The 118608-nt window shown below is 37.7% G+C and overlaps 4 protein-coding genes across 5 annotated transcripts; 2 read left to right on the top strand and 2 right to left on the bottom strand.

Moving 5' to 3' along the window:
- Positions 1-34596: 34596 nt before the first annotated feature.
- CLTB (clathrin light chain B) lies at positions 34597-70067 on the top strand. Of its 2 annotated transcripts, XM_051978987.1 has the most exons (6): positions 34597-34923; positions 48277-48323; positions 59906-60023; positions 60267-60378; positions 61329-61382; positions 66004-70067. In XM_051978987.1, exons 1-6 carry the CDS (start codon positions 34746-34748, stop codon positions 66173-66175), a joined length of 681 nt encoding a protein of 226 aa, XP_051834947.1. In that variant the 5' UTR covers positions 34597-34745; the 3' UTR covers positions 66176-70067. The 2 variants fall into 2 exon arrangements, with proteins under 2 accessions (XP_051834947.1, XP_051834949.1); XM_051978989.1 differs by lacking the exon at positions 61329-61382 and having other exon boundaries at positions 34601-34923.
- Positions 70068-72150: 2083 nt separating this feature from the next.
- On the bottom strand, positions 72151-73584 carry HIGD2A (HIG1 hypoxia inducible domain family member 2A). Its single transcript, XM_051978991.1, has 2 exons — positions 73330-73584; positions 72151-72644 (listed from the first exon to the last, which is right to left on the bottom strand). The coding sequence occupies exons 1-2, from the start codon at positions 73484-73486 to the stop codon at positions 72472-72474; spliced, it is 330 nt and encodes a 109-aa protein (XP_051834951.1). The 5' UTR covers positions 73487-73584; the 3' UTR covers positions 72151-72471.
- Positions 73585-73729: 145 nt separating this feature from the next.
- NOP16 (NOP16 nucleolar protein) lies at positions 73730-84163 on the top strand. Its single transcript, XM_051978990.1, has 5 exons — positions 73730-73945; positions 74042-74147; positions 78699-78771; positions 80020-80126; positions 81752-84163. Exons 1-5 carry the CDS (start codon positions 73839-73841, stop codon positions 81893-81895), a joined length of 537 nt encoding a protein of 178 aa, XP_051834950.1. The 5' UTR covers positions 73730-73838; the 3' UTR covers positions 81896-84163.
- Positions 82524-95496, bottom strand: ARL10 (ADP ribosylation factor like GTPase 10). Its single transcript, XM_051978986.1, has 4 exons — positions 94898-95496; positions 93751-93919; positions 91042-91217; positions 82524-88822 (listed from the first exon to the last, which is right to left on the bottom strand). The coding sequence occupies exons 1-4, from the start codon at positions 95057-95059 to the stop codon at positions 88646-88648; spliced, it is 684 nt and encodes a 227-aa protein (XP_051834946.1). The 5' UTR covers positions 95060-95496; the 3' UTR covers positions 82524-88645.
- Between the last annotated feature and the right edge of the window lie 23112 nt (positions 95497-118608).

Genomic DNA, 118608 nt, shown 5'->3' with positions numbered 1-118608 from the left:
TTCTCTTCTGACATTAGCCTTTAGCCACCTTCTATGTCCTCATTCCTCCCAATCTATCAAGTTCTTCAGGAGCACAGCCTCAGAATTGAAAAAGATTTAATAAGTCATTTAATCCAACCTACACTTTGAATAAATATATAAATAAATATAAAACAAAATTTGCCCAATATTTATTAAGGTTGTGCTGTCTACAAGGCACCATATCAGGTATTGGAGATGCTAGGACAAGAATAACTGTCCCTTCCCTCAAAGATCTTATTTTCTACCAGCATTGGGGGAAGAGGGAAATGCAAATAGTTTGTACAAAAATCAATACATAATGATTTTTTAAAAGAGAAGGATAAAACATTCATGAATAGAAGGATCAGGAAAGGATCTGAGGTGAGCCTTGAAATGAAGCATTTTGAAAGGAAGAAATTAGCAAGAATGGCATTCTTGTCAATCCAATTTGAGATGTTTAAGGATAGAGATAAGGAAAAAAAAAAAGCTGGCAAGGTTAAGCTGGAGTCAGATTAAGAAGAGCCTTAGCCTGAACATTTTATAATAAGGAACCAGTAAACATTTTCAAGCAAGACACTAAAATAATAAGGTCTATGTCTTAAGAAAATTATTTTGGCAGCCCCATGGAAGATGAATTGGAGAGGGAAGAGTTAAATAAAAGCAGGCTGGTAAGTAGACAGAATTAATTAAGCACTTACTATCTGCAAAGCCCTCTGTTAGATCAAGAGTCAGAAATCCAGAAGAATTCTGATACTGCAAATCTAGGTGACTAGGAGAACAGTAATGCTCTTAATAGAAATAGAGACGTTTCAGAAGAAGGCTTCTGGGAGAATATAATTAGGTTTTGAACATGTTGAATTTGAGGTATTCCAAAGATGATAATACGGGACCACAGTTCAGGAGAGATATTAGAGCTGAATATATTGATTTAGTTTAGATTAGATGATATTTGAATTCATTTGGACTAGAGTCAGACATGATTGAAAAATGACTGAACAAAAATGTACAAAGGAAGAGAACTTGAGAAAGAAAATCAAAATGGTTCCAGGACAGAACTTTAGGAGCAACATATGTTTAGAGTGAGGAGGTAGATCCAGCAAAGGAGATTCATGTTCAATGCTTAAAGTGTAGGAGGACAGTAAACCAGAAGATGCCGTCATACAGGAGGAAGAATTTGGAGAAAATAAAGTCACAGAAATTAAAGGAAAAAAGATGTTCTCTGAGGTCCTTTCTAGTTCTAAAGCTATGACTTGTGATTTTATGCATATTTAAAAGTCTCTTGGTCACAGGTTCAGGGTCAAAAAGAGTGCTTGTGGTCACTCATAGATCAGATTGTTTCACGTTTTCAGGGAAGGTTTCAGTGATCAAAATGTATATTCCATTGGGGAGAGTACTTAGCAGGTAGGGATATAATACCATTGTGTACAGAGAAAAGGGAAGGAAAAGGGAGAAAGGAAGGAAAAAAAAGAAAGAAGGTGGTTGCTTAATGTTTGCTCTTCATTGCCTATAAGAATTTGACAATGAAAGATAGGCAGGCTATAACTTGAAGAGCTGTCAGGGTTAAATGAGGATTTTGTATGGATTGGGAGAGATGGAGAGAGAGAGTTGTGTCTATTCGTAGGCTTTAGGGAAGGAGTCACTGAAAAAGAAAAATTTGAAGAAGAGAAGAAGTGGATTAAAAGGAGAAAGATACTAAAAGATACAAAACACAGAATAAAGGGCACAAGTAAAGGAGTTAATCTTGATGGGAAAAGGCTACCTCTTCCAGAGAGACTAAAGCAACAGAAGAGAAAGTAGATAAAAATGGAAAAGGGTTTTGAGGTATACAATAGGGGAGATGAGAAGAGTGCTCACAACTACTAGCATCATTTTTCTCAGTAAAGAAAGAGGCAAAGACATCTGTCAAAAGGAGTGGAAGGTAGAAATGATATTGGGATTTGAAGAGAATGCAAGAGCTGAGAGGGTTTGTAAACAATAGTTTCTGGAAGCATGAAGGCCTAGTTAAGGTTCAGGAGTCATTTTTCAGTTGTAGCCAACTCTTCATGACTCCATTTGAGGTTTTTTTGACAGATACTGGAGTGGTTTTATTGTTCTCTTCTCCAACTCATTTTACAATTGAGGAACTGAGGCATACAAGATTGAATGACTTTCCCAGGATCCCACAGTTAATCAGTCTCTGACATCAGATTGGAATTCAGGAAGATATCTTCTTGGATCCAGGCCCAGCATCCTATTCACTGTACCTCCTAGATGTCCTTAGTTTGAGATTAGATAACATAAACTTGTAGTGGACCCGGTTGGCATGATAGTGTGACTTCTTCAATCTGCACAGGAATAGGAACAAAAAATGGGTGAAGATGGGAATAATTTGAAGACTTGCATGATGAGAATGATACAAGAGTAAGGGAATAAGGTATTTAAAAGTTGAGAACAAAGTTTATGTCAGCTGGCTAACAATGAGGTCAAGATGTGCAAGGAGGAAAATGGGGTCAGCACATGGACTGGAAAGACAGAAAAAGATGGAGAGACTAGAGGTTGCAGTTAGAATGAAGGTTTAGGACTAATGAGAAGGGGAGAGGGCAGAAGGGCAGAAGAAATGAACAGCAAATTTAAAAACTGTGGAGTTAGTAATGTATAGTGATGGTAAGAACTAAGGCATGACCATTCCTGTGGATGACTGAGGTGGAGTGAAGGTATGTGTCATGGAAGTTTAATAGATTAACCAAGAGGCTAAGATAATCAAAGGTCCAGCCTCTCAAACTGTGGTTTGCAACCCTATATAGAGTCTCGTCACTGAATGTAGGTGTTGCAGGCCCATTATTCTGGGGGGTTTTATCGGTAAATGTTTGATTTTATATACTTATATGCCTGGAGTCATGTAAGAATTTCTCGGGCAAAAAGGGGTCACAGGTGAGAAAAGTTTAAGAAGCCTTGTTCTAGGGGATATCAGTTTACACACTGAAGTCCTCAAATATGAGGGCAGGAATTAAAGAGGAAAACTGTGAGTCATAATTAATTTGAGAAAGAGGGATGTAAACTACAAATTAGTAAATTAAAAGAGTAATATCTAGAGAGGGTGATACAGAAACAGCAAAGAAGTTACTAAAGGACAGGTAGATAAAGGGTCTAAAAGTGGTTAGGACATAAAGAATATGATAACTCCTGTTTCACCATATAAAGGATTATGAGAGATAGAGCAGCTAGCACTGGAAAGGGTAGCCAGGGATAAGTGTCTCCTAGAGAAAGCCAGATTTCTGTGAATGAAAAATTTAATTGGGGGAGGAGGGGGAATCCACAATAGCAATAAAATAGGGATGGGGGGCAGGCAGTAAAACCATAGAGCTTGGAAGGAATCAGGCTGATTTGGATGGATAGGAGAGCATGGGAAAGGATTTTTTCTTTAATAGGCAATGACTACAGAGCCCCACTTTCAGTAACTACTTAAGAAATACTTATTGATTAAAGTAAAATGGACTTGAAATGTTAAATTTGCAAGGAAGCTGAGAGAGCATTTAGTTCAACCTCTTTGCTTTTTTACTGGACAGGGAGATTCTATAGATTCCTTTTCCCTCAACAAAATCCATGCCAGAGGCTCATTCAAGTTTTTAAAGGCCTCCAGTAAGAGGAGTGTGCTATTTATTAAAGAAGCCTGTTCTACTTTGAGATGGCTCTAATTGTTAGGAATATTTTCTACAAACTAAGCTGAAATTTAACTCTCTAAAATTATCATCCATTGCTTCCATTCCTTTCCTCTATATATAAAAAGAATAAATCTAGTCTATTCCACATGAGAATCTTTCAGATACTTGAAATCACATGCTGTGTCTTTTGTTCTCTAGAGCAGATGTATCAAACTCAAATAGAAATGATTACTAATCCCAACATAAGAATCCTTATTTTTAAACGTAATGTCATAATTATTTTATTGCATTTTATTTAGTTAAGTATTTTTCCAATTAAATTTTAATTTGGTTCAGCTTATACTCAGGAGTATTATCCATGCATATGTTTTGAAAATGAAAAGCTTTAATAAAAAAAAAAGAAAGAAAAGAATTTGGAGAGCATGAGAAAAGTTATATGAATTGATGCAGAATGATGTAAACAAAGCCAGAAAAAAAGCTACGTAGTGACTACAATGACATTAAATGGAAAGTACAATAATAAAAAAGGGATCTACATAATTATAGTGAACATACTTCCAAGAAAGTAAATGCACTTCCCTCAATTTATTGCAGAAGTAAAGAGGTACAATATTTCATTTGCTGTCAAATATAGTTTTTTTTTTAAAAAACCTTTTAAAAATGTTATTACAAGGAATGACTCACTGAGTAACAAAAGGGGAGGCATATATTCAGAAAAAATGTGATATAAAAACCAAAGGTATCAGTCAAGATAAGAAAAAAATTATAATTAATAAAATGAGGCATCCAGATTTGAAAGCAGGACCTATAAAGTTGGATGTGTATTATTGAGACAATATTAATGAGACATTATGAATGAGACAAACTAAAAGATATTGAGTAGATTATGGATCAATCCATCAGCAAACATTTTATTATGTAGACAAATATAAAATTATCTTTGCCCTCAAGAAGGTTACATTCTATGGGTTTACACTGTATCTGTTCTGGAGTTGGGGATGGTGGTAAGAACACTATGCATATGTGTGTATGTGTATATGTGTGTTGTTGTTCTTTGTTCAAATGACCAAAATGAAATCATAACACTGGAGTCTGGCTGATCAGACTAATATGAGCTTGAAGGCTCTACCACATATTGTGCAGAAATAGTCCATACGAACATTTGGAATGGAGACAGCTCTTTTTTTCTACCTCCATGTGAACACTTGCCTTATGTGAGTTTTCTGTAAAATAGTCTTTTAGGCACACATACTTTTGGTATTTGAATAACATAGCCAGCCCATTGAAGTTGCACTCTCTGCAGCAGAGTTTGAATGCTTGTTAGTTCAGCTTGAGAAAGGATCTCATTGTCCAGCATTTTATCTTTCCAGGTGATCTTTAGAACCTTCCTAAGACAATTCACATGGAAGCAATTTAGTCTCCTAGCATAGCCCTGCTATATTGTCCAAATTTCATACAAATACAATAATGAGGTCAGTACAATGACTCTATAAACTTTTTGTTTGGTAACCGGGGAGTTTAATACCATTCCACTCCCACACTTTCCTTCAAAGCCTCCTAAACACTCACTCTGGCAATGCATTTGTCAACCTCATCATCTGTGTCTATATTCCTGGAAAATATACTGCTAAAGTAAATGAACTCATCAACAGCATTCAAAATTTCTCCATTTGCTGTAACCAAAGGTTCTATGTATAGATGGTGTGGGACTGACTGGTAAAGAACCTCTGTTTTCTTGGTGTTAAGTTTTGGACCAAAATTAGTACAAGCAACAGATAATTGATCCATACTTTGTTGAATTTTAGCTTCAGAAGCTGTATTAAGTCTACAACCATCTGCAAACAAAAAGTCAAACACCAATTCTCCCTCCACCTTAGTCTTGGCTTTTAGCCTTTTCAAATTGAATAATTTACTATCAGGGCAATAGCTGACTTTAATGCCATTTTCATCCCCACTGAAGGCATTGAGCAACAGCACTGAAAAAATCATGCTAAAAAGCATGGGAGCAAGCACACAGTCCTGTTTCACTTCATTAATGTCTGAGAAGGCTAGAGAGCATTATCCATCATCTAAAACCCAAGCAAGCATGCTGTCATGAAATTGACATACACTGATGAACTTCAGGCAACCCAAATTTGCATGATTTTCCACAAAACCCTTTTGACTGGCCCCCAAAGACTCAGTCAGATCAGCAAACATTGCATATATTTGTTCTGCTACTGGCACTTCTAGAGTTGTCAGGCAGAACACAATATATTAATTGTTCCTCATCCCTTTTTGAAACCACACCAGCTTTCTTACAAATGACCATCTGCAGGTGAAAGATAAGCTTATTAATGAGCCTCTAGATAGAATTTTACCAGCAGAGACTGAAAGAAGATACCTTTGTAATTGTCACAGGACAAACTTTATAGATAGACAATGGAGGTATCCTTGAACTCTGGGGGGATAACCTCCTTTTGCCATATAATCTGGGAAATTTTGGGCAGCTTTTTATTTTATGTTTATTGATGAGACAATTGGGGTTAAATGACTTGCCTAGGGTCACACAGCTAGGATGTGAGGGCAGATTTGAACTCAGGTCCTCCTGACTTCAGAGCTGATGCTCTATCCACTGCGTCACCTAGCTGTCAGGCAAGGTACCCCCTGCCTTATAAATCTCAGCTGCAATTGAATCAGCACCAGATAATCAGCCCAAGACAAGCCTAATGAAATTCAAAAGTTCTTCTTTATTTGGAATTTTGGCTAGAAAGAAGTTGACATCAACTTGAAATATATGTTGAATGGCTTAAGCATTAATCGATGGTGGTCTGTTGAAAACATTATGGAAATATTCAACCGATCTCTCCAGGATCATGTCCTTATCTCTAATCAATGTGGTTCCATCAGCACTGAATAGTTAAGATGCAGCACAGGTCTGTGGCCCATAAATAGTCTTTGAGGTATCATAAAAATGCTTTGGATTGTTTCATCTGTCCTCTCACTGAACCAAAATTCTTGTATCTCTCTAAGCTTTGCTTGAACTTTACTTCTTTTTTTATATATACCTTTTTATTTACAAGCTATATGCATGGGTAATTTTTTAGCACTGACTCTTGCAAAACCTTTTGTTCCAATTTTTCCCCTCCTTTCCCCCATCCTCCTCCCCCAGATGGCAAGTAGACTAATACATGTTAAATACATTAAAGTATATGTTAAATACAATATATGTATATATGTCCAAACAGTTATTCTTGCACTTTACTTCTGATGGAGTTAATTGCTGCCTTCTGAGAGACAGATGAATCTTAGATAAATTTGGTGGAGTTGGCATTTCTTCATTTAGTAGCTTCTAAATTTCCCCATCATTTTTATAAAACTTATCTTGATGTTTGCAAGTATTTTGACCCAAAAGAGTAAATGCAATACTATACACAAATCACTGAAAACTGCCCAATCCTTTTCTGCTTTGCTGTTCCAACTTTCTATTGTTTTAGCTTTCCCTCCAAGTGCTAGAAGAAGCATTCTGGTTCATTGATATTAATTTTTCTGGTAGTCAGCTTGCCTTGTGGCCATTGCTTTTTCTGAATGTGAATATTTTAGTTGGAGAGGATAAGTCTATGATCAGTCCAGCATTCTGCCTGTGAAGTCCAGGTTAGCACCCTGGATGCTTTAGAATCAGCCGCAGTCAGGATAAGCAAAAGTCCTTGGTTTTTATTCTTGGGTGGGGAGTGGGAAGTGAGGGGAATGGACACAAGCTCTCCGCTACCTCCCTTCTCCTTGTCCACCATCAAAGTGACTCTGGCTTGTCTTACTCCACCCCCTAATCCCTCCTATAATTATCTGTATACACCAAAAGATCTAGCCAGCACAGAATAGTAGGAAGGGCCATTTTCCAAGCATATGCTAATAGAGTATTGTCCAATAAGTAATTAGCCTTAAGTGCTCGGTTGTCTGATTCCAGTACACCTACTCAGAGTTGCAACCCTTTACACTGCCCCACACATCACCTTAATCACTCACACATTCTGTCTGCCTTTTCTCCTAATAATGACATGGTCTATTAAATGCCAATGTTGCCTGCTAGGCTGCATTCTTTGCATATATGCATATGCAAAATAAAAAGTAGCTTTGTGAGAATGGGTATTAATAGTTGGAGAGATGAAGAAAAAAGTCATGTAGAAGGTGTTAGGTGAGTGGAGACCTCAAGAAAATATGAGATTTGAGACAGAGATGCATTCCAGCTTCAGGTAGAAAAGGTAGTAGCCAGAATAAAGGCAAAGATATGATAGCTGTATCATCATATGTGAAAAGCAGCAAGAAGGGCAGTTTGGCTAAACTTTAGCATGCAAGAAGGGGAAGAGAAGGAATAAGAATTTATATAATGCTTACTATGTGTCACACATTATAGTAAGCATTTTTCAAATATCTCATTTGAGAACCTCATGACAACCCTACAAAGTAAATGTTATTCTTAATTCTATTTTCACTTGAAGAAACTAAAACAAAGAGAAGCTAAATGACATAGCCAGGTTACACAGTTTAATTTAAACTCAGGTCTTCCTGACTTTAGGCCAAGGGTTCCATCCACATTGTCACCTAACTGCCTCTATAAGAAGGGAAGTAATATATAATAAGCATTAGGGAGTTTGGAGTCAGGTACAAAAGGTTTTAAGTGTCAAGCAGAAGAATTTATATCTTATGTTATAAGATAAGTAATAAGAAACTCCTAGAATTTATTGAGCAAGAGAATCGTGTGATCAAACTTGTACTTAAGGAAAATCACTAACAGTTTGTGAAGTAAGGAAACATTTGAAGCAGGAAAACCAATTAGGAGTATTACAGTTATCTAAGTAAAAGGTGATAAGGGCCTAAATTCAAATAGTAAACTAGCTATGTAAATAGTGAGAAGGGAATAGAAAAGAAATATCTACTATGGAGGTAGAAACAAGATTTGCATATTGATTGGATATATGGGATAAGACAAAGTGAGGAGCAGAGGAAAAATACTAAGGCTATAAACCTGGGAGACTAGAAGGATAGTGGTACCTTCAATAGAAAGATGGAAGTTTGAAAGTGGGTTCAACCTAGGGAAAAAGAAAATGAGTTCTATTTTATTTATTTATTTATTTTTATTGAAATTTTTTATTTACAAAGTATAATCATGGGAAATTTTTCCAATATTGACCCTTGCAAAACCTCTTGTTCCAATTTTTTCCCCTCCTCCCCACCCCTTCCCCTAGCCGGCAGGTAATAGAGTACATGTTAAATACGTTGAAATACATGTTAAATCCAATATATGTACACATATTTATACAGTTGTCGTGCTGCACAAGAAAAATCAGATTAAGAAGAAAAAAAAAGAAAAACTGAGAAAGAAAACAAAATGCAAGCAAACAACAACAACAGAAAGAGTGAAAATGCTATGTTGTGCTCCACACTCAGTTCCATAGTCCTCCCTCTGGGTGTAGATGGCTCTCTTCCTCACTGAACAAGTGGAACTGGTTTGAATCATCTCATTGCTGAAGAGAGCCACGTCCATCAGAATTGATTGTCATGTAGTCTTCTTGTTGCCATGTATAATGATTTCCTGGTTCTGCTCATTTCACTTAGCATGAGTTCAAGTAGGTCTCTCCAGGCCTTTCTGAAATTATCCTGCTGGTCGTTTCTTACAGAACAATCGTATTCCATAGTATTCATATACCATAATTTATTCAGCCATTCTCCAACTGATGGGCATCCATTCAGATTCCAATTTCTTGCCACTACAAAGAGGGCTGCCACATTTTGCAATGTGAGTCCCTTTCTCTCCTTTAAGATCTTTTTAGGATATAATTCCAGTAGAAACATTGCTGGAACAAGAAAACTGTTCGGTTCTGCACACGTATATTGTATCCAGGATATACTGTAACCTATTCAACATGTAAAGGACTGCTTGCCATCTGGGGGTGAAGGTAGAGGGAGGGAGGGGAAAAATCGGAACAGAAGTGAATGCAAGGGAAAATGTTGTAAAAAATTACCCTGGCATGAGTTCTATCAATAAAAAGTTATTAAAAAAAAAAAAAAACATTGCTGGGTCAAAGGGTATACACAGTTTGATAACTTTCTGAGCATATCCAAATGACAAATGAGTTCTATTTTAGACAGGCTGATTATGGAAATATCTTCGGGACATTCAGTATGAAATGTCTAATAGGTAGTTGGTTTTGTGGAACTAGGATTCAGGAGAAACCAACTGGACATTTAATCTGGATATCATCTATAAAGATAAAATAAATGAGTGGAGACTGATGAGATCACAAGATGAAAGAATGTAGAGGAAGAAAAGAATAGAACCCAGGACAGAGTCTTGGGGGGCAGGATGGTGGGGAGATGAAAATGAATGATGGATCAGCAAAAGCAAATGAGCAGTGATCAGACTAGTAGGAGGAAAATCAGGAGAGAGAAATGTCTTGAAAGCTCAGAGAAAATAAAAGTTCCAGATGAAATGGGTAGTTAACAGGATCAAATACCTAAGAGAGTACCAAATGGATTGAGAAAAGTGTGAGGACTGAAAGATATCATCCAGACACACATCCAAAGGACTTATGTTGTCCAGCCTTCTTATTTTACAGATGAAGTAGCTGAGAAACAGCAAAACAGGACCATGGATAAATGCAAAGTGCTATATTTAATTATTTTTTTTTAAATCAGCTGTACTAGTACAGGATGAAGGAAGCTTTCTTTAAACTAGATAATGGTGGATGAAATAAAACTGGAAGTTTCTTGGACTACAAGTTCAGTGTGACTCAGTACTGCTACATGACAGTTAAATTGTCTAACATCTTGGGACCCATTAAAAGAAACATAGTGTCCAGAAGAAGAGTACTTATATCTCGTTGTAGTCAAACTTGTTAAGAACAGATCTGGAATATAATGTTCAGTTTTGTTCCATATTTTGGGAAGGGCAAGATATAGGCTATGATGAAAGGCAACTATGATATGTAGGAGACTAGGAGATATGCCATGGAAATTGTTGAAGAAAATGATTGAAATTAATGGGGATATTTAACCTGAAGAATAGATGACTTTATGGGGACATAATAGCTGTCTTTAAATAATAAAAGAAGAATCAGACTTGTTCTCTTTGTCTTAGGAGGGTAGAGCTAGGAAAAGTTGGGGAAAAAATGGCTACCAGCTGAAACATTGACAGAGGAGGGCAGCTAGGATGGTGAGAAGCTTTAAGACCATGTCACAGGAAAACTTAGGATAGCCTAGGAATAAGATTAAAGGACATTGCATAGTAATAGAACTAGAACTGAAATCTAGGTCCTCTGATTCTAAATCCATTACCTACTTCAATACCTTGGCAAGTCACTTAACCCCAAATGTCGCAGCAAACAAACAACTTTCTTCTTCTACCTAAATTAATTTATTTATTCAGAATCATGTAAATCAAACAACCAACAAATATTTTATAAAGCTGGAAAAATAACAATATACATCTGGATGAACAAAAAGTCAAAAATATCAAGGGCATGAATAAAAAAAATGCAAAGAAGGTGACCTACCCATACCAAATCTAAAATTATAAAGTGGCAATCATCAAAATTATTTTGTACTTGTTGTTGTCATATATAATGATCTCCTGGTTCTGCTCATTTCACTTAGCATTAGTTCATGTGAGTCTCTCCAGACCTCTTTGAAATCATCCTGTTGGGAGAACTGTTCGGTTCTGCAAATATGTATTATATCTAGGATATACTGCAACATACTTAACATATATAGGACTGCTTGCCATCTTGGGGGGGGGGGGTGGAGGGAGGGAGGGGAAAAAACGAAACATAAGCGAGTGCAAGGGATAATGTTGTAAAAAATTACCCTGGCATGGATTCTGTCAATACAAAATTATTATTAAATAAAATAAAATTTAAATTAAAAAAAAAAGACAAAAAAAAAAAAAAAAGAAATCATCCTGTTGGTTGTTTCTTACAGAACAATAATATTCCATAACATTCATATACCATAATTTATTCAGCCATTCTCCAATTGGTGGGCATCCACTCAGTTTCCAGTTTCTTGCCACTACAAAAAAGGCTGCCACAAACATTTTTGCACATGTGGGTCCCTTTCCCTCCTTTAAGATTTCTTTGGGATATAAGCCCAATAGAACTACTGCTGGTTCAAAGGGTATTTACAGTCTGATAACTATGCTCAAAAAGTTATCAAATTGATGCTGTGAAATGAGCAGAATCAGGAGATCATTATACATGGCAATAATAAGACTATACGATTATCAATTTTGATGGATGTGGCTCTCTGCAACAATGAGATGATTCAAACCAGTTCCAATTGTTCAGTAATAAAGAAAGCTATATACACCCAAAGAGAGACCTGGGGGAACTGAGTGTGGACCATAACATAGCATTTTCACACTTTCTATTGATATTTACTTGCATTTTGTTTTTCTTCTCAAGTTTTTTTCTTTCTAGATCTAATTTTTCTTATGCAGCAAGATTTATGTACACATATATTAGATTTAACATATATTTGAACATATTTAACATGTATTGGACTACCTGCCATTTAGGGGAGGAAGTGGGGGGAAGGAGGGAAAAATTTGGAACAGAAAGTTTTGGAAAGGTCAATGTTGAAAAATTACCCATGCATAGGTTTTGTAAATAAAAAGCTTTAATTTAAAAAAGAGAGAGAGAGAGAGAGAGAGAGAGAAAGATTAAAAATAAAAACAACCTATTTGGTACTGACTAAGAAATAGAAAGGTGGAGCAGTGGAATAGATTAAGTACACACAGTAGTAAAAGACTACAATAATTTGTTTGATAAACCCAAAGATTCCAGTTTCTGGGATAATAACTCACTATTTGACAAAAACTGCTAGGAAAACTGAAAATCAGTATGATAGAAACTAGGGATAGACTAATATCTCATGCTGTATACCAAGATAAGGTCAAAATGGGTACATGATTTAGATTAAAAGTAGATTAAGAGAGCAAGGAATAGTTTTATATTTTGTCAGATTTATAGAAGGGAAGAGTTTATCACCAAACAAGAGTTCGAGAACATTATGAAATGCAAAATAAATAATTTCATTTCCATGAAATTGAAAACTTTTTGCACAAAGAAATCCAATACAATCAAGATAGAAGGAAAGCAGAAAGCCAGTGTTACTGATAAAGGCCTCATTTCTGAAATATATAGAAAACTGAGTCAAATTTATAAGAATACAAGTCATTTTCTAATTGATAAATGGTCAAAGGATATGAAATTACTGTTTTCAGATGAAAAAATTGAAGCTATTTATAGTCTTATAAAAATATCTAAATCACTATTAATTAGAGAAAGGCAAGTTAAAACAACTCTAAGGTACCATCTCACACGTCTCTGATTGGTTAATATGAAAGAAAAAGAAAATGTTAAGTGTTGGAAAGAATGTGGGAAAAATAGAACACTAATGTTTGTTGGCAGGGTTGTGACTTGATCTAATCATTCTGGAGAACAATTTGAACCTATGGCATAGAGCTATAAAACTATACATGTCTTTTGATTCAAGAATACCACTATTTGATCTGTATCTGAAAGAGATCATTAAAAGGGGGAGGAGGGGAAGACCCACATATATAAAGATATTTATAGTAGCACTTTCTGTGGTGACAAATAATTGGAAATTGAGAGGATACTCATTCACTAGAGAATGTATGAACAACTTGTGTTATATGATTGTGATGGAATTTATTTATACTATAAAAAATGATAATAGGCAGGATGCTTTCAGAAAAACCTAGAAAGATTTACAGGAACTGATGCTGAGTGAAGTGAGTATTACTAGTATATAGTAATAGCCTCATTGTGCAATGATCAACTATGACAGGCTTGATTTTTTTTTAACAATACAAAGATCCAAGAGAATTTCAAAAGATTCATGATAGAAAATGCTATCTACTTCCAGAGAAAGAACTGTGAAGTCTGAATGCAGATCAAAGCATACTATTTTCATTTTTTTGTTTTTTCTTTCTCATGGTTTTCCCCTTTTGTTCTGATTCTCCTTTTGTAATATGATTAACATAGAAATGTATATGTACATGTATAGCCTATATCAGATTTTTTGCTGTCTTGGGAAGGGGGAAGGGAAGGAGGAAGGAAGAAAAATTTTGAACTCAAAATCTTATAAAAAAGAATGATGAAAAATATCTTTACACACAATTTACACACAACTTTACACACTATTGAATGGAAAAAAAAATTTTTCCAGCAGCATATTTCTCATGAATATGTCAAATGTACTTGCTTTTAAAGATATAACAGTGCTAACTTTGTTCAACTGAGTATTAATACCATGTGAAAGCATAAAATAGAGAGATATATTCTCATCAAAAGCATTTACCACCATTATGGAAGATATGTAATGTGGAGTCTTAAATGGCATAGACATTCCTAGCTAGCACATCCTTCATGTGCTCTTATCTTTGTATTGCCTTTTGCCTGATGCATTAATCCCTAGAACATTATTAAGTCTCTTAAATAAGAACCATAATGACTCAAAAGAGTATGAACTAACCATACAAAAAACCAACCAACCAAACAAACAAAAACCAAGTGGATGAAGATATTGTTTGCAATTATATGAATAACCATGGTACTAGTGATGAACTTGATTTCAATTCCCAGATAAAGTCACAAACTTTTTTTAAGAGGATAATTTGTAAACACTTAGGAAACCAGTGATATCAAAAAGCCAATATGACTTTGTTAAGAATAGATCATGGAAGAATATGCTTTTCCTTTTTTTTTTTTGCCTAGAAGACTGATTTTACATACATACATATATATACGTGTGTGTTTGTGTATGTGTATATGTGTATAGTCAGTGAACAAAAAGTAGGAAAGTGAGCTGCCTAACATCTGGGAAATTTTGCAGTGCTTTCAATGACCCTAAACATTTAGCTGAAACAAAAGTACATATTTTTAACAGCAATATTTTTTTTCCAGTGGTGCTATATGTTTGTAAGATCTGGAATACCATGGTCTCTGAAGAATTAAAATGACCTAAAAAAAAAAAGCAACAGAAAGGTATATGGTGAATATAAATGAACTGCAATCAACTGACTAATGAAGAATTATGCAAGAGAGACTATCTAAAAGATATTAAAAAGTTGTAGGCCCTCATTTTTTGCAAACAATATGATGGTAAACTTAGAGAATCAACTAAAAACTACTTGAAATAATGAATAGTTTTAGCAAAGTTGCAGGATATAAAATAAACCCACATAAATCATCACAATTTCTATATATTCTATATATTACCAACAAAGTCCAGCAGCAAGGAATAGAGAAATTTCTTTTAAAATAACAATAGACAATATAAAATATTGACCTGCCAAGATAAACCCAAGAACTATGGGAACACAATTACAAAACGCTTTTCACATAAAGTCAGATCTGAATAATTGGAAATTAATTAATTGTTCATGGGTAGGCCATAAATATAATAAAAATGACAATTCTATCTAAATCAATTTACTTATTTGATGCCATACTAATCAAACTACCAAAAATTATTGTGTAGAGCTAGAAAAAAATAATAACAAAATTCATCTGGGAGAACAAAAAGTTGAAAATGTCAATGGAATCAATGAAAAAAAAATGAAGATAACCTAGCTATACCAGCCTTCAAATTATATTACTAAATGATAATCATCAAAACTATCTAGATCAGTGGAATAGATAGGTATATGATACACAGTAGTAAATAACCATAGTAATATTGTGTTTGACAAATCTAAAGACCCAAATTTTTGAAACAAGAATTCATTATTTTTAATAGTATTTTATTTTTCCAATTACATATAAAGTTAACTTTTCAACATTAATTCTTAAGATTTTAAATTTCACATTTTCTTTTCTCTTTCCTTCCCTTATGTTTCCTGCCTTCTCAAGACAGCAAGCAATCTGATATAGGTTATACATGTACAGTCATTTAAAGCATATTTTCATACTTGTCATATTGTAAAAGAAAAATCAAAACAAAAGGGAAAAACCCTAAGAAATAAAAAAGCAAATATATATATTTTTAAAGGTGAAAATAGTATGTTCTAATCCATATTCAGTCTCCAAGATTTTCTCTCTGGATGCAGACTTTAATCAGTCCATTATCAAATCTTTAATCCACACTTCCTGTTTATTCCACAGCATTTCAACATCAATATGAAAAAATGTTCTAAATCACTATTGATTAGAATTAAAACAATTCTGAAGTACCACCTCACACCTATCTGATTGGTTAATATAACAGAAAAGGAAAATAATAAATTCTTGAGGGGATATAGAAAAATTGGGACACTAATGCACTGTTGTTGGAATTGTAAATGATTTAACCATTCTGGAGAACAATTTGAAATCATGACCAAAAGGCTATAAAATGTGCATACCCTTTGACCCAGAAATACCACTACCATGTCTATATAGCAAAGATATCAGTGAAAAAGAACATATTTGTACAAAAACACTTATACTATTTATAGCAGCTCTTTTTGTGATGGTAAAGAACTGGAGGGGCAGCCAGGTGGCTCAGTGGATAGAACACCAGCCCTGCAGTCAGGAAAACCTGGGTTCAAATTTTACCTCAGACACTTAACACTTCCTAACTGTGTGACCCTGGACAAGTCACTTAACCTCAAATGCCTAAGCAAAAAAAAAAAAGAAGAAGAACAGGAAATAAAGGGGATAGAAATCAACTGGGGAATGGATAAACAAATTGTTATATGATTCTAATGGAATACTATTGTACTGTAAGAAATGACAAGCAGTCAACAAGATGGGATCTCTGAATCAGTGGTGGTACCTGTGACTTCTGGATCTCTCAGCCCGGGGATATCAGGGAGGACTTGAAAAGTCAGTGGAAAAAAAAAAAAAAAAAGAAAAGAAAAGTCAGGGGAGAAGATCTATGGCAATGAGATGAAAGTCCATCCCTGGCCCTGGCCCCAGAAAAAAAGGACTTGCTTGCTTTAACATAGTAGATTTTACAGCTGCTGTGGAATGGATACTTCTAACAGCTCCAGGAAAGAAAAGAGTGCTTGTAGTCAGATCCATTAGAAAGATCTCTGCCAAACAGCTGCACAAAACCCCTGAAACTTGGGACAGTGCTCCCTCTACCTTGGAAACATGGCTCCTTCTTTAACAAAGAGTTAAAACCCAAGTAATAAGCTAGGAAAATTAGCAGACAAAAAAAAAGTTTCTGACCATAGAAAGTTATTATGGTAACAAGGAAGATCAAAACATACATTCAGAAGATAATAACAAAGTCAAAGTTCCTACATCTAAAACCTCCAAGAAAAATAAGAATTGGACTTAGGAAGAGTTCAAAAGAAATTTTGAAAATCAAGTAGGAGAGACAGAAGAAAAATTAGGAAAGGAATTGAAAGTGGTACGAAAGGAAATATAAAAAACTAATGAGAAGAATGCCTTAAAAAGAAAACTTGGCCAAATGGAAAAGGAAGTATAAAAAAGCTCACTGAGGAAAATAACTTCATAAAAATTAGAATTGAGCAATGGAAGCTAATGACTTTATGATACATCAAGATATATAAAAGAAACTCCCTCCCTCCCCCCCCAAAAAAAAAGAAAAGAAAAATAGGAAAAAAGATGTGAAATATCTCAATGTAAAAACAACTGACCCAAAAAATAGAGAATTTAAAAGTTGTTGTTCTACCTGAAAATCAAAAAAAAGAGCCTGGATATAATTTATCAAGCAATTATCAAGGACAACTATCCTGATATTCTAGAACCAGAGGTTAAAATAAAAATTGAAAGAAATGACAAAGGAGAGTACTTTCAGAAAATCTGGAAAGACTTAGGTCATCAGGCTCTAATTTATCAGACAATCAACAAACATTTATTAAGTGCCTACTCTGTTCCATGCACTATGCTAAATTCTAGGGAGGCAAAAAGAGGCAAAGGACAAAATGTTCTCTCACTGAGTTCACAATGTGATGGAGGAGACAAGTAAATAAATTATTTACATGATAAATAGGAAATAAGAGAGGGAAGGCACTAGAATTAAGAGGAATTGGGAAAGGCTTCCTGTAGAAGGTAGAATTTTAGATGGGCTTCAAAGAAGTCAGGGAAATGAGGGGGAGATAGGGAAGAGGAAGGGGAAGAGGAGGAGGGAGAATATTCCAGAGTAGGACAGAGAGAAAAAATACCTGGAGCCAGAGAAATGGAGTGTCCAAGGAGCAGCAAGGAGGTCACTGAATTAAAAGGAACAAATAAGATATAATATAAAATATAAGAAGACTTAAAGTGGCTGGGGGAGGAGAGATGGTGGAGTGTGAAAATAAGTATAAAAAGCTTTGGACACCACAGGATTTTGTAGTTGATGCTAAAGATTGAATTTTTTTCTTTGTGGCACCCAGAACATATGCGTGTATGTGTGTGTGTATACACACACACACACACACACACACACACACACACACACACACTATGATATAGTTTGATGTGGGGAAAATGTAGTAAAGAAATTATTGCCTTTGGTCTGGGAACTAAACCTCTTTCTCTCTCTCTCTCTCTCTCTCTCTCTCTCTTTCTCTCTCTCTCTCTCTCTCTCTCTCTCTTTTGCTAAGTCATTTGGGGTTAAGTGACTTGCCCAAGGTCACACAGCTAGGACATGTTAAGTGTCTAAGACCAGATTTGAACTCTGGTCCTCCTGACTTCAGGGCTGGTATTCTGTCCACTGCACCACCTAGCTGCCCCTTAGACCTTTCTTTTAAAGAACAAAGAATAGCATTAGCTTTTCGTGTAGTCATGGAACACTGTTGAAATATTGAGTTTGAAGTCTAATAAAAATCCCAAGATCTTTTTCCTATGAATCGCTATCTATTCATGACCCTTCCCCTCCTTGAATCCTAAGCTTTTGAATTTGTTTTTTGAATTCAGATTTATGATTTTACATTTATAAGTATTTCATTTTATTAAATGTAGCCCAATATTTTAACCTGTAAAGCTTTTTTTTGGATTGTCATTTTGTCACTCAAAATATAGTTACTCTTTGCAGTTCCATGTCATCTACAAATTTGATAATAATGCTTTCCATAACTTATCCATCTCACGTTTATCCATAAAAAGTTGAATAGATTTAAGGATGAGGATGTATTTCCGAGACACTTCACTGGAGACCTTCTTCCAAGGTGACAATGATTAATTAATGACCAGTCTTTTGGTCCAATTACTCAACCAATTCTGAGTATCACAAAATCATTTTTTCATCTTTATTCATATCTTTCCATCTTATCTACAAGTATATTTCCACAGACTTGGTCAATTATTTTGTTCAAATTTTACCATACACTAACTATAGAATTCTCTTAAGTCATTTTATGACGAAGGAAAAAAATTAATCTGCTATGATCTATTTTTGATGAGGGGATACTTCCTTTTCACTTTTTAATGGTCATATACCATCTCTTTAATAATATATCCTTTAAACTTCTTAGAAATTAAATTAAAATTCAATGGCTTTTGAATTGAATTGAAATAGTTTGCAAACTACTCTCTTTTTTCTTTTCTCAAAATAAGAATAGTATTGGTCTTTCTTAATTTATGTGGCATCTCTCCCAATCCTGAAGATCTTTCAAAGATCACTAATAGCAGCTCAGCTGTCATATCATCTAATTTTTTCAGGACCTTAGGATATAGTTCATCCAGGCCTAGTGACTTAAACTCATTAAGGCCAGCTAGACACTTTCTTAACTTTCTCCTCACTTATCCTGAGTTTCAATTTTACATTTTTCTCCAGAGATCATACTACTTAGAAGAGAAAATAGAAACAAAGGAAGAGTTTAATATTTGAGGTTTCTTCTTCTTTGTTCTTCTTATCACCAATGTAAATTATTTTTGAATAGTTCCAGCATTTGTTGTTTTTTTTCCCCAAATAACAAGCATCTTTTTTTCTAATCAAAAGAGATAAGGAAGGGCACTATATCTTGCTAAAGGGTAGAATGAATAATGAAGAAGTATCTATATTAAATATATATGCACCAAGTAGTGTAGCATCTAAATTCTTAAAAGAGAAATTAAGAGAGCTGCAAGAAGAAATAGACAGTAAAACTATAATAGTGGGAGATCTCAACCTTGCACTCTCAGAATTAGATAAATCAAACCACAAAATAAATAAGAAAGAAGTCAAAGAGATAAATAGAATACTAGAAAAATTAGATATGATAGGTCTCTGGAGAAAATGTAATGGGGACAGAAAGGAGTACACCTTCTTTTCAGCAGTTCATGGAACTTATACAAAAATTGATCATATATTAGGACATAAAAACCTCAAACTCAAATGCAGTAAGGCAGAAATAGTGAATGCATCCTTTTCAGACCATGATGCATTGAAAATTACATTCAATAAAAAGCCACAGGAAAGTAGACCAAAAAATAATTGGAAACTAAATAATCTCATACTAAAGAATGATTGGGTGAAACAGCAAATTATAGACATAATTAATAACTTCATCCAAGAAAATGATAATAATGAGACATCATACCAAAATGTATGGGATGCAGCCAAAGCGGTAATAAGGGGAAATCTCATATCTCTAGAGGCCTATTTGTATAAAATAGAGAAAGAGAAGGTCAATGAATTGGGCTTGCAACTAAAAATGCTAGAAAAGGAACAAATTAAAAACCCCCAATCAAACACTAAACTTGAAATTCAAAAAATAAAAGGAGAGATCAATAAAATTGAAAGTAAAAAAACTATTGAATTGATTAATAAAACTAAGAGTTGGTTCTATGAAAAAACCAACAAAATAGACAAACCCTTAGTAAATCTGATTTAAAAAAGGAAAGAGGAAAATCAAATTGTTAGTCTTAAAAATGAAAAGGGAGAACTCACCACTAACGAAGAGGAAATTAGAGCAATAATTAGGAGTTACTTTGCCCAACTTTACGCCAATAAATTCGACAACTTAAATGAAATAGAAGAATACCTCCAAAAATATAGCTTGCCTAAACTAACAGAGGAAGAAGTAAATATCCTAAACACTCCTATCTCAGAAAAAGAAATAGAACAAACTATCAATCAACTCCCTAAGAAAAAAACCCCAGGACCAGATGGATTTACATCTGAATTCTATCAAACATTTAAAGATCAATTAACTCCAATGCTAAATAAACTATTTGAAGAAGTAGGGATTGAAGGAGTCCTACCAAACTCCTTTTATGACACAGATATGGTACTGATACCTAAACCAGGTAGGCTGAAAACAGAGAAAGAAAATTATAGACCAATCTCCCTAATGAATATTGATGCTAAAATCTTAAATAAAATATTAGCAAAAAGATTACAGAAAATCATCCCCAGGATAATACACTATGACCAAGTAGGATTTATACCAGGAATGCAGGGCTGGTTCAATATTAGGAAAACTATTAACATAATTGACTATATCAACAACCAACCAAACAAAAACCATATGATCATCTCAATAGATGCAGAAAAAGCATTTGATAAAATCCAACAGCCATTCCTAAAAAAAACACTTGAGAGCATAGGAATAAAAGGACTTTTCCTTAAAATAGTTAGGAGCATATATTTTAAACCTTCAGTAAGCATCATATGCAATGGGGAAAAACTGGAACCTTTCCGGTAAGATCTGGAGTGAAGCAAGGTTGCCCACTATCACCATTATTATTCAATATTGTATTAGAAACACTGGCCTCTGCAATAAGAGTCGAGAAAGAGATTAAAGGAATTAGAGTAGGCAATGAGGAAACCAAACTATCACTCTTTGCAGATGATATGATGGTATACCTAGAAAACCCCAGAGATTCTACTAAAAAGCTATTAGAAATAATTCATAATTTTAGCAAAGTAGCAGGATACAAAATAAATCCCCATAAATCCTCAGCATTCTTATACACCACCAACAAAATCCAAGAGCAAGAGATACAAAGAGAAATTCCATTCAAAATAACTGTTGATAGCATAAAATATTTGGGAATCTACCTACCAAAGGAAAGTCAGGAATTATATGAGCAAAATTACAAAAAAGTTTTCACACAAATAAAGTCAGACTTAAATAATTGGAAAAATATTAAGTGCTCTTGGATAGGCCGAGCAAATATAATAAAGATGACAATACTCCCTAAACTAATCTATTTATTTAGTGCTATACCAATCAGACTTCCAAGAAAATATTTTAATGATTTAGAAAAAATAACAACAAAATTCATATGGAACAATAAAAAGTCGAGAATCTCAAGGGAATTAATGAAAAAAAAATCAAATGAAGGTGGTCTAGCTGTACCTGATCTAAAATTATATTATAAAGCAGCAGTCACCAAAACCATCTGGTATTGGCTTAGAAATAGATTAGTTGATCAGTGGAAAAGGTTAGGTTCACAAGACAGAATAGTCAACTATAGCAATCTAGTGTTTGACAAACCCAAAGATTCTAAATTTTGGGATAAGATTTCATTATTTGATAAAAACTGCTGGGATAACTGGAAATTAGTATGGCAGAAATTAGGCAAGGACCCACACTTAACACCACATACCAAGATAAGATCAAAATGGGTCCATGACCTAGGCATAAAGAACGAGATTATAAATAAATTAGAGGAACATAGGATAGTTTATCTCTCAGACTTGTGGAGGAGAAAGAAATTTGTGACCAAAGATGAACTAGAGACCATTACCGATCACAAAATAGAAAATTTTGATTATATCAAATTAAAAAGCCTTTGTACAAACAGAACGAATGCAAACAAGATTAGTAGGGAAGTAACAAACTGGGAAACATCTTTACAATTAAAGGTTCTGATAAAGGCCTCATTTCCAAAATATATAGAGAACTGACTCAAATTTATAAAAAATCAAGCCATTCTCCAATTGATAAATGGTCAAAGGATATGAACAGACAATTTTCAGATGAAGAAATTGAAACTATTACCACTCACATGAAAGAGTGTTCCAAATCACTATTGATCAGAGAAATGCAAATTAAGACAACTCTGAGATATCACTACACACCTGTCAGATTGGCTAAGATGACAGGAAAAAATAATGATGAATGTTGGAGGGGATGCGGGAAAACGGGGACACTGATGCATTGTTGGTGGAGTTGTGAACGAATCCAGCCATTCTGGAGAGCGATCTGGAATTATGCCCAAAAAGTTATCAAACTGTGCATACCCTTTGATCCAGCAGTGTTTCTATTGGGCTTATACCCCAAAGAGATACTAAAAAAGGGAAGGGGACCTGTATGTGCCAAAATGTTTGTAGCAGCCCTGTTTGTAGTGGCTAGAAACTGGAAAATGAATGGATGCCCATCAATTGGAGAATGGCTGGGTAAATTGTGGTATATGAATGTTATGGAATATTATTGCTCTGTAAGGAATGACCAGCAGGATGAATACAGAGAGGCTTGGAGAGACCTACATGGACTGATGCTAAGTGAGATGAGCAGAACCAGGAGATCATTATACACTTCGACAACGATACTGTATGAGGATGTATTTCCGAGACACTTCACTGGAGACCTTCTTCCAAGGTGACAATGATTAATTAATGACCAGTCTTTTGGTCCAATTACTCAACCAATTCTGAGTATCACAAAATCATTTTTTCATCTTTATTCATATCTTTCCATCTTATCTACAAGTATATTTCCACAGACTTGGTCAATTATTTTGTTCAAATTTTACCATACACTAACTATAGAATTCTCTTAAGTCATTTTATGACGAAGGAAAAAAATTAATCTGCTATGATCTATTTTTGATGAGGGGATACTTCCTTTTCACTTTTTTAATGGTCATATACCATCTCTTTAATAATATATCCTTTAAACTTCTTAGAAATTAAATTAAAATTCAATGGCTTTTGAACTGAATTGAAATAGTTTGCAAACTACTCTCTTTTTTCTTTTCTCAAAATAAGAATAGTATTGGTCTTTCTTAATTTATGTGGCATCTCTCCCAATCCTGAAGATCTTTCAAAGATCACTAATAGCAGCTCAGCTGTCATATCATCTAATTTTTTCAGGACCTTAGGATATAGTTCATCCAGGCCTAGTGACTTAAACTCATTAAGGCCAGCTAGACACTTTCTTAACTTTCTCCTCACTTATCCTGAGTTTCAATTTTACATTTTTCTCCAGAGATCATACTACTTAGAAGAGAAAATAGAAACAAAGGAAGAGTTTAATATTTGAGGTTTCTTCTTCTTTGTTCTTCTTATCACCAATGTAAATTATTTTTGAATAGTTCCAGCATTTGTTGTTTTTTTTTCTCAAATAACAAGCATCTTTTTTTTTTTATTGCTCTGTCTCCTTCAACTCTTCCTCCAAATTGAGCAATTACAAAACAACTACCACCACTACCATTCTCACTGTCTATCTGAGGCAACTAAGTGACTTAGAAGAGAATCAGGAAGATTATTTTTCCTTAGTTCAAATCTCTCCTCAGTCACTACTAGCTGTGTGACCCCAGGCAAGTCAGTTAACCCTGTCTGACTCAGTTTCCCCATCTGTAATATGAGCTGGAGAAGGAAATGGCAATCCCCTACAGTATCTTTGTGAAGAAAACCCCAAATGGTGTCACAGAGTCAGACAGGACTGCACAACAGGAAAAGGAGCTCAACAAATGCTAATTTTACATTTATAAAGGCAACTATTTGGGCAGCTGGGTGTCATGGTCAATAGAGCTCTGAGCCTGGAGTCAGGAAAATATGAGTTCAAATCTGACCTCAGACACTTATTAACTGTGTGACCTTGATTAAGTCACTTAATCCTATTTGCCTCAGTTTCTTTATAAACTAAGCTGGAGAAAGAAAAAAGACAAACTACTCCAGTTTCTTTCCCAATAAAATCTCCCCAAAACTCACAAAGACTTGGATAAGAATGAAAACAATTAAGCACAAAGCACTACCTGTTAGCATAGTCTGGTAAAATAAATCTCCACATTAACCATGTCCAAAAAAATGCCTTTTTCTGCATCTTAAATTTGTTGTCTCTGAAGAAGTGAATGGTGTGTTTAATCTTCATTCATATGGATTTATGGCTTGTCATTTTGCTGACCAAAGTGCCAAAGTCTTCCAAAGTTATTTTCCTTCAGAAATGTTATTATATTCACTGTACTGTTCATATTTACTTTGCCTGCATCATTTCACAAATGTATTTTTTTGTGATTTCATATGGTACATTCCATTGCATTCATATACCACATTCAAAAAATATTTCTTTATCCATTCTCCAGAAGGACATCTTTTTAGATACCATGAAAATAGTAATTAAAACTATTTTTGTCTATATAGATCCTTTTCCTATTCCTTTAATTTCTTTGGGAGTTAAAGACCTTGTAGTTGTCTGTTATCTCTGGAACACTGGCTGTCTTTCAAAAAAGTCTGGTCTGTTATCTATGTAATACTAAGTAGCCATGCAGGTGGATACCACCAATGACAAGATAAAAGAAGGGGTTCTTGCTAGTCTTATATTCCAAATTTCCAACCAATTATATTATTCCTCACATCTATGATACTTTTGACTTTGTAACTAAATGTATTATTTTCCACATCTATAATGCTTTTAGTTTTTGGATGCTCCTCCTTTTGCTTATAAAAATAATGTCAGCCTGTATTCAGGGTCATTATTAACTTCTAGGTTTATTAACAAATTGAATGAACTCACAACTTTGTTAACTCAGTTTACCTTAATTTTAATCATGACACTAAACTTAATATAGGGCCTACAGCATAATAAATGCTTATTGTTTGATTTATTTTTGTTGTTTTCCCTTTAAAAATGAGTTCATAGTTTTATTTATTGACTTCATGTTGTGTATTTTTGTGGTAAATTTTATTAATTTCTTAATTGATTTTCAGAATTTCTATATTGGATTTTAATTAGAGTTTAAGATTTGTTGGTTTTTCAATTTAGTTTCGTGCTCAATTAATTGACTTGCTCATTTTCTCTTTTGCAGATGAAAGTGTTTAAAGAGAAAAATTTCCCCTACAAACTTCTTTTTCTAATTCCATAAATTATATGTTATGTCAATGTTGTCATTTTCTTTGATTAAATTGTCTATTTTTCTATAATTTGTTTTTTGGTCCATCAATTCCTTATAATTAAGTTTTAATCTTTTATTCAATATGCATTGTTGAAAATAATTTTTATAGCCTTATAGTTAATAAAGGATATATTTGAGATTTCATTTCCACATTTGTTTGAAATATTTTAATGCCCTTACACATAGTCCCTTATTTCAAAGATAATGAAATTTTTAAAAAATTATTTTATTAGTTTTATTAAACATTTCTCAATTACATATAAAAATTTTAACAATCTTTTTTTTTTATTTTGAGTTTCAAATTCTCTTCCTCTCTTCTATCCCTTTCCTCAGTTTGAGAAGGCAACAATTGATATGTGAAGTGATGCAAAATATATTTTTGTATTAGCCGTGTTGCAAAAGAAAACAAAAATAAAGTTTTTTTTTATTATAGCTTTTTATATTAAAAATATGCATGGATAATTTTTCTTTTTTTGCATATGTTTTTTTTATTTTTATTTTTATTTAATAATTACTTTATATTGACACTCGTTTCTGTTCCGATTTTTTTTTCCCTCTCTCCCTCCCTCCATCCCCTCCCCTAGATGGCAAGCAGTCCTTTATATGTTGGATATGTTGCAGTATAATGGATAATTTTTCAACATTGATGCTTGTAAAAACTTGTGTTTCAACTTTTTCCCTCTTTCCCTCTCCCCTCTTCTAGACGGCAGGTAGTTCCACACATGTTAAATATGTTAAATTATATGTTAAATACAATATATGTACACATATTTATGCAGTTATCTTGTTGCATAAGAAAAATCAGATTTAGAAAGAAAGTAAAAATAACCTGAGAAGAAAAAACAAAAATGCAAGCAAACAATAACAGAAAGAGTAGAAATGTTATGCTATGGTCCACACTCATTTCCCAGTGTTCTTTCTCTGAGTATAGCTAGCTCTGTTCATTACAGATCACTTGGAACTGATTTGCATCCTCTCATTGTTGAAGAGAACAAAGTCCATCAGAACTGATCATCATGTAATATTGTTGTTGAAGTGTATAATGATCTCCTGGCTCTGCTCATTTCACTCAGCATTAGTTCATGTAAGTCTCTCCAAGCCTCTCTGTATTCATCCTGCTGGTTATTTCTTATAGAACAATACTATTCCATAACATTCATATACCACAATTTATTCAGCCATTTTTCAACTGATGGGCACCCATTCCATTTCCAGTTTCTAGCTACTACAAAAAGGGTTGCCACAAACATTTTTACACATACAGGTCCCTTTCCCTTCTTCAATATCTCTTTGGGATATAAGCCCAGTAGTAACACTGCTGGATCAAAGGGAATGCACAGTTTGATAACTTTTTGGATATAGTTCCAATTGCTCTCCAGAATGTTGAATCCATTCACAACTCCACCAACAATGCATCAGTGTCCCAGTTTTCCCACATCTCCTCCAACATTCATCAAAAATAAAGTTTTAAAAAAGTATTCTTCTATTTGCACTCACCATTCATCATTTTTCTCTCTGGAGATGGACAGCACTTTTCATCATGGAATTTTTGGAACTATACTGGATCATTATCTTGATCAGCATAATTTATCTTTTGAAGTTTATAATCATTACAATATTGCTGTTATTATGTACAACATTCTCCTGATTCTGTTCATATCACTTTACATGAGTTCATAAAAGCCTTCCCCAGATTTTTATGAAACCATCCTGCTCATCATTTCTGAAAGCACAATAGTAATTCAATCATAATCACAATCATAAAACGTACAGCCATTTTCTAACTCATACATTTGCCCTTGATTTCCAACTTTTTACCACCAAAAAAATGTGCCACTATAAATATTTTTGTGCTAATAGGCCCCTTCTCCTTTTCTTTGATCTTTTTGGGATACAGACTTAGTAGAGGTATTTTGGGTGTTTTGACTATTACTAAGAGATGCATAGTTTTATTTTTTTATTTTATTTTTTAATTTTTATTTTTTTTTAACTTTTTATTGATAGAACCCATGCCAGGGTAATTTTTTACTGCATTATCCCTTGCATTCACTTCTGTTCCGATTTTTCCCCTCCCTCCCTCCATTCCCTCTCCCAGATGGCAAGCAGTCCTTTACATGTTGAATAGGTTACAGTATATCCTAGATACAATATATATGTGCAGAACCGAACAGTTTTCTTGTTGCACAGGGAGAATTGAATTCAGAAAGTATAAATAACCCGGGAAGAAAAACAAAAATGCAAGCAGTTTATATTCATTTCCCAGTGTTCTTTCTTTGGGTGTAGCTGCTTCTGTCCATCTTTGATCAATTAAAGCTCTCTTTATCGAAGAGATCCACTTCCATCAGAATACATCCTCAAACAGTATCGTTATTGAGGTATATAATGATCTCCTGGTTCTGCTCGTTTCACTCAGCATCAGTTCATGTAAGTCTCACCAGTCCTCTCTGTATTCATCCTGCTGGTCATTTCTTACAGAACAATAATATTCCATAACATTCATATACCACAATTTACTCAACCATTCTCCAATTGATGGGCATCCTTTCATTTTCCAGCTTCTAGCCACCACAAACAGGGCTGCCACAAACATTTTGGCACATACAGGTGCCTTTCCTTTCTTTAGTATCTCTTTGGGGCATAAGCCCAGTAGAAACACTGCTGGATCAAAGGGTATGCACAGTTTGATAACTTTTTGAGCATAGTTCCAAATTGCTCTCCAGAATGGCTGGATGTGTTCACAATTCCACCAACAATGTATAAGTGTCCCTGTTTTCCCACATCCCCTCCAACATTCCACATTATCTTTCCCTGTCATTCTAGCCAATCTGACAGGTGTGTAGTGGTATCTCAGAGTTGTCTTAATTTGCATTTCTCTGATTAATAATGATTTGGAACATATTTTCATATGTCTATAAATAGTTTCAATTTCTTTGTCTGAGAATTGTCTGTTCATATTCTTTGACCATTTATTAATTGGAGAATGGTTTGATTTCTTATAGATTAGAGTCAATTCTCTATATATTTTGGAAATGAGGACAGGCACAAAAAATTACCATAGAAAATAACTACTTAAAAATTAGAAATGGTCAAGTGGAAGCTACTGACTCTTGGAAACTCAGGAAACACTAAGGCTGTCTAAGTCAAAAGACTGAAGAAAAAAATAGAAGAAAATGTGAAATATCTCATAGGAAAAAGAACTGACATAGAAAATAGATTGAAAAGAGAAAATTTGAGAATTACTTGACTACTTGAAACCAATGAACAAAAAAGTTTAGACATCATATTTCTTTTTTATTATTATTATTAATAGCTTTTTATTTAAAAGTTATATGCATAAGTAATTGTCCAGCATTGACAATTGCCAAATCCTTTGTTCCAACTTTTCCTCTTCTTCCCCCATCCCTTCCCCTAGATGGCAGGATGATCAATACATGTTAAATATGTTAAAGTATAAATTAAATACAAAATAAGTATACATTAGACATCATATTTCAAGGAAACATAAAGGAATATCATAGCAAAAATTCAGAGTGCTCAAATCAAGGCAAATATTGCAATCAGCTAGAAAGAAATAGCTCAAGTACCATAGACCTATAGCCAAGATCACACAATAATGTTTTTTAGAGTTTAAATAATTGTTCAATGAATATTTAACAAGTGCCAGGCATTTTGCTAAGTCAAAGTAAAAGTGATGAAAAAAATTGAGTATGTATTGGGCTATTAAAATCCTCATACACAAATGGAGAAAAAGCAGAAATGTTAAATGCACTTTTTTCTGAACATAATGCAATAAAAATTATATTCAACAAAGGACCTTTGAAGCAGATTAAAAATTAATTGGAAACTGGGGGCAGCTAGGTAGCAGGCAGCTAGGTAGCACAGTGGATGGAGCACCAGCCCTAAAGCCAGGAGGACTTCAGTTCAAATCTGATGTCAGATACTTAATACTTCCTGGCTATGTGACCCTGGGCAAGTCAATTAAACCCAATTGCCTCAGCAAAATTAATTGTTAACTAATCTAATCCTAATAAATGAATGGGTCAAAGAACACATCATAGAAACAATAATATCATTCAACATAATGACAACAATGAAACAACATAACCAAAATTTGTAAGATGTACAAATACTGTAAGGATTTACAGGAAAATTTATATCTCTAAATGTCATCAATAAAAGAGAAAAGAGCAGATCAATGAATTGGTCATTGAACTAAAAAAAAAAAAAAACTCTAGAAAAACAACAAATTAAAAACCTTCTGTTAAATACCAAATAGCAATCCTGAATGTCAAAGGGAAAATTAAAAGCAGATACTGGCTCAATGAAGAAAGCAATAAAATAGATAAATCATTGGCTAATTTTGTTTTTTTTAAAAAGAAAGATAAAATAGAATACTTAAATAACCCTATTTTAGAAAAAGAAATTGGATATGGCATAAATTATTTCCTTAAGTAAAAATCTCTGAGGCAGGGAGCAGCTAAGTGATGTAATAGATAAGAGTACTGGCCCTGAAATCAGGAGGACCTGAGTTTAAATCTGGCCTCAGACACTTAACACTTCCTAGCTGTGTGACTCTGAGCAAATCACTTAATCCCAATTGCCTCAGCAAAAAAAAAAAAAAAGAAAAGAAAAGAAAAGAAAAGAAAAAAAGAAAAAATCCCCAGGACCAGCCAGAAGGATTTACAAATAAATTCTACCAAACACTTAAAGGACATTTATAATACTATGTAAAATGCTTTTGAAAAAATTGGTAGATTTTTACCTACCAAATTCCTTTTATGACACAAATATAGTTTTGATACCTAAACCAGGGAGAGCAAAGAAAAACCAGAAAAAGAAAACTTTTTTTTTCTAATGGTGGAAAAAATTTAAATAAAATACTAGCAAGATTACAACAAAGTATCATCAATATCTCACACTATGACTAAGCTGTATTTATACTAATATTGTAGGGTTGGATCAATATCAGAAAAACTACAAATCTAACTGACCACATCAATACAAAAAACAAAAATCTGATTATTTTAATAATTCAATTTCAACAAAAGAAGCTTCTGACAATTACAACACCTATTTTTATTAAAAACACTAGAAAGATTAGGAATATATGGAATTTTTCTTAAAATCATAAGTAGTATATTTCTAACATCAAGAACAAGCATTATCTATAATGGGGATTGTAGTGTTCTCTGATTCAGTTTCTGAGGGGGGGGTCTCTGGAAGTAGCTTTTGTTTTAGTCAGAGTAATCACCACAAGAACAGCCAGGTGTTAAAGTCCAGATCCTTTATTGTCTCTTTCTAAGTCTTGTCTCCTTTCCTGGGGCCCAGTTAGCTTTCTTAAAGGCCTTCTGGAGTCTTGGTTTCAGTGGAGAAACTAAGGAGGACAGGCCTGCCACCACAGTGCTGATTAAGATGGAAATGAATTTCTCTCTCCTTCCTTCTGAGAGCTTCAGCTCCTGCCTACAATTCTCCTCTTCTCTGCCTCTGAATTAAACCTAGCTGATTCTCCTAGCTTATATGCTCTACGCTGAGAATAAACCAATCATTATATCACTAGAAAACCATTATTTGTTGTAAGATTAAATCAAACATACTGAACTTAGAGAACTATTATTAAGCATCATGCTAAACTAGATAACCATTGTCTCATCAATTCCACTAGTACCTTGTAAGAAGTTCAGAATTCTGGCCCATTTGGGGATAAACAAGAAACCTTTCAATAATAACAGGGTAAAAGGAAAGACGTCTGTTATCATTATTAGTATTTAATAATGTACTAGAAATATTAGCTAAAGCAATAAGATGAGAAAAAGAAATTGAAAAAATAATCCAAGGCTATGACAAAATAAAACTATTATATTTTGCAGATGATATGTTGGAATTCTTATTGAACCTTAAAGAGTTAATTTAAAATTTAAAAACTAATGTCAAAACAATTAATAACTTTAGAAAAACTTCATGTTATAAAATAAATCCACATAAATCATCAGTATTTCTATATATTACTCAGAGAAGTCAGAAGAGATAGAAAGAGAAATTTCATTTAAAATACTGGGGAGTCTACCTGCCAAGATATACAGGAATTTTATTAAACAATTAAAAAACATTCTTCCCACAAATAAAGACAGATCTAAATAACTGAAGACACATTGAATATTCATGGGAAGGCTAAACCAACCTAATAAAAATTATGTTATTACTTAAATTAGTTTAATTCTTCAATGCCATTTCAAACTAACAAAGAGTTACTTTATAGAGTTGGAAAAATAATAACAAAATTAATCTGGGAAGAACAAAAAGTCAAGAATATCAAGGAAATAAATTTTTTAAAAAAATATTTTGTAAAGAAAGGAAGCCTAAAAGTACCAGAAGTTGAACTATATCAAAAAGTTGTAAATCATCAAAATAATTCGGTACTAAGCAAAACAGAGTGGATTAATAGAACAGACTGGGTACATAACACACAGAAGGAAATGAGCATAGTCATCTAGTATTTGATAAACTCAAAGCATTTCAACTATTTGGGCAGGAACTCATTGTTTGAGAGAAACTGTTGAGAAACCTGGATAGTGGTCTGGCAGAAACTGGACATAGATCAACATCTCACACTGTATAATAAACTAAATTCAAAATGGGTATATCATTTAAATATTTTAAAATGATAGCAAAAGAAAATTAGAGGAAAATGAAAGAAATTACCTGTCAGATTTATGGACAAAGGATTCATGAATAAACAAGAAATAGAGACGTTCAGAGGAGGTAAGATGGATAATTTTGAGTACATAAAAATTAAAAAGTTTTTACACAAACAAAACCAATGCAGATAAAATTAGAAGAAAAGCAGGAAAGTGGATAAATTTGATAGCAAGCTTCTCTAAGGTCTCATTTCTCAAATATATAGGAAAATTAAATAAATTTATAAAAATGAGTCATTCCCCAGTTGATAAATGGTCAAGGGATATAAACAAAAGAATAAATCAAAACCATCAATAGTAATATAAGAAAACATCCCTAAATCACAGAGAAAAGCAAATTAAAACACTTCTGAGATATTACCTCACACCTATCAGGCTAACGACAGAAAAAGAAAGGACAAATACTGGAGTAGATGTGGGAAAATAAGCACGCTAATCTATTTATGGTGGACTAGTCCAATAATTCTGAAGAGCAGTTTGGAACTATGCTCCCAAAGCTATAAATCTTTATCTTTGCAATACCACTAGGAGATCTATACTTAATAAGATCAAAGAAAAGGGGGACCCATTATGTACATATACAAAACTATTAAAGCAGCTCTTTTATATTTATAGCAAAGAAATGGGAACTGAGGTGATGCCCTTTGATTGGGGAGTGGCTGTACAAGTTATGAAATACTATTATGCTATAAGAAATGAAGAGAATAATTTCAGAGAAACCTTTTAAGATTTATATGAATTGCTGCAAAGTGACCAAAATTAGAATTTATGCAGAAAAAGCAATATTGTAAACATAATTGTTAAAGACTTAATAAATCTGATCAATGCAATGATATACCACAATGCCAAAAGACTCATGATGAAAAATGCTATCCACCTCCAGAGAATTGATGGAACTGATGGATTCAGAGTCTTCTCTCTCTCTCCTACTCCTTTCTCTGACACCCTCCCCTCTCTTTTTCTCTCTCACTTTTTCTTTTTCTCTTGTTTCTCCTTTTTTTTAAGAACATGGCTAATGTAGAAATGAGTTTTTCATAACTTCGTTTGTATAATGGATATTATATTTCTTCACAATGCAATGGGAGGGGGTGGAAGGAGGGAAAAAAATTGAAACTAAAAAAAATTGAATATATATATGTATATATGTATATATATACATATATATATATTTAAAAGAATCTCCCTCCCCCTTAGTAAAAGTGAGAATATACAGATACAGATAGAGTGCTAGAGCTAGAGTCAGGAAGATCTGATTTCAAATTCATCCTTCAGTCACTTTATCTTTTATCTCAGTTTCTTCAACTGTAAAATAAGTATAAAAGCACCTATCTCCCGGTATTTTGTGAGGATCAAAGGAAATAAATGTAAAGGATTTAGCATAATACCTGGCACACAGTAGGTGTTATACAAATTCTGATTATTATTTATTACCTCCAGAGGCAGTCTATTCCAGTCTATTCCAAGATTAGGCATTTCTACCTCACCCCACCTCCATTCTTCCAAGTTCTGATCTCAAGGTCCAAGCAAATTAAATCTTATTTTTCTTTTCTGAGGCATTTGGGATTAAGTGACTTGCCCAGGGTCACACAGCCAGGAAGTGTTAAGTGTCTGAGATCAGATTTGAACTCAGGTCCTCCTGACTTCAGGGCTGGTGCTCTATCCACTGCGCCACCTAGCTGCCCCCGTTTATTCTTTTTTAAAGAAAATACTTTGTAACGTCGAAGCTTCGTCAACTCTCCCCACTTTCTATCTGAGGAAACTAAGGCTTTGGCATGTGAGATGACTTGTCCAAGGACATACCGCTTGGAAATGACCGAGCGCAAAATCAAGGCGAGTTCTCCGCGGCTCTCAGACCACCGCTCTTTCCGCTATCTCATACTATGGGCCAGACCTGTCCTCGTTCCTCGGATAGTACAGCTCAGAGCCCAGCGGGACTGCTGCCTCCCATTTTCAGGACCACGCCGTCCCTTTCCTAATCTACTCCCGGCTTGTCGGCGCATCTGTCTTGAGCCAGTTTCCAGCTCCTGAGGTCTTCTGCATTTTTGCGGTGGATTTTTTGACCCTCCTCTCTCTGAGACCCTCCCACCCTCGCTAGTCCGCCAGTGACTATTGACATCACCACATTCCCTGCTTTCGGACAGGCTCCTCCCCGCGGCGCTTCCTTTAGCCGCAGTGACAGCTGAGCCCCGATAGGAAGCGATCTCTTGGCGGTGCTGGGCCCAGCTCCGGCCTTCTGCCCCCCCAGGCCGGCTCCGCTCCGCTGGCAGTGTCGGGTTACTGCTGTGTCCTGCGCGCCAGGGGCTGGGCAGAGGAGTAGGCGCTCGGGCTGGGCACACATTCGGCGAGGCAGTGGATCCGCGCTCCGGGAAACTATGGCTGATGACTTCGGCTTATTCTCCTCGGGCAGTGGGGCCCCGGGGCCAGCGGAGGAGGACCCCGCAGCTGCTTTCCTGGCCCAGCAGGAGAGTGAGATCGCAGGCATTGAAAACGATGAGGAGGGTTTTGGAGGCGCTGAGGGAGCCCTGCAGCAGCCGGCAGCTGAAAATGGAAGTAAGTAGTCCGGTGACTGAGGAGCTGTGGGCAAGAGCCAGCGGGGATGTCTAGTCTGAAGCGGGCTCAGACGTGGGGGCGGGGAGGGGGGCCCGGACAGTGGGTGAGCCTGAAACTCTGCTGGACACCTGAGACCCCGCCAAGGCCCAGGCTGTAATTCCAGAGGCCAGGATCTCTGCCAAACGGCAGGCCAGTCTGGTGAGGAGTCTAGAAGCCCAGCAGTGGCTAGGTGAAGGGCTGAAGGTGTAGGTGGCAGCCAGCCATCTGCAGTTCCCAGACCAGGGAACTTGAAGGCACCACTCGGAGAGGGAATGGTCTGATCCTGCCAACTAAAGGATTCCAGAGGAAGGGCCATAACCATTGCGGGCCACTCCGTATAGAGAAGAAGCCAAGGTCCATTCTGTCTTCCTCCCACTCCAGATGGGTCTGAACAGGGCAATAAATAAATTGAGCTTCGGAGCTTGTGTGCCAGAGGAGATATTCACAATCCGCCCCAGTTGCAGTGCTCTCAGAAAGTGTGTTGGGTGGGGCACGGGAGTAGGGGCAGATCACCTGTTTCTAACTTGCTACGTGATTTTGGGCAATTCACTTCGCCTCAGCGGGCTTCTGTCTCATCTGTAAATGAAGATAGTCCCTGAGGTCCTTTTCCACTCTAGACTTTCTGTGTTTTTATGATCAGATCAAAACAAGCATTTACGGAGTAGTGGAAGATAATAATTAACATTTATATAGGTCTTTAAATTTTACTAAGCACTTTCCTCATGATACCCCTAAAAGGCAGAGCCAGGATTATTAACCCAGTTTTACAGATAAAGAAACTGAGACTCAAACAGAGCCACTCCCCAGTTAACATCAGAATTAGCTTTTGAGTCCAATTCTCGCCTCCAAATTTGAGTGTTCTTTCCATTATTTATTAGTAATCCTGTATTCAAACATTACATAGGAGATACAAAGTAGCATTAGATAGGTTATCTTGCCTACTATAAGCTTACAGTATCCCACTGGTTATCTAAGAATAATATTAGGAATCTTTGGTAGACTGGGAGGGAGGGAGGGGAGAAGGAAGACTAAGGGGTCCAAGGACTACTTACACCTTTACTAGATTGCTAGGACCTTTCACAACTTGTTCCTAGGACAAATGAAGTTAGGGGATAGAAAGCATAGTAGAGTGTGGGGCAATTCTACTTATCCCACAGAGAGCCCTGGTCTTTGTTCCCATGGAGATAAGCAGGAAGTGAACTCTGAGAGTTGTCCTAGCTAAGGGAACTTGGAGATGATGGGCAAGGGCAATTGTACCCTTTACTTGGATTGTAAGGCAGAATAGCAATAGTTTTTACCAATTCCTGCCTGCCTCCCCCACTCCTACACCAACCTCATTTTAGCATTTAGCATCCCAGTCTCCTTGTGCTAGTTATAGGTCTGATACCTCCCCTCTTTGGGCCTAACAAAATTGAAATATATGGTCTCTAAGGTTCTTTCCTGTTCTAAAATTGAGTATGTTGTTTCAAAGTATTTTCATTTCCAGCATTGTGTGTTCTAAGTTCCTTTCTAGTTCTGACATTCTGTGTTCCTGTGAAGCAAGTAGCAAAGGTAGTAGTCTTCCTTTTACAGGAAGAACTGAGGCTCAGAGAATAAAATATCTTGTTCATAGTCATTCAGCCAATCAGTTTTAACACCCTACTCTCTTTACTCCCTGTTGTATACTCAGAGGCCCAGAGGAGGAAAGTAAACTGCCTAAGGAGACAAATGGCTAGTTTGGGATTTAAATTTTCAAATTCCAAATCCAAATTTAAATTCCAAATTTTAAAATAAGGGTTTAAATTCCAAACTCAGAGGTATTCCCCACTATACTACAACTGCCTCTCAACAAACTCCCTTCCAGCTTTGACCTTGCAGATTCTGATGTCCCTTTCAGCTCTCACATTCTGTATTCTGAGATCACTTTCAGCTCTGGCAATCTGTGACTTGAAAGTCTCCATAGTTTGAATATTTATAAAACAATGAGGTCTCTGCTTTTATTTTTGGAAAAGTGTGCTTATGATGCTTAATCAAAACCAGACACTCCCTTATGGGTATTATGTCTCAAGTGATGCTTGCTTTTTTTTTTTTTTTTATTCTGATAGGGTTTTGTGATGGCAACATGGTTTGACAAGGTTTCTCATCCCAAATGGTCTGAGGGGTGCAGAAGTTAAAAATTAAGTGCTCTAGGCCATCTCCACACAACTGGTCACCACTATCAGGGGAGCTTTTCAGTTTAACAAACATTTGTAAACTCCTGTGGTCACAGCTAAGTGCTGAGCATAAAAAGATATCTGTCTTCTTATACATAAATAGATATAATAAAAGTATTTGTTCTTAGTGCATTTACAATCTAATGAGGGGAGGATGAGTACATGGACAACCATGAAACAAGAGAGAATAAAATAGGCATGAGAGGCCTAGGAAAAGTACTAGGAGAATTTTGAGGAAGGAGAGATCACTTGCTGTTAAGGAGGTAGGAAGGGCTTCTTGAAGGAGGTAGCCTTCATCTTGAAGGAAGAGAGGGACTTCTTTCATCAGAGATAAGAGGTAAAAAGGTAAGTTCATTCCACTGAAGAGTTTGAAAACATAAGAAATACATGAGAGTGAACTGGAGTTAATAATAACTCACAGGCTCTGACTCTTAAACAAAAGCAGAGGAAGAAGCTTTGGTCCCACCCTTTCTATTCTTCAGGCCCCTTTTTTCCTGCTCTTACTCATGTCTGTTCCTTTTTACAGTTTCTCTGGGTTGGAAGGAGCATTGCTAAAGAGAATTCAGTTCTCAGGGAAGAGTCGGTAAATGTAGGAGAAACCGGGTGCTATGAGTGTCCCATAAATTAGACCGAAATCAATTATTTAGTTGGTACATTCCCTCCCTGATAGGGCTTCACATTTTAACACAGTCCAAAAGGTGGTAAAGCTGGCAAAAAGGGAGCAGAATATGTTCCAAGGAGGACAATCAGAATGATAGTGGGATTTGCAATGATACCACATAGGAATCAGCTGGAGGAACCAGAGACGTTTAACCTAGAGAAGACCCATGATCTCTGTCTTCAAGTATTTGAAGGGCAGTCTTGTTGAGCAGGAACTGGTCTTGTCCTACTTGGCCCCAGAGGGCAGGATAAGGAAAGTGAAGTATCAGTGAGGCAGATTTTGAAGATAAAGAAAAACCTGAGAGCTGTCTCGGTGTGGAATAGTCTGCCTTGGGACATAGTGAATTCCCCATCAGTGAAGATCTATAAGCAGTGGAAGGATGACCATTTGTCAAAGATGTTTGAGAGGGATTCTTTTGTTAGCATTATATACCTTCTGCAGTTCTTTCCTACTTTCATATTCTTTGATTTCAAGATGAATACAAATAAGGAGATCAGATACCAAGCTGTCAGAAAAGTCCAGGCATGAAGAGGAGTTTGGATTTGAGAGTTTTTCTTCTTACTTTTGAGATTCTGTAGTTCTGAGAATCTTTGCTCTCTTTCTTTCCAAGAGCTAAAGGAAGAAGGGAGGAGTGAAAGCCTTCCAAATTTTCTCTCCTCCCTCTTTCTCTCCCCTTCCTTTAGCTGGTTCTGCTGTTTTAAATGGGGCAAGAGAATGGCAGTGGAAAGAGAAGTGTTGCAGGAGGGGCAGCACTGTCAGATCAGCCCAACTGAGAAGTCAGCAGGCTGGGTGTGGGAAGGAGGGTGTGGATCAAGTATAAATTACTGTGGGCCAATTATCTAGGTGGGGCTGAAGATGCTGGATTGAGAAGGGGTGGGGGAGGAGCTGGGAAGAGAAGATGTAGATTCTGTAGGAAAACTGAAAGTTAAACAGAATTTGAAAGTCATTGGAGGTCGAGGACTGGGTAGAGATTGGGCCTGGACCTCCCTTTGCCTCTCTTTGTCCAGATAACCTTCCTTTTACTATATAGATCATAATCCTTTCTCTCTGAAATGGACCTTTCTTAGTTTGAGGAGCCTCTAGGTGTCTGAATGGTCAGTGGTATCGAATGTTAGAGCTGGGATGGGCTCCAAAATTTGGGATTAGCATGTAAATACAGGGTTTGAGAGGCAGCTCTGATACATGGAAAAATCACTGAACTTGAAGTTAAGAATTTATTTTCTGTAAACTTTTACTAGTAACCTCCTGACTCCAACTTGAACTAGTTCTGGGTTCTCAACAACTAGGTTCCTCCCCTCTGACCCTCTGCTTCAGTAATCCATGATTTAATGGATGTGTGTTATTCCCTGCATTGCCAACATTTACAAATGCCCTTTTCCTCCCCCCACCCCTTAAAATTTAGGAGATAGTATTTGATTGTTGCAGTGACTAAAAAAATTCCTTACTCTTTGGACAACTTTGACAATGAACCATCTTGACTCCAAAGTGACATCTTTCTAACTTTGTAAGATCTGCTAGAACTTGGGTTCAAATCCTTTGAGAACCAAGGATCACCTACATATTATAAGGAAGCACCAGAAGAGGACTTAAAATGTAAAATGGAAATGATATTATTTGTACTAATCACTCTTCTAGAGACTTCACTCCCAGGTATTTTCAGTAACAGGAACTAAAAGAAGATAAGAAGTTAACACAATTCAGACAAACAATATTATCCTAAATCATATCACTCAATCAGTCAACATGCAATTATTAAGCATCTGCTATAAGCTGACTTTGCTAGGGATGCAAAGTGAAAAATGAAGCATTTCTTCCTTCAATTAATAACATATATGTTATATATTTATATATAAGAAGTTAACAAAAGCATAAGTATAACATATGAATATATTTACAGATGTATTAGCTAGGAACTTACATATTATATATAGTGTGTATATATTTATGTATATCTGCATGATATATTTATGCTTTTGTTGTCTTCCTATACAAACATATATTGTATGTGTATATGTGTGTGTGTGTGTGTGCATGGGTGTTTATGTATGTATATTTTTTGTTTACTTTCTACACAAATCATTTCCTGATTCCCTGAACTACTTATGCTCTTCCTTAAAAACCAAAACCAAGAGATTTAGACTTAAGAAACCTGTTTTAAGAACCTAGTTCTAATTCATACTAGCAGTGTGATTACACACCCTCTCTGAATATTCCACTCCCTCATCTGTCAAATGAGGGTAAGGCTTCTTTTATTCTTTGCCTCCCACAGTCATTGTGAAAAAAGGTTCTTTGCCAATCTTGAAGTGCCACAAAAAATGTAAACTCATATTTTCTCTGTGTCATAAGCCCAAGAAATTAGAGCCCTGGACCCTCCTATTCTTAACTATTGTGTTTGGAAAGGTGGGGCTAAGGGGTATCTGGTTTGATCCTTAGCCTAAAAAACACCAAATTGATGTTATGTTTTAGAATTTAAGCTAGTAGTTGGTAAGCCCCTCACTGGTATTTTATTTCCCATCTTCTAATTTTATATCAGCTTTGGGTCGGGGCTCCACTGGCTAACCTTGACTCAAGTAGAGTCTAGATTCCTAGCCTTGGTAACTTATTTGATGAGTCAATTTGTGACTTGGTAACTTATTTGATGAGTCAGTTTATTGGCAGGACAGTAACAACCCCAAGATAATGTGCTTTCCCATGGACTAGATAGATAATTTCTTAAGTGCAGGGATCACTCACAGATAGCTAAGTGGCAAAAATGGATAGAGGGCTGAGTCTGGAGTCAGGAAAACCCAAGTTCAAATTCTGCCTCAGACACTCACTAACTGTGTGACCCTGGGCAAATCAATTTACCCAGTTTGTTTCAGTTTCCTCATCTGTAAAATGAGCTGGAGAAGGAAATAGCAAACTACTTTAGTATCTTTGCCAAGAATTGAGGTCACAAAGAGTGTGACAGGACTGAACAACTACAAGAAAATCTCTAAAGCCTCTTCTAGCTCTCAATTTTAAGATTTGAACTAAAGGCAAATGTCTCTGAGTAGTAATAGGAATCTTCCCAGCCTTGAAATCTAGTCGTGTACAATCCCTTTCCACTCCTTGGCTGATTGGAGTGGGCTGATGGGAGTTTGGAGACCAAATCCTGACTCTAACAGTAGCTGCATGATTATATGTGAGTTTCTTTCCCTTTTTGAGTCATAGTTTTCTCTTCTGTAAGACAAGGATAATGATGTTGACACTATCTACCTCCCAGAGTTAATTAAGGGTACTGGTGGGCATCACATCTACACTATGTAGTAGCTTTCTGCAAGAGCCTGAGTGGGACTCTGTGTGCTGTGCACTATCAACAGCAGATTTCTTGCCATCACACCATCATTCCCTGGAAGGCATACAATACTACAAACATTTGCTAAATTAAAAAAAATTAAAACTACACAGACTAAATGGCCACCAAAGCTCTTTAATTCTAGAGTTTTAGAATTCTGTTAGTTGGTCTCTGACAAAGGGAAGGAATTGTAATGAGCATTGACTAGTAGAAATAGACATTAATTCATCAATCATTGCTTTTGGGGCCTAATCATTCGACTACTTCATAATCTCCTTATTTGTATTTTCATTCTTTAACTATTCATATTGTATGCAAGGATAACTTGAGAAATTTTATCAAATGCCTTACTGAAATCGAGATCCTCTATGTATTTGGACTTGTCCCCAACAGTGCAGTCACTTTTGTCAAACTATAATGTTTTAGACACAGTAGTCATTTTGGAATTTATTAAACCTGTGGCCTTATTGATGTGCAGTGATGCAGGTGGCCACCCATCCCTGCTCTCACTCTATGTGATTTTTGTCCAAAGTAGAATTTTTGAAAGCCCTTAAGAGGACATTCAAGACAACTTTATACTCAGAAAATTTTAGCCCCTTTTATAGCAGCCCTGACAGATAGTCATTTAGTTGCTTTTTGAACATTCAAGTGATAAGGGGATCACTCTCTCATGAGAAAGCTAATTTCATGTTGGAACAGTTCTGATTATTAAGAAGTTATTCCTTATATTAAACTAAACTCTTCCCTTCAACTTCCACAAAGCATTCCTAGTTTTGCCATCTGTAGGCACAAAGAAGTCTCTTCTCTCTGCCATGTATTAGCTAATATTAAATAGTATTTTAATATTTTTTATGGAGTAGATATTTTAATATTTTCAAAGCTTTTTTTGCATTATTTTATGGCTCATGTGAGATTCAAATACTGGAAGGTAGAAGCTGTTATTATCATCGCTATGTTACAGATGAAGAAACTGGGGCAAGCAGTATTTAAATGACTTACTTAGTGTTATGCAGCTAGAAAATGTCTAAGGCAGGATTCAAACTCAGATCTCTCTGACTCCAGGGATGGCACATTTTTCACTTTCACTGTCAGCCAGCCACCACTACATGACAGCACTTCGAATATTTGAAGACAGGAACCATGAATACTTCCAGGCCCGGTCTTCTCATTTCTAGGCTAGATATCTCCAGTTTCTTCAATTGATCTTGGATTGATTGGACAAGGACATGTACCCTCCATGATCATATTGATCTATTCATTAATCACTGGTTTTCAGATGAAGCCATTCAGCTCATTCTAAATTCACCTTTATATGCACATTTCTCTACCTAATCCACAAAGAGATCTAAAGAGATTTCATCAAATGCCTTAGTTTGGTCTCCAGACCTTTGACTCATCTTGATCACCTACCTCTGGACACATTCCAGCTTGTTATTGTCCTTTTTAAAATAGGACACCCAGAACTGAACACAGCCCTCCAGCAATAGCAGGCATCTGATCACTTTCCTTGTTCTAGATGCCATGCTTCTATTTATGCAACCTAAGATCCATCTCAGATTTCCTAGTTGCTGTGTCACACTGTTGACTCATTCTGAACCTGCAGTCTACTAAAATCCCTAGATACCTTTTACATGAACTGTGGTCTCACTATGCCTCTGCCAAATTAATGTAGATGATTTTTAAAATCTTAGTATATGATTTTTTTATTGATACATTTTGTTTTTAGGTTACATTCATTTCTCACGTGACCATTTCCTTGTAACAAAGATTTTTTTAAAAAGAGAAAAGGGGAAAAAAACATTTAGCAAAGCCTTTTAGTATACAATTATTTTACATGTACTTTCTTTTCACTAACATCCAGCTCTGATGTCTCATTATAGTGGGTGACTGGCATCTTGCAGGTTATACAGATGGAACGCACAAGCTCTGACAAGTCCTAACACAGTGGAAAGGTTTTGTATAAGAAATGGCAAAGAAGCAGCTAGATGGTACAGCACTCCAGTCAGGAAAACCTGAATTCAAATTTGGCCTCAGACACTAAGTACATACTAGCTGTGTGATCCTGGGCAAGTCACTTAACCCCAATTGTCTTGAAGAAAGAAAGAAAGGAAGGAAGAAAGATAGAAAGAAAGAGGGAGGGAGGGAAGAAGGAAAAAGAAAGGAAGGAAAAAGAGGAAGGAAGAAAGAGGGGAGGAAGAAAGAAAGGAAAGAAGAAAGAGGGGAAAAAGAAAGGAAGGAAGGAAGGAAGAGGAGGAAGAAAGGAAGGAAGAAAGAGGGGAGGAAGGAAGAAGAGAGGGAGAAAAGATGGAAGGAAGGAAAGAAATAGCAAAACTGGAGTTTTAAGCATCAGCCTCACCAAGTTCAGAAAAGCATATCTCTGAATTGATTGTAATGATGATTTAAAAAAAAACAAAGCCATTATAACAACTATCAAAGATGAGGTATCAAATCATAGAGAAATTTCAATCTGTACTAGTGAAAAATATCAACACGAATGGATTCATCGATCTTAGAACTCACATGTAAGATTTTATATTCATAGCTATTAATTTTTATCTTATGAGACTCATGACCTTAGATTGTCAAGAAGTTTTTATGTCTGTTATCCAAATTGTTAGCTCTCTCTCCCAACTTTATGTATTCCCCAAATTGGATAAGCATGCAACTTAGGTTTTTATCCAAGTCATTGATAGAAATATTTATCATGTCCTTCTGCAGTAACAACTCAACCATCACTTTTGGGTTCTAGTCATTTAACTAGTTCAGAATCTATAACTTTATCATCTTGTCTACAAAGATGATTTGAGAAATTTTGTCAAATGCCTTGCTAAAATCAAGTTACTTTGTGTATTTGTTCTTGTTCCCACCAAACTGTACAGTAACTCTTGTCAAACTATAATGCTTTAGACACAGTAGCCCTTTGAACATTTATAAACCTGTGATTTTCCTTATTGATGTGCATGGTACAGATGGCCATCCATCAGTGCTTTCACTCTATGTGATTCTTGTCCATAATCTCTCCTAAATCCCTCATAAATGATCCGCTCAAATATTGAAGAATGTTCTCTAAGCCTTTTCTGGGGATGGGGGAGGAGCAAAGTGCTTTATGAACATTACCTCATTTGATCTTCATCACATTTCTAAAGTCTGTACTCTTCTAGGTCTTTTAACATTTTATGGGCACCAATGTAGTATTTGAAATAATCATTATCTTCTGCTAAGTGACCATTCCTTGATCATGCAGTTCCTAAAAAATACCTTTTTATGCCATTTATTATGTATGAATTTTAAAAAGAAAATGAATCTGTCATGACTTGTTCTTACTGAACCCATGTTGATTCCTAGGGATTTCTCCTCTCATTATAAGTCCTTGCAAATCCTTACTTGATAATTTGTTTCATGGTTTTACTTAGGATCAATATCAAATTCATCAATCTTTAGTTTCTAGACTGTAACTCCTCTTTCTCTCCCCTACCAGCTTTTGAAAATAAGGTCCTCTTCCATTTTCTATGATTCTTAAGCAATAGCTCATTCTCTGCAATTCCTTAGCAATTGCCAACAGCAATTCTGTCTTCACATATGCATGTTCTTTCAGCACCCTAGGATGTCTGGGCTTGCTAATGTGAACTCATTTAGAATATATTGGTATTCTTTTTCTCACCCAACTTGAATTTTAATTCCCTCTGGTTCTGAATATCAGCTCCACCTCTCTGAGATATATATGTATTTAAATCTGCTTCACTGAAAGTTACATGTCTGACTATTCCCAGTCTTCTTACCATTCATAATAATCAAAAGCCCATGTGCAGAAATTCTAAATGAGAACATATATGCAAATGTGTGGATATGGATATATACATATAAGGATGGAGTAACTGAAAGGTTATTCATCTGATCACATGGCATAATCTATACAATATGCATTTTCATCCACTTTGTTTTTTCAATATATGTGGTATCCCTAGAAGACAAGATTGCTAAATAAGAAAGAGCTCCTAAGAGAGTCCTGAGGAGAAAATCACATTTTCTGTCAAAGAAAATGATTATTAAATTGGAAAATGGTCACAGATTTGTTATACCTTAGAAAACATTCAGGTAAAATAATAAACTTCCAGGGATTCCATCTGAATGCCTTTGTACCTCTCAGCAGGGAGTCAGTGACCAGCTCTTGTGGCTTTTCCTCCCAGAACTGACTGCAGGTTTACTTCCATTTATGAAGCAGGAAGTACTGACATTCTTCTTCAGAAAACTCTGTACAAACTCTGTACATGTAGTTGCATCTCTCTGATAGTTTAGAATTTCTTGAACATTTTCAGATTGCATATGAACACACATGCATACATGCATATATATACATATATGTATATAAAGTGACTGAACAAAAAAACAAATATGCATATATCTATATATCTTTACTATGTGTATATATATATATATTATATCCAGATATGCTCATCATTTTCAGTTGTGTCCAACTTTTTGTGACTCCATTTGGAATTTTTCTGGCAAAGATATAGGAATAGTTTGCTGTTTCTTTCTCCAGCTCATTTTACAGGTAGAGAAACTGAGGCAAATATGGTTAAGTGACTTGCCCAGGGTCACACAGGTAGTCAGTGTCTGATGTCTTGAATTCAGGAAAATGAGTCTTCCTGATTCCAGGTCCAATGCCTTATCCGCTTTGCCCCCTAATTATATGTGTGTGTGTGTTTGTGTGTGTATATGTATTTGGCTTTTCATAGATTCTTCCATCCTGCCTAAGAATTCTTCACTTTCTTTCATTAGTCAAGCATTCCCAGGCATTCCTCCGCCTCCTTAAGGAAGGGCTTGAATTCATTACTCTGTGGGTGGGTTTCTCCCAGGAGGACAAGCATGGCTCAGCCCTTACTGAAAGAGTTCCTTTATTTCCTTCTGCCTACGTCCCTCTTTCTTGATGCCCTGTCCTGCCCTCCCTTCCTTTGCTAATTGCCTGTTTGCTTATGCCAGGATCCTAGGAATGCTGCCCCTCCCATATCACTCCCTGAGACCATATGCTCAGGTGTGACAATCAGCATCCGTTTGCTTAGTCATGAGTTAGCCTGGCAGTAATGAGCACACTTAATCAGTAAACATACATAGATCCTGGACTAGAGTATTTTGAAATTTCTCACCTCTTCTCACCCCTTTTGACTGATGACTCAGTGTAACCAGAGTGAACTGCTCCCCATACTGACCATCACCCACAATACAAGCCACGCCTATTGGGGCAGCACTGTGCATTTCGGCAGGGAGAGGGAATTTGGGTTCTTCCTCTTGGCTTGTTATGTAGTCATTCGGCCGGTCTGATTTCTCATGACCCCATTTGGGGTGTTCTATTTTCTTCTCCAGTTCATTTTGCATATGAGTAAACTGAAGCAGTGTTCAGTGACTTTCTCAGAGTCACACAGTAAGTATCATGTGTCTGAGATCAGATTTGAACTCAGGTCTTCTGATTCCAGGTCTGGTGCTCTATCCACTGCACCATCTAGCTGCCCTGGTTTGTTGGTTTGTTTTTCATAGTAAGCTCCTTGGAGGTTCAAGGCGGGGCTCCCAAAATGTTGGGATCCTAGACTAGCATCACAAGGTATCCAAATCAAGAAGCAAAATTTATCATAATTGTAATGCCAGTTAAAGTGGGCTAAGTTCCAAAAGAAGTTAGCAAAGGACCAGGAGCAAGAAAATAAATTTGTAGGAAAAAGTTAGAGAGACCAGGTACTTCATGTCACTGGTTTTATGGCTGATTTTGATTGTGCACAGGTGCAGTACTCAGACTTCTCTGGGAAGAGCTGGAAGGAAGGAGCCTTCTGGAGATGTGTTTTTAAGCTTAAAATATCACTAGATCAAGTGGCAGACATACAATTTTGTTCTGCGTCTGTGTTAGCTTTAAATACTTTATTATTGCTTATTAGTCACAAAAATTCTGTTATTACTGACCAAAAGTATATTATCTGATAGCCTGCAATATTTGTAGCCACAGCATCCTGATCATATAGAATAAACAGGGGCAGGATAGCCATGGGGAAGAAATATATCATTTTTAACTATATTATTCCCAAGGCCAGGTGCCTTGATATTAATGCCACATCCTTCTTGATGGCTGTACCACATCATACTCTTAATAAATCCTTTCCATTCATTGATGTATATATATCTCTTTTGAAGTTTTACCTCTCCATTAGATTATAAACTTCTTCAATTTCAAACATTAATTGAGTGTGGGGTTAGGAACTTTGTGTGTTCCTCATTGCTCTTCCCATAGTAGGTGCTTAACATCTTTTTCTTGATTAATTGACTGATTGATTAAAGGGACCATTAGGTCATAGGTCATATAATATCTTTAAGATGGGGAGACATTTTCAGAGACAGTAAGAGACTTCCCAAGAAACATACAGCTATTAAGTGTCAGAGTAGTGAGTCTAACCTTGTGTTTATTGTTTATAGAAAATTCATTTCCTTATTTATTATGCTGTCACACCCCATAATTTGTTGGAGCTAAATAAAGATCAAAATAACATTTGGTATGCAGAAGAATTCATGGGTCCTTTACTGCAACTCCATAGCTCTCCATGGTCTTTGACTCACAGTTTGGCAACTACTGCACTAAAAAATGCTAGAATGAACTGATCTTACCATTCTGCATCAATATTCATTAGGGGAAATGATCTATAATTTTCCTTTTCTGTCTTTTCTTTTCCTGGTTTAAATATTTGTTAAAAGGAAATGATGGAACTCCTTTTTAGTTTGTTTTTCCAAATCATTTATATGGTTTTGAAATTAGTTGTTCTTTAATTGGTAAAATTACTTGTGAATCCCTCTAGCTGTAGGGATTTTTTTTCTTAGGAAATTAATTGATCACTTATTCAATTTCTTTTTCTAAAATGGAATTATTTAAGTATTCTATTTCCTTTTGGATCCTGACAATTATTAAAAGAATTAATAAAAATTATTAAAAAGAAAGAAAGAGATTTCCTCTTATTTTAATCTGGATAATTTATATTTTTGTAAATGTTCATTCATTTCACTTAGATTATCAAATTTATTGGCATATGATTGGGCAAAATATGAGCTTACCATTCTGACCAGCAAAAAGTAGTCAATTACATTATTGTGTTTTCTCTTTCCCCTTTTAGCTGGTATTGAAAACACAGGGACTACAGTCAATGGAGATATGTTCCAGGTAAGTAAACTGCCAAACTAGAGTTAAACAAAGTTTCCTGGGTGGTGGCCTGGGTTCAGGCATCTCTTTTAGGTCATTCACTAATTCCTATGAGATTTTGTTTTAAAGAGTGGGAAGAATTTCTTCCTCTGTAACTCTCATTCACCAATAATGATCAGGGGATTGGGATGGTCATGTCACCAAACCACATGATTAGAAATATGTCTCATCATCCTGGTCTGTGCCCAGTTCTCATCAATGGCTATTACTTCCATAATCTGACCTGCTTCCATAACCTTTTGACCCCTATAGATACTCATGAACCAATTTGGACCCCACCAATCAAACGACATTTATCAAATACCTTGTTTGTGAAAAACATTGTTCTAGGTACTGAAGATAAAGAGACAAAAATAAAACAGTCCTTGCCCTCAAGGAGGTTATAATCTATGAGGGAAATGTGAATATGTATGTGTAAAAACACATACAAAACAAATTAATACAAAGATCATTTGGGAAAGTAAGCACAACCAGGTGGGAGATTGCAAAAGATCTCATAAAGAAGTTGGCACTTCTCAGAAGTGCCAGGGTTTCTCAGAAGCAGAGATGAGAAGGAAGTGCATTCTAGGCTTGGAAGACAGCCTGTACAGAAGCACAGAGCCAAGAGATGTCGCATCATGTATGATGAACTGTAAGACTACCAGTTTGGCTAGAATGAAGAGTACGTGAATAGGAGCACTTTGTAAAAAGACTGTTGGAATAAGTTGGGGTTGGGCTATAAAGAGTTTTAAGTGTGAAAGTGTGAAAGAAATTGTGAAAGTCAAATAGGAGTTAATATTTGACTCTAGATGTAATAGGAAGCCACTGGAGTTTATTGAGTAGGAGAGTATCATGGTTATACCTAGCCCTTAGAAAAACCATTTTGCCAAACCTACAGAAGGCAAATTCAAGAGGATAAAAACTTGAGACTGATTTGGAGGCTATTAAAATAATCGAGGTATAAGTTAAGGGATTATTAAAGGAATTATTAGAAATTTTGTTGGGTCATATCCCTGAAAATCAGCATCTGGAATTTTAGTTTCTAAGCTCCTAGAAGCCATTTTCTATAATAATGTAGATTAGCAGTTCTTTTCTGGAATTCATTTCTATATTTGGCTACATACAGTGTCACATAGGGTCAGCCATTTAACCTTATTTCGTCTTTGTAAAATGGAGCTGCAGTGCTCAACTCTCATTCACATGTTGGGGTCCTGTGAGATTCAATTTATAGCTATAGCTATAGAAAATTTTGTTCAGTGATTCTCTCTTTCTTTTAACAAGTCATTAAACAGGAAGGTGAATGCTCATCAAGGATGTAAATTAGTGTCTTGAGGAATGCCCTGTGAAAAGACCAAATCAAAGTAATACATATAGATGGTAAGGTTCCCCATGCCCTGCTATTTGCAGATGACATTGAACTGATTGCATTGAAATTTGGAATAATACGGGACATCCTTAATAAAAAAAGGAAATTGCTATCGATATAACACTTGGAGGCTTAAAAAGTGTACACACATCATGCCATTTGAACCTCAAACAAACCTGTGAATTAAGTGAAACAAATATAAATAGAGAAATTGAGGCAAAGGCAAGTTAAATGACTCATTCAGGTCCAAATAAATGTTATTCTAGTCTTTCAGACTTTCAATTCGGTCCTTTATCCACAATATCATACAGTCTTTCAAGGAAAGCTGGGTTGACTTAGGTGCTTTTTGGTCTCATTTCCAAACAGGGACAACAAAAAAGAGAAAGAGAAATCATGTAAAATCACCCTTCCTAAAATAGGAAGGGATGGAGGGGGAGGGGAAAGAGAAAGAACCCCTTCCCCCCCAAAAAAAAAACCCTTTTTTAAATATAGCCATAAATATTTCATATTGCAGAATACAGAAATATCTGTCCTTCATTGTATCGAATAGAATAAAAAGGAAGATTTGGCTTCAGACCAAAGGGTGATCTTACTTTGGCTCAAAGTTAGCCACACATATCTCCTGCCCAGGAGTTCCTGTGGTCTTTTAGGTTCCTTCATGAGCTTTCGGTCTCCTTTTTGGTTCCTATTCACTAAAAGGTGTCGTAGGCTTTAGAGGCCTATCTATGCCTGTGACTAGAGAGAACACCACCCTGTTTTTGCTGCCAGACAGGGAGCCAGGCTCTCCTTTTCACTGCATTTCCCATCTTCCTTTAAACCCTCACGGGGTCCTCAAACTACGGCTGCAGGCCAGATGCGGCAGCTGAGGACGATTATCCCCCTCACCCAGGGCTATGAAGTTTCTTTATTTAAAGGCTCACAAAACAAAGTTTTTGTTTTTACTATAGTCCGGCCCTCCAGCAGTCTGAGGGACAGTGAAAAAGTTTGAGGACCCCTGCGTGAGTGGGAGAACCAGTGCATCTCAGTTGGCCACAGTTGATCTTGCCAAAGACTAGGCCAGAGCACAATATGGCTAATTCCATAGGAAATAAAATAAAAGCTTGGAGAAGGGCAGTGGCTGGTCCCAAATCACACATTGTCAGAGAAGGTCACTGAGACTTGTTTCTGAAAAGCACAGAACAGGAGAAATCCCAGATGGAATCATGGATAAATAACACAGCTGTGAAATAAATAGGTTAACTCTACTATATCCATAATAGAGGTTTCATATAGAACCCTTTCCATTCTATTGTGTGTATTTAGAAGCGCTCATTTTAATTGACATTTGTTAATTGATATATAAATGATAATAAGTTAATATGATTTTAGAAATGGGGGAAAATGTCTCATAGGCAGTGACCAAGAATGGATGGGAACTCTGGTGTTCTGATTCTGAATTGACCATGATACCACGTACCCTGAAAAACAGAGGGCTTGCTCCCTGCAGGGAAAGCATGAAGCTTGTTCTCCTTGGCTTCTGGGGGCAGCGCTGGGGATGAGGGAGGCCAGGATTGCCTAAAAGGGTATTTTTTCTGAGTGACCATTAGATGGTGCCAGAGTGCACAGAGCCCTGGGCCTGGAGTCGGGAGGTCTTCCACATGTAACCTCAGACCTTTCCTAGCTGGGTGACTCTGGGCAAGTCCCTTCACCCTGTTTGCCTCAGTTTCCTCATCTGTAAAATGAGCCTGAGAGGGAAATGGCAAACCAGTCCAGTATCTTCGCCAAGAAATCCCCCAATGGGGCCATGCAGAGTCAAACTAAAAGGACTGAACCAACAAGTATTTCTCCCGGTTGCAGGATTTCTGTTAAGGGCACTAGTGATGAGGTCAGAGTAGCACTACCTAGTTCGAAATAAACATACGACAAATTCACAGTGGCCATTCTCTCTGCCAAAGGGGACATTTATTTAGAAGAGCTTACAGACAAAGTAAGAGATAAAATAGGCCCCAGGAATGGCAAATATGAAGCAGAGCTGGGGGCAAGTTTCCCAGGGAGCTTACAGTTAACCAGGAGAAAGGAAATGCCCCAGGAGGTGGGAGTGAGCCATCGACTGCAGGTTAGCTCCACACAGGGGTTTAGCGACTCACCAGGTTAGCGAGAGAAAGGGAAAAGCCACCATTGGAGGGGAGGCACTGTGAGGGGGAGAGAATAACCTCATAGTGGGCTTAATCCTGAAAAGAACTCAGCAACGATTTTTATCATGAGCAGATCTTTTATACAGGAAATACAGCCTTGGGGTTTCTTGGGGAAACTAGGGAAGAAACAGCCAGAATTCTGAGGGAGGGAGCAAGGAGGAGGAGAAGTGCTTGGGAGTCCAGAGTGGGGGTTGGAAGAGGATCCAGAAGGAATACCAGGCAGACCAGGCCCCAGACCTGTCTAAAGCTGATCAACATCTCAAAAGATTGTTTAAAGATATCCAGAGGTTGGGGGTGGACAATGGAGGTAGATAAAGAGTTCTTTTCTCACAACACTATACCAACAGGACAGTCTGGGATTTGATCATATCTGATAAGAGCTGGTTGGACTTCTTCCTGACTGGGGAAGAGTAAGTCCACATCACTACTGTTGACGTGTGAGAAATGAGGTTGAGAGATCTCCTGACAGCAATGGAATCCCCTAGTCAGTCAAAAGAATTTGCAAACCTCAATGAATACAGGCTCAAGGTTTGTGGCAAGAATGGACTTATTATGCTAAGAAAACAGCTTTCTCAGCAGGAAAACTCCTGTTAGAAATTTTGCAAAAATGGATTTACACTGAGAAGCAGCTCAATGGGCATTCCTGATTAGGAATTAGCAGAGATGGATCGACAGGTCTTGGGTTTTATGCGATTTGCCCTGTTCCCAAGCTGGGGAGCAGTTCCAGGGACTAATCTTCAATTTAATAGAGGATGTTGACCATGATCCAGGCCAAAATTTCCAATTGAATGAGATTACTTATCTGGGAGTTTCCTCTAAGAGGGTGGGATTCCTCCTAGAGGCTGGAAGGGTTTGAGACTCTGGACCACCTTTCCCCCAAAGATTAAAGGAGACACAGTTTACTTCAGGGCTTTTCCAACCCTTCCCCACCAAAGATCAAAGGGGACACAGTTTACAGCAACATCACCATCATTCTTCCACAAATCCAAGAGTTCAACCTTGGCATTATCCTTCTTTCCATATCTCTCACTCCACATATACAATCAGTCAGCATGATGAGGGCAAGAATACCAAAGAAGAGGTTTGGCAGGAATGGGTGAGGTTTCCTTGTTCTCCAAGGTGCGAGTTCACAGCAAAGAAATTTCGCCAAACTTAAAGGCTGTGGCAAAAAGCTTTTATTGCTAAAGAAAACACCAAGAGACACTTCCTTGGTGGGCAAATCATTCTCAAGAGAGAAGTGATCTGCAAAAAGACATTTTCTGAAGATCCATTTTATACATGAGTCTAAGAATTAACATTCTGTCAGACTTCCTCCAAGGGCTTATACAGGACCATTTGGGTTTGTATATCAAAGGAGATATTGTCTGAAGACTCATTTTATACATAAGTCTAAGAGAATCCTATCTCCAGAGGATGCAAGACCATTTGGGTTTGTATATACATTTTATTGGTGATTTTACATAACCTTACAGGGCTGTTTCAGATCAAACAGTTTTTCTCTCATCAAGTCTTGGCAAGTCTTCCTCTATACTGTCTTTGGCATCTGCTCCCTTCTCACAACTCTTAGTCATATGAAAATGGACCTCATCCTAGTATACACTTCATCATTTATCACTTGGTTTACTGCTATAACCTCCTAATTATCTCATCTCTCTTCCAAATAGCTGTCAAAGTTTTATTACTAAAACTCAGGTCTAATAATGTCACTCCTCTATTTTATAAATTCTAATGATTCACTATTATCTTGAAGATCAAATACAAACTCCACTTTTTGGTATATAAAGCCCTTCAAAATCTAGAATTCAACAAAGGCCTATTGCAACACAGGAACAAAAAGACCTCACAACATAATCAATGCCCTTCCATGTTCGCCTCAGGGAGTAGCTGTGGGAATTCAAATAGGGCCCACTGCAACACAGGCCCACTTAAATTCAACAAAACCCTTCTCCAGTCAAGCCGTTGATTATAAATCTACCCAAATGGGAATTTGTGACTTTTAACCACCATTTCCAGTTTCCTATGTATCAAATCTTAGTCTCACCACTTCTGAGATGAGTGAATGATCTTTAACAAGTCACTTGTCATCTTACAGCATCAGAGGAAGGGTGACATATTGGAAAAAGAGGATTTTGCAATAAGGGAGTTAGAAGTTCAAATCTCTGGCCTGTAACTTAGTGCCTTGGTGACTTTTGGCAAGTATCCTTATTTATAAAAAAAGAAACTTTGGCTAGATGACCTTTAATAAGTCTTCTAGCTCTAAATCTAGAATTTATGGTTCAGATATTTCCCCTTTAAAATGGGAATAGTGGTTTTCTCCCCCAATGGGAAATTTTTAGCCTTGTACATAAGAAAATATAATTTTCTGTTAAGTTAAATTAACCAGATATACCTTTTATAAACACATCATATTAAAATAATAATAATTTAATATTTGTTGAATACCTACTATGTTCTCAAGACAGAAGCATACCAATCAACAAGCATTTATTAAGATATCTAATATATGCATGTTTCTGTGCTAGGTGCTGGGGATATACAAACACAAATGAAATATTTTTGTCATTAACTTAAATGATATTAGGGAAAAGAACATATGCACATATAAAATAAATACAGAAGATGTATACAGTAATCTTTTGAGTGGAAGGGACTGCCATATAGGAAGAGGATTCTTGTAGAAGGTAGTGCTTGAGTTAAACTTGAAGAAAGAATAAAATATAATTCTTATTCTTTAAACATTCACAGTCCCTTGGAGAATACCAACATTATTCTTTCCAACATTAATCCATCAAGAAATAATATAAAGCTCCCTATTACCTTCAGGATGAAACTAGGATATTTGCTAGTAATAATTATCATTTATTTAAATACCTAAGTTTTACATCTCACTTTATATATGTTATCTCATTTGATTCTCACAGCAATCCTATGAGGTATTGTTGTTCAGTCATATCCATCATGTCTGACTCTTCATGACCCCAGTTCGGATTTTTTTGGCAGAGATACTGAAGTGGTTTGTACTTTCTTCTCCAGCTCATTTTATAGTTGAGGAAACTGAGGCAAACAGGGTTAAGTGATTTGTCCATGGCCACACAGCTACTCAAGTGTTGGAGATCAAATTTAAACTCAGGAAGTGAAGTTTTCCTGATTCCAGGTTCAGTACTCTAACCACTATATCACCTAATAGGTGTTATTATTATCTCTACTTTTCAAACAAGAAAGCTGAATCTGTGAGAAATTAAGTGACTTGTACATTACTTCCTTCAACAACAATATGGACAAATTGAGCTTCTTGCTGTTCCTCATATGTGCCCTTCTATTTCTTACCTCCATGTTTGCACTGGCTATTCCTCTTGCCTGAAAGGCCCTCTCTTCTCACCTCCATCTTTTAGACTCAGCTCAAGTAATTCCTTCTAAATGAGGCCTTTTTCTAATCCTCCCAGCTTCAACTATCTCTCTTTCCTGGCTCCCATCAATTTTTTTATTTCTTTTATACATGTGTGTATGTGTATGTATATTGGATATACTATAAGATAAACTCCTTGATGGTGGAGGGACCACTTTTAATTTTGTCTCTTTATCCCCAGTATATCTACTGTACTTAACACCTGCTGAAGTATATACTTAACAAATGCTTTTTGAGATGTAGTATATAGGTATATACACCTGTAATTCTAAATGTTGGGGAGACGCTACTGATCAGGTATCCACACTGAATTTGGCAGGAAGATAGTAAACTCCTCAGAGCAGGGGCCCACCAAGGAAGGATAAACCAGCCCAGATTAGAAAGCTTTGAGAAAATTAAATTGTTTCTATTTTGCAATTTATTCTATTCTGTATAAACCACTGACATCTTGTATAACTACTTAAGTCATGTTTCACTGACTCTAGGCTAAGTTTAGAAGTTGTTTTTCTGTTAATCACTTCAATTCAAAGAAGTCTGGTCGGTTGTCTTTGTACCACTAACTGGCGTTACAAGTAGTGCAAGTAGCAAGTAAATCAATCAGGACTTAACTAGTGAAAGATTGTTGCTAGCCCTGAATTTCCTATTTCCAGCTGGGATGCTTCAGACTTTGTAGCCAATCACTTTGTTTTCCCCTCCTATGATGCTGCTTTCTAGTTTTTGAGGTTTCTCCTTTTGTTTATAAAAATAAGTGTTAGCTTTGGAATTGTCATGGATTATTGTACTTATTAGAGTAGTTAAGTCTTCCATAGGTTATCGTTATAATATTACTATTGTTAAATATAATGTTCTCATGGTTTACTTCACTCTGCATAAATTCTTATGCATCTTCCTAGGTTTTCTTAAATCATCCCTTTCATCATTTCTTATAGCACAATAGTATATCATGCAATCATATACCACAATCTGTTTAGCCTTTCCTCAATTGATGGGCATCCCCTCAGTTTCTGATTCTTTGCCAACTCCCATACACAACTGCTTTGGATATTTTGTATATATGAAGACTCAGTCTTAAAAAAAACAAACAAACAAACAAAAAAAACTTGATTTATTGAATGATGGACTGATTATATAATTTAAGGTCTAAAATTACAATGGGCAAAAAAAAACCAGACAGTTCCACTAGAAATTTAGGACATAAGCCTACCTTGAAGGGCATTTAAAAACTTCAGTCACAACTAAATTTAGATTCAGAAGCTTTCAGCTTCATTCACAACCTTTCCCTTCACACCCTTTTCCAATCTGTCATATCTTCCCAACCAAACAAATACCTCCAACCTATAAGGCCAAGTTCAAGGCCAAAGAAGATAATGTGGACTCCACTGATGGTTCCTGTGAAAGTAGCACCTAAATCCAGACATCTTGCTCTCACCCCTTCTTCAATCTTCAAATAAACCCACTCTCTGAGTTTGGCTTCTGGGAAATCAATCAATTAAGTACCTACTGCAAACTAAGCTCTGGGGAAATAAAAAGAGGCAAAAGAAATATTCCCATTATCAAGGAGTTTACAATCTAATAGGGAAGGTAAAATGTAAACAAATGTATACAAAACAGTCTATATAGAGGATAAATAGTAAATAACAGAGGGGAGACACTGGAATTAAGAGGAGTGAGAGAAGACTTCCTGTAGAAGATAGAGTTTTAGTTGGGATTGAAAGGAAGTACTTGGAATAAAAGAAGGAGTGTTTTAGTTATAGACAATTTAGTTATAGAAAATACCCACAGAGCTGGAATAATCTTATTTATGGAACAACCAAGAGGCCAATATTACTGGATCAGGGTACATATAGGAGAATGGAAAAATAAGAGGGGGTTAGGCTATAAAAGGTTTTAAAGGCAAAACAGAGCATTTTGTATTTGATCCTAGTGACAGTAGGGTGCCATTGGAATTTATTGAGTAGGGGATGACATGGTTAGACCTGTACCTTAGGAAAATCACTTTACTGACTGAATGGAGAATGGTGGAGTGGGGAGACATTTAAGGCAGGAAGATCCCGTAGCAGGCTATTGTAGTAATACAGATGTAAGGTGATAAGGGCTTATATTACAGTATGGCAGTATCAGAGGAGGGGTGGGAGTATATTCAAGACGTATTACAAAAGTGAAACTTATAGGTATTGACAACTGATAGGCTATTAGGGTGTGAGATAACTCATGGGGTGTGAGCCTGAGGGACTGGGAGGATGGTGTTGCCCTCTGTAGTAATAGAGAAGTAGGGAAAAGATGAAGAAAGTAGTGGTTGTTTTTTGGGGTGGGGGGGAAGTGATGGTAATAAGGAGTTCCATTTCAGAAACATTGAGATTAAGATCTCTGCTAAACATCCAGTTTGAGATGTCTAAAAAGCAATTAGAGATAAAAGATTGGAGGTCATAGAGAGACCACTGCTGTTACACAAAGCCCATCCATCCAAGATTATGCAGATCGTGACAGGAGAGGAGTAGTGATTTCATAGAGTAGCCCCTCAGTCTCATTCACCACATTCTGTCTAGGGACTAACCTCAGGTTGCCAGAGACATAAAAAGAATCGTGTCTAAAAATGGAAAGTTGTGTTAAATCAAAATGATTTAGGGAAGGGTTCATAAGGGTCCTATATTCTTCCTGATAACTGTTACTTGCTATACTAGAAATGGCTCTATCCAGACTAATGTGAGCTGGTTTCCATCAATAGCCATTGCTGTTGGTTTCCTGGCCATTTCTGAGGAGCCCTTTAACTTCTCTTGCCACCCACAAAAATGCTTAGAACAGTGAGGTCATCACCAAGGAGACACAAGATGAGAACTAGGGGAACAGACATTCATATATTAGGGCAGAATTAGGCCCAACAAAGGACTGAATTTATATACCAGACCTTACACAAAATCCCTTATTTTCCATTTTTTCAATGCACAAATATCAGGCTCTTTGATAACTTTCTTTTTTTTTTTTTTTTTGTAAATTGAAGTTTATCTTTTTTTCTCAAATAATAATCTATTTTATTCCTTTCCACTCCTACTGAAAAAAAGAGAATAACAAAATCCTTGTAACAAACATACGTAGTCAACAAATTCTCACATTAGTCGTGATCAAAAAATGTTTTAATCCATTCTGTTGTTCATCTTGTCTTCCTCAGAAAATGGGTAGCATAATTATCATAAGGCATCCAGAATCTTGGTAGGACATTGCACTGATCAGAATTCTTAAATTTTTAAAAGATGTTTATCTTCACAATATGCTGTTATTACATAATGTGTTCTGATTCTACCCACTTAACTCTATATTAATTCAAACAAATACTCCCATATTTCTCTAACACTATCATTTGCATCATTTCTTTTAGCACAATAGCATTCCATTACATTCATAAGTCAAATTTTGCTCATCCATCACTTCATTGGTTGGTATCCTGTTTGTTTCCAGTTCTTTTATCTTATAAAATAACTGCTAAAAATATTTTTGTCCATAAAGGTTCATTGATCTCCTTTGGGCTAAGGCCTAGTAATAGAAATACACAGTTTAGTAACTTTGTGAACAAAGTTCCTAGTCCATCATAACTTCCCTAAAAGGGCAAAGAAGGGGCAGGGAATAAGCATTTATATAGTTCTTTCTGCTTCTCAGGTCATATACTTAGCACTTTATAAATATCTCACTTGATCCTCCCAATAATAATCTCTCAAATCTGGTGTTGTCACTATCCATATTTTATAGTTGAGAAAATTGAGGCAGACAGAACTGAAATGATTTGTCCAGGGTCAGACAGCTAAAAAGTATCCAAGAGTGAATATGAACTGAGATCTTTCTGATGCAGACCCAGTGGTCTATCCACTATTACCCAGCTGCACGGGTAGCAATCAGATTCTGTAGCATTAGGGAATCAACTTATTCTGATTATATTGTCCATTTTCTGGACAAGAATAGATTTGGTGGCTGATCCATACATACAGCCTGGTTCTAACCTATGGTATATTGGTAAGAGCAATGTCCCCTAACCCTTGAGACTTTTTGCCCCAGGGCTGCAGATAGATGGCAGCTCTAAGATTCTACTTAAATTGGTTCCAAAGGCAGGAAGACCTGAATTCAAATCCTCCCCAAGTCATTTACTAGCTGTGTGACCCTGGGCAAGTCATTTAAAGTCTCTCTGCTTCAATATCCCCAACTGTAAAGTGGACATAAAAACAGTACCTACCATCTAAAGTAATTATAAGGGTCAAATGAAATGATGTTTATACAGTATTTAGCACAGTGCCTGGAACATAGTAGGCACTGAATGTCTCCTTTCTTTCTTTCCTTCCTTCCTTCCTTTTAGAGGTCCCATAGCTTGGGGAGAGCTTTATAAACCCACGAAGGACTAGATATGGTTGCTGATTTTTTGGGGGGAGGGCGGCTTCCATGGGGCAGCTCAGGTAGGGGAAGCCTCTTTACCCCTAATCCCAGAAGTTAGTTTACAGATTAGCTCAAAGAAGTGTCTGAGACTCTCTCATCTGTAAAATGAGGGGATTGAACTAGATCACCTTTAAGGTCCCTTACCATTTTAAAATAATGATCTTATGATGTATGTGTTTGTGTGTGTGCAAATCCCTCCTAGGAAGCCAACGGTCCTTCTGATGGCTATGCTGCTGTAGCCCAGGCAGACAGGCTGAGCCAGGAACCAGAGAGCATCAGAAAGTGGAGAGAGGAGCAGAAGAAGCGTTTGCAAGAGCTGGGTGAGGGTAGTGGGGAGGTGCCTGGGGCCTGGCCGCTTGGTCTGTCTCTGGCACACTGGGGCCCTTGCAGGGGATAGCATTCCTGTTTATATTGTTGCCCCTTCTATGCTCTGGCTCACTGACCTGCCCTGGGAAATTGGGGAGGGCAAGAAACATAGGGATAAGGGATTAGGGGAGGGAAGTCAGGCCTCAGGGGATACCCTTCAGTGGCTCCCTGTACTTAATCCCCTGTTTGAACACCAGATGCAGCTTCTAAGGTGACGGAGCAAGAATGGCGGGAGAAGGCAAAGAGGGACCTTGAAGAATGGAATGTGCGACAGAATGAGCAGGTGGAGAAAAACAAAGTCAGCAACAGGTATGAGGTATAAGAAGCATCTGGGGAGGGGGCCTGGGGCACAGAGGTTTGGGGAGAGGGCAAGGGGCATATGGGGAAGGGACATGTGGACAAGGAGGTAGTTCAAAGAAAGAGAGGGGTTTGGGAGAGTAGAAGGTGTTTGGGAAGGTGGAAAAATTTGAGGAATCTGGGTAGGAGGGCACAGGGGTATCTGGGAGGGTAAGGGGTATTGGGAGGGTTGAGATGGGAGTAGGGGATATTGAAGAGAGTGAGGGCAAGAGGGAAAAGAAATTCAAGAGTAATATGGAAGGGTATGAGTAGGAGGGCAGATTAGATCTGTAAGAAGGGGATTTTTGGGAGGATGAAAGGTATTTGGGAAGGCAGAGAGAGACCAACTAAACAGGTGGCTTTCTTTTCTAATCAGAAGAGCAGCTTCCTTGGCCCTTCACCACAACTCAACCACATTATAATGGTCCTATTTCTTTCTTCAAAGACACAACTCTTCCCAGATATTCAGCTGTACATCCTTTCCCTGTCCAGTAGGGAGTTGGGAACTGGCCACTGCTTATTGCTGAAATGGAAAGGGTCCTAAGAAGTTAAAGGGGCCATCTGATGGTCTCTGGAGGCCAAAGGCCCTGCCCTGTTGCAAAACTGGAGACACCTTAGGACCCTATTAGACCACGACACAACTGTGGGGAGCTCAGACACTGCGATGGGCTCTCTTCTTCTCTGCTCCTTCCAGGATTGCCTGCTTTGACACTAACTGAAAAGATCTGATTTGAGAAATACTCACCCTTTCTTCTTTCCTTCCTTCATATTAAGGGCTGTAAGTAGCCCTACTGCCTTCCCAAATGGGCTGGTGCTTCTAACATCCCCTGGGCTTCACTAACTAATGTTGTCTTTCTCTTTAACTTTTCTGCCTGCCTCTTTCTTCTCGTCCTGTCTTCCCCTGCCTAACCCTTCCTCTCAAGGATCGCTGACAAAGCATTCTACCAGCAACCAGATGCCGACATCATAGGTTATGTGTACGTGTCTCCTTTGCTTACCTGTCCCAAGAGGAGTTTGGGGAGGAGAACGGTGTGTTGGGTGAGGTTCCTGATGAATGGCCACAGCTGGCTGATGCTTCCTGCATGCCTGAGCCTGGGAGGCCAAAGAAACATGGCGGGGCTTAGTGGGGGAACAGTATGGGAGCTATAATTCGATTTACAGAGGACAAAATCTGATAATAACAGGGATAGGAGCTGGGCCAGTGATTTCATCATCTTAAGTAACTGCTGGAGGAGAAAAATCTTTTAAGAATTTGTTGTTGTTCAGTTGTGACCAACTCTTTATGACCTTATTTGGGATTTTCTTGGCAAAGATACTGGAGTAGTTTGCCATCTCCTTCTCCAGATCATTTTTCAGATGAGGAAACTGAGGCACACAAAGTTAAGTTACTTGCTTAGGGTCACATAGCTAGTAATTTCTCTGAGGCCAGATGTGAACTCAGGTCTCCCTGACTTCAGACCTGGCACTCTATCCACTGTACCATGTAGCTGCCTAGACAACTCAGGATGGCATCTCCTATGCAACAATCTTCGAGAAGTGGGAACTGAACGCAGGTCTTCCTGGCTCTGGGGTCTGCTGTCTGTCCGCCATTCCCCATTGCTTCTATGACAGTGATGACAATGGTGGTGGTGGTAATGATGACACACATTGCCCATAGTTTCCATTTTTGTCATACTTCAAGGTTTACAATGGGTGTTCAGCTTTCCTTGTCACAGCCTTGTGAGGGAAGCTGAAGTTCCATGATCTCCAGGTCCCCTAGGATGGAGTGGGGAGGGTTCTTTGGCACAGCAAGGTAACCTTGAGAGTTAAAGTGTGTCTCCAGGGGAAGCCCAGCGTGACACTCTTGCTTGGGTCAGGAGCTGGAGAAAGCAAACCCAGGAGAGGCTGACCTAGGTAGGGGAAAGTCTGTAGCAGAGCACCCCGAGACTACTTCTGGCTCTGTTCCTTTCAATATTTTTATCAATGGCCTGGACAAAGGCATGGATGGAATTTTTAACAAATCTGCAAATGACATAAAATTTGAAAGCCTAGCTAATGGTCAATCATCACTCAATTTGTTCAATTCTATATATGCCATCAAGGAGGCATTATATTAAGTACTGGGACCAGAAAGACAGACAAAAATCAGCCCCTGTTCTCAAGAAGCTAAGTGTAATGGGAGAGACACCAGGAAAACAGCTATGTACAGAAAAACAATATACCTGATCTATAGCAAATAATCAACAGAGGGAAGGCAGTAAAAGGGAGGGGGCTTGGGAAAGGCTTTGGTGGTACTTACAGGATGCCAGGAAAAATGGCAGGTGGAGGTGGAGATGAGGAGGGAGAATATTCTAGATATGGGAGATAGCTGGTAAAAACACCTGGAGTTGGGAGATGGAGTCTCTTGTTCAAGGACCAGCAAGGAAACTGTTGTCACTTGGCAGCACAATACATATATAAGACTGGAAAGGGAAGAGGGGCCCATTATGAAGGGCTTTAAAAACCAAACAAGGAATTTTCTATTTGTTCCTAGAGGTGCTGGAGTTTATTGAGTTTGGTGGAGTAGAGAGAAGTGATGGGCAAGACTTTTGGTCCTGGCCAGACCTGGGCTTTTGGAAGATCACTTTGATTTGGTTGGAGAGATTGGAGCAGGGAATTTGTAGTAGGCAGACAGCACTGTAGGCTACTCCAATAGTCCAGATGTGAGGTAATGAGGGCCTGCACCAAGGTTCCTGGCAGTATCAGAGAAGGGGGAATAAGTGAGAGAAATTCTGAAGGTATCAATAGAGCTTGTCAATAACTTAGATATGGGGGATGATAGAGAGTAAGGAGTCCAAGATAACACTCAGATTTCTAGCCTGGGTGATTGCATAATTGGTACTTTTAGTGCTAATAGGAAAATTAGGAAGAGGGAAAGGTTTGGGATGGGGAAAAAATTCCATTTTGGACACGTTGAGTTTAAGATGTCTATAAGACATTCAATTAAAGATGTCCAAATGAGTGGTTAGAAATGTTAAGACTGGAAATCATCAGAGAGAATAGGATCAGATAAGTAGATCTAGGAATCAAGGAATATAATTAGTGTCAAGAAAGAGGTAGACGCTAATTCCACTATCCACTTCAGTAAGATCACATCTGGAATATTATATCCAATTCTAACTACTTCATTTTAGGGAGAATATTGATAAGTTAGAGCATATTGGGCGGGAACGGCAAGGTACTAGGATGATGAGAATTGAGAACAAGATATATAGAATTGGTTGAATGAATTGGAGAAGGGGGAAACATTGTTGTCTTCAAAAATTTGGAGGGCTGTTATATGGCTGTTATGTGGATACTTATTCTACTTGGTTTGGGGACAGAACAAGAGCAATGGGTAGGAGCTATAGGGAGAAAAATCTTGATTTGCTGTGAAGAAAAAAATTCCTCTAACAAATAGAGCTGTCTAAAAATGGAATGGACTGTCTGATGTTCCTCATCCCTGATAGATGACCACTTAAAGGACTTGATAAAGAGAAGATTCTTTTTTAGATACATGGGCTAATGGTTTCTAAAGCCCCTTTTAGCTCTAAAATTCTGGGATGATATAAAACTAGAAATAAGTGATTTGGGACCAGAAAGCCTTCTCTCAGCTGAAAAAAAAAAAAAACAGACAAACTCAGCATCATCAGATGTGATAAAAAGGATGGAATAGGTAATAGATTTCAGAGAAAAATATTTTTCAAGATTTAGGGAAAATTTCCTGACAAGGGAGCCAACCTCTGGGTTTCCCTTCTTTTCAGAAATAGACATAATCATTGCTGATGGGATAAATGGGCATGCTTTCCAGATTCATGTTTACTTTGTCTCCCAGATCATGAGCATCTTTTTCTTGTAGAGTGCTTTATAATTTCCAAAGGATGTTCATAAACTTCAGGTCCTACCCACCAGTCCTATGAGGGAGATAAGGCAAGAAAAATTTTCATCATTTTACAAATGGCACCTAGAAATTATTTGTCTAGGCTCACTTAGCTAGTCTGGACTATAATCCAGATTTTACGAAATCTCAGGCATGACTTGGAAGGTCACAGGACTTAGAGCCATAGGGGAATCTTAAGACACAAAATATTAGAACAAGGAGGAGCCTTTGTTTTAACTCTCTCCTTTTACAAATGAGGTTAACCAAACAGGTTAAGTGACCTGTGTAAGACCACTTAGGTTGTAAGGAAAAGATCAGGGTTCAAACTCACTTCTTTTAACTATTTCTACTATATCTTGAAGCCTCACTCCCATCTTCCTTGTGATAGACAGAGATCCTCCATAAACATCTTATAATATTGCATTTTATCATGGAAATGACCCTGGGCTCTCAGAGCCTGGGCCAGCCCAATATAAGTGCTGGTGAATCCGATTTAGCTGCAAAGTCTGAGTATAGGAATGATGGATTGTATTTGTCATCTCCGGATGAGCCAACCTAAGTATGGAGAGCTACGGTTAATGAATACTACTTGAATTGAATTGAGAGCCTTATCATCAGGATGTTGGCCACTGATTTTTTTTTTTCCATGAACCCATGGAACCACATGATAAGATGTAAAGTTGTTGCTATCTGCATGGGTGGATGAGATACTCACACTGATGAAATCCTTAAGTATTTAAGAAAGCTCAAGTTTTTCTGAATGAAATGCTCTTTCTGTTAGAATTAGCTTTCCCTTAGTACTGGGAGTTCCTTGGAAACTGAGAAGGGATCTTTTTGGACCCTTTGTCCAAAATAGAACAATGCATAGAAGACTAAATAATTCAGGAAATTCTAAGATTTAAACCAATGGACCAATGAGTGGATAATTCAGTGGCATTCAACAAGCATTTATTAAGAGCCCTAACAAGCACTGTGCTACATATTGGGATACAAAGACAAGATAAAATCATTTCTGCCTTCAATCAACTGTGGAATGAGGAAGAAGGGGAGAAAACAACATGTACTCAAGTTAATACATACTCACATAAATAATGGGAACGGGAATATGACTTGGATTTAATATAAAGAGCAGTCTGTTAATAATAGAACAGGGGTTCCAGAAGGCACAGTGGACAAAATAGGTAAGGAAAATTGGGTATTGGGGAGCTGGCGGGGACTGGTGAAGGGAAAAAATCTTTGGCCTAAATAGACAATTTACAGGATTCTTTAGCAGGAAGATTCCCCAAATCTAATCTAACCCATACCAGAACCATATATCTATTTCCTGTACTACTGCCCTGAAAAGTGGTCATCTAGCCTAGCTTGAGGATCTACTCCTTTCTGCAACAGCTCATTCCATTTGTGGATTGCAAGTTTTAGGCTAGAAATATCAGTTGAAAAGATCTAGGAATAGGGCCAAGGTAGAGACACACAATGATCTGGAGGCAGAGGTCCTGAGTTTGAATATTGGCTCTTCTGTTTACTAGCTACGTGACCATGGACAAATCCTTTCCCTTTTATGGAACCCAATTTCTTTGTATGTGAAATGAGAAAGTTGGAATCTATGAGGTCCTTTCCAGCTTTAACACTGGTTGATTTTGTGATGCTAAGGCTGTCAGTTAAAGTGCTCTTACATACTCTGGGGGAGTGGTGAGTCCTAGCTGTGTCTTTCCTTTCTGCAGAGCATCTGAAGAAGCCTTCCTGAAGGAGTCTAAGGAAGAGGTACCTGGTACAGAATGGGAAAAGGTGGCCCAGCTATGTGACTTCAACCCCAAGAGCAGCAGGCAATGCAAGGATGTATCCCGCATGCGATCTATGCTCATTTCCCTGAAACAAAACCCACTGTCCCGCTAGGCACCCCTCCGGGGTAACCAAAGAGCAGAGGGCGAGAAGGCCGAGGCAGAGGAAGAAGAGAGGAGGGAAGGGGAAGCCGCTCCTCCAATAGACACAGCACAAAATGTTTAGTCTCCCCCATCCTTTGGGGCAAAGGGAGCCCCCTCCCTGGCCTCTTCCTTCTCAAACTCACCACCTTAGGTGTCATATATACCATTGGTTTGCCACATCATGACCACTAAGTCTCCTAGGTCTCTTATTTTTCTTGGTTTAAAGGTTGTATTGTTAACTCTTTTTACACTTATTTATTATCATTCTTGTATCTTTGGAAGCTACAATCTAAGCCAGGCTGCCATTTGTATTGATCCCTTCCTACTATCTGTGTGACTTTTGCAAAGTCCTTTCCTTTCTCCAGGCTTCAGTTTGCTCATCTGTAAGACAAGAGAGTTTCACTAGATAACCTCAAGGTCATTTCTTGCTCTAAATCATATTAGTCTTGCTCAGCTCCATGACCTTCTTGGATTTCCAAGAGCACATGCCATTTAAAACATGTGGGAACCACTTACAGCCTTCTCTGGTCCTTGCTGGTATCCCCAAACATCTGCTGTAGTGTCTCCAGTTTTTGAGAATATCTCATTAGTCAGAGGCCATTCTAATGGGAGATGCTGAATCATGACTGAAATGAACTCTTTCAGACCCATCTTGTAAAAATGGAGAAATAATCAGCCATGGTCGGGTAAGGAATCAACTGATCCAGCAATCAACCAACCAATGAGCACTGATTGTCTACTACGTGTCAGACATTGTGGTACTTCAGATACAAGTACAAAAGACAGTTCCTGCCCTCAAAGAGCTTATATTCCTTTAGAGAAATAAGTCATGTTCACAGATGAGGAAATATAGGATGTTTACAAAATAAATGCATTGAGATTGGAAAGAAAATGAAGTAGGAAAAAAGGAAATAGTGAGAAGTCAGGAAAGAGAAGCAAGACTAAGTTGCTGTATTGGTGATTTCCTCTGAACTTATCTGAAAAGAGGGGGTGATCTTAGTCCTGTAAAAATTTTTGAGCAATTTCAAGTTCTCCTGATTCAGAACTGACTCACCCAGGCCTCCCAGAAAAGTCATAACCTAGAAGAAAGACTAACACTTCTTTAGATAGGATGGGGTAGCTACAATGGTCAATGGTGGATATTCACCACATATTACTTAGCACATACTATTGCCTTCACTTCCCATTACACTGTCCATTCTTTAAGCCTCTTCCCTCATGAGGGGACAGGAAAAGCGTCCATTTTTTTTTTTAATCTTATAGCCTAGATTGTATTTAAGTAAAGGTTTGTCTATTCTAGGTTTGATATTTTCTGTTCATTTCCATTTCCATGACCATGGCCAGTCCCTAGCTGGATGACAGTACCATTTTCCTCAATAACTGGCATCCTTACTTTTTCCCTGGCCATAATCCCAGCTTTCTTAATAAGAGCCCAAGTCTCTTGCTTGAGTAGAACCTCAGCCTCTGTCTTGGTTATAACTCCAGCCCTCTCCTCAACTCATCAATTTATCAATGAGAACTTATTATGCACCTACGTGAACCAGGCACTGTGCTGGATATTGGAGATACAAAGATAAAAGAAGGCTCATGCCCTCAAAGAGCTTATATCCTACCAGGGTGACAGCATGCTCACTCTCACTCACAGACACATACAGGATGTACACAAAATTAATACAAAGGAATTACGGGACAACTGGGAGAACAAGGAATGTCCCTAGTGGAGAAGGCACTTGAGCTGGTCCTTGAAGGCTGTCAAAGATTCTGAGAGAAGGAATTGAAGAGAGAATTCTCCTCATAGGGTACACTCTGTAAAAGCTCAAGGGTGGGAAATAGGTCCTGTACCAGTAAGCCAGTTTGATTAGAATAGAGATTATTTGAGGAGAGGTAATGTGTAATCAACCTCAATTCATTTCATCACACGTTTTAAAAGCTTTTGCTCTGTGCAAAATTCTGGTTCAAGTTGGGTGAAATTTGAATGTAGGGAGCTGACAGTTTAGAAGGGGGACAGAACCACATGTAGACAAACAGCAAGCATCTATGCCATCTAGTATGTGAGGCAAGCAGGAAGGTCATTAACCAGGGGCACAGGATCAGCTTCCTGAAGGGACCAGCATAAAAAATTTTTACAAAATCAAGTTTTCTAGATGGTGGTTCTCTCAGCTAAACAGATGAAAAGAACTATAGTTGGAGACAGCCACAGTGCTCAACATATCTGTCATCCATACTTCCTCAGACACAGTCATGGACATCTTTTTTCTGAATTTTAAGAAGCTTTCTTTGACCATCCAGAAAGCCTGATTTCCAGTTTTTGGGGATCAATGCTAGGCAGATTACCTCCAGAAACAAGCTAATGCATAATTAAGCTTTGAAGGCTGTATTGCACTTGGGAAATGTCATCTTTGGGGAAATCTCTTTTCCTCCATGTCTGATTTTAGTGTTTTAGTAATTCTCCAGTGTTCAAAGTATTCAAATCCACTTCTACCTGGTCACATCTTTGCTAGATGCAATGTTGTCCTTTATGATGAATTCCTTGGGGAATTGGTACCAAATGGCTATTGACAGCCATCAGAAAATTCTGAAAGAAACTCATTTAGCTCCTGGCTTCCTTCTACTAACCTGATAAAATAAATAATATCTTATGCAGATGCTGGGTCAGAATGGTTAGAAACACATCATAGAGAATGGCAATTTCAATGAGTTGTATCATTGCCTCGCTTTTGTCTCTGTGAGCCTATTTCAAATCTAATATTAAAAAAAAATTGAAGCCATAGAAAGAAAGAAATGCATTTCCCCAATTATAAGGTCAATCAACCAACTGACATTAAGGGTCGGCTATGGGTCAGACACTGTGCTAAGAGCTTTGGAATACAAAAAGAGATAATAGTCCCTGTCCTCAAGAAGCTAACGGAGGAAGCAACATACAATCATATATATATATATATACACACACACACACACACACACACACACACAAGGAAAGGAAAACTGGGAAATTAAAGAGAAGCCACTAAAATTAAGAAGGGTTAGAAAAGACTTCCTGTAAGATGAGAGATTTTAGTTAGGACTTAAAGCTGGAGAAGCCTGCAGAACTGAGGAGGGACTGTGTTCTAGGAAGGGGGGCAACCAGAGACAATGCCCAGAACTAAGTGTGTTTTCTTTTGATTCAGGTAGGTCAATGATTCTGTCTGTGCTGTTCCATATTGAGTACTTGGCTGTGGCTGTCCCTCCAACCCACTCTGATCTCTCTAATGCTCAGCAGACACATGTCAAGACTAGGGAAGTCTAGGTACAAAATGAATGCTTAAAGTTGAGGGCAAAAGCCAAACTCAGGTTGGAGGTCAGATGATAATCATGTGTGTGTGTGTGTATATATACACACACTTTGATTTATTCCTTTTACATTTACTGAGTATGTGTCACATGCAGAATCTTATGCACAGGGTTAGTGTTATAGTTTAGGCAACTCATGGTTGACACTTCAACTCTAGTAAGAGAAAAAAAGAACTAGAAAGCAGTAATAGTTTTACATGACAAGTGCCATCAGAAAGGTACCAAGTACTTACTACATAAGATCCTCGAGAAGTTATTCCCCTGAAGAGACTCAGAAAACTGGAGGCAGCATTTATTACTAAGCACTCTACAGATATCATCTCATTTGATTCTCACAAAACAATCTCTTGAGGTAGGTAGCACAAGGATTATTGCTTTCATTTTATAGGTGAGCAAACTGAAGCCCTGAAAAGGGAAGTGAATGGCCCAAGGTCACACAGTTCCTAAGTAGCACAGCTGGAACTTGAACCCAGGTCTTAAGAAAAGTGCTTTATAAGCCCCAAGGTCATATATAAATGTGAGTATCATTCTGATTCCAAGTCTAATGTTCTTTGTACTTTGCCATGTTTTTTTTGGTCAGACTGCTAATTCCTGGGATGGGGTTGGGTAACAGAAGGAAAGTGGATTTCAAACCCAACTTTATCTTTTTATTCTTCAAGCACAGTGATATTTCACTCCAAAGTACTTTCTAAAATCTTCCCTTTGTAAGATAAGGCTTACAGCAATGCCTACTTCATTACTGCTTTGCAGCAATCTCATCATATTGTAGGCACTTATCTTTTCTCACAGTCTAGAGAGAAGCAAGAAAGTATTAGGATGCTACTTTTCATAGGAAACAAAAGCTCAGCAAGGTTAAGTGACTTTGTTGCATAGCTAACATCAGTGCCAGGATTCAAACACAGGTCCCTGTCTCTTAAGTCCAAAGCTTTTTTCTCTATACTGTGTAATTTCAGAGAAATCACAGGTTTTGAGAATTAGGAGGAAGTTTCTTCCCATCTACTGCCAGAATCCCTCTATGCATATTTATCAAGCTCTCCTAGTTTCCTTTTTGAACAGCAACAGCAGACATCAAAGAATTCTGAGGAAAATTCATCCCAAGTCCAGGCTCCATCCTTGCTTACCTCAAAGGACCTCAGAAGTCATCTAGTGTTTTACAGATGAGAAAAAACTGAGCTCATGTAATCTTAGATGACTTATATCTTGTCCTGATATAAATATGTACTATCTTGTGCAGTGTTTAATGGTTCTGAAAAATATTCACAAGGGAAAATGTAATATTCTTCTCTAAAATGTAATGTTCTCTGGGAGCAGGTTTCTTGGGGGGCTTCTGGGAGCAGCCTTAGTTTCAGTTCAGTAATCACCTCAAATGCAGCCAGGTATTAAAGTCCAAATCCTTTATTGTCTCCTTCACTTAGGGCTCGGCTAGTTTTTCTGGAGGCCTTTTCTATCTTGGTTTCAGTGTTCTCCACCGGATGCCTTCTCTGGCTTCTGAATCTCCCCGACTGAATCCTGACTGAGGCTTCCAGAGCTTCTAGTGCATTTGTCCTTTATGGCCCTGAGAGCTTCTCCTTATATGCTCCACACTGAGTATACACCAATCATTATGTCACTAGGAAACCATTATTTGTTGTAGGATTAAATCAATGCTAAACTAGATTTAACCACTGTCTCCTCAATTCCACATAACAGAAAAAGAAACAAATTAGTTTCAAAAAGGAAAATCTCTTTAGGTGTTCATTGATCGACTACATCATCTTTATTTCTTAGCACTTCATGAAAAAAAAAAAATCATTTGATGGACTACCTTTAGGGAATGAGCTTCTCTGCACTCAACTAGGCTTATCCTCATGACAGACATCCATTAAAAAACCTTATTTTACTTGAAACTGAAAATAGCCTGATGAGAGAAGGAGAGCCCTCCGTGCCCATTTTACAGATAAGGAAAGAGCTTAGAAATGTTCACCGTTTTCCCTAAACTGGAAAGCTAGCCAGTGGTAGACTTGGGACCAGAGTTGATGAATTTGAGTCCAATTCTCTTACCTGAAAGACTTGAAATTAAGCTAGTTCCTCTGAGAAAAGCTTTAGACCAATTCTCTGAACCTCTTTTAGTAGATTTGTAGATTTAAAGCTGAAAAGGCCCTCAGGGGTCATCTAGTCTAGCATTTTACAGATGAGAAAAACTGGCCCAGAGGATTTTAGATGACTCATATAAAGGAACAAGGGTAGTGTGCAGAGCTGGGTTTCAAATCTGAGTTTTCCCATCCTAAATCCACTGCTCCATTCACTGAATCACATATATCCATTTGTAAAACAAGGGGACAAAACTAAATATATCTCAAGTTCTGATCCAGCTCTGACATACTTTTCTATTATTGAATCAGACTATACATAATTAAAAAAACTGAGTTTGAGATTAAATTCAGAGAGCTCTGGTCAAACAAGTCTGGGCACATGATGCAGGGGAAAAAAATGTCAATCTTATAGTAAGAGCTTGAGATTGTTATTCTGACATATGGTTCAACTTTTCTGTTACTTGGTTTTCTGTGAAATGAAGTTACTTGTACTACCTACTTTGCACAATCATTGTGAGAAAAGCATACTGTAACACCCAAGGGATTTGAGGAATTATTATATTTATTGTATATCTAGTAGATACTGCATGATTGATACAATTAGGCCTATCAGGTGAAGAGCTGGCAAAAAAAAAAAAAAAAAAATTGAAGACAAGTTCTGTTTTTCAAATCCAAACTCATTTCATTCTTTAATGAAAAAATCCATTACATTGTCAAAACTTCTGCCTGAGAGAAACACAGGACTCACTCAGTACCATTAGATATGGTTTCAGCACAGAGCCAAGGAATTCCATTTCCTCTCTGGAAAGTTGCTTGGATCCCTTGCAATTGGTCACTGATTCTCTCAAGTAATGGGCCATTGGGCTCAGTGGGGCCTGGGTGATTTCATGGCTGAGACTACCAAACCCCCTAGGATGGCCACCACTGTAAAGCCCTGAGCCAGGATCCTGGTCCGCATCATCAACTGGGATCTCTGGCTATTGCCCCGGTGAAAGCAGTAAAGTCCATAAGACAGGGCTCCAGCTGTGGCCAGACAACCTGCAAGGGAACAAGCCAGGTGGAAAACGGAAGTTCAACATCAATCCAAATAATTAATCAACATGTATTTATCAAATATCTTCCATCATGTCAGATGCAGTGCTAAGGATACAAAACCAAAAATGAAATCATATTTATTCTCAAGTTTAAATTATATACAAAGTAAAATATACACAAAAGAACAGAAAGCAAGACAAGCATTCTTCATGCTATTTTTGGAAGCTAAAGAAATAAAAATATCTCCTTCCTATCCCTCCCCTACACTCAAAGGAGCGTGATAAGAAGCTATCCCAGCTTTGTGTTTCCTCGACCCTTTGTGCCACGTTAAGGAATACACTTTCCTGTATTTTTAAACTGACAGCTCCCCAGCATCGGGAGCAGACCCCCTTCCTCTCGCTTCAGCCCAACAAGCATTTAGTAGGCATCGTTAGTATGCCAGGGCTGGAGCTGGACGCCGGGGATGCAACAGAAAAAAACAAGTTTCCTGCCCATAGAAGTGAGGGGGAAAGCACCTCCCTCACAGTGAAGTCAAAGGTGGGGGGGGGGGGATGAAAAGGGTTTGGGGAGACGGTGATAGCGCTGGGGTGACCTTGTGGGTTCCCCCACTCTAGCATGCGCTTCCCACTTGGCTTCCTCCTCCCTCATCCCCTCCTAAGATCTGGTTGTCCAGTTCCGACTCCCTTACCTAGCGGTACTACCGGGTTCTCGCGGATCTTGCGTATTAATTTGTCCCTGAAGCTCTCATCCCGGAACCGCTGCGAGGTGGGGCTGAAGCCCTCAATAACTGGGGGGTGCGCGGGGTCAAAGGTCACCTTGGGAGTCACTGACCCAGAAGATGACATCTCAGCAGAAGCCGACAAATAGGCCCGCGAAGCACCTCAAACTCAGCGTCTTTCTAGCCCGCCTCTTCCTCCCGCTGCCAAAAGCTTGTGGACAAATCACCGCAGCCGAGGGAGCGGAATCTGCGCGCTCCTCGGCACATGCGTAGTAGACGATTCTCACGGGCTGAGAAGAACACCTTTCCCAAGAAGCTTTGGGAATGCTCTACTAAGCGTGCGCTAGAGCGTGCGTACGAAAGGCGGCGGTATCTACGTTGGTGGTTGCGTAAGAAGTTGACGTCTTCCGCGTGGTCTAACAGCGACTTCGGTTGGCCGCGTGTGAGCGGTCGTTACCGGCGGTCTCGGAGTCGCCGCGATGCCTAAAGCGAAGGGAAAGAACCGGCGGCGGAAATTCGGTTATAACGTTAACCGGAAGCGGCTGAACCGTAACGCGCGGAGGAAAGCAGCACCGAAAATCGAATGGTGAGTGCGAGGGCCCGGGGCTGGGGGATCTAGGGAGCGGGAGCCGTGCGGGAGGCCAGACCTGCTCAGCTCACAGCCCTGCTTGTGCTCCCGCAGCTCCCACATCCGTCATGCCTGGGACCGCTCCAAATCCGTGCAGCAGAACCTGGCAGAAATGGGCCTGGCTATGGACCCCAACAGGGCAGTGCCCTTCCAGAGAAAGGTACGTTCCGGCCTCTGGCACTCATGCAGAGCCCCCAACACAGAGACTCTCGCAGGTAGATCCTTCAGGCATACCACACCCCGCGGAAAATTCACCTTTTCCCCTTTTTTTGTCGGACATTGCGGGCCGGCCACTCACCTAAATTCTCAGCCCATCCAAGAGTCAATCGGTCCCCCACTCTCATGCCAGCCTCTCAACGGTCATTCATCAAACATTTATTAAGTGCCGGGCTTGGTGGTAAGTGCTGGGAATAGAAAGGAAGGCAAAAATATCCCCTTCCTCAATTTGTTTTCACAACGTATTTCAAATGAATCTCCTCTTTATTAGCACTTTTGCTTCCGTTATTCAAGCTCTTATCATCTATCTCTAATATTGACTATTACCTATCTTAATTTGTCTCCTTTCTCCTGCCTCTCCAGTTCATTCCCACACTGTCCAATCCATTGTCAGAATAGTTGCCAAAGTGATAATTCTAAAACGTCGGTCTGATCTTTGTGCCATTCACTTGTTTATTAAGCTCCAGCTCTCTTTTGCCCCGGGATCAAATACAAACTCTTCTGGTATTTGAAGGGTTTTTTTTTTGTTTGTTTGTTTGTTTGTTTGTTTTTGTTTTGCAGTCTGGCTAGAGTCTAGCTTTTTAGATTTATTGAACATTTAATCCTTTTTAGCCTAGTTCACCTATTTGCTTTCCTTTGTACAGATATTGTCTCCCGTATTTTTACAGTTCCCCCACGCTTGGATTTATTTGTTCTTCACTTTTGCTTTTTAGAATCCATTACTACTTCACATAGTTTAACTCAGATGAAATTATGGGCATGAAATGCCTTTCCTGATACCACCCCAATTGGCTAATGCCTTATCCAATCTGAATTGTCCTCTCCCCCCATTATCTTGCATTTACTTTACATATCTTTTGTACCTATTTATGTAAAAGTCTTTCCTGAGTTAAATTCTTTGAGGACACAGACTCACAGAGCTAGCATATAGTGAATATTTGATAACTGCTTATTTATTGACTAAACTGTTGAACTTGAATATCAGTTGGCAGAATTTCATTTAACACTTAATTAGTAATATCTAAATAAAATAGGAAGCTAGTAGATAGCATGCATTCCTCCATTCCAGGTGACTCCAGATCACAAAATCCAGGAATATACTGGACAGCAGCTGTAACAGCTGACTGACCTATGCTCACGGTCTATATAAATGGCCTACCATTAGAAGGATTGGTAGACACAGGTGCAGATCTTACAGTCATTAAAGGTGCCAATTGGCCCAGTCACTGGCCAAAGATTAAAGCAATCCCTGGCCAGGCTTTATACTTTCTTCTCTTTCAGTGACAGAAGAGTATGAAATGAGTTTGTCATCTCATTAGGTTGGTGTCTTAGGGTGTGTCTGTGGTTCTGAAGTGCTTTTACACTCTCCTAGTTGAATTTGCCATACAAAACTAATTTAAAGGCACCTTTGTGCTTTACAGTTAGTGGTTCTTGCCTTAGGTATCATAATTGAAAATTATAATTCTATCCCTGCTTCTTGATAGTGAGCTTTCCCTAGCCTGGGATTATCTCCCCAATTCTCTTGAAAATGAGGGATTCTTCACCTGCTCAGCAAAACTGGGGAATTATAGGGGAAAAGGTAGACTAGTGGTTCTCAAAGTATGGTCTGGGGAATCCTGGGGATCTCTGAAACCCTTTTAGAGGTTCTACAAATTCAAAAATAGTTTTTATTTCCAATATGGTAAATGTCAATAAATATAACCCAGATAAACAAAAACGTTTTGGAGAGATACTCAATAATTTTTAATAGGATAAAGATACTGAAAACAAAAGTTTGAGAACCACTGAGGTAGACATTCAGTGAAGTAGAGGACTTAAAGTATTTGTGATGAAAAGACCAGAGCTGAATAGAAAATTTGATTTTTGAAAACAGGGCTCTGGAGAAGCATAAGGAGATAATCAGGAAAGGGAAATTATAGGGGATTTAATAGAAATTAATCTGTTTACATTCCTACATACAGAAGATGATACTTTTAACTCATAAAAACTTTATTATTAGGTCAATTAGGAGTGAATATATAGACAAATGGCATAGATGTGAATTGACTATGAAGGGACAGTATCTTAAAAAAAATAAAAAGGATGAGAGAAGAATGTACTGAGGAAAAAAAGGAAAAGGGAGAGATATAATGCCATAAATTATCTGCTTATAAAAAAAGCTTTTATAATGAAGGGGAGAAGTGAGTAAATGTTACTCTCATCAGAATTGGCTTAAGAAATAACATACACACTCAATATGGATATATAAAGCTATTTTACACTATAGGAAAGTAGGAGGGGAAGGGAATATGAGAAGTGGGGAGGATGAAGGGAGGGTATATTGCAGGAGGAGTTGGGCAGAAACAAAACACTTGTTGAGGATTCCCCAGTTGATAAGTAATCAAAAGATATGAACAGTTTTCAGATGAATTAAACTATTTATAGTTACATGAAAATATAATCTTGCTATTGGACCAGAAAAGGAAAATAACAATTGCATTGTTGGTGGAATCATGAACTGATTCAACCATTCTTTGGAGTAATTTGGTTACGCCAAAAGGTTATAAAGTCATGCATACTCAAGAGGTTAAAAAAAAGGAAAGGATACACACACACACAAATATTTATAGTAGCTCTTTTCTCAGGGCAAAGTACTGGAAATTGAGAGATGCCCATCAATTGGGGAATGACTGAATAAATTGTAGCGTGTTGATTATTTTGGAATACTATTATTGTTCTAAAAGAAATGATGAGCAGGATATTCTTAGAGAAACCTGAAAAATCTTCCATGAAATCATGCAAAAGTGAAATGTATTGTGTACAAAGTAAGATCAAACTGATTGTGTCTGAATGTAGATTAAAGTATTGAATCATACTTTTAAAAATAACTTTATTTTTCTTGAGGGTTTTTTTTTGGGGGGGTTGGGGGGTAAGAATATTTTGCAACACGACTTTTATAGAAATGTTTTGCATGATTTCACATCTCTCGGTGGTGGTAGGGGGAAGAAATTGTATGTCACACTGGAGGCGGGGTAGGGGAAGTCAGGGAAAAAATTAGAAGACAGGATTTTGTAGAGATGAATGTCAAAAATGTATCCATGTATATATTTTGAAAATAAAAAGCTACAATTAAAAAATAAACTGGACATCATAGTAGCCTCTTGGTACTTTGTAGGTGACCCCACCTGGAGTCAAGACCCAAAGGTTAAGAAGCTTTAGGTTAGACTATGGCATTCCAGGACCAGCTTTTCTTGACATTTGTTTCAGATAGGGTGGTAGGCCAAGTGAGAAAAGCACAAAATTTGTAGTTAGGAGACCTAATTGGGTTCTAGTCCTGGTTTTACTACTAACTTGCTATATAACTAGGGGCAAATCACTTTACCTTTCTGGGCTTCGGTTTTCTCATCTTTAAAATGAACTATATGACCCTGTCATTTGTTTAACTCTTAATTTTTGCTAATTTACACAAAAAGTTTTTGCTTACTAACACTTAATCCCCAGTTCCCTTTAAAAAAAAAAAAAAGACTCTGGGAAGCATCATACTCTTGTAAATACAAATAACACAGTCTTGATCAACTGAGGAGAAACTCTAAAAGGAATCATCGAATGTTAGAGCTGGAAGGGACCTTATAAATAAATCAATATGTATCTACGTTTTAATAGCTTACAGTGTGATTTTCAGATATGTTTATGCAGCCTTAAACTTTCTTCTGACCTCCATTCTCACATTCCTCAGTTGCCTGTTGGATTTCTCAAACTGGATGTCCTAGCATGCTTAATTTCCACATGTCTTAAAATGTAACATATTTATTCCTTAAAAACATTCTTCATAACTTCCTTATTACTGTCAAGGGCACACCATCCTTAGTCATCCAGTCTGACAATCTAGAAGTCATCTCCAAGTAGCCAAACTGTCACAGTGGAAAGAACTCTTGAGCTCCACCCTCAGATACTTATTAGCTATATGACTGGATAAAGTCACTTAAATTTATTAAAGTCAGAGGCAGACATATTCTTCCACATTCCCATACCCCTATCCAATCTATTATCTAGTCCTTTTGATTCTGCTTTATAAAATCCCACCTTCTGCAATATGCCTTTCTTTGTCTTCCTCAGTGTTAAAGATTATCTCTAATTAATCTTGTATAGATTTTGTTTATACATAATTGTTTGCCTGTCTCCTCCCATTAGATTGTTTCTTCTTGATGGCAGTATTTTGCTTTCTTTATATCACCAAAGCTTAGCATCTTACCTGGCATGTAACAGGTATTTAATTCAGAGCTTGAATTATCCTTGCTGCCAATTTATTTGGCTAGCCTCAGTATGGAGACTCCAGCAGCTGTATGTTTGGTTGAGGGGAAAGCACTCGGGGACCCATTTTCACAGAATAATGGACTACTTACTTGACTGTTATTTCATCAGTCTCTTTTGAAGTAGTTTTTTTACATGGCAAACATTTCCAAATCTCTCCTCTACAATTATCAAATAATATTTCAAAGATATTCTTTACTCATAGGTAACAGCAATGGAAGTGGATGTTAAGGAAAAAAAGCCCAAGAAAATAGTTCGGAAGCCATATGTCTTGAATGGTAAGTATGATAGTTATGCTCATTTGGATTATGTAACTCCTATCACCTCCAGATGAGTCTGGAAATTAACCTCCAGATGCCATTTAGACAGTTGTATAGACTTAGTGTTGTGGATTATTTTAGAAACAGTACAAAATTGTGAGCCAAAAGAAATAAATTCTTATTTTAGTTTCACTACTTACTAATATCATCATAGATGATATTTAACTATCTTGAGCTTCAATTTTTTATTTATAAAATGGGAATAAAAATCCCTTTCTTTGGATGGTCTGGGTAGTTATAAATTAATGATGCATGTGAATATACTTTAGAAATGAATCATGTAAATGAAGTGCTTGGGTCTTGGCCAAGCACATTTTGACAGAGCCTGATAGAATGGGCAGTTAAAAGAATTTAAATCAGGATTGAATGTGACCTAACTAGAGGCATTTAACTTTAGATGTGAGGAAACTAGCTAAAGAAGTGAAAGTAACTTGTCTGAATGCAAAATTTGTGGCAAAGGTAATACCACACCCCACACAGTTCACAGGATGATAGCATTTAGCAGAACTAAACTCTAAATAGCTAATACAATTTTTTTTTTTGTTTAAAGGTGAAGAAACAAAGAGTTAGATTGATTAATTTGCTCAAAGTAAATAGAAAGTAGAAGAATTGATTTCTGGGCTTCTGACTCCAAAACCACTGTTCTTTTTGCCAACTTAATGGAAAAAGAATGAAAGATGGGCAACTGGGGCAACTGGCGTATCTCCTAATAGCTTAATAATTTGAGTTATTTATTACATTTAAAAATTATATAGTGGTTGTTGGGTAAGGGGAGAAAAGAAACTGAATTTTGAGTTCCAGGTTATGGTCTTGTTGCCTCGGAAGTGATGTCTGATTACATAGAACTTTAGGAAGCTCTCTGTTGTCAGATAGTAATAGCAACTCCTATTTTTGTGGTGTTTTAAGGTTGAAAAGTGCTTTTCTCGAAACAACACTTTGAAGTAGGTAGTAGAGACTTTTCTATTTTTAAATTAAGGAAACAGGCTTAGCTTGAGTGACTCGACTTGAGATCAAGCAACTAGCCATTTGGAGCAAAGATTCAAACCTAAGTTTAAATATTCCTAAGTACTGTCTTTCTGTCACTCTAATGGAAGATAAGCTTTCTCCTGTATGCATAGATTAGGTGTGCCCTAAAGGATTTTGATAAGTTTACATGTTAATCAGAATCTAAAGAAAAAAGCTGGGCTATATTTTTTTCTTTCCTAGACTTAGAAGAAGAGGCCAGCTTGCCTGAGAAGAAGGGTAATACCCTTTCACGGGACCTCATTGACTACGTGCGTTACATGATTGAGAATCATGGGGAGAATTATAAGGTGAGCAGGTCATTGACTTCTTGGGTCTCTTAGGTGCTGCCCAGAAGGGTCATTGGCCCTTTATCCCTATGTGCCTGAGCATCCTGGCACTGTGGCTGTCTGGCTTGTGTTAATTTGTGTGATTTCCCGCTGATCTGCATGAAAGAAAGAAAGAAAATTTGTTTTGGTTTTCTTAACTTTTTTCCCCATTTGGAATTGTCATCTTCCTGGACTATTGAGAAGGCAAGGAATATAATATCCATTTATACATAGGCAAAATATTTCCATATTATTTGCTTACCTTTTTTTATGAAAAATATACTTGAGGAAAGAAGACGACATGTCTGTTATAAACTGTCAAAATAAAATGTATCTTTTTTTTTTAAGGAAGTCTTTATTCTAGTCCATAAGATTTATATAGGAATTGGCAATATGATGTGTTACATTGCTTTAGGGATACTTTGCTACAAAAGCAAGTTGGAGGCACTTTATTCAGAGCAGAAGAGCAATCATTCCTGCTTATGAAGAACATTAGGGTTTATAATACTTTTTCCTCATAATTACTCTGGGGGGTAGATGTCCATCAGGAAATGACTGAATAAGTTATAGTATATTATTGTTCTATAAGAAATGATCAGCAAGATGATTTCAGAAAGGCCTGGAGAGACACATGAACTGATATTAAGTGAAGTGAGTGGAACCAAGAGAACATATTATACACTACAGCAAGATTGTGTAATGATCAACTGTGATGGATATGGCTCTTTTCAACAATAAGATGATTCAGGCCAATTCCAATGATCTTGTGATGGAGAAAGCCATCTGCACCCAGAGGGTGGACTGTGGGAACCGAGTATGAATCACAACATAGTATTTTCACCTTTTTTGTTGTTGCTTTCTTGGCTTTTTGTTTTGTTTTGTTTTTGATCTTTTTGTGTGTGTGCAGCATGATAAAATGTGGAAATAGGTATAGAAGAATTGCACATGCTTAACATATTGAATTGCTTGCTGTCTAGGGGAGAGTTTTGGGGGAAGAGAGGGAGAAAAACTTGGTACATAAGATTTTGCAAGGGTAAATGCTGAAAATTACATATATTTTGAAAATAAGTTATTTAAAAAATTTTTTTTTAATTACTCTGAGAAAGGCAGTACAAATATATCCCCATTTTATATAGGAGGAAACTGAGACTCAGAGAGACATAAGGTGACTTTACCCAGAGTCATAGGCCTATGTTTCAGGACTTCTGGTATCCAGGTCGGCTGGTACCCAGGTCTGCTTACTCTTTAAGTCTAATATAGTAGATTGTCTTTAGCTCAGTACTTCATCCATATCATAAAAAGCATGTGGCTCGATTTTTACCCAGTCTTCTTTTGGCAAGACTGAAATAGCTGTTCATTTGGGTTTTCCTAAAGTGCTTGAATTTGGGGTATGAAACTCCCTGTTAAAGATCCTTCATCTACTTAAATAACTCCTTCAGGATCTGAGATTTAGCAGACCAGCATGCTAGTTAGTTAGATTGAATCCCTATATAGGTTTGGGCCTTAATTTTTGAAGAGTGGGTCTAGATGTAGAAAAAAAGAAGTGGAGCAAGAAGGCTGTCTCATAACCTTTTAAGGATATCTCTCTGCCTCCTTTTCCTCCTTAGGCAATGGCTCGGGATGAGAAGAATTACTATCAAGACACTCCAAAGCAGATCAAGAGCAAGATTAATGTGTATAAGCGTTTTTACCCTGAAGAGTTTCAAACCTTTATTGATTCCTTGCAGAAAAACAAAATGGAAGTAGAGTGAAGGACTTGTGCCATAAATAGACTGTGTCTTAGCTAAGTGAACATTGTTGGATGCCTGGGTATATGGTGGCCTGTAGAACTAGTTGGGAAAATACTTCTGCTAAGACCTCCTATCCATACTTTCCCCAAGTTTGTGTCCATTCTTTTCTTCCTTGCTTGTGATAGGTCACAGAAAGAAGCTGTACTATTGCAATAAAAAGTAGATTTCAGGGAGAAGAAAGGGAGGAACCAGAATAAGTTGTCTCTATATAAGGAATTTTTAAAAATTCAGTCTTTGAGCATTAAAGCTTCAAAAACCACAGGTTAAGGTGACAATGTTTTTCTAAGTCTGGGCATTCTGAAGTTCTTTCAGCCTAGTTATCCCTAACTTCTACCCTTATTGAAGCTATGTTTGGCTGTCTATACAACTTTCTCTTTGGTTCTTCTCTGTGGGGGAAAGAGGAAAAAAGTTGGATCCCTTTTCTACAAAATAGCTCTTTTTTTCAAGCTTAGCAGTCCCTAGGCTTTATTTTTATTTTTCTCAGGACCACATAGTTAATAGTATTTAGAGGTCTCAAGAGTGAAATAGTAGTTTCCTATTACTATACACTGCCTCTTCTGCTTGTTTTTTTTTTTTGTTGTTGTTGTTGTTTTTGTTTTTTTGCTGAGGCAGTTGGGTTAAGTGACTTGTCCAGCGTAACACAGCCAGGAAGTGTTGTGTCTGAGACCAGATTTGAAATCGGTTCCTCCTGACTTCAGGCTGGTGTTCTATCTACTGCACCACTTAGCTGCCTCTATGTGTATATTGTTTTGTATTGAACTGGGAAAGTCATTTGATCTCTATTTGGTTTCCTCATTTGAAAATGAGGCTATTACTTGTGCCATCTACTTCCCAAGGTGGTTGTAAAATAAGTAAAGTGCTTTGTATGCTATAAAATGTTGTGTAAATATCAGTTGTTTTTGTCTTAAGATTAATAACCTTCAGTTTATACAGTGCCTTAGAATTTATAAAGCATTTCTTCCAATTGTCATGGGAAGTAACTAGGGATGATATTCATATAGCATTATAATCACTGAAGTGGAAGGAACCTCAGTTCATCCAATCTAAGCTGTATCTAACTATTAATCTCCTGACACTTGCTCAGGCAACACAGCTTCTCCATTGAAGGTAAAAAGTTGAAGGATTTTTCTAAGATTGTGTACCTGGTATTAAGTGGAGCTGAAAGTCTCAATGATTTTTTATTCCAAGTTGCATTGCTTTTCTCATAATACCACTGTCTCTTCCAAACCAGAATTGTGTTAAATAACACTTGGGGATTTGGGGTTTTTTGTGGTAACATTTATTTTGTACTTAGGGCATTTAGTTTCACAGTCATCTTTTAGCCCCAATAATCCAGTTTAAGTACCTCCTTAGAAAAACTATAAACATAAGCTGATGTATAGAAGATTTAATACTTTACATTTTAAGAGTTTGATGTGGGCCATTGCTGATCATAACACAGAGAAGGGTTTTGGATAATACTAGCTAACAATACAGCACATTGAAAGTTTATATAGCATTTTCCTATATTACTTCCTAGTATTCTCAAACAGTCTTTGAGGATAAATGCTATAGATAGAATTTTTACTATTTTTTAGATGAGAACTGGCCCAAAGAGATGATCCAGGATCCCATAAGTAATATACTTTCATTCTCTAAACCCAGATCCAGTGTATCCTAATAGTTTTTAACTATTGTATTAAGATGTTGAGTTAATGACAATTCAAACATTTTGAAATGCATGCTGTGTGCTGAAACATTGTTTACTACACCAGTTTCTAGCCTACCGAGATCTTATAGTGAGTTGAAAGCCACTGTTGTGGTAGAAATCAAATAACTGTGTCTAGTGTTACTGAGCATTAAGATTTTTGTATTACTGTTGTCTTATTGGAATAAGTCAAGGCAAAGTCTTAGCCAGAAGAAGCTTCAGATATATCTGTACTGTTTATTCTGACAAAGAACTAATTTTCTAGACTTGAAGGGGGGCCGAGTGTGAAGAATTCTCCTTGGATATACAAAAGTGTACATATTCATGGCTATATTTAGCTTTTACATAGTCACAAAAATTGTTTCCTACATTGATGTGGGATTAACTATAGGCCAGACCCTTAAATGAGATCTCTGAAGAGGAAAAAAAGAAAAAAACACATACATATACCCTGAAAAAAGTGACCCTTAAGTACTATATTTAAAAATTTCACGTGAAATTTTTTTTATTTTCATTCAAATAAAGATGTTTTCTCATGTTTATTATCTTTACTTTTGTTAATCGCTTTGAGTAAGAAGAAACCTTAGAAATTTCTAGTTTTAGCTCTGGCATCTCTACTAAGTATGATTATATTCTAAACACTGGTTATACAAATATAATTTGAAGAAAAATAGTCTACTCAAAGCAATATGCTTAATAATGTTTTCTGTGTCTACTTCTTAGCCTTGTGCAAAAGGTTTAGTTTTAGAACTAATATTGAAAGGTCCTAATCATGAGCAATTGGTAACTTTTTCAGACAGTCTATGGGCATTTAAACAATAACTAAATGGTTATGGTGGGAAGACATCTGTAGTCACTGTGTCTGGGTTCAATTTCTGGCTATTCTATTGTCCATCTGTGTGATCTTGGGCACCTTGCTCTTCTTGGGCCTTGGATTCCTAGTCTGTAAAATGATGGCATCAGATTGGACGATCTCTACCTTCTCGTTTTAAGTCTCATGTTACTCGAGGCTTTTTTTTAATAGTTACTAAATATCAGAAGACACAGACTCATTGGACTTAAGGTCTCAATGATGTAGCTATCATCTAACCCCAAGGTAAATTTAGAGTCAGAGAAGGGATCATGCATGTATAGGCTGGATTGGAACTCCCAAGAATTCAGAGGCAATAGAGTTGGTGCTATCTGCATGGAATTGAGGTAGTGAAAGCAACGGGGTTGCCAGAGTTGTGTTTATAGCAGGCTAGTTTGAGTTGCATTCCATAGGGTCAGACTTGGGTGAGAAAAATTATTGCCCAGTAATAGCTGAGAAAGAAATACCAAGGTAGTGAAGAATCCTTAGCAAATACTATGTTTATGTTCTTATTTTGTCCTATTAGGTACCAGTTGAGAAAAGGACTTGTTAATAAAATAATCTCCATTGTGAAGCATTCTGATTAGTTTTGAACTGGGAGGAGAGCTTTATAATCCAACTCACATCTCAAAAAGAGATGATTCTGATTGACAACCCTCTAACCCAGGTAACAGTTCCCAGCAGCTTCTCAGTCTTGTTTGTAGCACTAGTCCTGAAAACTTAGTTCCAGGGAAGCTTTTTTTTTTAATTTCCTAATTGATCCCAACTCAGTATGATTTTTTTCTTTTTTGGTGGGGAGAAAAGTGTTTGCAAAGTCTTAAGATAAATAAATACTGGTTCTAAATACAATATTTACTTACAGAATAAGGAAGTTGTAGTCCCTAAATGCAAGAGATATCAGGGAATCATTTTTGATGCTTTAAAGGCTCTAGCCACCTTTAAAATAGCAAAGGACATTTCAAAAACCTTAATAACTTACTACATTAAATTAACCTTAAGATTACACGGGAAACAAGACTTTATTTAAGTAACTGGATAGCTAATGAGAATTTTGCAGGGCAATCATAATTTTTGCCTATGATAAAGTAGACAGGGCACAATCTTCAAACTTATCAAACTTTTCATTCTTGGCTCACTTTTTTTGCTTCTCTAATTTAGCTGGATTATGGAATTGAAATTTATTTTTGTTACTTTTGGATTTACTAAATAGTTTTCCTCCCCCTGTCCCCACCCCCAGTTTTTTTTCCCTAAATCTAAAAAGCAAGGGAATTGGATGTTTTTCCTAATGGAGAGGAGGGAACATGCTTAGTTTTCTTTTCCCCATTACCTATAAAACTTGTTTTATATCATATGTTAGTATATGAGTGACCATAGACCAATTAGAACCAGAGCATTTTCACAACTGGAAAGGACCTAAAAGGTCAACTGGGTCTAACCTATTTCACAGATGGGTCCCAAACAGGTCCCCAAACATAGGGAAGTGACTTGCCTGGAGTCACATGTACAATTAGTGGTAAAGCTCAGACAAGAATCCAAGCTTCTGCTACCATACAAGTGTTATTTTTGTCCTTTAATCATATTCCAATATGAGTAACTGCTTAAGGGGAACATTGGCATGAATATACTAAAACTTACATTGTTGGAACACTTGATGCTTAGTAGAATTAATGAATTTGTGATCCCTGAAATTGCCAACATGGTAGTAGAGAGTCAGTTCGGATTTTATATTCCCTACAATTCTATTAACAGTTCATGCTGTTAGAATAATAATGCTTTTACAGCCTTTAAAGATGTAAAAAACTTTCCCTCTTGGGAAAGGCTATTACAATAATGACACCTACAGTTTGGGTCATCTTCCCTTCCTGACCTTCCAGTCTATGAACAACAGTGCCAGAAAACAGGATTGAGTCTGGAATTTGGGCTTGCTTCCTTTAAAACTTAGAGATGTTAGACTGAAGCTCAAGCCCAGCCCTGCAGCCTAATGGATTGGTTTCCCTAAGCAGTTTTCTGCCCCTAGGAGCCTATGCAGAATTAATAGCACATTGATAACTTTGCTTGTGACAGCCTGTAAGAACATGCAATACAAGAAGTGAAAACTGAGTAGATTCTCCAAGATCAACTGTGCCCTTTTTATTTTACAGTGGGGACATGGCTTAGCCAAGGTGGCAGTAGCACAGTTCAAACCAAGTTCACTGCCCAGCACCTGCCTCCATGTTGTCCATCTTAGGAACAGTTTGTGCTTATTTTGGAGTGTCATGGTCTTGAGGAAGGGGACTGGAGAGAGGTCAGGTCTGGGCAGGGTCACAAGACAGTGATGGACCTAAGGAAAATGCCTATTAGTCCACAATAGTTAACTCTTCTCCCTGACTTTAGATCAGGAAGCAAATAAGCTTAGAACTTGGCAGTCTCCTTCCCAGAACCTGCAGATACTGCTTGTAGAACATATCCTCAATGTTAATCTCAACAAAATAAGAATTTACTTTAGAAGAGGACTTGCAAACATGTTGCTGACAGTAGGCCAGGGCCAGAGTCCAGAAGTGACGAGATGGGAACCATTGGTATCATTGCCTCCAGAAGCTGTGGGAAAAGGACTTGGCAATCAAGTCAGATCCTGAGACCTTAAAGATAGACAAGGCTGTGAAACACTGAATCAGCATCATCTTGGCACGAGTGCCGCCTCCACGGCTCCAAATTTCAACCTGTCAATGAGTAGCAGCCATCTCCCATGCTCACATCATCTGTAGATGCTCTGCTCAGGGCGCTGAAGGCCTTTTAAAATTCTTTTAATATGTTGCATGCTATGGCTATACTTATTTTCCACCTTTGTTCCATTTATAGCCCACTTCAAGTCATTTGTTCTCCAGAGTAGGCTCCATATCATTCTTCAAGTTCACCATTGGTGATACAAAATTTTTTTTGTGCACTTGCCACCTCACTATTCAATCTCTTCACTGCTCTTTGGGTCAGTGGTACTAAATGTGGCATTCCATGATAGAGCATTACTGGATGAAATGTTGGCCTTTCCTCATCCATTTTTGTGGCAGTCCATGAAGCAAACAGTGAATAATACAATGCTAATGTAAAAAAAATTGGGGATACCAGCCCCTATGGTTTCAGTAGTGTGAAAAATCGCCAGGTTGGAAATTTTTTTACCAACACAAGCAACTGTTCCGTAATTTGTAATCCAAGAAAAGCCAAACAGCATAACTCAAATTCCTTAGGTACTATCAGTCCAAGGCAAGACTTGAACCCAGGTTTTCCTAACTTCCCTGGATTAGCTCTTACCTATTATGCCATGCTTCCTCAATTAGAATTAAAAATAATAGTTTTATATTTCTGTGGTGCTTTAAGGTTCACAAAACGCTTTGCTCACAACAACCCTATGAGGCAAGTAGCACCAAGATTTTGGAGCCTTACCATGGCTCTATGAGATTGGGGGGATGAAAGGTGGTGATAAGAAGCTGGGGGTTCTTTTGGCCCCATGCCAGGCAGAGATGAAACGGGCTCAAGAAATGGAAGTCATTTACTTGCAATTGCAAGGGTCATTAGTAACACAGTAAATTCAAGTTCAGTTCTTCTGACTACAGTGTTGTGTTTTTTTTTCTATTATGCTATATTGTCATTAATAAACCACTTCCAGTATGAGATGGTTTGGCACTGTAGGCAAGTATTCTAACAGCCACTGTGTGACCTGAGAGTAGAGCTTAAAAGGACTGCTTACTCTGGGGCTCCCTGGAAAGTGACCACTGCCCCAGTCATCCCAGATTCAGTAGGCAGAGAAGGAATTTCTTTCCTCAGCCCAGATTAACCCAGAGTCTAAGGAAAAGCAAGCCAAAAGAATCTATTTGAGCTTATCCAGGCTCCTAAATTCTTTTTCTCTGAGCACCAGGATTATGATTTTAGGATCCCGGTCCAGGATTTTCGACCTGGAAAGAACCACTTTGGACCAACCCCTCATCTTATGGATGAAGACACAAGCCCATGAGGTGAAGTGACTTTCCTAAAAGTGATAAGTATTAACGAATTAGATTGGGATCCAGGTCTTGACTTCAAATCTAAGGCTTTCAGTGATCTTCCAAAAAGCACCTCTCCTGAAGGTTATGTAAACTTCTGTCAGAGGATTGGGCTGTGGGAAAATGAGTGGGCAGCCCTTATCCCAGGAGGTATATTCTGGTCAAGCTTGGGAGAGAAGGTCCAACAGCAGTGTCCAGACGTGGTGAATACTGGGAGGTGAAGAGTCTGGCCCAGCTGGGGGAATGCTCACTGGCAGCAAGAAGAACTCCCGCTGGTCAAAGGCTTGCAGGTCCAGTTCTTGCTGTAGCTGAGCCACGCTCAAAGCCTCACTTTTGTCCTACAGATGAAGAAGGGACCAAGTCTGAATGGCAATACCATGACATGTCGCACTACGGTGGGTTACCCAGAAGGCAGGCGGGCATTAGCCTTACTGGGGTGAGGGCACAACAGTAGAGAACCTTACTTTGGATTCAACTCTTCATCCCATCCATCTGCCCTTACTGCCATCTTCCTCTTTCATTATTCTCCACCTCCAATCATTTTGGTAGGGCCTGGATAGCTTTGCCAATTATCGGGTAGTAGTGAGCTTAGAGGGAATGCCCTTTCATTGGCCATTCCATATGTCTGCAGTGCCCACTCTCTTCCACCTCCTGACTTCCCCACTCAAATCGTAGCTTCTTGCAGGAAGTCTTTCCTAATTTACTTCCTTCCCTCCTCCCCACTCCTACCTCTTCTCAATACACCCCAGGGCCTGCCTTCTGGAAGAGCCTTCAACAATTCCTGTTATATATATATATCCAATTTGTTGTACACTGCCTTTATTTGCCTATCCTCCCAGTATCTAAACAATATCAGTAATGTATTAGCATTTAATAAATGCTTGTTGATTGCTCTCCTGACATCCCTGGAATTACTATGCTTCCTACTGTAGATACTCTTGGATAAAAATGGTAGAGGAAAGAAAAGGAATTAAGATCTATAATCCAGGTCTTCTGACAATAAATCTCTTGTTTTCCATTACAGCATAACTTTAAAGGATACCTCAACCATGAGCCTCATCTACAATCTTCAGCTTTCCCTTCCAAGTTTTCCTCACTCCTGTTCTAGGGACCCTTCAACCTAGTTTAGGGACAGGTTTGTAATAGAATGAACCTGGAACTGAAAATCAAGAGTCTTTGGTTTGAATCCCCAGTATTAATGTAAGCAGATTATTTTTCCTTTTACTTCCACAGCCTCGACACCTAACAGTGTTTTGCATGTAGTAGGTAATTAATGATTGTTGAATTTCATTTTGCAAATCAGTAATGGACTCCTAAAGAAAGGATATAACTTAGTTCAGTCTTCTGAATTCAAATGCAAGGTTTTTCCCCTACACTAGATTCCATTTTAAGCAAATGAAATTGCAATAAAATCTGTCGGCTTCTTAACAAGCTTGTTAACCTACTCTCCCTTGCCTTCATCCTTCAACAGTGCTGCCAAATTAATCTTTCTTACACAAAGGCTGAGTAAGTTAATTTTCCTGTCTGCACCTCAATTTTCTCACAAATTTTGTGATTTGGATTCAGATTTGAGCTCTGCCATTTACTGCCATTTACTCATATTTACATATCCCTTTTAAGGTCTGCAAAGCACTTTCATTTTGTCCTCATCATAACCCTCAGAGTTAGGTATTATTCCCATTTGACAGATGAGAAAATTGCCTCAGGCAAATAGCTTACCTTAGTTGAGATTCAGTGTCTTCCTTTGCAGCAGTGAGGATAATAATACTGCAGGTACTAATTACTTTAGAAGACTACTGAGTAGGAAAAGATTGTGAACCTTAAAGCATTATAGAAATTACAGTGATCCCATGGAGGCCACTGACAGAAAGAAAAGTCCATACACACACACACACATATACACACAAACACATTAAGGTATTTTTAACAGCATTTTTTGCAATAGCAAAGAACTAAAAACAGAGTTGTTGCCTGATTGGGGAATAGCCCAACAAACTAATATATAAGTGTAATGGAATACTGCTCTACATCATAAAAAAATAAAAAATGGAAAGATCTATGTGAACTGAAGCAGTATGAAGTAATAGGTCAAGAAAAAATTATATATAATATTACATATTATAGTAATGTACACAAAAAGAAACAAAAAAGTGAATGCTTCAAAATTATAAAGAACAAGGATAGTTCAAAAGAAAAAATATGTGAATACATGCCCATTATGCCCTTTTGCATATGATGAGAAGTAGAAAATTACAGTACATCATAAATTTTCAGACTACTTTTACACACTGATCACTTATGCTGATTTTTCCTTTTTTTTTCTTTTACTTGTTTTTTTAAATATTATTTATTATAGGGGATGGTTCCCTGAAAGGGAAAAGGAGAATGATTATTGGGAGAAATTATGGCAACAAAAAAAGCATAATCAATAAAAACTTAGTTTTTAAAAATTCACCAATTATTATAGTTATTATTGTTGAAATTCTTGAGTCAGCTTATGTGAGCTGGTATTAAACACAAATTTTTTGCTTTATTCTCCCAGAGCAGACTCACTCACCTGTTTATTAGCTACTACAACCACGGGCAAGTCAGGATCTTCTGCCAGCAGCATATGCAACTCCTGCCGAGCACAGGGTAGCCTTAGCCGGTCAGCAGAATCTACCACAAACACTAGCACATCAGCCTGGCTTAGGAACTCCTTCCAGTAAAACCGCAGATTCTGGCTACCACCAACTAAGACAGAGGAATGGAGGGAGAGACAGACAGAAGGATTAACAGGCTTAATAGTAAAAGGAGACCCTAGAGTTAATCTCATCCAGAATTCTTAATCTTTCTTTGTGTACTGGTAGTCTGGTGAAACCTATGCACCTCTTCACAGAATAAGATTAAATGTATAAATAAAATATATGGGATTACAAAGGAAAACAATTATATTGAAATGCAATGATTAACTTTTTTTTAAATTACAGATCCATTGAAATCTATTCTTAGTCCATGACCCTCAAATTAAGAAACTCTGATCTTATCTAAAATTTTATATATCAAGAAACTGAAACCCATAGTAGAAAAGGGACTAACCACAAAAGCAAAAAAACCCGGCAGAACCAGGAATCAAATTCAGTTCTCTGACTCCAAATCAAGAGTTCTCTCCAGCACATCATATTATAGACTATGAAAAGACTCAAGCTATCCTGGTAGCCTTAAAAACTCTCCATTCACTCACTTTTTTCTGCTCTCTGGATTAGCATCATTTTGCCTATTCTCACCTACACATACACATCCCACATGCCCATTGCTGCTACCAGTTTCTCTGTCCAGGAAAGCTTTCCTCTGCTGAGCAACCGCTTGCCTCCTAAAGAGAGAGAGATTTCCCCCAATTTCCCCAGTTATTGATGTCCAACACCATAAATTTACTTTGTATTTTGCATTTACTTAACTGAGTATATGTCCTCAGCCACAGCTAAATGTAAACTCCTTGAGAGGAAAATCTGTTTTTATCTTTTTTTCTTTGCATCTCTTATTACAGTGAATAGAATACTGATTTGAAGCCAAAAAACTTGGCTTCAGATCTCATCTCCAATGCATACTATACTGACTGGCTTCTTGAGCAAGTCATTGCCTCCCCAAGAGACAGAACCTATCAGTTCTAGATATTTTGAGATAGAACCTTGGACTCAAGGTTACAGAGAAGGTACCAATCTGCATTAGAAGAAAGAAGTTTCAGGGACACTAATACATTGTTGGTGGAATTGTGAATACATCCAGCCATTCTGGAGAACAATTTGGAACGATGCTCAAAAAGTTCTCAAACTGTGCATACCCTTTGATCCAGCAGTGTTATTATTGGGCTTATATCCCAAAGAGATATTTAAGCAGGGGAAGGGACCTGTATGTGCAAGAATGTTTGTGGCAGCCTTCTTTGTAGTGGCTGAGTGGATGCCCATCAATTGGAGAATGGCTGAATAAATTATGGTATATGAATATTATGGAATATTATTGTTCAGTAAGAAATGACCAACAGGATGATTTCAGAGAGGCCTGGAGAGACTTAAATGAATTTATGCTGAGTGAAATGAGCAGAACTAGGAGATCATTATATACTTCAGCAACAATACTATATGATGATCAATTCTGATGGACCTGGCCATCTTCAGCAATGAGATGAACTAAATCAGTTCTAATGGAGCAGAAATGAATTGAACCAGCTACACCCAGCGAAAGAACTCTGGGAGATGACTAAGAACCATTACATAGAATTTCCCAATCCCTCTATTTTTGTCCATCTGCATTTTTGATTTCCTTCACAAGCTAATTGTATACTACTTCAGCGTCTGAGTCTTTTTGTACAAAAAAATAACTGTTTGGACATGTATACTTATTTTGTATTTAATTTAAAATTTAACATATTTAACACGTATTGGTCAACCTGCCATCTGGGGGAGGAGATGGAAAGGGGGGAAAAATTGGAACAAAAGGTTTGGCAATTATCAATGCTATAAAATTGCCCAAGCATATAACTTCTAAATAAAAAGCTATAATAATAATAAAAAACAAAACAAAACAAAAAATGAGATATATCAAAAAAAAAAAAAAAAAAAAAAGAAGAAGAAGAAGAAGAAAAGAACTCCTGGGAGTTTATGAAATCACCTGTTTGGTACTTATTTCCAGTATTGAATATAGTGCTTGGTATATGGTAGGCATCTAATAAATACCTGCTGAATTGAGTCAAGGTCACTATGTTGACTTTCTCCTATATACCAAGCTCATTTCTAATCCTGGACCTTTGCTTATACAGACTTCCCCTAAGCCTGAAACATCCTTCCTTTTCCCTTCCCATTCAACTCCTACCCATTCTACAGCAACCAACTGGAACCACACCACCTCCAATAATTTTCTTTCTCAATCTTTCCAGCCCACTCAGACTTTCCTCCAGTCCCTATACCAGTCTGTACTATAGCTCTCGAATATATGCAGTAGTGACTTGTATTGCTCCTGAATTAGTTTTGTTCCCTCAAGAGATAGCTTTCTGAGAAGGGAGAACATTTCTACTCAATTCTGAAATGAGTTAGAGCGCTAGGGTTAGATCTCTCATATCTCTTCCAGTTGTGTGATATTATGTGATTTTATGATTCTTCTTTCGTGCTTGCTCATGGCAGAATATATATGTTAAGAACAATTTATTTTTGTTTGATTTCTTGAGTGAGTGCCTTATAATTATTTCCCCCATTCCTTCTCTTGATATGGGCGTTGGCTATGTCAAACTCACCCTCTAGCAAATCCATCTGGAAGCTCTCCGTGGGGAGCCGAACAGAATTGAAACCCCAGGTTGGAGCCATTCGCTCTTTGGCTCTATGGCCGGAGAGGCAGTGCAGGATGGTGCTTTTCCCAGCCCCATCCAGACCTAGCACCAGGACCTGTCGCTCATCTGGATCCAGCTGCAGAGAAACAGACCCATTATCAGAATAGAGAAGGCAGGCTTTTTATCCTATGCTCTTCCTTAAGAGACACTGGAGCCCCTAGTAAGCTTGAGGGAAACACCTGACCTCAAGAGGTCCCCAATTTGAGAAGGCAACATCAACAGACTCTCTCTTAAGTAAGACCAAAGGGACACACATACATTCCAGATAATACCTACACCAGCCCTGCCCTCCAAAGCTACCAAGAGTGCATCTGTGTGACCTTCCCATGGGGAAAGAGCTGTGCATTTTTAAAGACCCTTTTTGGACTATACAACATTGGTTTGAGAGAGAACTTCCCTCCCCCCCCCCAAAAAAAAAAGCTCCATGGGAATATATAACTGATTCTGTAAGATAAGAGAAAGGTAGGCTGGACAAGCCAAAGACTAGACACTGTTCTGTTTATGGGAATCAAGTGAGAAGATTAATGGCTGTGGGGTCAGAGTCGTGAGTTTGAATCCCCGCTTTGCTTCTTAATATGCCCGGAGAAGACGAGTTTCTTCAACAGTATAATCAGGGAAATAGAACTAGTTCATCCCTAAGAGTCCTTTCGGCTTTATAACAATAGATCAGAAGTAAGAAAATTAGATTAGCCTAGGAATTGGCCTGGCTTTTAAGATATGGGCGGGTATGTAGACAGAATGAGGGGCTCTTGCTGGTTCTGCCCCCGGAGCAGAAATACAGACATACACACCAGAAAGTGGGACAAAACTGCACCCCTGGCTATGCGTGCACGCGGATGCACATACAGAATCATAGATATGTAGGCACAGTCGGCACAGAGAAACGCAGACTGCTGCAAGCTAACCACTGCCCACCCTGCGCCCCTCGTCTGCTCTCCCAGGGGTGGAGGTGGGTGGGGGCACCCGATCCACCCCGAGGTGGAGCCTGGAGGGTATTGTTCCCTGTATTTCGGTCCGGGCCCCCGCTGGGCTGGCTGCTCACCATCCCTCTTACCTCCCCCACGTAGGGGCTCAGCTCTGCTTCCCACCAGGGCCTCCGCCGCCGCCCGCTACCATCACTGAAGTAGGCCTTCCATACAACGAAGAGCACCGAGCCCAGCACGGCCACAGCACCACCCAGCAACAAGATAACGTGGCTGAGGGACCGTGGAGCCATGCATGAGGAGCAGCAGCAGGATGCGAAGCCAGAGCCCGGGCACGAGCTGGAGCCAGAACCAGAGGAAGAGGCAGAGCCCAAGCCCCAGCCAGACCGCAAGCCACCACCCAAACCCTGCAAAATCCCGCCCAGAAGCAGCTGGTTCAGCCCAGCTGTGCGGCAGCTGCAGATTCTCACCCCATCTGCTCCCTCCTCCCCCCCGCCCTCTTAAAGGGGACGAGCTCCCTTCTTCAAGAAGGTTTGCTCAGGCAGATATCTAACAGATGGATCTGCGATCCAGTGGGTACCTGCCTGAGAACACCGCGACCAGCCTCAACATTATACTTAGTAGATTGTCTTGAAGGTAGTCTTCCCTGCACCCTCCCCACTTCCCAAAGTCTAGCCCCATTCCTCGAAGACTACAAGCCCCAGAATTCATTTCCCAATATCGAGACCGGGCTAGCATCGGGTATACCACGCCCCCAGTCGCAATAGCATCTTCAGTTCCCCCAGGGCCCTGGACCGTGCTGTTGAATGTAAGACAGTAGATTTACATCTGGAAGTCCAGCCCCTTCGTTCTGAGTAGGAGGAGAATATTTTCCCCATTTTATAGTTTGGGAAAGTGAGACCCGAGTGACTTGACAAGTAGTAAGAGATCAAGGATAGAGGCAGCCCTTTTTGTAGTGGCAAGAAACTGGAAACTGAATAGATGCCCCTCAGTTGGAGAATGTCTGAATAAGTTATGGTATATAAATGTTATGGAATATTATTGTTCTGTAAGGAATGACCAGCAGGATGAATACAGAGAGGCCTGGAGAGACTTACATGAACTGATGCTGAGTGAAGTGAGCAGAATCAGGAGGTCATTGTATATGGCAACAGCAAGATTATGTGATGACTGATGCAAGTGGCTCTTTTCAACAATGAGATGATTCAGACCAGTTCCAATGATCTTATTATGAAGAGAGCCATCTACACACACACAGAGAGAGAGGCCTGTGGGAACTTCGTGTGGATCACAACATAGCAGTCTCCCTCTTTTCGTGTTTGCATTTTGTTCTCTCTCATTTTTTTCCTTTTTGACCTGATTTTTCTTGTGTAGCAAAATAATTGTATAAATAGGTATACATATGTTGGATTTAACACATATCTGTAGCATGTTTAACATATATTGGATTATTTGCCATGTAAGGGAGGGGTGGGAGAAAGGGGGGGGGGACTCCAAACACACAGTTTTGCAAGGGTCAATGTTGAAAAATTATCCATGCATAGATTTTTAAAATAAAAAGCTTTAATAATTTTTTTAAAAAGAGATCAGGGATAGGAATAGAATAATAATAGCACCCGTTTCTATGTAGTGCATTAAAGATCTCAAAGCACTTTCTTTACAACAATTGTATGAGATTATTAGTGTATCATTAGTCCCAATTTATAGAGAAAGTTGTGGCACAGCAAAAGGAAGTCCCTTGCTGATGGTCACTTAATGGCACAGTCAGGATTTGAAACTAAGTTTCCTGATATCAGTCACCTTCTATTTCTATAGTAAGTGGCAGCCTTTGTAAAAACCTAAGAAAGCTCATTGAGTCAGACTTTCACTCTCTTCTTAACTCTGTCATCAGGCTTCTGACTTCATCCACCTAAAGCTTTACTTAGCAGAAATTTTCTCTGTCCAAAAGTTACTAATAATCCTTTAATTTTCAAATCTAATAGTTTTTTATCAGTCTTCATCCTTTTTTTTTTTTTTTAAAACTTTTGGGCAACTTTTGACATTTGATCTCTCTTTTCTGCTTGTACTCTTTTTACTCTTCTAGTCTCTAGAATTTTATGACACTGGTCTCTCCTGGCTATCCCTCTACCTCTCTGCTTGCCCCTTCTTTGTATCCCTCACTGGATCTTCATCCAGGTCTTGTGCTCTTAACGTTGGGGATTTCCTAGGACTTTGACTTGGATCCTTTTCTCCTCTACTTCTATACTATTTTCATTTGGTGATCCTACCAACATTCATTATTTAAATTATAATCTTTATGTCAAGGTTTCTGAGATCTACTTATCCAACCCCTAATACTTTTTTCAACACTGGTCTACCATATGGCCAGAAGCATCCAGGAGTTTCATCAAACCTCAAAGGCCAGAGATAGTAATCACTATATTCTTGGAGTCCCAAAGATAGAAGACATAATACTGAAATGGTAAACTAAAAGTTCAAGAGAAACAGAAGAGAACAGGAGAATTTGAAGAGAGCAATAGAAGGCCTAAACAGGGGTGAAAGACTAGGAAAGTAGGCTGGGATGAATTGATTGGTTATTGCAATGAGAACAAAGTTTTGTTCTAATAAGATAAAGACAAAAGAAAGTAGGAATTTCGAAAATTTTTCTTTTTTAGGTATAAACTTAATCATCAACAATATTTAAAATACCAAAAAGAGAATTGAATATGAAACTGCAAACTTCAACTACATAGCTTGTTTTTAAATATATATATATATACATACATATATATATATACATACACACACACATTATATATGTATATTCAATTTTAAAAAGTAATAACCAAACTGCCTTCTTTGTAGGACCCAGAAATAGGGCTATTCAGCCTCTTTGTGGCTCAGTGTATGGGGGGGGGGGGGCTAATGATGGTTGTGAGAAAAGCCACATCTGGGACTTGAGAGGGTGACCAGGGCTTCAGTATTTTCTAGGGAAAGATGTATTTTTATGATTTCAAGAATATAAAAAAAAGCACAAGAGGAAAAAATACAAAAGGCAGTTTATTTACACAGAATAGGAGCTGCAAGGGATACAATGGAAGGGAAAAGTAGAATGATATAGAAACACAAGAGAGAGTTCAGCAAGACTGCCATGGATAAATACAAGGAAGCAGAGAGAACTGTGGTCACTTTCCTGGTAAAAAGCTGACTTTTTTGTAGGCAGACAGTCTATCACTAGGATTTTGAATTGTTTAAGATCAAGTAGATCACAGTTGTTGGATCTGGAAGTGGAACCCTAGTCTCCTGTTCTTTCTCACTAAACTTTCTATTGTTATCTTGTCTTTGGTGTGAGGGACTCTATGTTTAAAAATGAATAGTCTACTCTGTACAGGAAGAAGACAATATGGTGCAGTGGCTTAGACCCTGGTATCAGAGTCAAGACCTACTTGAATTCAAGTCCCACCTCTGACACAGCTTGTGCATGTAATTCTGGGTTAAATTATTTAGCTTCTCAGTGCCCAAGGCACTGATTAAGAAAATCAAAAGTTACTTTATATTGACACTCGTTTCTGTTAAAAAAAAAAAAAAAAAAAAGAAAATCAAAAGTTGCAAAGGTCTTGATCTGCTTTGGTAAAGGAAGTATCTCACTGGGAACTCTTTACTCTGTGAAATCACAGATCTAATAAATATTTGTGTAACTAGATATAATTCATGGCCTAAAGGAATTTAATTCCGAGGGGACAACATATATAGAAATGTAATTATAAATAAAATGAAGCAAAAATATAGACTAATCGAGAATCAGTTTTCTCTGTAGTTGAGTCCAAGATCTATATAACCAGTCCTACTCTCTCTCTTTTTTCACATCACTAAATGAGTTTTCCTATAGTTATGCCAAAAATAATATAATCAGAACCAAATAGATTATTGGATTCAAGGTGATGGAATAGCAGGAAGGAGTATAGCAAAGCTCTTATAATTCCTCCACAAAGATCTAGAAAATGTACCTGACCAAATTCCAGCCAGGAAATCCAAGAAAAAGACAGTGAATTATTTTTCTAGTCCAGGGGACATGTCCCCAGGGCTGATGTCTCAAAGCATCCAGCATCGATTGTAAGTCTCCTATGAAATATATATGGGTAGATACATACACAAAGGCAGTCAGGGTGGGGTCCAAACTCTGGTGAGCAGGAATCTCTAGGCAAGGACCATCAATCTGCTTCTGACAGGTTGGGGGTAGGACCATAAATTCTTACTAATTGGGAGGACTTCGGTGTTCAACTCCAGCCAGGAAGTCTGGGACTTAAAGATACCGATTAGGTATCTGAGATAGGAGATCTGGAATTTTATCTTTTGGAATGCCAGATCTCCTCAGTCCTAATTATCTCAGTTCTAATGAGCAGAAAAGGGGGTTGCAACCAGGGGGATTGAGGCAGAGTAATTCAAGGAAACTGAGGCAGAACAATTGGGGAAACTGAGGCAGGACAACTTGCCATTTTCTTCTCCAGATCATTTTACAGATGAGGAAACTGAGGCAAACAGGTGTCTGAGGTCAGATCTGAACTCAGATCTTTCTGACTCCAAGCCAGGTACATTATTTATTGTACCACTTAGTTACCTGTTAATCCTTAACTCACTTACTATCCCATCTCTGACTGCCCAGTATGTTTAGGCAGTTTGGGATGGTATAAGCTAATCTATGGGCTTGCAACAGAATTCAACTCTATCTTCCTTCAAGTGCTAGGGGAAAAAAAAAAAACCCAAAAACAATAGAAGCTTTTTTCTGACTAAGATAACAGTATTGCAGTATTGTATACTGCTACTAACTCATCCAGACAACTGAGAAACATAATAGCAGATATGGGGGCATGTATAGCTGCCATACTCTACCAAGTCTGAGGGAAAGAGATGAATATTCATCTGGCACCAATTTGGTCCTCTCAGAAGGCACTTAAAACAGAGATTGAGGCTGGTGAAATATGAATTTTCCAGACCAAGTGAAGGTTGAATGGCTTTGGACTCCAGTCCCCAGGGAAACTGCTATCATAAGAAAAGGAGTCAGAGAGTAGGTTGGGGAAAATAAAGAAAAATGACTAACATCATCAAAGATCTCAGAAGGAAAAAGACTCAGAGATCTAGCTACAAGCAGATAAACCCACAGGGAGATGATTAATAGCAGCAGATGAGAATGACTTCCATTTCAGCTAAATGAATCTAGATATCTTTGAATAAATACTGCAGGACAAAGAAAAATGAATCATTACATGAAGACCCTGTTGATTCCTCTAAGAGCATGGAACTATAATAGGTATTCCCAAAAGGTTTAAAAGATAAATAAATTTGGAAACAAAATTTGTGGCATGTACAATAGAAACTACTGGCAGAACAGAAAAATAGAAAATCCACAGTGGCAAATCTCACCATTGAAACAAAAGAGAAATAATTGAGTGGAAATACAACATATAGAAAAAAAAAATAGAAGAAGAAAAGCAAACATTAATAACATTAAAAGGAAATTTTATTGCCACATAAGCATTATGAACATAAAGTCAGTTTATATACAAATATCTTAAGGACTAAAAATCTCTTAGAATGATAAATAAAAAAAGCTGAAAACCATAATGCAAGAACTAGTACAAAAACCCTATCCACTATTCAGTAAATAGTACAAGACTAAAATATAGAAAACAGAGTACCAGTAGAAAGGATCTACAGATTACCTCCAGGAAACAACTGCAATGATATGCTGCAAATTCTAAGACACATAATGAATTAATTGTAATAATTTCAATGGCATGCAACACATTCTACAAGCAATCAGTAGAAATATCTTCAAAAGTAAAATAATTCAAATTACCCAAGATAATTCTACACTTACTAAAAAGTGGAGGAAGGATCAGCCCCAGGGAATCAAGATAAAGTGATTTCATTCTATTATCTGAGTGGGACTATTTGAGTCCAGGACCATTCCTACTTAACCCAAAGGAGATCTAGATTTCTATGGACCTCTATTGAGCTGAAAATTGGCTCCACCACTCCCAGTAAGCTGTCCTATTATACTGGAAATCTAGACTTAGGGGCAGTAACCTCATTCAATTAAAATTTCAGTTTCAGATTTCCTTAAAAGAGCAACTTTAGGGCTCATCCCTTGCAGAGGGCCCAAAGCAGGACATGGCATGCCAAGGACCTTTCTCTCTCTCCTTTGCATAGCTGCCTTCGAAGACCCTTTGCCCGCTGTGAAGAGATTCCTTCTTCTCAGTGTTAACTCCTTTTTATCTTTCCGCCAGAACTCCTCTGCTAGACCTTTACTTCTCTGTCAGGACCTTGCCACTAAAGAAGTCAGCCTCCTAGCAAAATCTGACTTCCCAGTGCCAATAAACTTCTTTTTGCCAGTCTCGTAAATTCTTTTATGCCAACAAGAAGGGGTTCCCACAACTCTGTGCCCTGCACTGAACCTCATCAAACTGAGTGAAGATCATCTCATGGGAGTATGGCCTTAAACTGTTCTCTAATCATAACTTGAGACTTTTGCAATAACAAGTTGAGCTATAGCTAAAAAGTTGCAGTTGTTTAATTGTCTTGAATGAACATTCCCCTCCTGTTTTCCATGAACTCTTAATTAACCATTTTAAAGGCCATTTATTCTTTTGCTTCTGGGATAAATTTCTGTGTTTAAAATATAAGCCTGGACTTCCCCAAACAATTAGAGAAAAGTTCAAGGGGACGTAGCTTTTGTTCCATTTAATCTTGTGTTTTGCAGTTTATGCTTTGCACTCCCTTTACTAACAAACACCTTGTCAGATAGGAGATGCCCTTTCTCACTAGATCATAATAAACCCCTTTTTGCTTTTTCTTACTCTGAGAATCTTTGCTTGTTTTTGTAGTTGCTACTGTCCCACATCATTTGGGATCATCTGGGATATTTCCTGTTCATGAGATGTCTCTCCTGTATTGAATTCTTAGGCAGGCACCCTCCAGAGAGTTCTGCAGTGGAATTGAACAAGTGGAATTGAATGACTCGAGGAGACAAGAAGAATCAGTCAAGCAAATCCAAAAAAATCAAACAATGGAGAAAAATGTGAAATACCTTCTGGGGAAGACAACAGACCTGGAAAACAGATCCAGGAGAGACAATCTGAGAATCATTGGACTCCCAGAAAAACATGATGAAAAAAAGAGCCTGGACACCATTTTCCAGGAAATTATCAAAGAGAACTGCCCAGAAGTCATAGGAACAGAGGAAAAAATAAACATTGAAAGGATTCATCGATCACCACTGAAAGGGATCCTAAAATCAAAACACCAAGGAATATAGTGGCCAAATGCCAGAACCCTCAGATGAAAGAAAAAATATTGCAAGCGGCTAGAAAAACCCAATTCAAGTATCAAGGAGCCACAATAAGGATCACCCAGGATCTGGCAGCATCCACATTAAAAGATCGAAGGGCCTGGAATATGATATTCCGAAAGGCTAAGGAACTTGGTATGCAACCAAAAATAACTTACCCAGCGAGAATGAGCATCTTCTTCCAGGGAAGAAGATGGACATTCAACGAAGTAAGCGAATTTCATCTATTTCTGATGAAAAAACCAGAACTTAACAAAAAGTTTGATCTACAAATATAGAACTCAAGAGAAATCTAAAAAGGTAAAGATTAATCTTGGGAACTATATTTTGACTATATAGATGTATAAAGAATACATGTATACCTTGTTCTAGAAATTGATGTGGAAAGGACATTGTACCAGAAAAAGGGTAAAGTGGGGGTAGTACATCTCATGAAGAGGCGAAGGAAACCTATTATATCTGAGAGAAAGAATGGAGGGGGATGAATATAGTGGGTATCTTACTACCTTCAGAATTGGCTTTAAGTGAAAAATCTTAAGACATATTCAATCTATGGTGAAACTTCTCCCATCTCACTGAAAAGTGAGAAGGGAAAAGTAAAAAGGGAAGGAATAAGCTAAGGGGAAGGGAATACGGGAACTGGGAGGGAAAGGGGTAAGATAGGGGGAGGAACTCTAAGGCGGGGGGAGGGATACTAAAAAGGGAGGGCGGTGAGAAGCAAGTGGTGCTCACAAGCTTAATACTGGGAAGGGGGGAAAGGGGAAAGAAGGGAGGAAAGCATAAACCGGGGTTAACAAGATGGCAAGTAATACAGAATTGGTCATTCTAACCATAAATGTGAACGGGGTAAACTCCCCCATAAAGAGGAAGCGGTTAGCAGAATGGATTAAAAGCCAGAATCCTACAATATGTTGTTTACAGGAAACACACCTGAAGCGGGGAGATACATGCAGGTTAAAGGTAAAAGGTTGGAGCAAAATCTACTATGCTTCAGGTGAAGTCAAAAAAGCAGGGGTAGCCATCCTGATCTCAGATCAAGCTAAAGCAAAAATTGATCTAATTAAAAGAGATAAGGAAGGACACTATATCTTGCTAAAGGGTAGCATGGATAATGAAGCACTATCTATATTAAACATATATGCACCAAGTGGGGTAGCATCTAAATTCTTAAAAGAGAAACTAAGAGAGCTACAAGAAGAAATAGACAGTAAAACTATAATAGTGGGAGATCTTAACCTTGCACTCTCAGAATTAGATAAATCAAACCACAAAATAAATAAGAAAGAAGTCAAAGAGGTAAATAGAATACTAGAAAAGTTAGATATGATAGATCTCTGGAGAAAATGTAATGGAGACAGAAAGGAATACACTTTCTTTTCAGCAGTTCATGGAACCTATACAAAAATTGACCATATATTAGGACATAAAAACCTCAAACTCAAATGTAGTAAGGCAGAAATAGTAAATGCATCCTTTTCAGACCATGATGCAATGAAAATTACATTCAACAAAAAAGCAGGGGGAAGTAGACCAAAAAATAATTGGAAACTAAATAATCTCATACTAAAGAATGATTGGGTGAAACAGAGAGTTCTGCAGTGGTCTTGGACTTGGATCAGGAATTCTTGCTCTCATCAGTAAACTCCTGAAGAGAGATACTATGAAAGCAAACAGGAAGTGGAGTAGCCAAGATAGAGAATTAATTCAGCCCAGGAGATAAGCCAGCTCAGAGAAATTTGAAATCAATTAGATCTTGTGTACACTACCCAGATAGAGCAGTGGGGGAGAGAAAAAAAAGGATAAGATATGGTCAACCTTCGCAAAGACCCATTTGCCTTGCTAAAATCAGGTGATTCCTCCAAACTTTTCCTCTGTCAAGAATTAGTGAGCATATGGCACCTGTATGATTGGGATTGGGAGAATTTAGGCAGTTAGAGTTTGTAAAAGGCTCTGATTTCCCTTTGAGAAAATCGGAGTAGTTTTGATGTAAACTGTGTTCCCCTTGATCTTTGGGAGAAAAAGGAGGACCTAGGTTAGAGAAACCCTAAAATCTCAAACCCCTCCAGATCTTAGGGAGGGACTGATCCCCACCCTCCTGTTCATAAGGGAAACTCCCATAGGGATCTCCATCTATAATTCAATTGGAGAATCTTGGCCTTGGGCATAATCATCACCCTTTATTGAATTGAAAATTAATCCCTCAAACTCATATGGAGATAGCTCCCTAACTACGGGCCACAAAAATCCAAAATAACCAAAGGCTGAAACCCCAAATCTTTGCAAAAAATCCTAACAGGACATGGCCCACTGAGAAGTTATTTTCTCAGTGTAATAAACCCATTTTTTTTTTTTTTTTTGCCCACAATCCTCCCTGAATTGGAATTGCAAATTCTTTCGCAAAGCCTGTTTCACTGGGTAGGGGACCTTTCCACTTTCATTTCTCACACCTCAACAGTTTGATTCCATAAGATTTCTCCTATTTTCCTTTAGTAAAATCGAATAAGTCCTCCATTAAAAGAGGATACTGTGAACTTTAAAAAAGGGAAGTACTGCTCTAAATCTATTGTCCCAGGAAGATAGCTCTTTAGGACGTACTTGGATGAAGTATCAAAATGTATAGAGAAATACTGTTGTTTTAGCAGGTTTCCTGCTCACTTGGAGAAACTGTCCATTCCCTGAGGATTGGATATAAATTCGAAGGCACCTTCCATACCTTGCAGGTCAGCTCCTAAGGTTTCAGCTCCAGAACTCCCCTCCTTGCTTCCACTCAAAGATCAATAGATTTAGAGCATCTTTAATTTAATTCTAACACAATTAAGTGTCTATTTTGTGAGTCATTCAATGGCCACAACTCTCCTCTGGGTCAGCCCACTACAGCATTCTGCCTTGTGGTGTCTTTTACCTTCCTCCATACCATGTGGTATCTCTCCTACCTACATTATGCTTTCTGGCCCCACTTGTTCTCCTTGCAGCTAACTCTTTTAGGATGCTAAATCCCTGTCAGGAAGGAAGCTAAGTAGTGCAGTGGAGAGAGCACTAGCCCTAAACTCAGGAGGATCTGAGTTCAAATTCGACCTCGGACATGTAACACTTCCTAGCTATGTGACCCTGGACAAGTCACTTAACCCCAATTACCTCAGCAAAAAAAAATAAATAAATAAAATCCCTTTCAGGATTTAGTCTGCCAGCTAAGGGTATGCCTCAACCTCGTGGGATACTCCCTTTTTACTGGGAAATTGTAAATTCCATTAAGGAACTTGTAAAAAGCCCTTTCCTTGCTAACTATATGCTCTCAATGTTATAACAAATCCAGTGCCTTTGTCTGGTTAGTAATTATTTCAACCAGGATCTAGAGTCTAATGAATCTATTCAGCATATAAATTGGGGTTCTGTACTCCCAGATCCATCTGGGACCATCACCTCAACCATATATATCCCTAGTAATTAGAGTAGGTAGCTTTTCACAAATAAAACTACCTCTCAGCAAAAACAAAAATACTAAAAGAAATAGACAGATATATGCATCTATCAACAGATAGATGACTAAGTATTTATTTACCTCTTATTTAGGATATAATGAACACCTATGTTCAGATAGGAAACTGCAAGATCTTGTAATGCCCGAGAAAGTGAGGCAAGATAGATTAGAGAACAATTTAATATTTCATTTGAAAGGGAGAAATTTACTGGGACCAAATGGATCCATGGTTTGGTCCCAGGGCTGAATGTGACTACGGTCTCCAAAAATCCAGCTTTGAATATTGGATACAAGATTCTTTTATAGGGTAACAAGAATGATGACATAGTGGGGGAGGTACCTGGGATGGGGATGACCTAATGGGGGGAGGCATCTAGGATGAGGATGACATAATGAAGGCAGGCACCTAGGATGACATAATGGAGGGAGGTACCAGAGAGGCTCCTGATATTCTAATGATGTCTAAGATATAAGATCTTTATCCAATGGTCAAAGGATATGAACAGAAAATTTTCAGATGATGAAATTGAAACTATTTCCACTCATATGAAAGAGTGTTCCAAATCACTATTGATCAGAGAAATGCAAATTAAGACAACTCTGAGATACCACTCCACACCTGTCAGATTGGCTAAGATGACACGAAAAAATAATGATGAATGTTGGAGGGAATGCGGGAAAACTGGGACACTGATGCATTGTTGGTGGAGTTGTGAATGAATCCAACCATTCTGGAGAGCAATCTGGAATTATGCCCCAAAAGTTATCAAACTGTGCATACCCTTTGATCTAGCAATGCTACTACTGGGCTTATACCCCAAAGAGATACTAAAGAAGGGAAAGGAACCTGTATGTGCCAAAATGTTTGTGGGAGCCCTGTTTGTAGTGATTAGAAACTGGAAAATGAATGGATGCCCATCAACTGGAGAATGGTTGGGTAAATTGTGGTATATGAATGTTATGGAATATTATTATTCTGTAAGAAATGACCAGCAGAATGAATAAGAGAGGCTTGGAGAGACTTACATGAACTGATGCTCAGTGAAATGAGCAGAACCAGGATATCATTATATACTTCAACAATGATGATGAGGATGTATTCTGATGGAAGTGGATTTCTTCAACAAAGAGAAGATCTAATTCAGTTTCAAATGATCAATGATGGACAGAAGCAGCTATACCCAAAGAAAGAACACTGGGAAATAAATGTGAACTACTTGCATTTTTGTTTTTCTTCTTGGGTTATTTATACCTTCTGAATCCAATTCTCCCTGTGCAACAAGGAACTGTTCGGTTCTGCACACATATATTGTATCTAGGATATACTGTGACATATTTAACATGTATAGGACTGCTTGTCATCTGGGGAAGGGGGTAGAGGGAGAGAGGGGAAAAAGTCGGAATAGAAGTGAGTGCAAGGGATAATGTTGTAAAAAATTACCCATGCCATGGGTTCTGTCAATAAAAAGGTATAATTATTAAAAAAAAAATTACAGATGAAAAAAAAAAGATCTTTATCCTATCAAACATTAAGAGGGAATGGTTATAACCTGAAGCAGAGTAACTGAGTAGGACAATTAGGGAAACTGGATTAGGACATTAAAAAGGAACTATGGCACAACAATCTTACATCTACTGAACACTTGTCTTGATTATAGAAATTTGATATAAGAGAAAAAAGCAGGGACATGATTATAATCAAAAACTGGTCCTTCAGGACCTGACATACATGACAGGATTGAACATCCTTATATCAGTTTAACAATTCCACCCTATAGCCAGACTCAGGAATACTCAGGTGGGTTTTTATTCAAAGGAACACCACTGGGAAACTTGACTCAGAAGGATCCCACTTTAAGCGGAGGCCAAGATTGTCCTCCCAGCTCTTGCCCAAATATTATCCTCCATCTGTAATAATTCAGGATCACATTCCTTTAAATAGATTGTGGCATATTCCTTTCAGGTGGTGGATTACTGGTTTGGGATCCATCAGACAATCATATCTGAATTCAAAACTCTAAACAATATTAGCTACAGTCCCAAGAGATTTTCTCAAATAGCAAATTTCATTAATCAAAGCTTCAGATGAATTTAGCTTTCAAGGATCACAAATCCTAAATAAATATTGACTATACCTATTTAAATTGATAACAGATTCATCCTAGAAAGTTCACAGCTTATATTCATATTTAAGTAGATGGGTTTTAAATTTGACATTACACAAATCATTTTATGTTAGAGATGGTCAAGAACCAATCTATATCAAAATACATTATTAACCATGTTCAATAATAGAACAAAGACATAGACCACATAGACCACTATTCTTAGAATCTCCATAAATAATGGGAATGGTTTTAAAATGACTCAATATAACTAATTAAATCTCACATAGAATATAGAATATACTGCCCTAATTTCACATTAAAGAACCCTCTCAGAATTAACAATAACTTCTTCATCCTAAAAAATATTAATTCAACTTCCTCCAATCGAGAAGTCCCTATAAAATATAAATAACAGGTACAACATCAATATTTCTCTAAGCACAAACATTCCCACCTTCCACCAAAACATTAACAATCCATTCTTGAGATTCCTCCACGGATCCTTTAAGCCTGGTGTTCTTAGCCTCCATGTTGCAGTTTCATTCATCTGGAAGGTCTGGTAAGGTCCTTACATTCTGCTTCTTCCAGGATTTAGTAAATGCCCATTGTCCTACAATCTGCAAACTCCAAAGGTGTTGTCTGGGCCAGCAATCTTAGTTTCCTAAGGTCTTAAAAAAAAAAAAAAAAGATGAGAACATGACCAATATATAATTTCCTAAAAATTTATCCCCACCTAATCTAAATATTTTGGAGCCAAGTTCCCTTTCTAAGAAGAGACACCTTCTCAATACCTTCCCGTCTATCTTTAGACATATTGCATATCCTTCAGACACAATTTGTTCTGCAATTACACAAATGCCCATGTGCCAAACCTTCCTGCCTCTATCTCTTGTTATTAATATTCTAAATAGCTTTGGACTAAATTTCACAAAATTTATACCACGTATCCAGCTGGGCTGACAAAATGTTAAAAGCACAGCTCATACAATTTTACAAATTGCCCAATATACAATTTAGCAAGCAACATAGTGGTTTAAATATATTTCATCTAATTAGGAAATATAAACATGTTCTAGTGCTAAAATACATAGGCCAGTAGAAGCTGATTTAATTTTAATTGGAAATTATCAGCCAGCGTGATCCTAGGTTGTGCCAACCAAATCTAGCAATACCAAACAATAGGAGGTAGGGAGTTTATAAAGGCTAAAACCACAAAGGGGAGGGAACTCTATAGCTTCAGTGGGAATTACAGAAGCAAGAGGTAGAATAAAGGTTACATTTCTTAATGCTAGGCAGAGACAAAAGAATGGTACACATGACCACAAGTTTTGGTTGAGACATACTGAAATGTAAGTCTTAAGGAGCATAACTTTGAACAAAAGGGCCCTAGTTTGCAATGTTAACTGCCAGATTACAGTAGTGTTTTCAGGGAGTTGCAATTCCAGAAAATACCAATCTTCACATAATCAAGAGATTGTAATACCATATCTTTGTCTGATTCTAATCCAGATCAGATAATTCGAACAAGACTAGAATAGATATAGAGACCTATGGTGAAAGCAAGGAGAAGGAGAAACAGTGGTCCCATAAGGGATGAAATAAGAGTGGTTAGCATGGGGAGGAATTAAATAGTGACTGGCACTGATGAGATGGAGATGATGAGGTGGGAATGAATGAGAGAGGTACCTTTTGCTTGTAGACGAGTTCATGAATGCGGAAGCCAAAGAATTTGCTAACTCCCAGAGGCTATGGCAAAAAGAGGCTTTATTAAAAAACACCAAGAGGCATTCTCTTAGCAGGCATATATTTCTCAGTGGAGAGATAGATCTCCAAATAATTATTTTTCGAAGACTCTTTTTATGTGTAAGTCTAAAGGAAGTTTGATAATTCTCAATTGAATGAGAAATCTTGCCTGGGATTGTGACTTCTCCACAAGATCAATAGGAGCTTGATTTGCTCTTGAATGGCACATCTTATCATGCTCTGAGACCATTTGAAGGTATACATCAAAGGTGACATGATTTCTGTGATTTTACATAATTTTACAGAGCTCACTCAGGTCATACAGAGTTTACTCCATCAGTACTAGTTGGTCCCATGAGTGCTCCACTCTCCTGAACTCAAGATTCTTACAGACAAGAGCCAGACTCTCTCTGATAACCCCAGAGTTGTTGGTATAAAAACAGTATTTCTCATTTAGGGCAGCACAGAGGCTTTCCCTATTTGCAAAAGCAGCAGGTCAAGCCCCTTGCAGTTTTGGAGTACCATATCAGCCAGGGAATTAACCTGGTTTTCCAGTTTTGAGAAGGACAATTCGATATTAGGTCTGCAGGTCATCTGTGCACTCTATTCTGCATAGCTGGAACTGCTTGTAAAGAGAGGTCTTCAGGTTGTGTAGGCCAACCTTAACCCTTCTAGAGATGAAGGCGCTGCAATGCACGATGCTGTCCATGAGATCCCAAGGAGGAAAGGGGAGACCTAAAGCAATTCCACCCATCCCCACACAGAAGAATAGATAGAAGAAGGAACGTTGCTACCAGGATACATAAAGGGTCCAGATTGTTGAGAAAGGTATGGGGATGTGAACATCTACACAAACTATGAACCTTCAGGGGCCAATACCAAACTGCAATGAGGATACTGAAATAGTAAAGAACTAGAGTTACAGGACTAGGGTAGTGGATTAGAAAGACTTCTGAAGTAGTCATAGACAGGTGCCTGTACCTTGAAGATCTCCAATGAAATTTTGGTTTTTCTCAAGAAAAAGTAAGTTGGGAAGTGGTTCCAGGGATTGGATCTGTTAAGGCAATTCTAACAAAATAAGGGGGTTCATAGATTATGAGGAAACCAAATTATCACTCTTTACTGATGATATGATGGTATACTTAGAGAACCCCAGAGATTCTACTAAAAAGCTCTTAGAAATAATTCACACTTTTAGTAAAGTTGCAGGATACAAAATCTTATATATCACTGTATATATCACTAACAATATCCAACAGTTAGAATTACAAAGAGAAATTCCATTTAAAGTAATTAACGATATTACTACCGATACTATTGATAGTATAAATATATAAAACTATATGAGCAAAACTACAAAACACTTTTCACACAAATAAAGTCAGATCTAACCAATTGGAAAAGTATTAAATGCTCTTGGATAGGGCGAGCAAATATAATAAGGATGACAATACTATCTAAACTAATCTATTTTTTTTTTAGTGCTATACCAATCAGACTCTCAAAAAAAACTATTTTAATGACCTAGAAAAAATAACAACAAAGTTCATATGGAAAAACAAAAGTCAACAAAATAAGGAGGTTCAGAGCCAGCAATCATTGCTCAGCTGGGGTTTTATGGAATTTAAAAATGAATGTACTACTGGTAATAAATCAACCAAAAATAAGGCTAAAAGGGATCTTTTTGACTGTAACTGGTGGGTTGGGAGGGGCAGTGGTGCCTGAGGCAAGTTGAAGAGGAGCTGGTAGCACAGATTGGGACCAGCCTAAAGGGGTTAGGTGGGAGCAAGGTTCTTGAAAGATCTATTATGATGGCCAGAATGATGCCCATAATTTGCTGCCAGAGGTTTAACTTCTGTCAAGTCCATCTCTCCCTCAGCTGCTGAACCTTCAATCTAATCCCCAGGTGAAGGTCTGGTGAAGGAGTTTTCTTCACTTTTTCAAGTGCTTCTGGAAAAAATCACCAACTTTCCTAGTCCCTAGTCTCTTATCCCGGCTTTTGTTTTGCAGAAAGTTTCATCCAGGGAGAGTAGACAGGGCTCTAATTGTTGAGTAGTTACTCCACACATAAATTCTAAAAGTGAATTAAAGTTTCTATACAGGACACATTAGTACAATGCGGGTTTCTACTCTGGTACTTATCCAAAGATCCCTCAAATAATTACATATTCTGAAGGAAACATTGTTTTCAATGCAGATACATTCTATAATCTGACAAACATCAAACTGAATTGCTAATAGTGAACTCTTTGTCAGTAACACTTACCTAAATCTTAACCCAGTGTTTCCCATCCTAAATCCCACACATTGTTACAGGGGACCTGTTATGGGCCAGAACTTGAAACAAGGTGCTAAGTCAGTGGAATTGATTAGAGACAATGATTATTTAGCATGGTGCTTAACAGTTCTCTAGTTCAGTATCTGTACTTAGTACATAGTACAATACAGTAGAATTTAGTACAGTTCTACAAGATTCACACCTTTAAGAAAGCATATATAAGCTAGGACCCTCAACCAGAATTCAGTCAAGGAGATTCAGAAGCCAGATAAGGCAGTTGGAAGCAGAAACTCTTGAAACCAAGGAGAGAGATAGGCCTCCAGAAAAACTAGCCGACCCCCAAGTGGAGGAGACAAGACTTTGAAGGAGACAATAAAGGATTTGGACTTTAATCCCTGGCTGCATTTGGGGTGATTACTGAACTGAAAAGAAAGCTGCCTCCAGAAGCCCCCCAAGAAACCTGCTCCCAAGAACATTACATGTTAGAGAAGAATATTACAGGGAACCACTCAGAATTTGGTATTCAGTTACCAGCCAGTTCCAGTTCCTCCCAATTCAATGGGACTGAAGTCTTATTTGGGCAGGGGTGGTAGTCTCATTTTTTGAAACTACTTCCTGCTGAGAATGGGTATAGAGCTTGGCATCCTACATTATCCCATTTTGGGGGGGAGGGAGAGGGGGTGTTGGAACTGATTGGAGCATTCAGTGGTCTGATCCAGGTTTCAGAAGGTGGCCAATATAGTTATAACTGAAGCTAAAATAAAAACAAATCTAACAAATAGAGGTTAGAATAATCTGAGACAGAAAGACAAGTCTACAAGGACTGTTATAAGATGTGGAAAGTCCAATATAGATTGGCCAGCAGTTTTTCATGTAAGAAAATATGTATGTGTCACAAGATATACAATAAAGACAAATATTAAAGCTATATCAGCTCAATAAACCATTAAATAGCAGTTAGGTCCCACAGATAATTGTGTCAATTACTCTTATATTATTTTAGAAATCTTTAAGGGCCTACCTACCTTATTACTTACAGACATAAATATCTAGTAACTAATAGACGACTAGGCCAAATACTCATTCACTTAATTACTTAGGATATAAAGATTATATATTGTCAGATTGGAAACAGCAAATATTACATGATTGAATTATATTCATTGATCCATTGACCATTTGCTCTGATCATAGAAATTTGCTATAGGAGGAAAAACAGGGACATGCTTATACTACCAAAACTGGTCCTCCAAGCTTGGGAGCACAAACATGACAGAAGAAAGCATCCTTAGCTCTGACAACCAATCATGTAGTAGTAATTTCACTTCATTAGCAAGTTTCATCAACCAGGAGTTTCAGGTCTATATAAAACAAAGATCTTACAAACTATTGTTTATAACCTAGTCAAAACTAGTGTGGGGATATCAGGTTAAAATCTTACTGTAGGTACTTCAAGAAAGCTATAGATTATATTTGTTATCATATTCATTAAACAAGGAGACCATTATGCATGTAAATAAATATTAAATACTTTTATTATTGAATATTATAATTCAGCATTACATATGCTGAAGAAAGATGGTGACCTTGATAAAATAATCATTTCAGAGGTCTTGGCAGTTCCTTGCATTACTAAGAAGTAGAATCTTTGATACAGCATCAAAATGACCTTGCCTTGAAGCAGCCATAAACTTGTAAAACAAAAACAAACATTCAGTTATGAATACCATGTAAATGTAAGCTATTCCTTCAAACAATGAAATAAATCGAAGGTAATTTTATTAACCAGCAAAAAAAGGGGGTTGGGGGTAAGCTCCAGTGAGTGGAGTTTATTCTCTCACTTTTAAGAAGCAGCCATATCCAGTGTGGGGGGAGGATGAGTTAAATTTTCACAATTACAAGCCGATAAACCTTTCCTTTTTCCCTTCCCCTATCCCATGTGGTGTCTCTCCTAATTCCACTTTGTTTTCTGACCCCACTTCTCCTTACAGTTAACTCTTTTAGGGTGCCAAGTCCCTTTCACGATTTAGCCTGCCAGTGTGTTTCCTTTTTTTTTGGCAAATGGCAAGTTCCTCCCATTAAAGAACTTGCCCTTTCTTTCCAACCTACTCCTCTCTCTGCTCCCACATCTCGTCTCTCTCTCTCTCTCTCTTTTTAACATGCTGTCTCTCTCTCTCTCTCCCTCCTTATTTCTAAAATGCCATCTCCCCTTTTCTAAAATACCATCTCTCTCTTCTTCTGACTCCAACATAGTCTTCCTCTCTCTCTAACAACTTATCAAACCAACAATTCTTAACAATTTTAGGTTTCAATATTACGACAATAACTCCTACTCAATTATCAATTTCATGATTACCACAAATGATAGCCAAATAAACATAATGTAGCCTATCACAAAAAAATGGATAGGAATCTCATGCAATTTACAGTTGTCTCCAATTTTAATATACATACCAATTAAAAAGTTATTTAAAAAAAATCAATACTTTACCTTGTGATATTCTAATTAGATGTTCCATAGTCAGACGCGTTATCCCTTGCGCTACTGGCCCTTGGCTTAATTAGATGTTCCATTCAAACTATCAATTGTTTTTGCAAATCAGTCTTTCTTGTCCCATGTTTTTAAAATCACATCTTTTTTTTTTTTTTCTCTCTACAAAACTTTTAAGATTCACAATATAGCTGTCATATCTAAATAACTTTGGACCAAATTTCATAAAGCATATACATATGTTTAATAGAACTGACAAAATGTTAAAGCATCACTCATAATTTTCACAGATTACCCAATATATATTTTAGAAAACAACATATTTCATCTAATTAGGGGATTATAAACATGTGACCTCTTCAGGTAAGTTACTGGAATTTTGTTTTAACAACTATTTTTAAACTGGATCAAATAAAATACAGTTTTAAATTTCCAGTAATAACGTGTTATGTGTTGCTTTTTAGAGCCCCCAAGATGGGGTGACAAAACATACCATTGCTTTCTAGAGGCTCCACAATGTGGTGATTAAGATATTCCTTCCTAGTGAAGAAGTGATGAGGGGGGACTCCTGAGAATGGTGGGAAAATGGAGTTATTCCAAGGTCTTTCCCCTTTTTATATTCTCATGCTCTTATGTAACAAAAAGAACAATGGATATGCGCCAAATATATACTGCACACTTGGTACCACATGAACAACTTGCTATTATATGTAGTTTACTTGGTATCACTTTGCTTCAATCACAACACAGATTGTCACCATCCCCTGACTTCTCAGGAAGGCTGAGAGTCCTTAAGGGAGGTGGGGAGCCAAACCAGACATTTTTAGCAGGTTCCCTCTGGGCTGAAGGTTTTATACTTTACCCAGAGTTTCCCCACTGTCTGTAGCCCACTACAGTAATGTTTCAATATTCAAACAAGTTCAGAATAAATTTATTTATTTACTTAAAATTTAGCACGTACCAGTCTATAGTAATTATCTCCCACAATTCCAATTTAAAAATACACAGCCTCCAAAATTCAATAGTTGAGCCAATAAGCCATACCCTTTTTCCCACTTAAATAAGTTTCCCTAAATTCTAATTAAATGTTCTAGGCACACTGACTTACCATTTGGTTATTTTCCAACACATACAAATGGGCTCTCAGAAATCTGATGCACAATAACTCAAAGGCAGGCTCAGAAGTCTGACTAAATAACTCAAAAGCAGGCTTTTTATTGCCAGTGTTTTTATCAAAGCAATCTTTCCCCAATTCAGAGCTGTCTACTCTCAGGTCTCCAGACTTTTAAAATGCAAACCTGATCCAGCTAAGATTTTTGCTTTCTCTCTCTCTCTCTTTTTTTTTTTTTTATGCACCCTAACAGGCTTGTGGATCAAGATGTTTGCTGCCAGATTTTAAAAGCAGCCAAGTGCATTTCTGTTTTCCCCAAAGTCAGTGCAAATGGATTACAATCCAATAAAGAAGTTAATGCTCATATAGCATTTGTTCTATGCTAAGCCCCTTTTAAATCTTGAAATGACCAATTGCCAATCTTCTCAATCATTGTTCTCGAAACTTTTAGAATCTGCTAGGATATTATTTTAATTTTAATTAACTAATATTATTTCTGCAGCCCGCAGCTTGGCAGAGCTGAGGGAAGGGGTTTTACAGTAATTGTAACAGATTTCCTTAAAGAGACAATGTAAACACATAACAAAGACAGACAAGGCACAAGCAAACACGGTCTATACAAACACAATAGAATTTTTCAGACAGACAACTTCACCATATATTAACAAGTACAAACCAGGGGTGAGCTCCTGATGTCTCCGGAGTGCTGTAAGGGAAGATTTCAGTTTGATGATCTCTTCCTCCCAGAAACAGAAATACCCAGACAGAGCTTTTTCAGAGATAAACCAGACTCCCAAGATCCAGATTAAAACTGGAGAGACCAGTTGTACCCTGTTTTCATAAGAAGGACCCAGATGTATTTTCTTGCTTTTGAACAAGAAAATATCCAAATCAAATGTGCCAAAAGGCACTTAAAGGTGTTGATTAACATCCTAACACCACCACTCATAAGTTGTATGGCTGTGGGAAAACTGGGACACTGATGCATTGTTGGTGGAGTTGTGAATCCAACTATTCTGGAGAGCAATCTGGAACTATGCCCAAAAAGTTATCAAACTGTGCATACCCTTTGATCCAGCAGTGTTTCTACTGGGCTTATACCCTAAAGAGATACTAAAGAAGGGAAAGGGACCTGTATGTGCCAAAATGTTTGTGGGAGCCCTGTTTGTAGTGGCTAGAAACTGGAAAATGAATGGATGCCCATCAATTGGAGAATGACTGGGTAAATTGTGATATATGAATGTTATGGAATATTATTGTTCTGTAAGAAATGACCAGCAGGATGAATACAAAGAGGACTGGCGAGACTTACATGAACTGATGCTAAGTGAAATGAGCAGAACCAGGAGATCATTATACACTTCGACAATGATATTGTATGAGGATGTATTCTGATGGAAGTGGATTTCATTGACAAAGAGACCTAACTCACTTTCAATTGATAAATGATGGACAGAAGCAGCTACATCCAAAGAAAGAACACTGGGAAATGAATGTGAACTATTTGCATTTTTGTTTTTCTTCCTGGGTTATTTTTACCTTCTGAATCCAATTCTCCCTGTGCAACAAGAGAACTATTCAGTTCTGCAAACATATATTGTATTTAGGATATACTGCAACATATCTAACATATACAGGACTGCTTGCCATCTAAAGGGGTGGAGGAAGGGAGGGGAAAAATCGGAACAGAAGCGAGTGCAAGGGATAATGTTGTAAAAAAAAATTACCCTGGCATGGATTCTGTCAATATAAAGTTATTATAAAATAAAATAAAATATATTAAAAAAAAAAAAGTTGTATGGCTGTGTCCAGCCCAAAGTTCCAGGGAAAATGCTAGCAACCAGACCAGACAAACTTACCCTGCAGAGGTTTCAGACTAGATTCTCCACTTAGGCTGAATAGGGGTCTGCAATGAGGCCAGATTTATTCTCCGCAGGGCCCTAGAACATCTCAGGGACCGACTCCCCTAGGGATGGATTAGGACTAGCCGATCCAAGACTCCTCTCCAAGGCCAGTAGGGCTCTAATCTTTCTCTATATCCTTGTTGCACTTCCAAAAATGCAGTACCAAAGCCCTCTTTGTAGTGGCAAGAAACTGGAGACTGAGTGGATGCTCATCAATTGTAGAATGGCTAAATAAATTATGGTATATGAATGTTATAAAATATTATTGTTCTGTAAGAAACCATCAGCAGTGGAACTGGTTTGAATCATCTCATTGTTGAAGAGAGCCACTTCCATCAGAATTGATCGTCCTATGGTCTTGTTATTGCCATGTATAATAATCTCCTGGTTCTGCTCAATTCACTTAGCATCAGTTCATGTAAATCTCTCCAGGCCTCTCTGAAATCATCCTGCTGATGGTTTCTTCTTTCTTGATCTGATTTTTCTTGTGCAGCAAGATAACTGTATAAATATGTATACATATATTGGATTTAACATGTATTTTAAGATATTTAACATGTATTGGACTACCTGTCAGCTAGGGGAGAGAAAGGAAGGAAGGAGGGAAAAATTTGGAACAAAAGGTTTCCAAGGGTCAGTGTTGGAAAAATTATCCCTGCATATATTTTGTAAATAGAAACATTAATTTAAAAAAAAATGTAGTGCCAAGTTACAGAGGGGAGTAGAGACTGATTTAATTTAATGTGGAGATTTATTATCAGCCAACATGATCACCTGGGAGGGCTGCCCAAATCTAGCAATTGCCCAACAATAGGAGGTAGGGGGTTTATAAAGGCTAAAACAAAGGGGAGAAGACTCTATAGCATAGGTGGGAATTACAGAAGCAAGAGGTAGAACAAAGTTTACATTCCTTAATGACAGGAAGAAACAAAAGAATGTCACACATGACCACAAATTTTGGTTAATCTAAGCAAGACATGCTGAAATGTAAGGCTTAACCAGCATAACCTTGAGCAAAAGGGGCCTAAGTTTGCAGTGTTGTTTCTAGATTACAGCAATGTTTTCAGGGAGTTACATATTCCAGGAAATACCAATCTTTCAACCATGAGAAGTCAAGGGACCCTAGTAGTTTCAAGTCTCTCTCCCAGAAGCACAGTGGGTCACAGGATTCAGACTAGGAGTTGGGGCCTCTGCATTCAATACAGTATTTCCAAACCCAGTTTTTCCAAGAGATGGGCTGTGGCCTATTATCCAGCGTCTAATAATATAGCCTATTTAGGTTAGTTATCAGAGAACCAAAAATTTACACTTAAAATCAAATCAAATACAGATCTAAATTTCTAGTAACAATACTTCAATATCAATGCACACATTTCTAAAATCTTATACCAGAATAAAAAGT

The sequence above is a fragment of the Antechinus flavipes genome, chromosome 2, assembly GCF_016432865.1.
Source record: "Antechinus flavipes isolate AdamAnt ecotype Samford, QLD, Australia chromosome 2, AdamAnt_v2, whole genome shotgun sequence".
Taxonomy (NCBI): domain Eukaryota; kingdom Metazoa; phylum Chordata; class Mammalia; order Dasyuromorphia; family Dasyuridae; genus Antechinus; species Antechinus flavipes.
This window is presented reverse-complemented; position numbering and strand designations above follow the sequence as displayed.

Bases quoted from the DNA above. Each gene is read 5' to 3' on its own strand.
- CLTB (XM_051978987.1), top strand. From the start codon at position 34,746: ATGGCTGATGACTTCGGCTTATTCTCCTCGGGCAGTGGGGCCCCGGGG. The intron at 34,924-48,276 runs GTAAGTAGTCCG...TTCCCCTTTTAG, and splicing joins GCCGGCAGCTGAAAATGGAA to CTGGTATTGAAAACACAGGG. The intron at 61,383-66,003 runs GTACGTGTCTCC...TCCTTTCTGCAG, and splicing joins GCCGACATCATAGGTTATGT to AGCATCTGAAGAAGCCTTCC.
- HIGD2A (XM_051978991.1), bottom strand. From the start codon at position 73,486: ATGTCATCTTCTGGGTCAGTGACTCCCAAGGTGACCTTTGACCCCGCG. The intron at 72,645-73,329 runs GTAAGGGAGTCG...GTTCCCTTGCAG, and splicing joins GAACCCGGTAGTACCGCTAG to GTTGTCTGGCCACAGCTGGA.
- NOP16 (XM_051978990.1), top strand. From the start codon at position 73,839: ATGCCTAAAGCGAAGGGAAAGAACCGGCGGCGGAAATTCGGTTATAAC. The intron at 74,148-78,698 runs GTACGTTCCGGC...CTTTACTCATAG, and splicing joins CAGTGCCCTTCCAGAGAAAG to GTAACAGCAATGGAAGTGGA. The intron at 80,127-81,751 runs GTGAGCAGGTCA...TTTCCTCCTTAG, and splicing joins ATCATGGGGAGAATTATAAG to GCAATGGCTCGGGATGAGAA.
- ARL10 (XM_051978986.1), bottom strand. From the start codon at position 95,059: ATGGCTCCACGGTCCCTCAGCCACGTTATCTTGTTGCTGGGTGGTGCT. The intron at 93,920-94,897 runs GTAAGAGGGATG...GTTTCTCTGCAG, and splicing joins TGAGCCCCTACGTGGGGGAG to CTGGATCCAGATGAGCGACA. The intron at 91,218-93,750 runs GTGAGTTTGACA...CCTCTGTCTTAG, and splicing joins CCAGATGGATTTGCTAGAGG to TTGGTGGTAGCCAGAATCTG.